The sequence below is a fragment of the Culex quinquefasciatus genome, chromosome 2 (genome assembly GCF_015732765.1).
Source record: "Culex quinquefasciatus strain JHB chromosome 2, VPISU_Cqui_1.0_pri_paternal, whole genome shotgun sequence".
Taxonomy (NCBI): Eukaryota; Metazoa; Arthropoda; class Insecta; order Diptera; family Culicidae; genus Culex; species Culex quinquefasciatus.
The window spans coordinates 211580440-211718728 of NC_051862.1; the positions used below are offsets into that span (position 1 = coordinate 211580440).

General features: G+C 43.3%; 17 protein-coding genes across 22 annotated transcripts in view; 10 read left to right on the forward strand and 7 right to left on the reverse strand.

Annotated features, from left to right (window-relative positions):
• The first annotated feature begins 5812 nt into the window (after positions 1–5812).
• On the forward strand, positions 5813–13162 carry LOC6048076 (glutathione S-transferase 1-1). Its single transcript, XM_001865011.2, has 3 exons — positions 5813–6033; positions 12335–12757; positions 12826–13162. Exons 1-3 carry the CDS (start codon positions 5944–5946, stop codon positions 12967–12969), a joined length of 657 nt encoding a protein of 218 aa, XP_001865046.2. The 5' UTR covers positions 5813–5943; the 3' UTR covers positions 12970–13162.
• LOC6053855 lies at positions 12990–23101 on the reverse strand. The gene is made up of 7 exons (XM_038251069.1): positions 22437–23101; positions 20546–22371; positions 19097–20444; positions 15530–16370; positions 15016–15469; positions 14756–14956; positions 12990–14690 (listed from the first exon to the last, which is right to left on the reverse strand). Exons 1-7 carry the CDS (start codon positions 22986–22988, stop codon positions 13256–13258), a joined length of 6657 nt encoding a protein of 2218 aa, XP_038106997.1. The 5' UTR covers positions 22989–23101; the 3' UTR covers positions 12990–13255.
• On the forward strand, positions 16518–19075 carry LOC6048078 (conserved oligomeric Golgi complex subunit 5). Its single transcript, XM_001865013.2, has 3 exons — positions 16518–16675; positions 16734–17387; positions 17455–19075. The coding sequence occupies exons 1-3, from the start codon at positions 16624–16626 to the stop codon at positions 19047–19049; spliced, it is 2301 nt and encodes a 766-aa protein (XP_001865048.2). The 5' UTR covers positions 16518–16623; the 3' UTR covers positions 19050–19075.
• Positions 23102–27988: 4887 nt separating the features above from the next.
• Positions 27989–40626, forward strand: LOC6048080 (serine/threonine-protein phosphatase 2A 56 kDa regulatory subunit gamma isoform). The gene is made up of 2 exons (XM_038251512.1): positions 27989–29103; positions 38333–40626. The coding sequence occupies exons 1-2, from the start codon at positions 28388–28390 to the stop codon at positions 39294–39296; spliced, it is 1680 nt and encodes a 559-aa protein (XP_038107440.1). The 5' UTR covers positions 27989–28387; the 3' UTR covers positions 39297–40626.
• A 4408-nt stretch (positions 40627–45034) lies between these two features.
• LOC6048084 (cell division cycle protein 20 homolog) lies at positions 45035–47072 on the reverse strand. The gene is made up of 2 exons (XM_038251513.1): positions 46932–47072; positions 45035–46872 (listed from the first exon to the last, which is right to left on the reverse strand). The coding sequence occupies exon 2, from the start codon at positions 46866–46868 to the stop codon at positions 45204–45206; it is 1665 nt and encodes a 554-aa protein (XP_038107441.1). The 5' UTR covers positions 46869–46872; positions 46932–47072; the 3' UTR covers positions 45035–45203.
• A 42-nt stretch (positions 47073–47114) lies between these two features.
• On the forward strand, positions 47115–56622 carry LOC6048086 (RNA-binding protein 39). 6 transcript variants are annotated; one of them, XM_038251511.1, is made up of 7 exons: positions 49422–49725; positions 50056–50127; positions 51402–53654; positions 53821–53984; positions 54394–54482; positions 54549–54863; positions 54943–56622. In XM_038251511.1, exons 4-7 carry the CDS (start codon positions 53916–53918, stop codon positions 56123–56125), a joined length of 1656 nt encoding a protein of 551 aa, XP_038107439.1. In that variant the 5' UTR covers positions 49422–49725; positions 50056–50127; positions 51402–53654; positions 53821–53915; the 3' UTR covers positions 56126–56622. The 6 variants fall into 6 exon arrangements, 3 of the variants coding, with proteins under 3 accessions (XP_038107439.1, XP_038107438.1, XP_001865056.1); XR_005277006.1 differs by lacking the exons at positions 53821–53984; positions 54394–54482; positions 54549–54863; positions 54943–56622 and adding an exon at positions 47115–47345 and having other exon boundaries at positions 47615–49725; positions 51402–51957; positions 52084–52203; positions 53554–53589; XM_038251510.1 differs by having other exon boundaries at positions 51402–53984.
• Positions 56421–77471, reverse strand: LOC6048090. The gene is made up of 8 exons (XM_038251070.1): positions 77197–77471; positions 75307–77136; positions 74734–75246; positions 74367–74575; positions 68897–69169; positions 66856–67045; positions 58625–58813; positions 56421–58568 (listed from the first exon to the last, which is right to left on the reverse strand). The coding sequence occupies exons 1-8, from the start codon at positions 77329–77331 to the stop codon at positions 56757–56759; spliced, it is 5151 nt and encodes a 1716-aa protein (XP_038106998.1). The 5' UTR covers positions 77332–77471; the 3' UTR covers positions 56421–56756.
• LOC6048088 (putative RNA polymerase II subunit B1 CTD phosphatase RPAP2 homolog) lies at positions 59000–60084 on the forward strand. Its single transcript, XM_038251524.1, has 4 exons — positions 59000–59173; positions 59232–59346; positions 59415–59512; positions 59570–60084. The coding sequence occupies exons 1-4, from the start codon at positions 59070–59072 to the stop codon at positions 60021–60023; spliced, it is 771 nt and encodes a 256-aa protein (XP_038107452.1). The 5' UTR covers positions 59000–59069; the 3' UTR covers positions 60024–60084.
• LOC6053853 lies at positions 63743–74717 on the forward strand. The gene is made up of 3 exons (XM_038251523.1): positions 63743–64243; positions 68832–69582; positions 74386–74717. The coding sequence occupies exons 1-3, from the start codon at positions 64135–64137 to the stop codon at positions 74603–74605; spliced, it is 1080 nt and encodes a 359-aa protein (XP_038107451.1). The 5' UTR covers positions 63743–64134; the 3' UTR covers positions 74606–74717.
• A 209-nt stretch (positions 77472–77680) lies between the features above and the next one.
• On the forward strand, positions 77681–79598 carry LOC6048091 (zinc finger protein 420). Its single transcript, XM_038251514.1, has 2 exons — positions 77681–77963; positions 78029–79598. Exons 1-2 carry the CDS (start codon positions 77838–77840, stop codon positions 79553–79555), a joined length of 1653 nt encoding a protein of 550 aa, XP_038107442.1. The 5' UTR covers positions 77681–77837; the 3' UTR covers positions 79556–79598.
• Positions 79599–81239: 1641 nt separating this feature from the next.
• On the forward strand, positions 81240–82868 carry LOC119766607. The gene has a single exon (XM_038251516.1). The coding sequence runs from the start codon at positions 81375–81377 to the stop codon at positions 82779–82781; it is 1407 nt and encodes a 468-aa protein (XP_038107444.1). The 5' UTR covers positions 81240–81374; the 3' UTR covers positions 82782–82868.
• A 308-nt stretch (positions 82869–83176) lies between these two features.
• On the reverse strand, positions 83177–85382 carry LOC6048094 (oocyte zinc finger protein XlCOF6). Its single transcript, XM_038251509.1, has 2 exons — positions 83484–85382; positions 83177–83423 (listed from the first exon to the last, which is right to left on the reverse strand). The coding sequence occupies exons 1-2, from the start codon at positions 85093–85095 to the stop codon at positions 83254–83256; spliced, it is 1782 nt and encodes a 593-aa protein (XP_038107437.1). The 5' UTR covers positions 85096–85382; the 3' UTR covers positions 83177–83253.
• Positions 85383–85416: 34 nt separating this feature from the next.
• LOC6048095 lies at positions 85417–87014 on the forward strand. Its single transcript, XM_001865030.2, has 2 exons — positions 85417–86553; positions 86605–87014. The coding sequence occupies exons 1-2, from the start codon at positions 85568–85570 to the stop codon at positions 86915–86917; spliced, it is 1299 nt and encodes a 432-aa protein (XP_001865065.2). The 5' UTR covers positions 85417–85567; the 3' UTR covers positions 86918–87014.
• A 22-nt stretch (positions 87015–87036) lies between these two features.
• On the reverse strand, positions 87037–95326 carry LOC6048097. The gene is made up of 6 exons (XM_001865032.2): positions 93695–95326; positions 93584–93639; positions 93464–93525; positions 93062–93406; positions 90059–90285; positions 87037–89990 (listed from the first exon to the last, which is right to left on the reverse strand). Exons 1-6 carry the CDS (start codon positions 95198–95200, stop codon positions 87111–87113), a joined length of 5076 nt encoding a protein of 1691 aa, XP_001865067.2. The 5' UTR covers positions 95201–95326; the 3' UTR covers positions 87037–87110.
• A 2755-nt stretch (positions 95327–98081) lies between these two features.
• On the forward strand, positions 98082–106083 carry LOC6048098 (zinc finger protein 658B). The gene is made up of 5 exons (XM_001865033.2): positions 98082–98167; positions 98233–98460; positions 98526–99481; positions 104427–105833; positions 105895–106083. Exons 2-5 carry the CDS (start codon positions 98257–98259, stop codon positions 106013–106015), a joined length of 2688 nt encoding a protein of 895 aa, XP_001865068.2. The 5' UTR covers positions 98082–98167; positions 98233–98256; the 3' UTR covers positions 106016–106083.
• A 730-nt stretch (positions 106084–106813) lies between these two features.
• Positions 106814–119251, reverse strand: LOC6048101. The gene is made up of 9 exons (XM_038251071.1): positions 118866–119251; positions 117927–118721; positions 117726–117867; positions 117338–117475; positions 115717–115827; positions 109447–109613; positions 108597–109391; positions 108394–108535; positions 106814–107015 (listed from the first exon to the last, which is right to left on the reverse strand). The coding sequence occupies exons 1-9, from the start codon at positions 118929–118931 to the stop codon at positions 106879–106881; spliced, it is 2493 nt and encodes an 830-aa protein (XP_038106999.1). The 5' UTR covers positions 118932–119251; the 3' UTR covers positions 106814–106878.
• A 946-nt stretch (positions 119252–120197) lies between these two features.
• The window catches only part of LOC6048102 (ets DNA-binding protein pokkuri), a 26607-nt gene continuing 8515 nt past the window's right edge, over positions 120198–138289 (reverse strand). The window contains exons 2-5 of the mRNA XM_038252533.1: positions 123485–124617; positions 123165–123414; positions 122637–123092; positions 120198–122567 (exon numbers count right to left, since the gene is read on the reverse strand). Of these exons, the coding sequence (XP_038108461.1) occupies positions 122111–122567; positions 122637–123092; positions 123165–123414; positions 123485–124583 (2262 nt within the window). The 5' untranslated portion in view covers positions 124584–124617 and the 3' untranslated portion in view covers positions 120198–122110. The remainder of the gene's footprint in view (positions 122568–122636; positions 123093–123164; positions 123415–123484; positions 124618–138289) is intronic.

Genomic DNA, 138289 nt, shown 5'->3' on the forward strand with positions numbered 1-138289 from the left:
AGCTGTAATTCATGATCAAAGTGCTGATAGGCCGATAATAGAAATAGGCTGAGAAAGGGTATAATTCCCCTACGATCGTAATTTGTAATACCATTTTTTTTGAATATTTTTTAATATAAACGGAATATTTAAAAAAAATCCAATTTTTTTTTTAAGTAAAAAATTTTAAAAATAAAAAAATATTTTTTTTATCAATCCAATTAGGGGAAAGTGGGGCAAGTGTACCAATCTAAGGAAATGCTCGTTATAACCCATTAAAAACGTTAAAAAATCTGTCGGATTTTTTATAATCATCTTATCATCTTATTAAATTTTTGATTTTCCGTGCGTTCAACTCAACAAGTGGGGCAAGACGAACAACCCGTTGGGGCAAGAGGAACAATGCATGAAACAACATGTAAATTTGCAAAAATTTAACTGTTATTTACTAAAAATTTGATCGTTTTTACGAAAAAAAAAAAAATTACTTGGATGATAAATAGTAAAATTTCATAATATCACTATATTTTGTATGGACAATTTTTTTTAACAATTCTTCTTCAGTTTGTAAGTACTTTTATGTATTTATTTCCCAATAAAATATTTTGTTGCAGGAATTCGTATTTTTTCAATACTAAAAATCCATATGGTACATTTACCCCATCAGAACAAGATTTTTTTAAAGCTCTCTACAAAAATAACCAAAAGTTAAGGGCAAAATTTTCAGATGTTGGTTTGAGCACACACTTAAACTTTTTTTTGAATCTGTTTTAAGGGCATTAAAATATATATTTTCAACTATTATCAAAATAAATTTGAAGACATTTGGTTGTATAATGGAGCATTTCCAGTCGAGCAGTTTTTGCTTTTTTCTACAATGTATTCCTTATGGGAGAACTGTCATTTCTACCACTCGAATCGGGTGCTCCATTGCCGAGATTTAGCTATGTATTTGAAGTTAGCAGTTTCAAAAAACGGGTGCTACGATATCTTTACACTGCTTTGACCAAATCGGCTCACATTTTTGGTGAAGCCTCGTTAAACCAGTCCTATGTGTAGGACGAAGCCCGATTTTCAATAAGTTTATTTGAAAAAAAAGATAAAAATATTTCTGTGTTTTTCATATAAAAAATCGTCAGTTTTTGATTTTAGTATTTTTTAAAAAGGCAACATTTCAAAATCGGGCTTCGTCATGCACACGGAATATGTCTTGTAAGTCTTCACCTCAAATTTCAGCCAATTTGGTCCATCCCATCTCGAGATATCGTGGCACCCGTAAATCAACTCGGCGTTTAGAGAAAAACGCTCACAAAGTTTGTCAGTTCGCTTTGCGCATGGCAAAATTTTGAGCGTAAATCGTCTCTTACTCAGTTTAATCATGGAATATCTTCATGAAACTTTCAGGAGTGAATGAAAATCACATTTTAAGTGGATTGAATAAATTTTCTGAAACATGACATTTTGTGATTTTCTACATGTATGTAACCCCTTAAATCATACTTTATAATAGGTGCAATTCATTGGTGATAATAAGAGCCTTAAAAGGAACCTTAAGCCTTATTTTGTAATTTCCAAATATTATAAGAAAACAAAGGTTTTGAAAAAAAACTTCATTCAATCTTATGCCCAGTGGCGTTTACGTCGTTCCCCTACTTTTTAAAAATTAAAAAAAAACAGTATCAATGACAAACGAAGATCTGCTATACTTAGGGCGTGATTATCAGGCTTGATAAGGGCGTTTAAGAAACATTAGCAGAAGAAACATAACACTTAAAATAAAGATAGGTACAGTCCACACTCGATTATCCGAAGGCCTCGCAAAAATTTCACTTCGGATAATCGAATTACGAAAAAAAATTACGTTGTTCAATTTTTGATTTTCGAGCTTAAGTATGACCTAATTTAGTTTAAAACTACGCTAAAGTGATTTATTTTTTTTTAAATCCAAGAAGGCGGCCAATATGGCGGTGAAAAATAACAAAAAGCATTGCTTTGGCGTTCTCGATTGCAAGATTCCTACTCGAAACTAGGTGTCCGAAGGCTTGATTGTTGAGGCAATTGCAAACCTCTTTTTACACATTAGCTTCCATCCACCCCGGGATTCGAACTGATGACCTTTGGATTGTTATTCCAACTGCCTACCAGCGACTCCACCGAGACAGGACCCAGGGAGACGACTCCTTCACCTGGACTGAGCTAACGACCTAACCTGTTTTTTTTAGGTTAGTCCGGGGCCAACATTTACTTCCTGTCCGACGGAAGGCGTGATCAGACAAATCTCGTCTCGAAAAATGCCACCGGGACCTTCTGGGATCGAACCCAGGCCGATTGGGTGAGAGGTAATCACGCTTACCCCTAAACCACGGGTCCCGGCCAAAATATTTATAAATATAAAAAAATATATTTTATTATTTAATAGGCAATCAACTATTCAAATTTGATTAAAATGGGGTCGCAGAATACAAAACTCAAATTTGATGTTTAAAACAAGAAAAAGAAAAAAAAAACAAAAAAAAAATGTTTTTGTTCGTGATTCGATTATCCGAAGTCCCATACAAACTTTTGGATAATCGAACTTCGGATAATCGAAACATCGGATAAGCGAGCTGCAATATAACCATAAGAGGGGTTGAGGGTGGAATTATTGGTCCTATACCATCTTTATTTTATTTTTTTTAATTTAAATTTTTAATCTTTTGAAATCTTAAAAAATTTTAGGATTTAAAAAAAATTATGGAATTTTTAAAAAATTTGAAATCGACAAATTACGATCGTAATGTTACGCTCGAGAAATCTCGATCGTGAGTCGAGAAATTACGATCGAATGCAATAATCACCACGATAAACTCCATAAAGGAGGTATTAGACTATGGCAAATAAACTCGCACTTGTTTTGTGTTTGACAGTTTGCCAAACTCGCAAAATTGTTTGCGAAAAACTTCCAACAAAGCCAATTGTATGCAGGCTGACCTTTCTGTAAATCAAATGCAGGCAAACAAACCGAGCAGGCAATCTGCTAAACTATCAAAAAAGTTTGTTCGTTTGTTTGTCGTAGCGTAATACTTCCTTTAGTGCAGCGATTCTCAACGGGGGTACCGGGCCTACTTGATTTACACGGTAGGGGGTAGGGGAGTGTGGGGTAATTTGGACACCCTAAGGAAATTGCTCTGTCACGGGCTGTATGGATATTTTAAAGGAATGTGGATGACACCAGAGGATAATAGAGACCATATTTGATGGAAAAATGTCATTTATTTCGATAAATTTTGATGAAAAACCCATTTTTATCGCAAAAATTAAAAGGTGATCAAATTACCCCCACATTTTTGTGTGGGGGTAATATGAACACCCCTATGGGGTAATTTGGACATGCCTTGTGGGGTAATTTGGACATGCCTTGTGGGGTAATATGGACATACCTTGTGGGGTAATATGAACACCTTTTGAGGAGTAATTTGGACACATGTTGAAGAATAAGTTTAACATTAGATTTTTTGAGCATGTTTTTTATCCTTCAACCTGGTTTTGTAATTGCTTTATATTTTGAAGTGTTGTTTTGCTCACAATATTTCATCAAAGGTTTAAATAATGATTTTGTGATAGAACTATAATTCAATAGGAAGATAACAAATAGTTCAGTGTAGTATACATAATTTAATCATTAATACTGAAATGATTTAAACATTGATTCTGGATTAGGCACAAGTATAGTTTTTAGTGATTAAGGTATCGTTTATGTTTATATAAATCAATCTTTATATAGAATTTATTAGCCTGAAAAAACATTTTTTTAAATTTTACATTCTGTAGCCCTTCAAATTTAAATATTATTGTAAACCAGCATAGAAATTAGAAATGTCAACGAAATTTATTAATAGCAATTAACATTAGAGTCTTGTTGAACGCCAAATGTGCAGTAATCAGATTTTCATCAATTCGAATATTGGAATAAATTTATCTAAATTAAAGAATAGGGGTTCTGTGAAAGTTCTCACTGCTCACATTCCGTTTTGATTGTTTTGACATATTAAATCCCTCTAAATTTATCTAAATCGCTTTAAAAACTCATCCAACCATGAAAGTTACTTTTTTGTTGCCTGACAGGTAGACTTTCAGGTATGTCCAAATTACCCCACAAGCCATGTCCAAATTACCCCCATAGCATGTTCTATCATAAATTGCAATTTTTGATGATAAAACTGGATAAAATGCACAATTTTTATACGTACATATCTCAGGCATCGTCCAAGCAACCCCCTTAAACATAAAATGTCCACTTTTTTGCCATATAACCCCTGCTAAACCTTATTTCCTAACCTTCAAATATTAGAATTTAAGGCACTGCCAACCGGCCTTTGAAAACTTTTACATATTACACCAAAACTACTTAACCTATTCCAACTTTTTTGGTTTGTCCATACTCCTAGGCCATTACTAGTACTAGCCTTATCACTTAAATTGCCGTTTTCACTTTATATCCGAAGAAAATGTGATTTTTAAAGGGGTGTCCAAATTACCCCCCCTGTCCATATTACCCCAAACTCCTACCATCCTAGAAAAAGGTTGAGAATCGCTGCTTTAGTGCATCTCCTGCGCTGGGGGCAAACATCGAAGCAAATCAAATGTGCACCCGACGGCAAGCCAAACCCCGCGGTAGCAAATTTGCTCTCAGTTCTTCTGGATTTTACTTTGCTACCCGGTATTCAGCACGGTGAACAAGCACGGAACAAATTTAAAAAGCTTGAACAAATATAAAAATATCTAAAAAAAATACAAAAAAAAAATGAAAGAAAAAGAAATTTATAGAAGAATAAAATTCGCAATTCGCAATTTTCAGTGTAAGAACGGGCCTTGACCGATCTTATGCACTAGGTTCCCGACGAACACGCACTGCCCTTACACCTACATCTCACCCTTGCTCTGAGTCAGTACGAGCAGCACGCTAGAACACGCTTTATAGAAGAATAAAATAGTAAAAATATTTAAAAAGAATTAAAAATGTTTTTTAAACAATTCAAAAAAATATAAGTTCTTGAAAAATTGAAAAAAAAATAAAAAAAGGCTCCAAAAATTTTAAAATTTGAAGAATTTAAAAATCAAAACAAAAGTTAAAGATATATAAAATGAAAAAAAAAAGAAATCTTAATAACAAATTAAAGTAAATAATATTAAAATTCCTAAATTGAAAATATTTTAAAAATTTAAAAGAAATAAAAAATTTAAAAAATCTTTGAGCATTTCTAAGCATGAATCAACGCTGGGTTTTTGTGACAGCCCATGTTGAAGTTAAAAGAAATATGCTTGACAGAGGAGAGGGGCGAGGATCTGAAATCCCAGAAATCTCTGGCAGTAATATAAGAACTAACCCCATCATTTCCATTTCACGAATAATAATAATGTTTCAATTTGTCTAATCTGTCTCTTCTGAACCACATAGTTATCTTTAATTCTTGCTTCAGAGCTCTCACTGCTCACCAAAAGCAGTATAAGGATCATTCGTTTCGATATTTACCATTTCCCACTGATATGACAAAAGCAAAAACACCGCAAACAACAAAGCCGGGTTCGTAGTCTATTCGGTCAGTGTCAGCATGAGTCTTCAAATCTCTTCCCTTCGAGGAGAGAGACATCGCCACCTTCCACCTCTATCGCCACGTGTTGCTCTTCTCATCATTAGACGCACCAAACCCAAAGCCAAGTGTGTGTTCATTTCAGTAAAGTGACGTCATCGTGAAACTACCGTGGCGGCGTGGTCGCCTAGCAGTGGCGTTTCCAAAACTAAATGATCTCTTCTCACCTTGCTTTTCGACGAAGGCCAACTATAAAACTGTTGGCCCAGCACCGGTCGGGCTCTAGTGCGAGTTAGTCGATTGACCGGTGAACAACAAGTGTGGTTTGTGTGTGATCGCTTCCCGAATCGAATAGTTTTGTGATAACCAAGTGAAGCTTAACGAAAAGTTCAGAATGGCCCCAATTGTGTTGTACCACTTCCCAATGTCCCCGCCGTCCCGGTCGGCCCTGCTGGTGGCCCGCAATCTCGGACTGGATGTTGAGGTATGCGAAAAGTATGCGACCGCCAAGTGTTAATGAAATGTGCAAAAAAAAACCCCACTCCAAAGAGGAAGTCTCGAAATTGTGCCAAGTCACGATGAATCGGCAAGTTTGCTGGATCATTTTTCGAGGGATCATCATTATAAACGGTGAAGAATAACAAGAAGGGTGATTTGGTGGAGATTTGATTGGTTTCGCGGTTTTTGGGATGGGCGCACGCAGGGCTTGTAAATTGATCTTTGTTTGCTCAGGCGAATCGATGGAAACCTTGTAATTATATGACTATTTTGAAAAAGTTATTTTATAATGCCCACGTTTACTTGGGACACAAGAAATTTAGATTTTTTAAATTTTTTGAATGGTTTTAGAAAGTAGCAAGCCAGTGAAAGCTGATTAGTTTAACAATAAATGTAAATATATCTTCGCAATTTTTTTGCGTTGCTTTTAGAGTTTGAAGTTTGGAGGGCAAAAAAAACCAGGAGCAATTTTGATTTTTTACAAAAATATGATCAGTTTTTCTTTCCCAAATAATGCTTTTTGTTTATACGGCAAGCATCGGCTCAAATTCTGCTGAAGATTCATTCAAAATTGAATGATTTTTTAAATCTTTTTTCTTGATACCATCTACTCGCAAAAAATGGGGTTAAAACAACTGACGTATTTTTATGTTTTCTTTTAATGTTCTGGAAGTCTTTTGTGTTTTAGTGTTTTTGTAACACTTTTTAAATAATTTAATGTATATTTATTGTGTGATTATTAGATACAGTCCAGACTCGATCCGAAGGTCTCGGAAAAATTTCAATTCGGATAATCGGAACTTCGGATTATCGAATCATGATTTTTTTTGGTTGTCTAATTTTTGATTGTCGAGCTTAAGTATGACCCCTAAACTACGCTAAAGTGATTCAGATTTTTTTGATTCAAGATGGCGGCCAATATGGCCGCAACGAAATAATGAAAAAAGGCATTCAATTATCTAAGAGGCAATCAACTATTAAAATTTGTCTAAAATGGGGTCGCAGAACTCGAATTTGATGTTTAAAGCAAGAAAAAGAAATAAAAACCATTTTGAAATTCCCGACTATTTCCCGACTTTTCCAGAATCTTAAATAATAGGCATTTCTTATCGAAAGAATGATTTTAAACTAAAAAGTTTAAAAACCCATTTAAAAAAATCAATATAAACCATCAAAAAAATCTAAATGAATTCAAAGAAAATAAAACTATTGACAATTTTCATAAAAACAGATATTTAATGAAAAATCCCTAAAAAAATTCCATTAAAAATTGAAGCATTCATTATTTTGAATCCAATTAGAAACTTAAGCAAATAGTCTTTGAAAAATAACCGACAGCTTAATAATATTTGTAATTTGAATGTTTAATTTTAATATTAGTAAAAGTATAGTTTTTGATACTTCGTTTCAACTGGAAATGACAAAAAATAAAAGATTACCAAATTTTAAATTTTATTCTTAATTTTAAAATGTTACTGCTGTTAATATTCTTTCAAATAAATTTCGAAAATTTCGAAATGTTTTTACTAAGTATTTTGTATTTTGAAATTTTGTTTTTGATTTTTTTTAATAAATGTTGCTTTATCTAGTTGTCAGTATTTAACTGCTTCATTTGTTTTTCAATGAAAAAAAAAAAAACAGTTTGATAAGATTTTATGTTTTACCACATTTTTATGTCACATGTTTGAGAGAAAAAAATCTTTTAACATATTTGCAATAACTTAAACCATTTTTTTTCGGTTATGAGCTGTTATTAATGGTTTTTTTTTGTTAAATATTTTTCTTTATTTTTTTTGGCTGTTTGGCTTATTTTTTTTAGACATTTGCATTCCATTTAACATGAGCAGGTTATGAAAAAATATTAAAACAAATAGCTAAGAATTTGTTTTATTATTGCAAGAGAGAAAAAATATTTTGTAATGGAAATTTTTATCTTTCTACATAAATTAAAGCCAAAATTATGATTTTTTTTATAATTGAAAGGGGGAGGAGGGGGGATAAAGGTCTTGAAAATTATCAAGGGAGGTATTGGTCGAAAAAACTTGATAACCGCTGTGATAAAATGCAACAGAATCATACGTTTGCGCTAGCCAAAATCGTTAAAATTAGGCTCAATTTTTATATTATTTTTTCATTAACTTCGTTGTTGTTTTAAGTTAGAGTAAGAACAAGAGTTACTTTTTGATCAACAAAAATAAATAAATAAATAAAAAACTTTTGATTCATAAAAAAAAATAAAAAAATTCTGTGTCAAATACATCCAGTGTTTATTAGTATTTTTAATTTCTTAAAAAATCTTTTAATTTTCAAATAGATTGAAATAGTGAAAGAAACTTTTAATTTAACGTAAGTTACTAAAGAAGATCAGTGAATTTAATTTGAAAATTGTTCAAAATGTTACAAAATTCGCAATTCACGCTCAACTTTTATATTATTTTTTCATTAACTTCGTTGTTGTTTTAAGCTAGAGTAAGAACAAGAGTTACTGTTTGATCAACAAAAATAAATAAATAAATAAAAAACTTTTGAATCATAAAAAAATATAAAATTCTGCGTCAAATACATCCAGTATTTATTAGTATTTTTAATTTCTTAAAAAATCTTTTAATTTTCAAATAGATTGAAATAGTGAAAGAAACTTTTAATTTAACGTAAGTTACTAAAGAAGAATTCAGTGAATTTAATTTGAAAATTTTTCAAAATGTTACAAAATTATTCAAGAATTAGAAATAAAAAATCAAGCAGGTATGTTAAAGACTTTTCCCGACTTTCTGACAAAAAATCAAAAATTTCCGATTTTTCCCCGATTTTTAGCGGATTTTGGCGAATTCCCGACTTTTTCCCGACTTTCCCGATTTCCCGACTTGAGTGGCCACCCTGTTTTTAGCTTATTCTTTTAGCTTTACCATTAGATTTTTGTTTTTAATTTTTTCGAGAAATTTTTCAATTCTTTGCTGTAAATTTTTCGTTATCTCACACATAACACCCATTCAAATTAGTGCTGTTCGCTACTCCTACATATTGCATGCAATTTTTGCTTGCATGCAACAGCGACGAACCGCCCCAATTCTCCATACAAACTTTGGAGAAAACCATTCCGCTCTGTCTAAATATTTTTTGAAAAAATCAAAGTGTACTTGTTTCTGGGGACTTAAAACTTCATGCTTTCCCTTCCTCCCCAGTAATCAATTTTGTTGGTTAGAGTTAATTTTCGTGAAACATTTTTGATATCTTGGTACGAGTAAGACGGTAAGGCAACTTAAATTTCACAGTTTTTCACTAAAAGATGTTTATCGAGGATACCTAGCCCAAAACCATGAAAGGATATAAAGCGAAAAAAAACTTTCTGATAAAAATTACTATTTTTTCAGAATTTTGAGTATCAAAAAATTCTGAAAAAAAGTACTTTTTATCAAAAAGTTTTTTTTTGCTTAGAACACTTTTTTTAATTTTACACGTGTTTTTTTACACATTGTAAAATTGTTGATGTTTTTACCCTCTTTGTTGTTTCCATCACTCTTAATCTTTACATCTTTATCACGTATGCAGTCCATACTCGGTTATCCGCAGCCTCGATTAAGGCTAGTAAAACCAACCGGACCCTAAGATGACAGTTTTCGTGAGTTGCGCGTATTCACTGACAGATGGCAAGTGGGCCTCGTCGGAGTCCGTCCATCAAAAGCGCAACTCAAAATTTGCATAGGAAACTTTTTTTTCGTAACGGCTTTTGCGGCACGCTCACTTCAACTGTTCTAGACTAATATTTGAACGTGGCGTATCTCTAAACAAGTTTTTCAAGAAAATTATTCCAGAATGTTTATTTTGTCATTTTAAACCAAAACAAAGCAAAAACTATTTTTATTTAAACTATTCGCCGTTTTCAAAAGTTTGGCTAGATAATATCGAAGGCCGCCATCTTAGGCCCACTGGGCCCACAAAACGGGGTACGCTCAGTTTGTATGGGAGCTGTCAACATGCTCCCGGGCTGAGTAAAACTCAATCGTGTGCTTTCGAAAGTTTTTTGACGAAAAACTTCGTCTTTGGGCTACACACCCTTTTCCATCTCCATCTTCAAGTATCTAAAGCCGAGCTACTGTGGCCGTGAGGTTACATGTTTCGCTTTGTAAACGGATGGTGACGGGTTCGTAGGAGCGGCCGTGGCTGACTGGTTACGGCGTTCGCTTTGTAAGCGCGAATGGTTCTGGGTTCGATTCCCATCTGCTCCCAACGAGAAAGTTAAGAACACATAAATTTGAAATGGTGAATATGAACGAAAAATCAAAGTCGCTCGAGGCGGGGTTCGATCCTCCGTCATTTGGATTGGTAAGCAAAAAATGCTAACCACTAGGCCATGACGACTTGGTGAGCGAAGACTGGAATTAGGAATACTGTTACAGAGAGCGAGTTGTGGCGCTATAACCACGGCAAATAGTGTCCAGGGCATTCGTGCAAATACAATATCCCATCCCAGAGGGTCCCGGAGTACCAAACCTTCTTAGCATGGTGCTCCCAACGAATACAACCAAAAATCTCGGAGTGTATGGTGGTGTGTCCCCACGCTTCTTCCTCCCCTGTCGATTCAGAATTGTGTTGTTGTTCGAACACTCAGTGCTCAAACTCAACCCAATTACGAGTCATCTCTGCGATACGGCTTTACGCAGTAGGCTTGGCCGCTTTAACGCTTGTGATGTTTCAATGCATTCCAATGCAATGGCGCACTACAAATGTTAATAAATGACAAGAAGAGTGCTAGGCGTCATCTAACCTAAGGCACTCTCCAGGATCCCTTCGAAAGATTGGCTGCGCTAGGGTCTGATTAGATTAGAGATTAGATTAGTAAGCGGATGGTGACGGGTTCGATTCCTGTCTGGCTCGGCAAAGTCAGAACCCTTAAAAGAGTAATTCTACTCACTGGGAATAGGGACGTGGCGTTACATCGTGCTGCCATCTGGTTTTTTGAAGTGCAAGAGTGGAAAAGAGCTGAGTCATCGTCTAAAAATAGACGGCGTCCTATCTCGCCCAGCAAAATGAAGTCGATAAAGTAGTCGGTTTCGATGAGAAAAAGTGGAAAACATGGTCTAAAAATAGCGACGCCATCCCCCTATACTGAGCGGTAGGGGATGGGTTTCGACTAGCGGCGTGCTGGATTGCCAATCCAGAGGTCGTGAGTACGATTCTCGTACCGGGATGATTAACAAAAAAAAGTTCTTCGCCATGATGGTTATTCTTGAAGTATTAACACGGCTACTTTTTATGCTAAAACACAGATGAAAAGTAGCAACCAATCGCTTCCACTTCACAACACTAAAAGGTCCATATCACGCTGATCAATACCGACGCCGGCCACAACCAGTGGTAAGACACTGGGAAGTGGATGGGAATGTTAGTCCGATACTTGCATGGTGGAGACCGACCGCTAAATCGACTGCGTTTCCAGCAAAGAATCACGTGAAATTGATCAAACATTTTAATCGCGTTTTCTTCAGTAGCACTTTTTTTAACAAATATTTTTCATGCATTGGTCTGCCAAATTTTCCTGACTTTTTGAAGAAAACAAATTTGCAACGCCCTGCCATTGCAATATTTCAAACCACACAATAGATAAAATCTGAAAATTTGACCAAAAAAATCTGCTTTACCCTGCGTTCTCCACAACCTAAAACAAAGGCGATCAGTTAATTCAAATCGGTAACAAAAGACTAAAACAATCTGACAAAAAAAAACATTAAGGTGCGATTCAAGGACTTCAATTGTTTGACCCCAGTACCGCAGTTAAAAAAGGTTTAACAGCCAACCAAAATGCGCACACCCGTCCCACCATTCATCACCATTAAACCAAATCTAACCGAATAAAAAAAAGTAAACATTAAGTATGGTTGCGTGCCGGGAGCGCGCACCACCAAGATGTATCAAATTGATATCTAAGTGGCGGCTTGTCGCCTTCAACTCTTACACCTCGCAACGTACCTAACACATTCTAATGAGAACCAGAAACAGCTGTCCCGTACATTGCGACAAAAAGGGTGGTCTAAACTGGACTCAACTCCCCCACTCCTTCCGACGTGTCCTTCCAAAGTTATGCCGCGTGGAAAAATTGACCCATCACGCAATCAATTATTCAGCCCCGTGAGAGTCCGATTCCTTCGGGCGGTGGCCACCAGTTATTGATTTTCCGTAATTATTTCACCCTCTCGAGGGAAGGGAGGCGCGAGTCGATAAAAACGATTGACCTGCACATGCCGAAGGTAACCGTAATGTTTCGTTTTGCTTTGTTCTTTTTTCCTTAGGTTAAGATCCTGAACCTGATGGCCGGCGAGCACATGACCGAGGACTTTCTCAAGATCAACCCGCAGCACACCGTGCCGACGCTCGTCGACGACGATTACGTCCTGTGGGAGTCGAAGGCGATCGCGACCTACCTCGTCGAGCAGCACCGGCCGGACAGCGCGCTGTACCCGAGCGATCCCCGCAAGCGTGGCCTCATCAACCGGATGCTGTACTTTGACTCGACGGTGCTGTTTGCGCGGGCATTCGCCGCCATCGGCCCAGTTATGCGCGCCGGTGCCAAGAGCATTCCGCAGGAGCGCAAGGACGCCATTGGGGAGGCGCTGTCCACGCTGAACGGATTCCTGGAGGGACAGGACTGGGTCACCGGGGAGGACTGCACCGTGGCCGATTTGTGCCTGCTGGCGAGCGTGTCGTCACTGGAGGTGAGAGAGAGAATTTCAGTTGGAGGTTTGCATGAGTGGAAATTTAAATTACCTTTTTCTTCTTGCAGAAATTGGGCGCCGACGTGAGCGGTTTGGCCAACGTGAGTGCCTGGCTGGAACGCTGCAAGGCCCTGCCCGGATTCGATGAGAACGAACAGGGCGCCACCATGTTTGGCCAGGGAATCGGCTCCAAGCTGGAGGAACCGTACTAAGAACTCTCTATTTGTGTCGCTCGAGAAAAAAACGGCTTTTATTTAACAAACACACGCTACATTTTCTTCAACTACTTGTCGAACAGTATAAAACAAAGAATAGCATTTAGTGATGAGATAAATCAAGATGGTAGATGTTAGTATTACTGTTACCACGTTACATCAAGAGGTTAATAATAAAAACGAAAAAAAATATTAATGCACTAAGCACTAAACAAAAACAAAACAAGTTTTTCTTTCTCAAGTCTCGGAAACGAAATCCAGTTTCGCATTCGATGTGCGAAAATTACGGCGCACTGTTGACCGCGCGTGACCGTTTCATGCTGCTGCCGCCTCCACTCTGCCAGTCGACCTTTCGCTTCGTTCCTCGGTTGATCGTCTCACGCATCGTCGAATGCTGCGTCGCGTAACGGCAAAAGGACAGATAGCCCACAAGAAGCGGGTGCAGCAGGTAGCGAACCGTAACTTCTTGCGGCAATTGAGGGCAGCTTCCAGTGTAGAGCACCACCGAGCGGCAGGTGTTTTCTTCCTCGACGGTGACGACCTGCTCGACTTTGCGCCACTTGCGATCGCGCTTGTCGTAGGGGGTGAATCGGAACAGCTTGTTGTGTTGAGCCTTCAAGATTTGACCCTTGCGTTCGTTCACGAGCGGGAGCAGCGGGCTCGAGAGCAGTTTTGGATCCCAAAACGATCGGATTGGACCGTACATGACGACCAGGCGTGGCTGCTGCACCTTCTTCGATGGCGCAGGTTGGTACGGAAGGAGCGCGGAAGGTTCTGCTGGCTCCGCCAGTCGACGCTCTTTTTCACGTTCTTCGATTTCTCCGCAGGAGATGTTCCAATCCACAAAGTCCACCTCCTCGTCTCCCCAGGAAAGCGTTGTGTTGGCAGTTACAGGTTCAGGTTCTGCGACAGGAAATTCGATTGCGGTCGGAATCGGGATGACCGCTGCGGCGATGGATCGCCGTTTGGCGCGATAGACCTTGCTCGTTCGAGGCTTCTTCCAAACAACATTATCTACAGAAACTGGAAGCTCCTTCTCGCGCTTTCGCTTCAAGCCGCGAGCGCAGCTGTTGCTGTTGGTCAGCGCTTCGGTCAAGCTGGCGTGAAACACGACGGCTTTCGGTTCGTGTTCCTCCTGTCCCTCTTCGGCTGTCCACAGCGAAACCGGTGGATTGTACGGAACAACGGCACGGCAGCGCTCTTGCAGAATGTCCACGGTCACGACCTGTCGCGTCTCGTGCAAACTCTCCATCAGTTCGGCGTGCTCTTTTTCGTCGCGAGCCTGCTGGTCGGCCGCGCGCTGGGAATCGGTCAGCGTGTGCTGGGTAAAGTCCATTTCGTCTTCCAGATCCGACAGCGCCGAGTAGTACTCGCTAATGTGCTCATCCAGCGAGGCCAGGTCGGCCGCCGTCCAGGACAGCGTCGACGTCTGAGTTAGCAGTCCCATCGGGTACGAGTCCGAGGTGCTCGCAGTTTCGCTGCTGCTGCTACTATCGTCTTCGGAATCGCTTTCCGTGGAGGAAAGTTGCTCCGAGACGGCAGCGGCGAGGATGACCTCCAACAGGGACACCCTCGGTACGTACGGAACCAGCGCTCGGCACGGATTGTCTAGGTCAGCACGGGTAAGGGCACACGCCAGCAAGGCCTTCAACGCGGGATTCATCGCGAAGCGAGGACCGGTGAAGGGAACCAGCGCTCGACATCGATTTTCTTCACAGCTGAAAAGTAATCGCCAGGTTGTTAGTTTGATGTTTTTCGGATATCGTTAGACGAGCAGTTTTACCTGACACTCGACACGCTTCCACCATCGTCGATGCCACGAATCTGCAGAGAGAGTAAGCAGACGCCGTTAATCTGCACAACTTCCGAGAAAACAAAAGAAAAACTAATTCTAAGCGAACAACTATTTACAAAAAAGAGCAATAAATAAACAACTATTCGACAAGAGCAGAAAGAGAGAGAGAGAGCTTTTTCATTATTTGATCTGCAAAAGGGAAGAGAAATGGAAGCGGAGTCAGTTCTGCGCGCGCGGCCCTGAACAACCTTGCGACACCCACCTTCTTCGCAGCCTTGATCGCGGGAACATCTCCCGCTTTCAACGGCACGGCCGCTCGTTTCATACTGCGCGTCATAATCACGCGGGGAGCGGGCACGGCCGCGGGAGAACTGCAAGTGGCCACCACGACGACCGCGGATGGTGACGCCGTCGTTGTGCTCGTCGTCACGGACGGATCCTCGACCAGGCTGGCCTTGAACTTTTCGTAGCTGACCGGCGGCGGTGGAACGATCTGGTCGGCCGTGCCCGAGGTGGAGTTCATTGTGGTCGTGGTGGTTTCAGCGTAGCTCGCCAACTCCTGCGTGCTTCCCACCGGATCATACTCGATCATGGACAAACCGCTGTCACTCTTCAAAACTGGAACCGACGGTGGAATCGACACCTCCAGCTCTGTCGACTGCTCTTCGCGACTCTCCTCAAGCGGTTCCTCCGAGTCGCCCTCTGAAAGCAGAACAAAGAAGTTGATATCACAAACGCAATACAATTCCCCACATTTCTCACCGTAGGACAAGTTCAACAGGTCGATCGTGTCCATCACTGGTACATCCCGCGCGGCAACCTTCTTTTTGGCTGGTGGCTCGTAATGATCATCCTCTCCCTTAACTTTTTGCGGGACAGCGCATTCTTCAAGCTCGCGCAACAGTTCCACCTCGGCGGCACTGACCGTAACTTGAGAGGCCGTGCGCTTCACCCCCAGTTCGGGCTTCAAACTCAACCGTTGCCTCTGCTCCTCGATGATGCTCAACCCACCGCCGTAGCTCGTGTTGTAAGGATCATCGCCAAAAATGGTCGCTTTGTTGTTTGGCGTCGGCGGAGCCATTTGTCTCACCGGCAGAGCCAACGGCGGTAGCGGTGCCTGCTGTTCCGGCTTGACGTCGTTGTCGTCGTAGTTTGGAGCGCATGCCAGGTCCAGCTCGGTCAACACCTGCGAGTCCAAGTCCGGGTCGGACAGCTGCGAGTCGGTTGGACCCAGTCCACCACCCAGAATGCCCAGCCCAAGTCCCGCGACGCCATCCGTCGTGTGATGCTTCGACTTGAACTGGGCCCAGGCGACCTTCTTTTCCGCCTCGGTCAGATCCTGTTCCGTTTTGTTGTCCAGCATCGTCTCGTGCGTGTGGTATCTGAAGATGAGCTTGTGCTTGCTCCACAGCAAATTGGACAGCAGCTCGTCCTCGGCGGGGGCGGCGTTCGGCCGGGCCGCCATGTCGACGCGCTCAAAATGGTACAACTCCTCAAGGTCGGCCATGCTGTAGTTGCGGTCGACCTGCTTCTTGTCCGCCACCCGGTGACTCATCGCTTGTTTCGTAACGGCCCGCGAGTACACCTTCTCCTCCATGGTGTGCTGCAGAAGAAGAAAATTAGGGAAATAAAAAAATAGGGAGCACCTTCTAATTTATTTGTGTTGAATACCATCCTGCCCCCCAAAGTAAACTGCTTTGAACAGTAACAAAAGTTTGTCAATTCCAAACAGCCGTGTAGCTGTCAGTCTTTGTTGTCATTTTCGATAATGTTTGTTTTGAAATTGGTCAACTGGAATTAAATTTGCGACGTGTGCGCTAATCAGCGAAAAAATTAAATCATCGATTAGACCCGCAATGACCATGGATAGCGAAACCCTCAAAACCTGTGAAACTATAGAAAAAGATGGTGAGCATATAATCAACCAAAAAAAAGAACCCCTTTTTCAATGTTTTTCCCGCCGCAGAATTCTTCAGCGTATTCCTGCAGGACAAGCAAGAGGAAAAGGCCAAACTGGCCACCAAAATGACCATCACGGACCAGATCGGCAAACTGTCCGAGGGCCTGGAGAAGGTGTCCGCCCAGCTGCAGACGCAGGTTCGCGACCAGTACGGCACGTTGCTGTTCCAGGCGAATCAAGCCGGCCGGCTGAATGCCGCCGTCGGTTCCGTGTCGGGCCACATTGAACGGTTGAAGGCCAGCGCGGACCGGCTCAAGAAGATGGTCAACGTGCCGTACGAGCAGACGGAAACGCAAACGAAGATTCTGGCGAGGCTGCACGAGTTGTCGCACCTGCTGCGGCAGAGTGGCCGCTTTTTGCACGTCTATCAACGGCTGGAGGGTGCGCCGGGACTTGCGGATCAGGCGAGTGTGATTTACGAGCTGGACTGTCTGATGGACGATGTGGATTTGACGGGGATCGACTTTTTGCGGGAGGAAATTGGGGCGGTGAAGGCTGTAAAAGCGCGGCTGGTGCAGACGGCCCACCGGGATCTGTTCCAGAGCATTCAGGGCGAAAAGGAGGACGAGACGAAGAATTGCTTGCGAATATTTCTGAACATGAAAACGCTGGGCAAGTGCTTGGAGAACATCCTGGAGACGTACCAGCGTTACATCAAGGGTGAGGGTTTTGCAATTCGGTTGCAATCAACGGACATTCATTTCGATTATTATTATTTTTCTCGTAGATTCCATCAAGGAGTGCTTCACGACCTCCGACATTAGTAAGTTGCGCAAATCGGACCCCTCCGGCACGAAGGATCGCTCGGAACAGACCAGGGGACCCGGCAAAGCGCCCGTCCTGACCAGTTCGACCAACTTTCGCTCCAAGCTGTGGCAAGCGCTGGAATGGCTCTTTCTGGACGAATTTCACAGCTACTGTCAGCAGATCATCTTCCTGCAGCGTTGTCTCCTGTACAGCGATCTGGCCCTAACCGACGATTGCAAACGGATGGCCGAGACTATCGGGTCGAATTTTTGGACCAACTTGACCCGTCAGCTGACGACGTCTTTTGCGAACGCACAATCCAACACTCCACACGTCTATCAGGCACTCCAGCAGGGACTGCCCAAGTTGCTTTCGGTGGCCCGTGGGCTGGAGAAAAAGCTGGACCACGGCCCGTTTGTGTTTGACGAGCAGGTGTTTGCTTCGCTGGAGGCGGGTTACTTGGAGAAGTGCGCCAACAATTTGAAGATGGTTTTGGTGGACATTGAATTTCCCAACCAGGAGGTCATCGATGCCGTCGTCCGGGTTGCTTCAACTGAGCTGAATGCGGCCATTGTGGACGATCGGCTGACGCGGCAGGTGACGGACGTTATCTGCGTTTCAAACAAAGATCTTTGGAATCGTATCGAGCGGAACGTGAAGCTAGGTGGTGATACGCAACAGGTGTTGGACAATCCGAACGCGGCTCAGTCGCAGAACATCACCCTTGCGAACATCATCTTCTACCACCAGGAAGCCATCGGCCGGTTGATTCGTAATCTTGGAACCAAGTTCTCCGCTTCACCGTCCGCTAGCAAGTTGAAACAGAGCCTCAACGAAGGTCGAACCATCACGCTGACCATCATGCAACAGTTGATCGGTTCGATCCATTCGGCCGTCAACATAATCCTGCTGTCGATGCATCGCGAACCGGGACTCAACACGGCCACCATAACCGCAGCCGGACCGTCGTTCTACGTCCAAGAACTGCAGGATTTCCTCCTCCGCTCGTGGAACTCACACATCGCTCCGTTCTCCGACAAGACCACCATAGAAGAGTGTGGCCTCAACCTGGCCCGCCGTTGCATCGAACTCTTCGTCCAAAACGCCGCCCTGTGCAGACCCATCTCGATGGCCGGACGGCTACGACTCAAGTCCGACTGCCATCACCTGGAGCAAGCCCTGAAACCCATCGTTCCCGACCTGACCGTGCTGGGCAAGAACTTCCGCATGCTGCGGGCAATGTCTACGCTGCTCAACGCCTCACCGGAAGACCTCGTCAAACAGGAGAAAGACGGCGCCGTTCCGCCCTACATCGTGCTCTTTCTACTGTTTGGTTTTGCCGGGTCGGACTTGGCAAGCCCGCACATCACTGCCGGATGGTCCAACGAGAAGCTGCTGCAGTGGCTCGAATCGCACACCGCCGAACGGGACCGGCTCGAGTTGATAACCGGGGCGCTGCAAAAGTACCGCGCGGTCGTCCGACAGAAGAACATTTCCCAGTACGATGTAATTTACCCACTTATAACGCAATATCTGGACGAGTCGATTGCCGACTCGACCAAGGGCAGTGATTGAGCTAATAAAGGTTAAACATTTTGAAAACGGTTCCCTCTTTTACTTACCATCGCCAACAGTCGGTAGATGTAGCACGGTTTCTTCTGTCCCAGTCGGTAGATTCGGAAGATGCCCTGCTGATCTACGGCCGGGTTCCACGAAGTATCCAGGATGATGACCCGATTCGCTCCCACCAGGTTAATGCCCTGGCCGCCGGCCTTGGTCGAAATGAGAAAGACGCGCGTCACGAGGTTCTTCGGATCGTTGAACTTGGTGATCATTTCGTGCCGCGTTGACTTGGACGTTCCGCCGTCGATGCGGTAAAAGTCCATGCCCGGACGCCACGGGCCGCGGAACTTGTTGAACCCGTACAGGGCCGCCTTCGGATTCGTGCCCTGCTCGTCGATCATCTTCATAAAGTGCTCGACCATGTTCAGCACCATTACGTAGCCGGAGAAGATCAGACACTTTTCGCCGCGTTCCTGGCACAGCCGCAGGATTTCAAACAGCAGAATCATCTTGTTGCTCGGGAAGAGCGATTCCAGATCGTCGGCGCTGATGATCTGCTTCCACCAGATGTTTGTGATGGCGCGAGTTCGGTCTTTGTCGTCGTCATCGTCATCATCCGAGCTGCTGTCGAAGCCGTGCGCTCGACGAGTTGCCCGGCGACGCTCTTGAACTCCGTACTTTTTCTTCATTGCCGTTTCCCAAGCCCGCTCGAGCACGATCGGGTGCGTCCAAATCTTGCGCATGAAGGTGTAATCCTCCAGCAAATGTGCGCCTCCCGTTTCCTGCCGCAGCGGATTCCGCTTCAGGTACTGCTCGTACAGATCTTCTTGAACTGGGGTGAGCGGTACGTACAACACGTACTCGTACTTCTCGGGTAGAAAGCCGCGCAGCACATCAAACTCTTTGCGCTGGACAAAGTTGACCAGGTTTTTGTGCAGAACGTACGATCGATACTTCATGTATTTGACGTCCGCCACGGCAGAGTCCGCGTGTTGTCCCTGCTTGATCGGAGTCGCGTAGTGTTCGTTGAACTCCTTCTCGCTTCCGAGGTAGGCCGGCTTCACGAAGTTCACCATGCAGTAGTACTCGTTCAGGTTGTTCTGGATGGGAGTTCCCGTCAGGATGATGCGACGCTTGGTGGCAATCTCCGCCACCGACAGGTTCGTCTGCGACTTGCGGTTCTTGATGATGTGACCCTCGTCCAGAATCACGAGATCGGCTCCCGGATTGATGAGGACGCGCCGGACCTCAGCGCGTACACCCTCGGAATGTTTCTCGCCCTTACGGTTGCTGGCGTCGTAGAACACCAACGAACGGAACGCTTCATAGCCGATCAGCAGCACGCTGGCCATGCGACCAGATATGGAGTGGAAGCCGCGGAGAACCTCCAACTTCTTTATGATGTTGCTGGAAGGAGAAATTGGATATCATTAATTTAATATAGTTGCGACTTGAAGGCTGTATTGCTGGTTATCAAGCCATAGACTAAAAAGATTCGCAATACTCACGAGCTATCCGGCAGGTAGAACACCTTCAGCTTCACCCCACTCTGGATGTCGCCCAGCCAGTGCTGAATCTCCTGGGCCCAATTCATGACGGTGCTCTTCGGACAGATCACGATGATTCGCTTGGTTTTCATCTTCGGGTAGCACACGACCGTGTTCATAAGGGCAATCACCTGCAGCGTCTTGCCGAGGCCCATGCAGTGCGCCAGAATGCAGCCGGATCCGTTGGAGTTTTTGACGTCCGAAACCCCGCCGTAACAGCAGTCGTACATGAACTTGACGCCCTCGCGCTGGTGGGGTTTCATTGTCTTCACCAGTTCCGGGTGCACCCGGATGAAGGTCTTGCTGTCGTTGTCGTAATCCAGAATCAGCTGATTCTCCGGCATTGTGGTCTGGTAATGCTGCAGCTGCTGTTGCAGCTTTTCGTTGTTCCGCTCGACCCGCTTGGCGCGTTGACTCTCCTCACGGATGGCTTTCTGGGCGATCCAGGAGAGATCTGGGATGCGCGTACGACAATCGATTTCGTTCTTCATTAGCTCCAGGTCGGGATTTTCTCCTGTAGGCGCCGGCGGCACGCTGAACTTGGGCTGATGTGGCACGATGTACTGGAGCTCTTCAACCGTAGGTTCGCGGTTTGGGTTGGGATCGGAGTTGGTGATAAACTTGGGTCCCTTGGCCTCCAGTTTTTGCACCATCCACTGCTTCGCTGGAGCTTTTGACGGTCCAGGTTCGGGTTCATATTCGGGAGTTGGAATGGCGACCGACTTGGGACGATACTGTGCACGTGACGTTACAACAACGACCGGCTCGGGCACATATTCTGGGACGACCGGCTCGGGTTCATATTGGCCGGTTGGTGTGGCGACATACTTGGGTTGATATTGTGTACTTACAACCGTAACCGGCTTGGGTACATATTCAGGAGTTACAAAGATGTCCGGCTTTGGCTCTGGTTCCGATTTGATCTGAACGTCACCAGCTTTCTGACGACGTCCTGCCGTGGCACTGACAAACAGGACTTCATCATCCGCGTCTACGTTGCCTGCCAAGGAAGGTTGCTCAACTGGCTCAACAGGTTTCTTGGTAAAGTACCGCTCGAGCGATTGCTGAACCACCGGAGTCTCGGTCGCCGGGAGAACCCGTCTACGATGAGAATCGACCGAAGATCGCGAACCGATGCTGGTGGTTGGCGTGTCCGTGGTGTTGCACTCCTGGGTAACCCGCTTTTTGGGTGACGCCGGTCGAGCCGGTTCCGCAGGCGGTACAATCTCCCGGTGAATCGGTGTCGTGTACGCGTCGTGATCATTTTGCAGTCCGCGGAAAATGTCATCATTTATTGAAGGTGTCTCGTTGATCATACTGTCGGTTGGCGGTGGACAAACTTCGGCCATCAGCTCCGTGTCGAAGAACAGATTGCAATCCGGATCGCCGTCCGTAATGTCCATGATGCCAGTTTCGTAGCTGTTTTCCGGTGGGCAGTCACGAATCGGCTCCATGTCTTCGGGCTCGTCAACAGACGGGGCTTCGGGTTCAACGTCCGTGTCATTCTTCGTCGGCGATTCATCCTGACCAGAGGACGGATTGCCACTGTCTTTGGCAGATTCATCCGGATGGTGTGAGTCGTCCGGCTGTTGCTGCGTCGAATCGCCAGTTCTGTCCGGCGACGTGTAATCAACACTGTCGGATCGAGCCATACGCCGGAGACGCATCGGGGAGTCATCGTCCGACTCGATGACCGGTTTTGGCTTGTGTTTGTCTCGACGGGACAGTCTCGGCTTGGGTTCCTTAAAATTTTCGCAGTCAAACTCAGCTCGCACCTTTTGGTAGCACTGTAAGAATAAAAACAAATCTATATCTAAAAACAATCCAAAATCCCAGTCCTAATCCGGCTTACCTTCTCGCTCAACTTGTTGAGTCTCTGCTTAAGCCGACTCATCTCGTCGTTATTTCCCTCATCAAGCAACAAGTTTTCCATCTGGTCGCAAATGTCCACGATATCCATACCGTACTTGCGCACCTGGATCAGCACCGTCGGAAGTCGCAACATGGCCCGCATCTGGGCAACCGAATCTTCACCCTCCTCCTCCTCCTCTTCCTCCCCACTGACCTCACTAGATCGCTCAATCGCAGCAACCTGTGGCTTCTTGCGAGTGTTGCGCTTTCGCTCCACGGCTGGCAGAATGACCTTCGGAACTGGCGCTACGCCCTTCTTCTTCTTTTTCTTCCCAACCTTCAGCGAATCATCCGAGCGCAGCTCGGAAGGTGCACGAAAGCTGCCGGCCTCCTTTGCTGCCCTCCGGCGGGGGTTACGCCTACGCTCCCCAACGACAGCCGGAACCTTGGGCGCTACGCCCCCCTCGTAATCCGACGAGCCGGAATCGATCTGCCAGCTGCCCGACCGGGAGCTAATTCCGACGGACGATTCGTCCGTGTCGGAATAGGCCATGGCAGGTTCCCGTTTCCTCAATATTCTCACAAAACTTTTCACGAAAAAAAAACTGGGACAACTCTTGCACGAAACGACTGAACGCCAGCACGAACGGACAGGTTTTGGGAAAAGTTTGGGCGGCCTTTGCGAAACTCAAGTTTGGATCAAATAGGTGGGATTTGGTGGATATCGCTCACATTGAGCACCGCTGGGCAGTCACATAATAGAGTTATCTAAGGCCGATCTCACCCTGTTAGACTGCAGTCCCGCGGTCGTGCGATTCGAAGCGTTATCTACTCGAAATCGATCTTGTCCTGCCATTTTCGAGCGTTTGTCGTGCGTTTTGATCGAATGTCAAAAAGGCGACATCTAGTGCGTGTGAAAATCTTGGCAGGCGTTGATAAAAATCAATGACAGTTGTATTTTCGTGGGTTTCCAAAGGAATAAGTTTAATTTGTAGTTTATAAAATTGTGTTATATTTAGTGAAAAAGCAGATTTAGGAGCATGACGGAACCCAGACAAAACAAAGAATTGAGATAAGGAATATTTATTATGGTTTGTTCTCACTTTTTGCTAAATCAATAATTTGTTTCAGACGGGTTGAAAAATGCTGCGCCCACCAAGTGTGAACCAGTTCCGAGCTTGTGATTAATTACAATTTACTTTATTTGACAACAATAATAAAAAAGGATTGTTTGCAAATGGAAATTCTTTTTTTATCAAATTAGCCCAGAAAATCCGAAACGAGAACGTACGACAATGGCAGGACAACCTGAACAACAAAGGCGCCCGAAAACGGCCCGACAACGGCCCGTCAACGTCGATTTTCTCGAAAGCCGATTTCGTCGATCGTCGGACAAAGTGTTGCATATAGGCACGAAAAGGGCCCGAATTCCGTCGGACAAACCGACGGAATTCGGGCCGTTTTGTCGAGCCGTCCGGCCGTTTTCGGGCCGTTGTCGGCCCCGTCCGTCAGTCATGGCACGCACACTAGCTCACCATTTGTTTTGCTGGCCGGTACAAAATTTAACCTCAATCACTTTCGTGTACGTACACGCAATACATGCGCACGTAGATAACTCTATAGAGTTATCTAAGCCCGATCTCACGCACACTAGCACGCCATTTGATTTGCTGGAGGGTACAAAATTTAACCTCAATCTTTATCGTGTACGAACACACAATACATGCGCACGTAGATAACTCTATAGGGTTGTCTGTAATTTCGTCTTGAAGGCCAATACGCACTTCAAACTAGGGGTTAATCACTTCGAGTATACTGCATACGCGTATCATACGCACATAATATTCTTATTGTCTGCATACCGTATTGACGATATAGACCCGATATTTGTCGTATTTGAGGTCATATCTACCCTGATATCAGCGTGAATATCATACGCGCATAATACTCGCGCAGTATTCCTTGGCTGCATACCATATCGACTCCAATATTGGCTTCATATTGGCGCAATATCAGAAGTGAATTGCCCTTTGACTTCAAAAGAAAAGCAGTCGTGCTAGAGTACTTTTTGCACCGTGTGTAACGACGTTTACAAACAGAAAAAAAATCTTAAAATTTCATATTGCAGATATTTATCAAATCCACTTCTGGAGTTCTTTTTGTAAAGGTCCAATAAAACAAATTTCCAGTTTTTGCTTTTTGGAGGTGTTTTTGAAACCGCCTTGAGTCAAGGGTATTAAAAAACACCCAAAAAGCAAAAACTGAAAATTTGGTTTATTGGACCTTTTTTTTTTTAAAAAAAACTCCAGACTTAAATTTTGATTTTCAAGTACTCCTGAATGTTTCATAATGATATTTCATGAATTCCAAATTTTGCCATGCGCAAAGCGAACTGTCTAACTTTATGACCGTTTTTCTCCAAACACCAAGTTGATTTACGGGTGCCACCTCGGGTGCCACGGTATCTCGAGATGAGATGGACCAAATTGGCTGAAATTTTGGGTGAAGACTCCCAAGGCATATCCCGCGTGTGCATGACGGAGCCCGATATTGAAATTTTACATTTCCAAAAAATACAAAAATCAAAAACTGGCGAAATTTTTATGAAAAACTAAAAAATATTTTCTATTTTTTTTTTTAAATAAACTTTTCGAAAAATTGCACAAGGAACCGGGTTAATGAGGCTTCACCAAAATTTTGAGCCGATTTGGTCAAAGCAGTGTTGAGACACTGACGAACTGACGTGCCACCCCGAATCCTAACATGACCGCACTTTCCTATCTTCTTTCTCACTCACCCTCAGCGATCAGCGATTGTCAAACAGACGATTTGACAGATGCGCAGCTGCACTTGCTGAGAAACTTTCAGGAACAACAAATAAATATGGGGGAAAACATATTGAAGCCTGAAAACTTTTGCAAATTCTGAACTAAACGATGAATATTTTGCAAATCTTGCATTATTTAATGTGTAACGAGGCAAGAAATTTCGTTAAACTTAAAAATTAGGCTATCTTTTAAACTTTTCGTAACATTTCCATTCCAACTCTTATCCGCCATTTACACATGTTGTTCCAGAATTCTTCAAAGCAAGGAATCAGCTGATGTGACAAAACGTCAAACTCGAATTCTGACAATCGCCGAAGAAGAGAACAGTAGAAAGAAAAAGAAGCAGTGTGCGGTCAAAAATGATCGACCAATTTGTTCCTGGTGGCACGTCAGTTCGTCAGTGGTTGAGATATCGTGGCACCTGTTTTTTGAAACTGCTAACATCAAATAGCTATATCTCGGCAACTGTACAACCAAATGTCTTTAAATTTCTGGAGTTTTTTTTAAAAGGTCCAATAAACCAAATTTCCAGTTTTTGCTTTTTGGGTGTTTTCAGAACCGCCTTGAGTCAGGGGTATTTAAAACAACCAAAAAGCAAAAACTGAAAATTTGGTTTATTGGTCCTTTTCCAAAAAAAAACTCCAGATTTGTTTTGTTAATAGGTGAAAATGTATATATCATTTATAAAAAAGTTTATAAACAAGTTAAAGTGTGTGCTCATAACAACTTTGACATTATTGGCGATTAACATGTATGTAGCCCCCTAAGAAGTGGCTTTACAAACAGCAGAACAAAGGAGAGGGAATTATAGAGCTTTATGACGTTTCGCGTACACACACTAGCGCACCAATTGATTTTGCTGGCCGGACAAAATTTAACCTCAATCTTTTTCGTCTACGTACGCGCAATACATGTGCAAGTAGATACCTCTATATGTTGGGGTTTTTCTTCATCCTCTCTGGTTTTCTTTCGCTGCTGCTGCTGCCCATTTGAATTTTTCCTTGACCGAGCATAAGGCAAGGTATGGTAAGGCGGGTTTTCCAGCAGTCAAAAAATATTTTGCACGAAAACCGAATTTTATATGGAGTTTTTTTTTTTGAAAGGCGAAAATTGTACCATTTTCAGTGCAAATAGGGCTTAAGCTTGTATAATATTATTGTTTTGTTAAAATCTTTATCGATGCAAACATTAAAATCAGCAATTTAAGGTTAATTTTAGGACCCAAGTTTGAAAAAAAGTTGATTATTTTAGTTATTTTTTTTTTTTTTTCGAAGGGGTGATTCAAACATCCCACTTTGGATTATCCGGTCAAAGCATTTGGCCATAGAATAGAGATAGGTAGAATTGCCACTTGCCGATTCCCCCTTGTAAACGTCAAGCGACACTGCCGACAGCGCCACCACTGCTCGAAACGGGGAACTTCAGTCGAAATGCGCACTGTGCACTTTGATGGAACTGCCCTGTGCATTCTGGAGGGTGCGTTTTGTTTGACAGTGACAGATGGAAAAAGGCTTGTTGACGTTCAGTTGGCAATCAAAAATGTGAAATGGTGCTTGGAAGCCGGATGAAATGACGAGACTGGTGAAGGCGGTAGAACGTTAGGATTAGGCGCAAATTGCGGTTTAAGTTGGAGTGCGGAGTCTTTGCTGGAACACCACGACAACTTTTCTTCACTCCGAACGGCAAAATAGTCATTTCCTCTTCCGATTCTTCACTTGGTTTGACAGCGACAGCGAAATGTCAACATGACAAAACAGATGTCTTGGAGAAGTGAAAACGGGTGTCAACTTATTTGGCATAATCTTGAAATTTAGAAAAAAAGATGCTGATGCGAAATAAAAATCATTTAATCTTATTTAAAACAAAATATCCTAGTTAAGGGATGCACTTATCTTGAATTTTCATAATTGTTTTGATTTGTTTTCCATGTTTTTTTTAAATCATTTTACATTTTTAATGAATAATATATATGTGCCAACCAGTTCTCCACATTCTTGACAGTATTATGCGCAGGGTGTTGTAGTTCCCCGTTTCGCCGCTGGCATCAGTTAGGCAGCACAGTTTTGTCCCCCGGTCGGTAAATGAGTGGCAATTCTATCTTTCTCTATTCTATGATTTGGCGCTACACTCACTGGGCTTCCCGCAAAAAAGATCCGTTAGAACCAGCCCGGGAGCATGTTGACAGCTCCCATACAAACTGAGCGTACCCCGTTTTGTGGGCCCAGTGGGCCTAAGATGGCGGCCTTCGATACTATCTAGCCAAATTTTTTAAAATGGCGAATAGTTTAATTAAATATAGTTTTTGCCTTGTTTTGGTTTAAAACGACAAAATAAGCATTATGGAATCATTTTCTTTAAAAACTTGTTTATAGATAAGCCACGTTCAAATATTAGTCTAGAACTGTTGAAGTGAGCGTGCCACAAAAGCCGTCACGAAAAAAAAAGTTTGCTATGCAAATTTTGAGTTGCGTATTTGATGGGCGTACTCCGACGAGGCCCACTTGCCATCTGTCGGTGTATACGCGCAACTCACGAAAACTGTCATGTTAGGGGACGGTTGGTTAGAACTGTCAACACTGGTTGGCTACCCCAGTCAGATAAGTCGCCCCAATCTGAACGGACATCGGGTGCACAACTCACCCGCCGCGTACATTGTCGGGCCGATGTCCCTTCGACCAAACTTCGCCAGCAGCGAGCGGTGAGGGGAAAATCGCAACGCGACCGAAAAAAGAAAAGAAAAAAAAACGCCAGCTGTCAAGTGTCAAACGGGGAGTGTTTTTGCTTTCCCCAAAAATTTGTGCTTTCCGCGTCGAAAAACGGTCCGTTCCGATCGTCCTTTGCCGTCCCCGTGGCACGGATGTCCTTCCGGTTGGAGTGCGCCGCGTGACGAACATATTGGCGGATGCGTTTCCGTGCGTGAGTGAGTGGCAAGTCTTTTTTTACGAGCTGATTGAACGACGACACGAACGACGGAGCCAGAGAAGAAGCAGCAAGAAGAGGAGGGGGGACGAAGACGAAGACGACGACGAACACCTACGGCAGCAGCAGCTAATCATCGCGGGTCGCGGGTTCCGGAGGAGCAGGTTTTTGCGCTGTTTGCGGAGAGGATAACGGAACGTAGCGAATGCCTCAACCGGAGCGGGACAGCGAGGGCAACAACAAAACGATGACGATGAATGACGATGGCAGCGATTCGTCCGGGAGTGGTGGCGGAGGCGGCGGCGGGGCCGGAACTGGAATGACGATGGCCAATAATAATTCACTGCTGGGTATGACGACGGCAGCGGGGGGAGGAGGAGGAGCGACCAACACGACGACAACATCCGCAGCGAACGGGTTGAACGGAGGAGGGAACGGCGGTGGCCCTGCGGGACTCGGACCAAACAATAACAACAACAACAACGGGCGGCCAGTCAGTAACATCAGCAACACGAGCAGCGGCGGTTCCCAGTCGCGGTTTATCGTGCCCAAGTCGAGTGAAATTGAAACGCTGGAACAGCTGAAGGATGCCGCGCCGGGACCGGAACGGGAGGAACTTTTCGTCCAGAAGCTGCGCCAGTGCTGCGTACTGTTTGACTTTTCCGAGCCGCTCAACGACCTCAAGTACAAGGAAATCAAACGGTGCGCCCTGCAGGAGATGGTCGAGTACGTGAGCAGCCAGCAGCAGATCATCACCGAGCAGATCTACCCGGAGGCGGTGCAGATGTTTGCCGTCAATCTGTTCCGGACGCTGCCACCGTCGTCCAACCCGAACGGGGCCGAGTTCGACCCGGAGGAGGACGAACCGACGCTGGAGGCTAGCTGGCCACATTTGCAGTTCGTGTACGAGCTGTTTTTAAGGTGAGTTGAGTTGTTTGAAACGAAAGTGTTGATTAGTTTGCAATTTAGATATTTTTTCTTTGCCGTGATTTTTTCAACCTTTAAGCCAATGGTTGATTCTGGAATCCAATATTTGAACATACATTTGCTGGGAAATAGGAAAACTTGTTCGCATGCTATAAATATATATTTTTTAAACTAATTTCTGTCCAAATTTCAAGTACTTTGATAAAGTATCTTCAAATTCGTAGTGCAAAAAGCAGGTTTGAAAAGGAAGATCATCAACCATTCACGACGTTCTAGCAAAGTTCTTACAGAGCTGGATAATCTTACAGCATTCTAGCAGGATTCTGGCAGAACCGATTCTGCTAGAATATTTTGTGACCTGGAAGCATAGAATAGAGAAAGATAGAATTGCCACTCATTTACCGACCGGGGGACAAAACTGTGCTGCCTAACTGATGCCAGCGGCGAAACGGGGAACTACAACACCCTGCGCATAATACTGTCAAGAATGTGGAGAACTGGTTGGCACATATATATTATTCATTAAAAATGTAAAATGATTTAAAAAAACATCGAAAACAAATCAAAACAATTATGAAAATTCAAGATAAGTGCATCCCTTAACTAGGATATTTTGTTTTAAATAAGATTAAATGATTTTTATTTCGCATCAGCATCTTTTTTTCTAAATTTCAAGATTATGCCAAATAAGTTGACACCCGTTTTCACTTCTCCAAGACATCTGTTTTGTCATGTTGACATTTCGCTGTCGCTGTCAAACCAAGTGAAGAATCGGAAGAGGAAATGACTATTTTGCCGTTCGGAGTGAAGAAAAGTTGTCGTGGTGTTCCAGCAAAGACTCCGCACTCCAACTTAAACCGCAATTTGCGCCTAATCCTAACGTTCTACCGCCTTCACCAGTCTCGTCATTTCATCCGGCTTCCAAGCACCATTTCACATTTTGATTGCCAACTGAACGTCAACAAGCCTTTTTCCATCTGTCACTGTCAAACAAAACGCACCCTCCAGAATGCACAGGGCAGTTCCATCAAAGTGCACAGTGCGCATTTCGACTGAAGTTCCCCGTTTCGAGCAGTGGTGGCGCTGTCGGCAGTGTCGCTTGACGTTTACAAGGGGGAATCGGCAAGTGGCAATTCTACCTATCTCTATTCTATGCTGGAAGGCTCTATAGAGTTATCTACGTGCGCATGTATTGCGTGTACGTACACGAAAAAAAGTGAGGTTAAATTTTGTACCAGCCAGCAAAACAAATGGTGTGCTAGTGTGTGTGAGATCGGGCTTAGATAGCTCTATACGGGGAAGCAATCCAGAATTTCACAAAGCGAAATAAAACGCCAGAAGTTCAGAAATAGATTAAATTTCAATTGTATATTTCATGATGGCTGATTTTCATTTTGTGGGGCTGCCCTTTAACTAAAGAAGGCATTTTGCATAATAGGTTTGTCCATAAAAGTCTCCATACTGATTTGGCAGCTGTTCATACAAAAATTAACTAATTTCTTTTGAAAAAAAAATTCTAAACCGGTTGTTGGTATTTAGCAAACTTGTTGGTTATGAACTAAGGCTATCAACTGTACGGATTTTTACTATTTTCGTGGATTTTTGACCGCCCGGATTTTGTGTATTTGTGCGGAATTTGATGATGTCAATTATATATTATTTTAAATATTTAAATAATTTAAATAAATAAAAAAATAATGATTAAAGAGTTCAAAAAAAAAAATATCATAAACAGTGCTGAAACCTATGTGCTGAAAATATATTTTTTCCGCAATTATTTAAAAAAGAAAAAGGGGAACAGCATCTAATACCAGCGTTCCTCTAATGTTGCCATATCAGAACTATGACGTTCAATACAGGTCATAGAACGCGTTTTCAATTTAAATCGGGTGATAAATAGTTCAATAGGAAGTGAGCGAACAAGTAAAAATTTAAATAGTGAAAATCAGCAAATTGGATGTAGTACGGAGCGAGTGCTTAACCTGCCAAACATACGAGAATTTTCCCTACTTCTCGAAACTGCTTTGGGTTTGGAGTTGTCCAAACACACGTACGCCAACCTCAAGTGAGTAAATCGAGCCAAACATTTCATTAGCGCACAAAACCAAAACGTAAACATTCGGGATTATTCCACTATTCCATTCAATAGTACACTCCCTACATGCCCTCCAAGAATCAGATTGATAACAAACAATTTCCTATTGAAAAAATCAAAAACACAAAAGGGCACATAACCATTTTCACTGCAAACCAAAAAAAAAAAGTTCAAATGTGCCCTTTTATTTTTCGTTAGTTTCTCGTACTTAAGGAACTTTTTGTGTTATAAACTTTTCATGCATTCTTAACACTAATTCACCTCAAAAAAAAGTTTGGTTTACTTTTCACCATGGATTTCTGCAGAGAAAAACTTCGTTAAAAAACAATATTTAATACGGTCCCGCGGCTGCTGTTCAGTACACTTTAGAAGAATTTTTATGTTTCACGTACCTTATTTACATTATTCAATCACAAAACTTCACCAATTATCAAAATTTCTACTGAATTCCTCATTATTTCTAACTAAACAAAAGGGCCCGTAAACATCATTCCAAACAACATTGCGGTGACAGCGCTTTAGTGCCCTTTCAGCTCTCTTCGAAATTGCATTTAGAAAGGGCCTATTATGAACAACAGTTGGAAAGTTAAAAGGGCCTAATAACGAAATTTTCTTAAGTTATGAGTTTTATTGCGAAAATCAACAAAAATTAAGAAGCATTTAAGCAGAGTTGAGGATAATGATGTGTTTTATAGTATCATCAGTAAAAATACCAACAGTCCGGCTTCTTTTTTTAATATGAATTGAAACAAGTTGTCCACTTTTTGCAAGCGATTTTCTCGAATCGCGGTGTTTGGTTTTGTGCCCTAATGAAATGTTTGGCTCGAAATACACTTTTCACTTGAAATTCATCTTCAAAATTGTTTTTTTTTTCAGATTTGGAACTACATAAATACATTTGCATTTTTAAAATTTCTAAAAAACAATTTCGCCCTTAAAAAGTTTGCATGGATGACATAGGATGAAACAATGCAAGGCCTTTTGAAGTCAGTAGGCTGAGATATATATATATATATATATATATATATATATATATATATATATATATATATATATATATATATATATATATTAGGGTGGTCCAAATCCGGACTTTTTTGGGGCTACCCCCTGAAATCAATGATTGTCCCATCACTAGGCTAAATTCCAAATTTGAGCTCATTCTGACCACGGGAACCCCTCCCTCCAATCGCTTAAAGTTTGTATGGGAAAAATCGTCAAAATGTATGGAGAAAAGCAACTGTTTTACTTTTTTACCTGTGGAAGGCGCCATAATTATCCGATTCTTTCCATTTCTCAAATGTAGAACCTTCATTAAATTTAGAACAACTTTCCCGAAGACACCATATTTTTAGGATTTTTTCCCGCGAAGTTATTAGCGCCCAAAACTGACCCTTTTTGCGCGGCCCGCTGTAAGGGGCTACCTAACAACGATGTTCATTTCCAATTCGTACACGCACGTGCTCTCTCTCAGGTTCAAACTCTCTCACTAGCTTGCTCGCCTGCCTGCCTGCCTGTTTACCTACAAGCGCGCGCTGTTTCTCTGCTTGGACTTTTGTCGTCGTCGTCGTTTTCGTTTGCTATCCGCTGCGCTGCGTTTCTGGCATTTTATTATAATTTTCAACTAAAATAGCAGGATTGTTTTGAGATATATTTAGCATATAATTTCTTAAATTATGTCAAAAATAAAAAAAACTGCGCTGAAAAAAATAGTTTAAAGAAAAGACAGCTTAGGCTCAATTAAAAAAATACAGCAAATGTCATGAGAACAGGGTTTGTTTGTTTTTCCAAGCACTACACGCAGTTTTTCGTATATGCTAAAGAAACACGATAATGATTCAATTATTTGAAAAAAAAAAAAAAATCTTCAGGTAATACAATTGTTGTTCCTTTAGGTAGTTTGCTTTAAAAAAAATAAACTTTAGTACAAATCAGAACAAATCAAGGCAATTTTACAATTATTGCTGCAAATTTTCATTCATACTCTCTAAAATTATTTTTTTATTCTTTCTGGAAATTTCTTTCTGTGTTCCTAGACCACCTGCAACAAATATTGCAACTGTTTATCATTTTTTGTCAGTTTACCTGTAAGTTTTTCGTTTCAGGAAACATCTCTTTCTGCACAATCGTTAACAACCTTCAGATCTTGCAGTTGCGGCCTTCCTTTAAGATACTCTTTTGGATTCAGTTTTTAAAAAAATCTAAAGAAAATTCCTTCCTTTTTTATCTAAAAAATACTTCATGGTATTTCTTGTAACAAAAGCAGATAAATTAAAATCCAAAACGTTTGCAATTAGGTTTGGATCAGAACAGATGACGATTAATGGATGAACTAATTCATCAAATTTGTATTCTCTCTCACACGCTCTTATAATATGATATCTATTGTTGTGTTTTTTTTTGTTTTGTTGTTCACATATGGGTCATTCCATCTCAACTGTGCACGAAAAAGTGCAAATTTGAAAATTACCCTCTCCGATCCTGCTCAAATTTGGCAGGGCTGTTGATAGTATCAAAACATGCAAGAATCCCGAATTTCATCCAAATTGGACCACCCCCTCCATTTTTGTACCTCCCCAAAAAATCGACTTTTTTGCAATTTTTGAGCAAAACCCCAATTTTCAAATGGTGATAGCTCAGGAACCACAAATCATAGAAGGTCAGTCTTAGACTCAATTTTAAAGGAAATTGGACGTAGAATCCATTTCCGTGATAAAAATTTTGACTTATTTTTTTTTTCTACCTGTATTGCACAATTGAAAACTTTAAGCGGCCGTATCTCAAAACACCCCATGTTATTTTTTTAATTTGACCTTACCATCGTATTCCCCGGCCAATTTTACATAAGAATCACTTATCGACAGAAATGAATATGTTTCGTTCCAGAGATATCGAATTTTAAAGTTTTGAGTTTTTGAGATTACCTAAATCAGCTTCATTCGCCGCATCTGCTGGAAGCACACAGGCGGGCTGATCAATAACTGCTACCTGGCCATTTATTGAAATAATAATTCGTCATAAATAATCTTGATCACATTGAGCAAAAATTAACTGCATAACTGTAGGAACCTCGAGTTTAATCGCGAATGTTTATCTGCTCAAAAAAAATTAGGTGAATTTATGTGCTAACCCACAGGACAGAACAATAACGACACACAGTAAAGGGCAGAATTGGATTACGAGGGAGCGAGCAGTAACATGCAATTGATCTTGAAAGTAACACTGAACAATAAGTGCACGATACATGATTAGTAAAAATATTAATTAAAATGAATAAAATTTGTTGATACGTTGAACTCTAGTGAAGGACGACCACAAGCAGTAGGAAAAGGATTTCTGGAAAGTATAAAACTGAAAAATGTTAGAAAAATTTGAGAAAAATACAAAGTTTGATCTGCTGCCAAGCGGCTGATTCCCCAAATTTAGTTGCGATGATTTCGACACCATCCGAACAACAATGTTTTTTTTTCTTCTATCATTCTTGGATTCTTGGAACACACGGCTGCTGTCCACACGTATAAGGATTTTTTGAATTAAATGTACCTTGACCAAAATCATCTTTCAATCAAATGGAGCTGGCTCACAATATAAAAATCGATTTAATATGATCAAACTTTTAATCCATAAATCAGATTTTGGGGGTTTTGCTTAATGGCACTATTTTGCTACCGCCCATGACAGAGGCCCTAGGCCCATGGCCTCGGGGGTACTCTAAAACGGTTAGCAACACGTAAAAAACGGTGCATTCAAAATAACCCAATAAATATTCCTTACACAAAAAAAGATTGATCAAGGTATTAGCTATTTGAAAAAATATTTGCGTAAAATTATAAAAATAAAAATTAAATTAATCATCTCCCAGAACACCAGGTAGCAGTTATTAAACATCCCGCCTGTATGCTTCCAGCAGATGCGGCGAATGAAGCTGATGTAGGCAATCTCAAAAACTCAAAACTTTAAAATTCGATATCTCTGGAACGAAACATATTCATTTCTGTCGATAAGTGATTCTTATGTAAATTTGGCCGGGGAATACGATGGTAAGGTCAAATTAAAAAAATAACATGGGGTGTTTTGAGATACGGCCGCTTAAAGTTTTCAATTGCGCAATACAGGTAGACAAAATAAATTAATCAAAATTTTGATCGCGGAAATGGATTCTACGTCCAATTTCCTTCAAAATTGAGTCTAAGACCGACATTCTATGATTTGTGGTTCCTGAGCCATCGCCGTTTGAAAATAGGGGTTTTGCTCAAAAATCGCCAAAAAGTCGAATTTTTGGGGAGGTACAAAAATGGAGGAGGTGGTCCAATTTGGATGAAATTCGGGATTCTTGCATGTTTTGATAGTATCAACAGCCCTGCCAAATTTGAGCAGGATCGGAGAGGGTAATTTTCAAATGCTGTTCCGCTTCAGATGGAATGACCCATATTACATTTGATTTTATATCTCAATACGCACCGACTATTTTTGTTGAAAATTATAATTAACATGCCAGGAACGCAGCGTAGCGGATATCAAGCGAAAACGACGACGACGACAAAAGTACAAGCAGAGAAACAGCGCGCTTGTAGGTAAACAGGCGGCAGGCAGGCGAGCAAGCTCGTGAGAGAGTTTGAACCTAAGAGAGAGCACGTGCGTGTACGAATTGGAAATAAACATCGTTGTTAGGTAGCCCCTTACAGCTGGCCGCGCAAAAATGGTCAGTTTTGGGCGCTAATAACTTCGCGGGAAAAATCCTAAAAATATGGTGTCTTCGGGAAAGTTGTTCTAAATTTAATGAAGGTTCTACATTTGAGAAATGGTAAGAATCGGATAATTATGGCGCCTTCCACAGGTAAAAAAGTAAAACAGTTGCTTTTCTCCATACATTTTGATGATTTTTCCCATACAAACTTTAAGCGATTGGAGGGAGGGGTTCCCGTGGTCAGAATGAGCTCAAATTTGGAATTTAGCCTAGTGATGGGTCAATCTTTGATTTCAGGGGGTAGCCCCAAAAAAGTCCGGATTTGGACCACCCTAATATATATATATATATATATATATATATATTTTGCTGATCAAATGCTCATGACGCTTGGTATCATTTGTGAAAGACAACTTGGCATTTCTGAACTGCGTACATATATTTAACAAAAGTTTGAAGGATCATAAAGATTTTATTCCTCAAATCAAAACCATAGGATACCATTTCAGCTCGATAAACATCGTCGTTCGCTTCGTTAATCAGTACCTCACTAAACATCAAGCATTTAAAACTCCTAAAAACATCTCAATTTTCAAGTTACACTGTTTAATTCTTCATTATTTAATTACAAATGATCTTGGTTCTATCTTTCCACAGCCGGCTGTCTTAGATTAAATCATTTCATTTGAAGTTTTACAATTTATAAACGGGAAATGTCTCATCCGCAGCATCCGATTACTTGCCTTTCAACAAACACTATGATTTTAGGTCGCATCATCATCTTCTATGATGAATCCTGACCAAACATCCTATCCTACCATCAAATTTTCAGGTTCCTGGCGCTTGTGGGATGTACGCTCAGTAGTAGCAACCTGCGCTGACTAACATTCCCGTCCCTTAAAATCGAGATCATCTACAAACTGACATGGCGGGCGCCGTTGGTGGCCAATGACTGTTACCTATTCGCAACTGATCTAGTTGAAGCAATCATGGTATAAAACGGTTCAGTTCAGCATGCTCATGATCATAAAAATTTTTTGCCTCAAATCGCAGTTTACTTAAGAATGTTACTATAGCGTACAAGTCATAATCAGATAACAAGGGAAAATTTGTTAAGCTGTAAATACAATCTTTCGAACATTATGCTAAATAGTTTTTTAAGCATAATTTTTGAAGTACTTTTTAAAACTTCATAAATATTAACTAGGGTCTTGTGGGACCCAAACGGTCCAAATCGGACTCACTTCCAGACACACGCACAGACATTTGCTTAGAATATGATTTGATAGGTATACTTAAAGGATGGTCTACGAAGTCGAATTAAGAAGTTTATTTTTCGAGTTTTTTTTACAGCCTTTCCTCAGTCTGGTGAGGAAGACAAAAGTGGTAACAATCTAAAAAAAAGTAAAAAGTAGTTGGTCACTTTTTCGTTTGACACTTTTTTAGTTTGTACCCCGTTGGTTGGTCAAAGCCAAACTAAAAAATGACGAACTGTCACTGTTTACACGGCGCTCACGCACACTATCAAAACAAACGTTTGATAGTTAGTGTAAGCTCTGTGTAAAGAGGTTGTCAAACTAAAAAGTGAACCGTTCGTTTGACAACAGTTGGTATCAAACCACCGGGCTTTGAGTGTACCCATTTTTTATTATGGTTGGGACGACGACGACAAAAACTTTGAAAAATATTCGCCGAGCTGATTCGTTGTTGTTGTTTTGTATGTTTCTTGATCTTGATGTAATAGAGATCTCCACGGTTTCTCTAACACACACCACGATTCTGTGTTAGTATTTGTATTTAATTTTTTTTTGGTTTTGATCGATTGTGATTGGCTGAATTCCAAGCAGCTGATTTTGTTTACGCTATTTTAACGCAGATATAGGCAAATCGAGTAGACCAATCGTCTGTAAAAACCAGCTGTTTACCACGTGCTCGTGGTATAACAAAGGACACAGCTGATTTTGACAGACGAATTAATCTACTCGATTTGCCTATGTCTGTGTAATTTTGTTACAAACTAACACACTCTCGCGAGTGGATATCTCTATAAACAATCTAACACACGGCTCGCAATCCTTTGACAAGTGAAGGTCAGAGTTGAGACGGCTAAAAAGAGAGGGCGCACCAATGTGGGAATGGGAAGTAATTTGTGATTGTAGACGGTATTGTTTTGATTTGCCGAATGTTGAACCAACTGTTGTGCAAAAAGCTTTTACTTTTTATTCTTTAAAGAACAATTACTGCCTTTTCTTTAATACTTATTGATTCTTTATATAGCATATTTACCATTACTTTCATTTGTTATCATCTGTTTTCTCAAAAAAAAAACAAGTGAGGTTTCGAGCCCTTGCTCAAAGTATGCTTAGGGCAAAAAAAATAATTCAAAATTTCTAGGAATCTAGTGAGAATGTGAAATAAATCTTGTTTCTCGTTGTTTGCAGGTTTCTTGAATCGCCCGACTTCCAGCCGAGTGTGGCCAAGCGGTACATCGACCAGGGCTTCATCCTGAACCTGCTGGAGCTGTTCGACTCGGAGGACCCCCGCGAGCGGGACTTTTTGAAGACGGTGCTGCACCGGGTGTACGGTAAGTTCCTCGGGCTGCGTGCCTTCATCCGGAAGCAGATCAACAACATTTTCTACAAGTTTATCTACGAGACGGAGCACCACAACGGAATTGCCGAGCTGCTGGAGATTCTGGGCAGTATTATCAACGGTTTCGCTCTCCCTTTGAAGGAGGAGCACAAGCAGTTTTTGCTGAAGGTGCTGCTGCCGCTGCACAAGGTCAAGAGTCTGTCCGTGTACCATCCGCAGCTGGCGTACTGCGTGGTGCAGTTCCTCGAGAAGGACCCGGCGTTGACGCAACCGGTCATCAAGTGTCTGCTCAAGTTCTGGCCCAAAACGCACAGCCCCAAGGAGGTGATGTTCCTGAACGAACTCGAGGAGATCCTGGACGTGATCGAGCCGGCCGAATTCCAGAAGGTGATGGAACCGCTGTTCCGACAGATTGCCAAGTGCGTCTCGAGTCCGCACTTCCAGGTGGCCGAGCGGGCGCTGTACTACTGGAACAACGAGTACATCATGTCGTTGATATCGGAAAACTCCAAGGTCATTCTGCCGATCATGTTCCCGGCGCTCAACACCAACTCCAAACAGCACTGGAACAAAACGATCCACGGGCTGATCTACAACGCGATCAAGCTGTTCATGGAGATGAACCAGAAGCTGTTTGACGAGTGTCACAAAAAGTACAAGGCCGAGCAGCAGAACGAGCGGGAAAAGCTGAACCGACGGGAGGAACTGTGGCAGCAGGTCGAGAGCCTGGCCCGGCAACATCCGACCTACGAGAAGCTCGTTGACGGAACGACCGGTGAGCTGGTTCTCGCCGGAACCGGACGGAAGACATAATCTGTGTCGTCGTTTTGTTTTTCTTTTTTTTTCTGGTAAAACTTTACACTTTTCAGTTCTATTTAGCAAGTACCTTTTTTAAGCCGAAGCAGGAAAGCACCGTAAGCAAGAGATGTTTTAACGCACTTGAGAGAGACAGACAGACAGACAGAGAGATATCATGCAGAATCAAATAAAACAAAAAAGAAAAAGGACAAAAACAAAACAAATCTACTAACGTAGCCGGGGAAAAAGCATTATAATATAAAGAGGAGACAAAAAAAACCCATTGTTAAACACTTTACTCTCTCATTTTAGGAGAAACGAACTATTTGCAAAAAAAAACAAAGGTTAAAAGTGACAAATGCTTTACAAACAATTGCTGAACGAGGAGAATCCTACAAGTAGAAGCACAACAGAACCGGGGGTCGTGTGTGTGGGTGGGAAGGAATACTTTATAGTTTTTACACCTGCTGCATGAAATGCCTTCCCTTACTTTTTTTTTCCACTTCCCGCAAGCACCCACACGAGCACTAAACATTACTTTCGTGTTTATTTTCCCTTTTTTTATATATTACACGTAAGAAAGAGAGGAAGTTTTTTTTTCTATTTTACTCAACGAGACTCTGTTGTAGGATGTGTGTAGACTCATTATGTTTAGTGATGATTATCGATAAAGAAGATACGTGACACAAGTGAAAAAAAAACAAAAAAAGATTATATTATTATATACTATCTCTGCCTGAGAGGTGGGTAACACACACACACAAACACTCCAAATTCCTATCTATACACTTTTTAGGACAAACAACAAACTCTACCTGTACTAACCCTCTTTACTTAAAATTACACACTAACACACACACACACTCAAAACAAAACACTTTCGCTGAAGAATCAGCGCAAAAATTTGAATTTCACACAGCGCAAAATGTGGAACAATAATGCACTAAAAGTGAGAGCAATGGTAAATCATCTAGAATGGTCTAACGAGCGAGGGCAAAAAATAAACAGCTACACAATACAAAACAAAAACAAACAAAAAAAATCAAGTCACTGTTACTTTCGTCTTGAAGCAAAAAGAGAATAAATACTACAAAACAAAAAAAAAAGATTATATTAATTGCTATTATCATTATTGTTTAGTGAACAAGTGTGAAAGTGGACGAGAGACTAAACAGCAACACAAAAAAAGAGATGGAAATATCAAGTCTAGAAGAGTCTCTGGCGTGCGGCACATTCGCCGCCGCGGAGCCGAACAGAAAAAAAAAATCAAAGTCGAAAAGAGTACGCGACAGGGACGGGGAAATCCGATTGTTAGAACTAATAAAAGTACGAGAAAATTATGCAAGAAAAAGGGTTTCGCTATTGGCTTCGAAATTGTCCCAAGTTGGGTAAACATAAACAATACGAGATTTCAAGATTGATTGGATCACATAGGGGCAGGGGGGCAGAATGGCCTGCCTAAGTAAAATGCGCCAAAAACCATAGAAAAACATGAAAACTTATGAATTCAGTGTAGTAGGCTTATGCTTTGGGATGTACCCTTCAATGTTGTATACTTGATTGATGAAATTTTTCAGCTTAAAACTGTTTTTGATCCACTTTAAAAAAAAAAGTTTTTCGACTACTTTTCCACCTTAAAAACAAGCCATTTCGTCTAAAACAACGTTGAAGGGAGATAAGAAATGACTTAAGGTACCTTTCTAACATAGTTTCCATGATGTTAGACCACATAATATATTGAAAATGGACACTATTTTTACATTAAATCATTAACACAACTAAAAAATCAACTAATGTTGCATTAAACGTTATTTGTGAAGCTACCAGGAGTGAAATAAACTATTTTATCCAAATTTCATAACTTTTGATTGTTTTTATAAGGCAGGATAAGGGTGGTCCATTCTGCTCCCAAGTGGATTTTAATTTAACACTTCCACCACCAAGCCTCTAAATGATTTTAAGGTTCCGTTGTTGTTTGTATACCTTGGTAGTAACATCTAGTAACGTTATAAGCATTGAGCAAACTTTTTCATACAATCCAACTTTTCAGAAAGCTTATTTAAAAACCTCGAAATAAACAACATTTGCGTAGTTTTGTCAATAAATTTACATTTTTGCTCATAATTCGAAAAATACAATGAATTCAAACGTCGTTTTCGGTATGGTGAATTTATTTCACGTCCTTTATAAGACCCTTGCCTTACAATTGGTCTAACTCCATTCTAAAGCCCAATACCAAGGGTGGCCCATTCTGCCCCCACCGCCCCTATTCCTAAATCACTTGAAGCATTTTAAGGTCACGCAAGATACGACAGATAAAAATCATCACCAAAATTTGATTATCCGCATAATATCACGGAATTAAACAATTTCAAAGATAAACTAAATATTTTTAAAGGCATATATTAAGAGTAAAAAAAAAAACAATATTTATAAAAAATATAAAACAACTTTTTTTAATGATTTTTTTTAAAGAAATGAAAACGTAACTTTTTAGATAACAATTTAAAAGAAATATTTTCTTTTAGAGAATTATTAATGAATTTAAAAAATACATGTTTTCTTTAATATTTTGGAAATAAAAAAAATAATAATATTTTTTTCAGCTCGGAAATTTTTGAAGTAGAAAGTTTCAAATTTAAGGCTAGTATGCTGATCGGAAGGAAAGGGGTCAAGAAACAGCTTTACGAACAGCAGAACAAAGAAGAGGGAACGATTTCTTGGGCCTTTTCTTCACCCTCTCTGGCTTGCTTACTCTGCCGCTGTTGCCCATTTGAAATTTTTCTTGACCGATTCCTTCCGAAGTGCGTATACCGCTTTAGATAGCAATTTAGGATAAAAATGAGAAAAACAAAATCATTATTATTATCGGGCGCAAATATTACATATATTAGGTATTTTCAATTTAAAAAATCATGAAAGAGAAAAAAAAAGATTTTTAAACAGGTCCAAACATGCTAAATATTACATTCAAAGCGGTAAAATACATTTTAGACTGTTTTATTTAAAAAAAATTGTTTGCCGCCTGATTTTTTGTACAAATTTTGACATAAACTTTGAAAAATATTTGCAACGGCCAAAATCACCAAATGCATTTTTAGTTAAGTTAGACGTTTCGTGTGATTAAAGGTACAACTTTAAATGAGTTCATCGGCCCGATGTGTGCTTAATATCCCAACATTAGTAGTTTATTTTGCAAATACATTGATAAAAATCACCTCAATAGCATAACCTAACTTTTAAACGTACATTGCGGTAAAATTTTACATAAAAACAATAATTACTTTATTTTCGTTTTATGCCTGTACACTGAGGAAAAAGAATGTAAGATTTTCATAAGACTACATCTTATGTGCTGCCTGATTTGAGTATCCACTAGGCTCTCGCGATTTTCATAGACAATCTTATGACCGTCAATATAAATTCATATGGTTATAACTAAACTTTACTCATGTATTTGGTCCACTGTTGATAGACTATGGACTTCATAAGAAATTCTTATGGAATTCATCTGTAATTTTTCAATGGTTTTCGCGTATGATGCTAGTGTGAAATTTTTTGACATTTCAAGATGGCGAAAGGACGGATCGAGCAGACAATTTTAAACGCTCGCTACTCCAAATCGCCCCGTAGTTCGTTCCGGTAACTTCTTCACAAAGCTGCCACCGCCGCTATGAGTTTTACCGCGACCTCCAAGACACAGGTAAGTTCTGTGGCGGGTGTTTCGTGGGTTTCGGTTCGAAGTTGAATATTTTGTTTTGGTATTTTAGGTAATATCAATGGCCGTTGGTTCCGCCGGCGGCCCTCCCCAGCATCCTCCAGAAGGATCCGGAGAATAGCATCGGTGAGGACAGTTCCGAGCAGCGGTCGAAGGTTTAAGTTTGATTGACGCGGTCATGCCGAAGGTGGTGGCCATCCGGCAGAATATGCCGAATCACCAGCAAAAGACGATTAAACCGGAGGCTGCGTAAACCAACGGGACGACGAGCAGCGTAAAGAAATGAAGTTTTGGTTATATTACGATAATTTAAAAATATATACGTTTGAAATTTAGATAAATTTTTGTTTTCATTCAATTCAAAATAAGAAAAAATGGGTATAAAAAACAATGTTTATTAATATAATCTCCATGAGCATTGCCATATATTCTGTACACAATTCCATCTATGAATGTCATAAGATAACTCAATGGAAATCTTAATTGACGGCTTTGTCAAATTTCCCCTCCCAGCCATAAGAAAATCTTATGACATCCGAATAAAATCCTGATGTCGAAAGGTCATAAGTAGAGACCCTAAATAGGGAGACTGGTCTAAGCTGGCTAAATCGATCTGGCAACGTATGTTTTGAGCTTGGCAACACTGATAAGTTTTGCTGGGCGTAAAGGCAAATGCTCGTTTGGATACGTCAAACTCGTGTCTGTTTGGGTACGTCAAATTCACTTCGACCAGTCTCCCTATTAAGGATCTCTAGTCATAAGACGTTCTTATGGATTTTGCCAGTACTTTTTTCTGAGTGTAGTTTTTGTACTTTTTTTACAGTGCGCAGTAGCTTTGTTTTGGTCTGTTCTTTTGTGCTGGCGCCGTAATTGACAGCACCCTTTTGTTCTAGTGCCGAAGTTGACAGCTTGTGTTGGCTGCGGGTAAGCTGTCTGTAGTGAGATATAGATGTCGCCCCCCTGATTTTTACAATATTTCCTCACCACAAATTCATTCATCCTCACCACATTATTCATTTTAAAGTACATAGTTTAGGGGTCATGTTTAGGCTTAAAAATGAAAATAAGCATACGAAAAAAATCATGGTTCGATTATCCAAAAGTAGCCATTACACTACCGCAAACAAACTCGCACTTTTTCGTGTTTGCAGGTTGACGATTGTACAAACAAATTCAAGCAAACAAACATAGCAGGCAAACTGTCAAAAAGTGCGAGTTTGTTTGCCGTAGTGTAATAGCTCCTTGAGTGAAATTTTGCCATTGCCTTCGGATAATCTAGTTTGGATGGACTGTAATACTCAACTTCACAAATTGAAAAAATGTTAACCCTCTACAGCCCAAATTATTTTTTTTTCGAAAATACTTATTTTTTCCGTATTCAGGAGGTAATTTTGAGCAACTTTTGTTCCACGAAAAACTTTCTTCACTTGTTTTATGTTTTTCTTGTTTTATTTTTAAGTATTTTAATTTTTATAGTAATTGTATTTGGTAGTATTTGGCCTATTCTACCACCTAATATAATTACTTTTTGATTATCTATTTTTACGTTTTAACAGTCACTTTTTCATTTTTTTGCATGTTTTTTTTCACATTTTCTGCTATAAGGCTAGTACGCTGATCGGAAGGAAAGGGGTCAAGAAATGGCTTTACGAACAGCAGAACAAAGGAGAGGGAGTGATTCCTTGGGGCTTTTCTTCACTCTCTCTGGCTTGCTTTAGCTGCCGCTGCTGCCCATTTGATTTTTTTCTTGACCGGTTTCTTCCGAAGTGCGTATACCGCTATAGAATGGCACCATCATCATTTAGTTTGCTTTAAAAAAATGCGTAGAGGCATAGTCTGGGACACTACAAAAATTACTGCATACTTCCTTTTACCACGAGATTTACAAATGAGGAAAAAACTTGACAACATGCCAGTTTGGTGTGTGAAATGCGCCAACTGCAACGGAAACTTCACCGTACAACGACGCAGCTAGATAAGTATTCAATTGTTTCTTTAGAAAAAAAAAAAATCAAACCACAAGGAATTTCTTTCGGCCAGCGAGTGGTCACCGGTCACCACTGCAGTCTCAAATATTGTCTTTATTTTCGAAAGTAAACGAACAAGTCATGGCTACATTACAATACAAAAACAGGCAAATGGCAGCAGTAAAAATGAGTCTAGTAAAAAAGAAAAAAACACGTGATTACCTATTCTAACACAGCTCATCGGATGCTCTGCTTCAGCAGACTGGGCTTCTCCCGGGTGGCCGATTTCTCTTTCTTGGTGAGCAACGGATCGGGTGTGAAGCAGTTCCACAGGCGCAGTGTTTCGTCGGCGCCGGCACTCATCACGGTGCTACCGTCGGGGGACATGGCAATCTGGAGCACGCGTCCCGTGTGTCCCAGCAGGTCGACCTGCCGCGTCATCGACGGGTACTTCCAGATGGTGAGCTGGTTGTTGATGTAACCGTGGGCGGAGATGAGTTCCTTGTAGTTTTTGGAGAAGAGGAGACCGCACACTTGAGACTTGGTGTCGACGGAGTTGATTAGCTGACCGTTGTTGACGTTCCAGAACTTGATGCACCGGTCGGCGGTTCCTCCGCCGGTGGCCAGCGTGTGTGGCTGCCAAGGACACCAGGCCAGGGCTCGGACGGCGGCTTGATGCTGGTTGAAGGCGTGAAGGGGAGTTGTGGTCGTGTGAGGAGCTCCGTTGGCAGCACTCCAAACGTTGACCATGTTGTCGTTGCCACCGCTGGCCAGGTGCTTACCATCGGTGGACCACTTGAGACCGCAGACCTCCTGCGTGTGGCCACGCAGCGTCGCGACGTTGTGATCCCTCGAGCGGACGTCGTGGTTGATGATGCTTCCGTCGCGACTTCCCGAGCAAACGATGAACGAGTTCCAGGCCAGAACGCCAACTCGGCCCGATTGACCATCCATCACACGGAGGCGCTTCATCGCTTCGCAGTCCCACAGTTCGACCGTTCCTGTGCTGGTGCCCACGGCCAGAATGTGACCCTCTTGGATCCAACCCAACGCACACGCGTGATCGCTGCCTTCGTTCTCGTACAGGACTTCAATATTGCCACTGGCCGCATTCCACAGGTAAACCGAAGATCCGAGGGCCACCGCTACGACATTGTCCGCGCTCCAGTCCATCAGGTTGAGATAGTAATCGTTGATGATGTCCGGCGCGTCCAAGATTCGCTCCGGTGCATTCGGGATAAACCGCGAACCACTTTTGGTGGACATTGGCGTCTTGACCGAGTACACCACCTTCAGAGGGTTCATGTGGCCATCCGGTGCGGCCGGAGCTTTAGTCTGGTAGGAAAGAATCCGCCGATTGCTTATATCACATCCCTTAACGGCCTCCGCCAACATCTTCATGCGTTCGGCATTCTTCGGACTTTCGCTGCCACTGGCCCCACCACTCGTTCCACCACCCTCCTCTCCACTGCCATCGCTTCCTTCGTTCTCCTTCGACTTGCCCTCATTCTGCTTCACCATAAAGTGACCCAGGTCAAAGTCCGTTGTATTCCGGTTCGGAATGAATCGATCTCCACCCGAAGGCTGCTGTTGCTTCTGTGCCGACGACGACGACTGACCTTTGCCTCCCTTGCCCGGGGTTGTCTTCGATCCGGAACCACCGGCCTTCTTGCTAGGCGTCTTCCCGCTTAGTGTCCCCGGCGGAACGGCCTGCGCCTGGCTGTTGGTGAACGACATCGAAAGCTTTTGCCGGGACGTGTTCATCGCGCTGGCATTGAAGCTTGTCGACGCCGCCGACGATATGTCCAGCTTCTTCTGCCATCGCGGGGCCGGTCCCTTTGTCAGTTCGCCATCCAGCGTGATGATGTTCTGCAGATCTTGGATGTAGTTGAACTGAGACATGGTTCTGAAAAAGAACCACAATGACCGTTATTAATCGAGACACTTCCAAACCGGGACTCTCACCTTCAGGATCGAGAATCGGCAGCAGCAGGTCTTTCACTCTCCGTGGCCCGCTTTCTTCCCTTTTGTTCTGGTCGTTCTGCCGCCGGATTTCAACGCTTTTTTGGGCTTCTTCTTCGTCGGCAATTTTGAATGCGCCACAGGGTGTTTCAAATGCTGTCACATGACCATCTGTCAAAATCGCCACTGACAGCACGCGACAGCCGATGTGCAGTTACAAAACGTAAACAAAACACGGGGTGAAAGATTGGCGCGTGCGAGCTTAGGATGGATTTGCCGGAAACTTTGGATATGGCCAGGACGGCGAGCTTGTGTCGGGTTTGTCTAAAGGACGCCGGGGAGGACAGGGTTCCCGTGAGTTACGAAGTGGACGGAATTTCTATCGTGGAGTTGATTGGTGCATGCAGCGGTGTTGAGGTGAGTTGCAATGATGCTGTCAGTTTGAAGAGCAAATGGAAGTGAGTAAAAATTACTCAATGCGAAACAGGAACCACTGACGTCAGTGCAGGAACCTCAATAGGGTCCTAAAGCTGCATGTTAATTTTTACGCTTAAAACCCATTTTTGGTCCTTTTTGCGAAGATTGCTTAAGTTCTTTATTGAATAAGCTCTAAAGCTTTCTAAAAATATCCACCAAAAATCTACAAAATTCATATTTTAAAACATTGCTCTCGATACTTTCAACAGATTACGGAAGACGATGAGGATGCCTCACTTCCCACGAACTGTTGTGAACGCTGTGTGGAGGCCTTGTACGTTGCCCACAGCATAGGCGAGCAGTGCCGTGAAACGGACCGGAAGTTACGTTCGTTGCTAGATTCAGCCAAAGATCGCAGGACGGAAGAGGATTCCAAGGATCTTTCTGATTGTAGCCAAGTTGAATCCGAAGAATCTGAACATGATTCGGGTGAGGACAGTTCGCAAGATGTAGAACTTGAAGAAAATCGGCGAGTTCAAGAAGGACCGGGTAATTTAGAGGAACCGAATACCACGTGTTGCGCCTGTCGAACCGATTTTGAAAGTGAAGAAGCTTTGAGTGACCACATTAAACAAGTGCACGAGCCTGAACGTACAAACGACGGGAGTAAAAAGCCGTTTCAGTGCGATACATGCTTCCGGAGGTACTTTAAGAAAACCTCTCTGAATCGGCACAAAAGATTGGGCAGTGTGGGAACGGCGATACGAGTGGTGAAGCAGGAGGAACCCGTGGATCATCGGTGTTGTGGGTGTAGGAAGGATTTTGGCACCGAAGAAGAGCTGCGTCAGCATTCGCTGTCGGTTCATGGACCCAGCAGGACTAACGACGAAACAAGACCGTTTGAGTGCGAACTCTGTTTCAAGCGGTACTCGTGTAAGAACTCGTTGGGGAGGCATTTTAAGGCAAGGTTGCTCGAAAGCGTGCCACGAACGGTGCGGAAACTTGGTGCGAATCAATGTTGCGGATGTAGGGTCAAATTTGCTAATAGGGAACTACTTGTGCAACATTCGAAGCAGGTTCATGAGCCAGATCGAAGTGATAACCTAGGAGAGCTGAAGCCTTTCGAGTGTGAAATTTGTTTTAGCAGATATTCGACTAGAGAGGCTTTCAAGCGTCATAAATCCGGATTTCGGGCGGAACAACTGTACCGCTGTGAACAGTGTGATAAATCGTTCGTGAAACGAGTAATGTTACGGATTCATGAACAAAAGTTTCATAACGGTGTCCAAAACGAGGTCATCGGAGCATACCAATGCACTAGATGTGGCAAAACGTTCATGCATCCTAGTTCGTTAACCAATCACGAAAAGTGGCACGAGCAGAGTCGAGATTTCGAATGTTCGATATGCCAGAAGATGTTCCTTAGCAAGGGAAATCTGCAAACGCACATGAAACTGCACTCGGAACCGGCTCACCAGCGGAAAGCTCGTTACGAATGTCCAATTTGCCGTTGTAGCTTCAAAACCCCGAATTATCTACAGATTCACGCGCGAGTTCATACCGGTGAAAAGCCACACCGTTGCACGTATTGCTCGAAGCAGTTTGCCCACATGCCCGGTTTGAAGCGCCATCTGCTGACGCATACGGAAGAGAAACAATTTTCCTGTCGGTACTGTGCACGAGAGTTCTCGGCGCGGCCAAACTTACTAATCCACGAGAAAAGCCATGGAACGGAGCGCGAAAAGTGTGACATTTGCGGGAAGGAATTTGTCCATGTGCGGTACTTGCGCAAGCACCGGAAGCGACACTTTAAACATTAAATGCCGAGAAACATGCCAAGTTTGTTTTTTTTCTTTAAATTCGAAATCATGACCATTCTCTGAACATAAACTGAAAAAAACCTAAAAAAATCCGATTCTGGTTGGAAATTACCCATTTTGAACCACACTCAAAACACGCTACCCAAAGTATGGGTAGCAGTTTGAAATTCTTGCACCTAAAAAATCTACACTTTTAACGCTAGCGGGTAGTCCCCCGCAATCCAACAACAACAAAGCGCAAAACGTCACCACAGCTGGACGTCAAGGAAACATTCCAGAAACAACCGTCAAACAGCTCGCAGTGTGGCAAGCCTGGTGAAGCACGAAAAAATCCCGAAAACCTCAGAAAACCCGTTAGATTCCGGGTCGAAACCGTTGCCCAAGCGTAGCCTAGCTTCCGTGGCACTTCCGGCGCGTGCAGTTGACCGACGAGGTGCCCGTGAAACGGCAGGAGAAGTGATTTAACATCGAGCAGAAAAAAAAGAGGTGCTGCTGTGAAAAACAAGATGGCGGCCGAAGATTTTGACGTCGAGGAGATGCTCGAGGCTCCGTACCGAAAGGTGGGTGTTGTTTTGTGAGGGGGATGGGGAAGGGTTCGGTCGAGGTGGTTGCTCCTGCGGGGATCGAGTGGGCTGGGTGGGGGGTTTGGAGGGGGGGCGGGGTTTTGGGGTGGATTCGCGGGGAAGGAGTTTTGTTTGCTGTGTGTATTTTTAGCCTTGGGCTACTTCGATTGCATTCCGGTGGTGCTATTCTCCTTTGTTTTGGTTCTGGGACTTAACGTTTTGGAGGGAAATGTCGCGTGTTTGCTGGATCTTGTTTTTCTTCTTCCTTTTTAAGAACTGCTAGAGATTTTGTTTATTAAATATTTTCCTCGTTTTTGCATTTTGTAGACTGTAAAACCAATCCTGTTTGAATTAGCGGAGCGCGTTGTTTCTGCCAGCTTAGGATGATAAACGTTGAAGGTACTTGAAAACAACAATAAGTAATAGAACGACATTCAATGTCGAGTTAACAATAGTTAATCGTATAAACGTTTAAAAAACGATGCTCAAGGTTGCTCAATCAATTTGCCGTGTCTCGTGACCGACCTTGAGCAAACGAGAATGATACGGGAGTTTAGTTTATAACACGCAGTGTGTAAATAACGGATATTAGCAAATATGTGTTGGTAGCAGACAGAGAGGAGTGGAAAGAGGGAGTTATATGCCCGATCAACAAGAAGGGGGACAAGTTGGAATGTGCAGCCTACAAAGTGTTGCAAAAGGATTTTGTTGGGTATCAAGCCGGTTTCCAGATAGTGGTGGTTGAGTGCAAAAAGGACGGGAAGATGACCAACCAATCGCACCAAAACGCGCGAAGGAAGGAAGTAAGACTTTTCCAAGAAGACTCACTAGAGATCATCATCATATATCATGCACAAGTACAACAGATCTTGAGATCTTTACATAGACACACGGCTCCGTGATGGCAAGGCCGATTAAGCCAGTTAGGGTATAGAAGACAGATAGAATGGATCGATCGCGAAGAGCTATGGAAGATCATGCATGAGCACGGCTTTTCCGAGAAGCTAAGCAGAAGACTTAGTGTGAAATCAACGATGGATGGGGTGCAACGTGCAATGTGATTGAACCATGTAGATGAAGATCTGGAAATGTGGGCGCTACACAGCGGCATTGGAGAGTAGCAGCTCATAACCGGTGGGTTGCTCGAGTAGAAAAGTAAAGTAAGCTACCAATTGTAGCACATTGAGATATCAGTTTAGGTTTCTATTGATAGCAAATCAAGATAATCGTAGATAGATTTCTGATTCGTAGTAAATCTTAAAAATCTCGAAAGGATGTGGAATGTGTAGTAATGATAGAAGTCCATCTATATTGGTAGCAATTTGAAGTAGCATACCGAGATTGGAAGCGTTTAGTGTAAATTTGCTGTTGGTAGCATACCGAGATTAACTTGAAAGGAATAGAAAAAAAGAGTAACAAAATATAGATTGGTAGCCAATTGGGATAGCAAATAGAGTTTTATAGCGAATTGAGTTGCCAATGAAGGGTATATCTTCGAATAGAATCAGTTACAAACATATATCAGTGTTGATAGAAAAACAAATCGAGATAAATAATACCAACTTCCGTACCATTCTCGCATAAACCAATCCAACCCTATAAACTAACTCAAAAGAAACCAACGTCTGCAGTCAAGTACACATTAAAACGTGCAATTCTTTCTGTTTTTCTAGGCCAAACGCAAGTGCCGCTCTATCGAACCCCGATAGTAGGGTCAAATCAATGCCATGATGCAAAGCGTCAGAACAAAAGTAGGAACCACTTGGTGTCTTTACTGCACCATAAATTCAAAAGTCATTCGCTTTCTTTAGCAACATCCACAGAATATGAACACTGTATTCCTGTTTTTAGATACCGCGCTCGTGTGTATGTGTGTTGATCCCAAGAGATGCCCGACAACAGGCGAAAATTTCTTTGTGCGTGTGTTGTTAAGGCAAGTTTCTTTCCTCTTCAATTTCGTATATTACTATCAACACTAGTTTTGCTAACGATTGCCTCGCTTCTTGGGCAGTCGAATGTCCAGGGACCAATTTCTATTGCTTGTAAAAATCAGTTTGTTGTTATCTATCTAAACAAAAAAAGCGCGTTCCTATAGCTGTAATAATGTTGCAAACCGTTTCCTTATTTGTCCAGGTGTATCTCTGCTAACAGAAAGCACTATACAGAGTCAGTCAGCAAAAAAAGAGCAAAATGGCAAAACACGGACCAACCTCTCGCGTGCGTCCTTAGGTAATTAAGCCACAAACACAGAACAAAAAAAAAACACAACCTTATCAATGTTTGCGGTTGGCACACCGAAGTGAAGCACACATCCTCAGTAATGATTTATCTATGGCGTCTTATATTTGCATATAGATGGAAGGAAAAGGTGGCCTTTGGCTTTGGGCAGGCCCATCCGGAACTAAACGGCGCGCACAGAATCACGCACACATACAGAGAGAGAGAGCGGGCGGTGCCCAGACGGTGCACTCCAAAGTAATACGCTCGTGGCAACTCCAGGCAGGTCGAGAGTGTCCGCTGCGAGATTCCGAGATCGTTCGTTCCGTCCAAGCGCACAGTTGCGGTCACCCCTTTTCGTTCTAGATCCGACTTCAAGTTACGGGGGTTCCCATTCATCACACCACGACCATCCGTTACGCGCCGTCGTCGTCGTCGTCGCTTCATCGTCACACAACTGAAAACATCACCAAACAACCTCTCTTTACAGATTACCTTCCCTGGCGGTTCTGTGTCCGTCCTTCTCCTTCCGCTCGAGCGCGCCCACATGGGGGGTGGCGGTGTCGTAAGGACCTGTTAACACTAGCTTTTTGGGTTCTCTTCTAGGTTGGCCGTCGTCGTCGTTGTCTTCCACCCTTCATGATTTTATGATGTGTGTTTCGCTTACAGTGTGATGTAACTGTGGCTTGGACGGGATTTGGGGAACGGAACTCGTGTGCACTCGCGACTCTCAAGAGCGGGGGTTGCGCTTGCTGGAGATTGGTTGGCTGCGGGTGGGATTGGCATGATTGTAACCGGTTGCTTTCTATGCCTCTATAGATACCGGGGACGAAGAGAGGAGAAGCATACTGGACGTGGATCGAGCTGGATGGAATCACTTGGTGTCCAACCCTACACCACTGGACAAAAAGTATCATGACTTGGTCTAGTAGGCCATGATAACTGCCAGCACTTACAGTACCGTTCACGACAACAAAAACGACCAAACGTCAACAAACCCCCTTCAATCTGTTACTAAGGCAACGAGTACAACAGTCCTTGGCAAATTCTCGAAACGCTGCAACGGGAGAAGAGTGGATAGAAGCTAATTGATAGCAATGGCCAACAAGTCGAGAACAGAACACTGATGAAGTCTGCAAGTAGTAGACGAAACACGTATCTGTCAAGATATTAAAATATGTAGCGGAATTAAAAGGAACAACTCGTCTCGTTGTATTTACAGTAATGCATTCTGCTAAAACGCTCAACCAAATCACAATAGAAGTACCTGACGTGTGACACCGTCAGATTATAGACCGCAGTTGAATCTGTGTGGCATCTCAAAAGTTCATAACTGAAGTAATAGAACTTAAGATCGAGAACAAGAACCGTAAATCAGTTCATACCTCCAGATTACACTCATTAGAGAGAGACCTCATTCTATTGCGGACCGCCAGCAAGGAAGGTTCTTCAAACGAGTCGACAATAAGAAGCAACCGGTTCCGTCGACCACGTTCCGTCCGCTCGCCATCTCCAGCAGCGGCAATCCCCGCACCAATCATCCTAGCGTTTCTCCTCTTATTTCGCAATGCAACACGTTTTTTCAAAGGTCATATTTTCCCCTTACAGATCGGTTTGCTTTTGAAAAGCACACACGTTCTGCCAGAAAAAGAAACGCGTGCAAACCCGTGAGATGAATAGAGCCCCCAATAGAGAGCACCGCCCACCAGGTAGAGACAAGCCATACGCAATAGAGCGCACACATATTGAAAGCAAACAAGTGCTGGAATTTGGTAAAAACACAATTCCTAGGTGTGTTTGTGTGTGCGCGCGCGTAAGCTAGCCCCGCATTTTTTCTCAAAGATCTCCATCATCTCAAGAGTATTATTTTTGCAGAAAACTCAATCTCACAGTGAATACGACGCGCACAACACGCACACACACAAAATAGTAGCTCTCTCTATCTACGGTTATGGTTGCGTGTGAGTGTGATGTGTGTGCGTGACTTGGTGAACGTCACGCGCCGTTCACTGAGTTGTTGTGGGTCGTCCAGAGAACCGGTAAGTGTGCACGAACGCGAGACGGGAGGGGGTATTTCTCTACTACCGTAGGTAATCTGGACCGACGTGGAACCGTGGACATCCAGCGTGCGCACCCAAACGTCGTGAAAACAATTCTCTATCATTTTAGCAGCAGCCCAGCCAGCCAGCCCTCAACACGTCTATTAATGCCTGTCGAATGTTTCTTTTTTTCTTTTTTCCCCATTCTTCTTTTATTATTTTCTATCGCACACCAACTCTATCATCTCTCGTAAAACCCAACAACGACAACAACGCGGGCTCGTGCTGATCATCCGGAACACGCCGTCGTCGCCGCTGCTGCTGCTGCTGCTGAACAACACCTTCTACTATTCCAAAAACAATCCCCCCAAAACCATATTTGATATGTCTGTTTGTGTGTGCTCGTTAGGAGGACGGATCACCGGCGGCTGAAAACGGCACGTCCAACGGAGATCGCCACAAGGATCGAGACCATCATCGGGACGGCAAGTCGTCGAGGTGAGTTCTAAACATCCCATGTTGACAATACTTGTATAACCATAAACAACCATTTCTTTCCCTCAGACATCGCAGCCGTGACCGCGAGGGTGGCGAAAAGCGCCACAAGGAACGGTCGAGATCGCGCGAGCGGCGCCACAAGGAGCGTCGTCGCAGCAAGGATCGCTCGCGGTCGCGCTCCAAGGGACACGAGCGCAAGGAGAAGGACCGCAGTGGACGCGGTGGCGACCGGAAGGAGCTTTCGGGGCGGGGCGACCGGCGTCGATCGCGCGATCGGTCCCACGAGAGGGAACGGCACGAGCGCGATCGTCACCGCGGTGAGCGCAATGAGAAGCCGCGTCGACGTAGCCGCAGTCGGCCACCGGCGGCGGGACCACCACGGTGAGTTCTCGATTTAATCTTGTTTTCCTTAGACGACATTCGCGTAACCCGTGTTTGTTTGTTTTTTTTGTCTTTGCAGACGCCGATCACGCTCCCCGCGGCCATTCCGACGGGGTCGTACGCCCCCGAATGGAGTCCGCTACAGGGATGGATCTCCGCTGGAGGAGCTCAGCCCGGAGGAGCGCGATATGCGCACCGTGTTTTGCATGCAACTGTCGCAGCGAATCCGGGCCCGCGATCTGGAGGAGTTCTTCTCTAGCGTGGGCAAGGTTCGGGACGTGCGGTTGATCACGTGCAACAAGACGAAACGCTTCAAGGGAATCGCGTACATTGAGTTCCGTGATCCGGAGTCGGTTGCGTTGGCGTTGGGGCTGTCCGGCCAGCGATTGCTGGGCATTCCGATCTCGGTGCAGCACACGCAGGCCGAAAAGAACCGGCTGGCGAACATTCCTCCGCCACCGCCGCCGAAGGTCATCGTTGGACCGATGCGGCTGTACGTGGGATCGTTGCACTTTAACATCACCGAGGACATGCTGCGCGGAATCTTCGAGCCGTTCGGTAAGATCGACAACATCCAGCTGATTATGGACTCGGACACGGGTCGGTCCAAGGGCTACGGCTTTATCACATTCCACAACGCGGACGACGCCAAGAAGGCGCTAGAACAGTTGAACGGCTTCGAGTTGGCCGGACGTCCCATGAAGGTGGGCAACGTGACCGAGCGATTGGACGTTACGACCCACGCATCGCTCGACACCGACGAAATGGACCGCAGTGGAATCGATCTCGGTGCAACCGGACGGCTACAGCTGATGTTTAAACTGGCAGAAGGTGCCGGATTGGCCGTGCCACGTGCAGCAGCCGACGCCCTCCTCGCCACGGCTCCGCAACCTGCGCCAAACCAGCCGGTCCAAGATTCACCGGCGATCGCCACACAATGTTTCTTGCTGTCGAACATGTTCGATCCGGCCACCGAAACCAACCCCAGCTGGGACGTTGAAATCGAAGACGACGTCATCGAAGAGTGCAACAAACACGGCGGCGTCCTGCACGTCTACGTGGACAAACAATCTCCGGCCGGAAACGTGTACGTCAAATGCCCAAGTATCGCGACGGCCGTCCTCGCCGTAAACGCCCTGCACGGTCGTTGGTTCGCCGGACGGGTCATTGCCGCCGCGTACGTCCCGCTCGTCAACTATCATACACTGTTCCAGGAATCGGCCACGGCATCCGCCCTCCTGAAGCCCAACAGAACAAATTAGGGCCGCGGTCAAAGTAACGCTGAGATAGGTTTAAGTGGGTGCGCGTTTGTCCTGCTCCCTTATCCGGAAATGTGATATCAAGTCAGCGCGCGTTGCTACGTTCTGAGGAATGTAGAACACTCACACGATTTCTCCGGAATGAGGGCGCGGACGCGGATGGACGACCATGAGTGTATGAGCGAGGACGGAAAGGGTGCGCGAGTCAATTAATTTGTGGACAGAATTAAGTTTTTTCTCTTTCGTTTGTTTCATAGATTTACACGGCTTTCGTTCAATAAAGTAAAAATAATTGATCTTTTTTTTTTTGGTTCGGTAGTGTTCAGCTTGAAGCGTTTCCTAGTAGTGAGTGACGCCTGTTACGTTCACATTCGCGTAACGTTGCACTAACTAACAAAGTTGATTAAGAAATAATCTAATTTTAAGCAACAGTTTCAATATACATGTAACACACACACACTTGGTAAGAGCGAACAAATAAAGTGTAGACATTTTAACGGTACCAGGAGGGTTGCGGAAGTCGTTGGATAGGACGGAAAAGAACAAAAATCCTTGCTCTAGTTCCCAGTTCGCCAGGATCCCATTGCATTGTCGTGATTGTGAACAAGGGCGTCTATGTGAAGTTTATTTTTATTCACTCATCGTCGTCATCCACTTCCTCCTCAGGGTCAACACTCAAGAACTCAAACTGCTCTTCGTCATCCTGTCCCTGCACGGCTGCCATCGCCGCCGGCCCGAGATCCCGCATCGTGTCCAGGCCGTGTTGCTTCCACCGATGGTCCTTGAAGGCGGAAAACTTGTTGTAACCCTCGCCACACTCATCGCACGTGTACAGCTTGGCCTTGGTGTGAACGCGTTCGTGCAGTCGCCGCTCGCGATCCCGGGTAAACGTGGCCGGACAGTACTGGCAGCGGAAGGGTCGATTTCCCAGGTGGACCTGGTTCTCGTGCATCTTCCGGTCGCTGCTCTTGAGGTACCGCTTGTCGCAGTGCCGGCACTGGAAGGGCTTTTCCTTGGTGTGGGTCAGCTGATGCGAACGGTAAATGTTCCGACTGGTGAAGGACTTTGGGCAGAGGGAACACTGGAACGCGCGGACGGTCGAGTGCACCGTGTTCATGTGATCTTTGAGGATGCCCTTGCGGAGGAAGGCACGACCGCAGAGTTCACAAACGAACGATCGTTGGTCTTTGTGGGTCTTTCGGTGGTTTTTGAGGCCACCCGGTGTCTTGTACGCTTTGTCACACTGGCTACACTTGTACCGGGCCACTTGACCACAGTTGCTGCGTTCGTGCTCAATCAGGTTCGCTCGGAACGCGTACTGAACGCCGCAGGTTTTACAGATGTGCTTGCGGGTTTTGTCGTTCCGATGGCGCGAGTAGGTTCGCTCGTCCGGGAAGCCTCGGTGGCAGATGTCGCACGTTACGTTGTGTTCCGCATTGCGATCCTGTTCGTGCTGGAGCCGTACCAAAGCGTGAGCCTCGTCGGCGTGAAATTCCAGATCTTCGTACGTTTGGAAGGTCTCGAAGCAGCGAAGAACGCAGCACGCATAGCCGCTGTCCGGCTTTTTCGAACTAGATTCATGATCTCTTAACATGTGAGCGATCATGCTCTTTCGGGAGACCGTTCTAAACTGGCAGCTTTCGGCGCTGCAAACAAACCATTGCTTGGCCTTTGCCTCCGCTCTATGCTTTGCCAGTTGGAACGATATCTTGAATCTCCGGTAGCATCCATCGCACTCGAACCCACTTCCCTCAACCCTACTGGATCGGTGTGCGTCCTCGCGATGTCTCTCCAACTCAACCTGATCGTCGTAGATTTCGTCGCATCCGCAGCAGCGCATCCCCACAATCAAGATCTCTTCAAACTTGCCCGCGACGTCGAGCGTCTCAACGGCGTCCTCGTGGTCTCGCTCCGAAGTAACGACGTGCTTCATAAATTCACGCTCACTCCGAAGATCAACCTGGCAGCGTTTGCAGTGGTACAGGACCATCCCCGCGGCGACCTCCTTGTGCTTGGTCAACGTGGCGTGACTATCGAATGGATCGCGACAAACGTCACACTGGAAGTGACTCTTTCCGGGGGTGCCCCGGCCGTGCTCCTGATCGCAATGGGCCATCAACGCATCGACGTCCTGGAATAGCTCGAAACAGTTGCAGCATTGTTCTCCCAGCAGGCGGTAGACCCTGTGCGAAGGGAAGTCCTCAACAGACTCCACGAATTTGAGATTTGGACTCGTCTCTTCAGGTTCATCTTCTTCGTCTAGATATTCAACCTCCAGCTCCATTACGGACGCATCGTCTGGAGCGTCTTCAACAGGTTCATCGACTGCCAAACCTCGTAACGCCTGGTCCGACCGCTTGCACTGCTTTCGCAGCTCGTAGGCCTGATTCAACCGGTCCAAGCAGTCGGCACAGATGTTTTGCGGCATGTTATCGTCGTCCGAAACCTGAAAAAAGTCATCTACGTTAGAACCCGTAGAAGACCCAAGGGATCATGCTTTACCATAACTTCGCAGCAGTCGATGATCATGTTGGCAATGACCTCGTCTCCGGTGCCGTTGATCTGGAACAACGAAATCAGCTCGGATATGGGGTCTTCGCTCATGCAGACTCGGCAAATGGCGTCCTTATCGCGCTTTACGGGCCGATCGGAATGGGTACCGTCCTCCTCGCTACGGGTGGACATCGCAAGTCAAAACAAATTCAAACAACGCTCACTTTTGCTGAATTTTGTGTTTCGATTAAAAGATTTTATAAAATGTTTAAAAACAACAGAGCACTTTTTTTATTGTACGTTGATAAATTTTTACTCAAAAGTTTGTTTCGCACTATGAAAATGAGTAGGCCCTTCCAAATGTGCACAACTGACGTTTCGTCACCTGTCAAGCTGTATTTACCTTGGCTACACGCATATCGCATCAACTCGCAAGAAGCTTGGCCGTACAACAATGTTCGACAACGAAAATTTTCACGTTTTTCGCGATGAAAATGCCGTCAAAGAAAAGGAAAAGGTCAGCCGCACCAATCTGCCGCGCAAGGCGAAGAATTTCAGGTAATTACCTAGTTCGAGAGTGGCTTTGATCCCGACGTAATGGTTTCCCCTTTTGCAGTAAGGCCCAACTTCAGCTAGCCCTGCGGAAGAAGAAGGAGTGCAACGTCAAGGCCCAACAGGTTGTTGAGGCCCTGCTGGAACCGGTTACGGACGTGGACAGATTTCTACTAATGGTAACTAAATTTGTTTAATCATCCAACCCCAACCCAATTAAAATTTTAATCAGCGATATTTGTTTTAGTTGCGGGACATCAACCAGTGCCACTTTGAGGATATCATCCAGGAACGGGCTATTTCACTGAACTGCGGATATCCGCTGTGCCCGAAGCAGCTCGATAAGTAAGGGACAAAACTCTCAATACTTAATCCTAATTTAATCGCTCTTACCCTCGCTAGAATCCCCTCCCAAAAGTACGTGATATCGCTGGCCAGCAAGAAGGTGTTCGACATCACGGAGCGAAAGAACTTTTGCAGCGGCCAATGCTACAAAGCGTCCAACTACATCAAGAACCAGATGCTCACCAGTCCGCTGTGGTTGCGCGACCAGGAGGACATTCCCGAGTTCCGGCTGCTCAGCTCTCAGTCAGAAGCGAAAAAGCCTTCGACCTCCAAACCGCCTCCAACTACTGGCGGAATGGTGGTGGACCTGGCCGGCATCAACACGGATGATTTGAAGATTGTGGAGCGGACGTACCCGAAGGAGGAAGGATGCGCCATTCGGGAGGGTAGCGAGGTAGTGTTTAAGCAGGATACGGCGTCGTTGACGACGTCGGATGGTAACAAGAAGGAAGAGGAGGCGCAGAGCGAGTTGGAGGTTGGGCTGAGCAAGTTGAGTGTGCGGAATGATTGATATTTAATTTCTTGAAAAATATGTTTGTGATTTATTTAATAAAGTTTTTTTTCGAAATTTATTTTATTCAACTTTCTTGATTTTGTTAGCGAAATACCTTAAAATTTTAAACCGGTATATTCAGTTTTAGAGTGTAACCAATTCGATGTCTAACCGAGATGTTATGACGTCACTTGTCATAACAATCGGTTTGTAGTTCTTCGATCACATCGGTCGTGTTTTGTCACAAAATTTATTGTAAAATCAAGTGATTTGTTAGTCAACTATTATAAATTTGATGTTTATTTCAAAGTTTTGAAAGTTTGTCTAAAATTTACTGATTAAAAAGTGAATTATCTTTGGTTTGCTTTGCTTAAAAAATTGCCAGCTCATCGTCTCACATTTTTTATCATTTTTGTTTCAGGTAAGTTTATGCTCAATTTCAAAACAGAATAATCTTTTTAGCTCTATTCGATTGCATAATAAAGCGCCAACTAATTTTTTTGCAATTCCGTCGTGAAACTACTCACTTTTCCTGTCATTCTTGAACGATGAAATAGCCTAGTTTTCTGTACCAAAAATAACAGAATCGAATAGCAACACTTTTCAAAATAAATGCTGAAAAGTTCTACTTTTCAGCACTCAAATGGGTGCTGAAAAGTTGAAATTTTCAGCACTTGTTTCGAAAAGTAACACTTTTCAACATTTTTTTGATTTAAACGATTTATTGACAAAATACATGAAAATTTGACTTAAAATTTCACTCAGTGTGTGTTTTTTGGAATTGCAAAAAATGTTGTATGGAGCTCGTTGCAAAAACTGAAAAAATCCTCTTTTTGAAACTTGTTGCATAAACTACTATTTGTCTTTTCTTTGAAAAAGGTTTACTCGATTTGTTGCAAAAATTTAACGAAGCAAAACCTGATTAACATTCTGAAATTGCCTAGTTGTGCATAAATGTCCCAACTACATTCCAATATCTATTGTAGTTAATGATTCAGTTCGGTACTGAACATGCGAGCTTTCAGAAAAACTAACACAAACTTTGTACTCATGTAGTTTATTTGAATTTAGTTCACCAAGAGATTCTTCAAATTGAAATTTTAAAAACTACAAAAAGTTAAAAATTTCAATCCTTTCTATAAATAAAACTTATTTAACTCATTTAATTTTGTAAACCCATAATTTTGTAAATGAAGAATTCTGGAACTTAAAACGCCAGTCTGTCCGCCGCCCCGTAGATTGGATGAAAGTCACATGAAACCGGTTTCGTATGATGCAAAATGTGCACTCTGCGAGAGAAGAGCCCAGTGCAATATATGCAGTTACATATGCACATATCAAACCGGCCGGTTTTTGCTCAATTGAAGTAAATATTCAGCATTTTAGTATAGCGTGATCCCGGCGAGTCTCACGAGTCTCGCCACTCTGCACACTTTTAAAACGGGTTTGAATCACTCCCGGTTTTGAAATGCAACAATGTCTGGAAGTGCACTTCCACAACGGGGGTAATATGTAATTTACATGCAATTGCGACGCGACCTTCCTCAACAACATGTGTTTGTTTTTTGGTTGAACAGCCCAGCTGGTGATCACGACCGTCCCAGCTGACCGTGTTGAACCCGTGGACTCGGGTGCCAATCAGCGTCCATCAGAGTTCGTTAAGCATACGCACCAGTTTGGACCTGACGATGGTTAAATTTAGCGACTTCGAAGCTATTAAACTCAATTGAGTCGTGCGTCGTCTTCGCTGGCTGGTCTGGCAACTTCTCGTTTTCTGGACTCTTTTGAGCACTTGTGCTTCTTGTGCGGTGCTGATCTAGAAATGTCGCTCGACTGTCCACTAGTTTTTTTTGTTTCGTTGTTGACGGGTTTTGGCACGTATATTATGCACATTGTAGCTGTTTTCAAGGTTGATTTGGCGAATATTCTGGGCTTGAACTGAACATTGGACAGGATTCGAAGAAGTCAGCTGTTGTTGAAAATTTAAATAACTAAAATATATGTTTAATCAATACTGCTAAACATGACAAGAATTCGCAATTCGCAATTTTCAGTGTAAGAACGGGCCTTGACCGATCTTATGCACTAGGTTCCCGACGAACACGCACTGCCCTTACACCTACATCTCACCCTTGCTCTGAGTCAGTACGAGCAACACGCTAGAACACGCTTTGAGTGTTCGTGCCAGGCATGCACACCTTCTTTTCCGGTTACGCATTTTAACTCGGCCGGGGGTGGTACATTACGTAGGGTTTGATGTAAGTATAAGCGCCTAACCATTTATAGTGTGCCTATCAACTTTCATTAAAGCAAAAACTGTTTTATTTTTAGTTTGAATTCAAAAACTTGTTTTTATTTACTGTGTATTGTTTTCTCCTGAAATCTTCCCTATTGTTGAGTCTGTTTATGTGTTGCTATTTCTTTTGTCGCGGTGTTTTGTTACAATTTTTGGTCCTAAGCATGTTATAAAAGTTTACCAAAAATACAATAGTAATATTTGTGTTAATACTTTAACCATTCCATAAATTGAGTAAGGGCTCAAACCTCACTTGTTTGAAAAAAAGGGTAAGAGATGATGAGCGTATTTTGAAGAATAAAAATGAGAAGCTAGTATTAGATGTATTTACATCTAAGTATTAGATGTAAAATTAGACAATAGTTAATAAATAGAGATACAAAACAAGCTTAGATTATAGTAATGATAATTTATAGGAAAGATAAAGAATTATTCAAATAAATAAATTCGCAATAAAATCAAAAAAAAAGATTAGGCGAATGATAAATAGACTCGATATTACTAGTACATTAAGGAAAAGTATATTTTTAAGGAAAAAAAACAAAACAAAGTTTGTAACAGCAGTATCAATTGAGAGAAAAGAGTGGAAAAGCTTTGAGAGATAAGAGAATCAAAAGTTAGTAAAATTAAAATCAAATGTTGGATATTAAATAGAAGAATCAGTGAAGAATTGGGAATCAGAAGAGCAAAATAAAAACAGGAGATAGATGGTAGCTGGAAATGGAAAGGAGAGAAACCCCGTTCTGCGACGTTCAGGTACATCCACAGCAGTTGACTCAACATACTGCGAATCAAAACAATACCGTCTACAATCACAAATTACTTCCCTTTCCCACATTGTTGCGCCCCTTTCTTTTAGCCGTCTCGACTCTGACCCGCGGTGGTCAAAGGTTTACGATCCGTTTCCACAGGCCACCAGCTAGGTCATCATGAAAACCAAGCCAACGTGGAGGTAAGAAAATAGGACACTCGCAAGGAACCAGAGCTATACTGTTCTGATCAAGATAATTCGGATGATCTAACAGAACTACGGATGTAGTTAGTTACGCTCCTTCCAGGATGTTCCTTACGTGGACGTCAACCGAAGAGCACGCACAAGGTCAGTGCCATTGCATGCTCTTAGGTATCAATCCTTGGCCTGCAATACTGCTAAACATGACAAGAACTAAACAAATTCGAATTTTTATGTTTCAAATTTTGGAAAACTCTTAATTTTAGTGAAAAGCCTGAATTCGTTAATTGAATTCAAATCGATCATCGAAAATTAATAGAAAAAGAACATTTAGAATTGAACATTTAACAAATGGTTCAATAAAACCCTAATAAATCGTCAATCGGACTTATCAAAAATATTTTTTAATTAGGTTCCAAGATAAAACATTTCAATTAATTTGGCATTTTAAAAAATTCCATCTTTCTTTAACAGCTCCATTAACCGTCAATCACCAGCACAAGTCAACGAGTCCACACCACACAAAGAAACCGTACTTCCGTTCCTCCCTCCATCTCCGCCAGGCCACGTCCCCTCTCCATCCGAAAACAGCTTGGGCAAGTTCCCTGAACCGTTGCGTTTCCCTCAGTCATTGTTTAGCACTCGGCCGCACTGGATGCAGCTCATCGCGGAAATAGCGCGATAAACACAGTTCGCAGTTTGCACACTTTTAGCAGTGAAGTTTGCATTGCATCAGCAAGAAATAGTTTATCGGGTTTCAAAGCGTAATAATAAGTGCAAATCTGCAAATAAAAGTGGGTCAATTACTACACACCAGGGAAAAGTTAAAAAGTGTCACAAGTAATTGAATACTGATTGCAATAGCGAAAAAAGTGCTAGAAATGGCGCAGCAAGTGCAGTTGGTGTTTAAAACGGCGCTCAAGGCCACGCAGGGAGGTGCTCCTACGATTGGAAGGTCTATGTCAACCGGTCCCCTCGGGACGATCGATGGTGAGTACTGAGTAGATAGTGGAAAGGAAGATATAGGTTTATCGTTGCATGGCATGCAACTTAATTGATTCATTGATTGGTCTAGTTAGTTAATAATTACCTTACCCAAATTTCCTAAATTGAATCGTAAATTGAAATTTATCTGACATCACTATTCACTATTTCTAGATCTGTTTTGAATCCATTTTCATTAATTTAGGAGAGTGACTTTCATTGTTTCTATTTTTCTTTCTGTTGTGTTCTAGATTTTTTTTTTAATTTTAATTTTTTTTTCTTTTCGAAAAAAAATACAGAAATTTGTGAGTATAGTTTCCTTAAACTGCGTTTTAAAAACACGAGTTGTAGTTTTAATATGGCGCTACCTTCCCGTTTCACCTTAAGGGTGCAAAGCAACCAAGAAAGTTGTTGTTTTATTATTAAAAACGTTACTTAATCCACCTTAAGGGGTTGGTGCCTTCCTCGCATTCATTAAATGAATACACTACACAGCCTCAAGAAAGTGCATAAATTACACTTATTTTATCAAAATATCTGAGATCCAGCCTCAAAAAATGTGTATTAAAAACACTCACGTACTTATAACTTTTGATTCAATATTTTGGGCTCGTTGGAAAGGTCTTTTGATTAAAGTGTATAAATAACCCTTAAATGCGCATAACTTTTGATGGAATCGTCAGATCTTCAATCTTTTCAACGCGTTGAAATGGTCTTTCAAATACCTTTCTAAAAATGTATAGCATGACGGGTTTTTTTTTACAATCTTCCGAAGTTTAGTTAAAATCGTTTTTTAGCATAACTTTTGAAGTACTTTTCTAAACTTCATAATATTAACTAGGGTCTCTGGGACCCCAAGACGGATCAAATGAGACCAAAACGGGCCAAAATGGTACAGCCAGTCCGGAGATAATCGAGTGCATATTTTTTTGGTGCACGGACTCACACCAGACACACGTACAGACATTTGTTCAGAATTTGATTCTGAGTCGATAGGTATACGTGAAGGTGGGTCTACGAGGTCGAATAAAGTAGTTAATTTTTCGAGTGATTTTGTAGCCTTTCCTCATTGAGGTGAGGAAGGCAAAACTTTACTTAATCCACGCTTAAGTGGTTGGAGCCTTCCCTCACATTTAGAAGAAGGGCGAATTTTCAGTGTTCTATCAATTTGACTCATTATTTATGCCATCAGATTGCCTATCTAACAGCAGGTCGCATGATAGATCCGTACAACGTTTTCATCAAAATATATAAGATCCGGCTTCCAAAAGGTGTATAAATAGCACTTAACTGCCGCTCAAATCAAGTCCGTCCCTTATGTAATTTCGTCAATTTTGAGTTAATGATGCAGTTTGGCTCGAAATCATGTGAACCATCAGAAAAACCAATAAAATTTAAAAAAAAATAAAATTTAAATTACGAGCCATGGTTTCAACTTTTTGATGAAAAAAGTGTTTTAAAATACATTATACACCTGCCCAGTTGTTTTCCTTTGTTCTGCTGTTCGTAAAGCCATTTATTGACCCCTGTTCTTGGGAGGTACGTATTAACCCTTAACCCGTAAAAAGAGATTTTTTTCAAAAATGGCAATTTTTGAGGCAGTTTGGTCACTGAAGCGTTTATTTTCAGTATCACTGGCGTGTAGGCCAGATTCTTGCGCATCTTTTGGGATTAGATATTTGGGCCCAGTATGCCTACCGGAACTAACCCCGCTAAAAAGTCATTTTTGTTACATCCTAATAACTATAATAATGTACAGTTCAGACTCGATTATCCTATGGTTCTATGGGACTTCGGATAATCGAATCATGAACAAAGAAAAAATGTGTTTGTATTTTTTTTCATGCTTTGAATATCAAATGCGAGTTCTGCGACCCCACTTTTTCAAATTTGAATAGTTCATTGCCTATTAAATTACAAAATGCATTTTTTTGCCATTCCGTCGTGAAACTACTTAGTTTTCTTGTCATTTTTGAACGACGAAATAGCCTACTTTTCTGTACCAAAATCAACAGAATCGAATAGCAACACTTTACTAAACAAATGCTCTACGTTCTACTTTTCAGCACTGAAATGGGTGCTGAAAAGTTGAACTTTTGAGCACTTGTTTCGAAAAGTAACACTTTTCATTTTTTTTAATTAAACGATTTATTGACAAAATACATGAACCTTTGACTTATTCAATTCGGTTTTATTGGTGAATAATCAAGATACAATAAGTTCTTTTGAGGTACACTGAAAGAAAAGCACATAGTAATATCACATGTTTTACACATGAATCTGCCCCATACGACATAGCATGTGAATTCCATATGTAAAGCACTTGAAAAAATGTAATCGCGCGACACTGTGAATCCATGTACAAAACACGTTAATTTTACATGGAAGCTCACATGACCTTGTAATGCTTGGCTCATGAATATGATATGAATTTGTAGTAAAAATTAAATGTTTTTTTCAGTGACTTTCATATGTTTAAATAAAGAGTTTAGTTTTCCGTATTTTTTCAACCATATTTATTAAAAAAAAAAAACAGTTAAATTTATCACGCACAAATCTATTTTTTATAAATGCACACATATACCACTTTCATGCTGCGCCGTATGTTTGAGCAATACCGTGTCCACGCGATCCGTATATCTTGATGGTTTTCCCATGGCGGACTCCGGGAAGCACCGCTTGCAATCATTGGCCGGAGTAAAGCTGTTGTCGCCGACCGCCGAATCATAGCGAATGTTCCGGTGAACTTTCGGATCATTAGGTCGGATGAGCGGATTCTGAAGCAGACCTTGAGCTGGCATTTGATTCCTGTAAAAAAATGGACGAAATATGATCTTTTTTAAAATTTTATGAAACTTTACTGGTCCGTTTTTGTTTATACTTACTGCTCCGTTTATTTTGCACTTCTCAGAGCTTTTTTTAAACAAATATTCAAAAAACGCAGACTTTTTTAGGCCGACAAGTAAAAACAACCATCTTCGTCCGTGGCCATCATACTTCTGGAAAAAATTTCGCCACATAAGTAAACATTTGGAACTAACGTGATTTTCACGTTGAAACCAATGGATAAGTCTAATGGGGCAAATCTAAGTGCTTTTATTATGAAACTCACGTGAAATCCACTCGAAACAAACGTGAAGGGTTTTTCGCAATCAATCAGCTGGCTTCAAATGATTTTCACATCCAATTGACATTTAAAACACGCGCAGGTCAAAGGAAAAGCATGTGAATTTATTGTGTTGGATTTTGGAGCAACTCACGTGAAAAAGCATTTGATTTTGCTATGTTGGTTTCTTTCAGTGTACATAACAGAGTTTTAGAGTTCCTTACAGCTGTGTGTTACTTCATAATCCATTTTGGAACAGTTATTGTTTGTAAATAAAGGTGTCACCAAGGGTAGGAAAAAAAATAAAAAAAACTTACTAAAATTGCAAGGGAAAGGGGATAGAAATAGAGAGAGCTTAAAACTAGATCACAGTTTTTTATCCTTTCTAGATGTGCTCGATCATCAGCTCCCCAAGGGCCAGGAATTGCTCCGCCTTGTAACGGCAGGTCCGAAACCGCGTCATCATCTCCCCTGCGAGAGCCATTTGACTTATAACTTCACTCAAAGGGTGTTTTTTGGGATGGCCAAAAATTTGTATGGAACTCGCTGCAAAGCTTGATTTTTTCAGCACTCGTCGTATTTATCTATCCTCGTTGGATAAATGTACGACTCGTGTTGAAAAAATCATTTTTTTGCAACTTGTAGCATAAACTACTATTATAACATTTCATCACCGTCATTTTGGCGCCAACTTGGATTCTAAAAACTGAATCACATTAGCGTATTTTAGGAGCCATCCTTAAGCTTGGCAATCAAAACTATAACAACAAATATTTTTTTTTTTTCGTGATTCGACTATCCGAAAAAAAAAATCCCAAGGCCTTCGGATAACAGAGTCTGGACTGCATCTGCAGTTTTTTTTAAAGTTCCAATTAACTTTTTTTTAGTTTTTTGCTTTTTGAGTCATTATTAGGCTGGTACAAATATTTTTAAAAGTTTTTGTCCCCCCCCCCCTTCAAAATTGGCCCGAAAAATCAGGGGGCAAACAAAATATTTTTACAATAAACTTCAAAATTTCAATGAAAATTCAAGTGCAACCAGCTGAATTCAAATTAAAATACATTCTCCTGCGTTTAAAATCATTTTTAACATGTTTGGGTTTATTAAAAAATCTTAAGATTTTTTGAAAATTTTCGATGCAAAATATTTTTTCTCGATAAAATGTGAAGACTATGGCTTGCTATTTAAATTTTTATATTTTTTATATTTTTATATTTTTTTGCCCCCCGCTTGACCTCGGCCAGGGCCGAGGGACAAAAACTTTTTTAAATATTTGCATCGGCCTTAAGTGTTTTGGGTTATTAGGTCAACCCTTTCAGGCAAAAATCTAAATTTCCAAAACTAGCCTATAATTTTCCCATGGTCGAATGAACAAAACAATATAGAATTTAAAATAATCTGGCCATGGTATTTCTGTTTTTAAAATCGATTTTTTAAATAAATCAAAACGTGAATAACAACTATTTCTATGTTTCTCTCATCTTCCAGCTTCGTCCCTCTCGCCCAAGCGCACCCCTGGCCAAGGCCTCCACGTGACCGTCCAACGGGACTACCCGGCCGCCGCAGCCCTCCCACTGCCGGCCAACATTGACCCCACGGAAACGACGCGCTTTTCACCGCAACGCGCCCGCGACATAAACTCGTCGGCAATGCTGACCCATCCGCACCACCAGATCGACGTCACGGTGGACAGTTCGCCGTACTCCGCCGCCGCGACGGTTGATCCGCACGTACAGTCGTACGATTGCCGTGGGGCCGTGAGCCTAAACTCGGCCATGCAGAGCAACGTGCCGAGTCCGTTCGGTGGAATGCACAAGTTTTCGCACCTGAACATGCCCGGCGGCGGATGGGCCCAGGAGGGAAAGTATCTGGCCCACGACCTCAACTCGTCGCACTACATCAACCTGCGCAAGGAGGTCCGCTCGGAGTGGTCCAGCTACGAGGACAAACCCAGAGCAGGTACATCGGTGCTGCTGGCACGAATTGACCAAGCTGGCTTGCTCGGGCCTAAAACTAACAGCTCTTCTGATTCTAATGGTACCGTGAGAAAATTCTCCACCGAAGCTAAACAATCGACTGAGGGGGAACAGGGTAAGGGAACGGGACAGGAACAGGTTGGTACGGTTTCGCGCAAGGATCGCCTCAAGAAGGCGGTCAAGGAGTACGGTTCGACCGTGATTGTGTTCCACGTTGGGATCAGCTTGGCGTCGTTGGGCGCGTGCTATCTGCTGGTTTCCAGGTCGGTTCCTGGAAGGGTCATTTTTTCGTTTCTTTCTTTTCAGGATTTTTAAAGTGTTTTTTTTTGTGTTTTAATAATTTAAAATAAGTTTTAAAAAGTTGTTCCGATTTCTTGCTTTGGTGTTTGTGGAACTTTGTCTTCAAACGGATTCAGTTACTATTCCTATATTTTACACTATATATTCTTTAATATTTTTATCAATTCTTCTTAAATTAGCAACCGCATTTTAATCTTATTTTTTTAGATTTTTCTATATCCTCGTAAGCTTATAGTTCCTAATTCATACTTTTCCGAAGACTTCAACCACTCTGAAGAATTTTACAGAATGTTTCTCTAACTTGTTTCATATGTTTATAGGCAGTCATGCAATTTGAGCGGAACCCGTTCTGCGTTCGTTCTCTTTCTTCAAAACGAACTGAACCCACCGCGCAGGAGCCATTGCTTTTCGTTCCTAAAACAGAACGTCACTTTTTCGTGTCGTTCTCTTCAAAGTTTGGAACGCGTTCTGTGAACCGCCTGTAGCCAAAGGCTCTCTATGGCAACTGTTAAACTTAAATAAACATTCAGTAAAATGATTTGTACAGAGCTTAGTTAGCTCGGTGGTAACATGCATGAACAGTATTCGAAGGAAGTGAGTTCGAATCTCAGTTTTTTAAATATTTTTTTTTTTGTGTGGTTGGGTACCAACTTTATGACGACAACTGAAATTACATTTTATACCAATCAAGGGACACTTCAGCTGGGAGGCTAGGGAGACTAAATGAAACGGTTAATGGCTCGTACGCAGATCGGAAGGAAAGGGTCAAGAAACAGCTTTACGAACAGCAGAACAAAGGAGAGGGAGCGATTTCTTGGGGCTTTTCTTCACCCTCTCTGGCTTGCTTTAGCTGCCGCTGCTGCCCATTTGATTTTTTTCTTGACCGGTTCCTTCCCAGGGTTGTTACGGACGGCGCGGATCGCGCGGATGGCGCGTTTCGCGCGGATCTGGCGCGGATTTGCTGGCTAATTTTGCTCAGGCGCGTATTTCGCGCGGATGGCAATTTTGATAAATAAATTAATTGAGGGAGATAGAATTACTTTCAAGTTATAAGAAAAATATTATCAGGAATTACGATAATTTGTTTTTTCCTTTGAGTGCAAGAATTTCATATTTTTTATTAATTGAATTTTCTTCTGAAAATGTTTGTTTCTATTTTCTTAGTACGAAACGTCGAAAAATGAAGATGAAGATTATGTAGAAATTATTTTTTATATGTTTCTTGTCATTTCTTAACATCTCCGGCTCTGAATATTTAATTTCTTTTGAGTTTTGAGTAATGATTTTTAATCTTATTTATTCTTAATTTTATACTGGATTTATTCAATTTTTAATTTTGTAAATCAAAATATTACAAACTATTCTTGGCGAAAATAAAATGATCAGAACATTCAATATTCAAAGCTCAGAAATTCAAAAATTAAAAAAATAATTGTTTTAATAGTTTTTATTATAACAAAAAAAAAAAAACAAAATACATATTAATTTTCTTTCGAAATTTCTAAAATCGTAATTTAAAAAATCTGAAATTTCGAAATTCAATATTTTAGCAATCTGAAATTTGAAATACCAAAAATTTGGGTAATCGAAAATTTGAAGATTAAAAAAAATCAAAATTAAAAAGTCAAAATTTAAAAAATAAAAAATATCAATTTCAAAACAATAAAAAAAATTAAAATATGAAATAATTTTAGTATTCTTAAGCTTATAAATTCTTAAATTCTTAAATTCTTAAATTCTTAAATTCTTAAATTCTTAAATTCTTAAATTCTTAAATTCTTAAATTCTTAAATTCTTAAATTCGTAAATTTTTTTAGAAATGTTTTTATTTTTAAATTCTTAGTTCTTAAATTCTTAAATTCTTGAATTCCACAATTTTTGAAGTTCTATTTTGTGTAAGAGATTTTGAAATTATGAGAAGACATTATTTTAGATATCGGAAATCAAATTTCTTTTGGAGTGAATTTTTAGCGAGAATTTTGGATTACAAACTGTATAAAAATTCTTAAATTTTGAATAGTTAGACTTTCAAAATTTCAAGTTTTATCATATTTTAATTTAATTTTGAGGTTATATTTTTGAAGTGAAATTTTCAGGTTTTAAAATTATGTATTTTCTATTTTGAAGATTTTTTTTTCATGACCCTTGCCTTGACCGTCTCTTGAGGAATTTTTTTGAAATGGATTTATTGCTTTCATTCTTTTGGAGCCTTTAAACATAAAACGAGTTTTTGTAATCAAATACTTTCTGTTTTAGTTTTTCTTCATTAAAAAAAAAAAATCTTAAATGTTGGTCGCGATATATTTTTACATGGCGTGGATTTCGCGCGGTTTTGGATTTTAGGTCGGCGCGGATTTGGCGCGGATTTTTTTTCGACTCTCCCGTAACAACCCTGCGCTTAAAAAGCAAAAAGCACCCCAACTAAAATGGAGACGAAACATTATTGCCACCGTGATTCGCAATTCGCAATTTCGCAATTTTCAGTGTAAGAACGGGCCTTGACCGATCTTATGCACTAGGTTCCCGACGAACACGCACTGCCCTTACACCTACATCTCACCCTTGCTCTGAGTCAGTACGAGCAGCACGCTAGAACACGCTTTGGGTGTTCGTGCCAGGCATGCACACACGCAGAAAAATAAGGCATATTTTAATCAACAAAAAGTTTTGTTGATTTGAAAATCATGATTTTTGTTGAATCAACCCTAAACGTCAAAGCAGCTTTTTCAAAACAACAAAAGACTTTTGTGGAATTGAGAAAATCAAGGTTTGTTTCAACGCAAAATCGGCGTTGATTATATTCAACAAAAATTTTGTTGATTCAAACCTCGTACAGGCTGATTCTACAAAACATTTTTCTGCGTGCACCTTCTTTTCCGGTTACGCATTTTAACTCGGCCGGGGGTGGTACATTACGTAGGGTTTGATGTAAGTATAAGCGCCTAACCATTTATAGTGTGCCTATCAACTTTTATTAAAGCAAAAACTGTTATATTTTTAGCTTGAATTCAAAACTAATTGTTATTTACTGTGTATTGTTTTCTCCTGAAATCTTTCCTAGTGTTGATTAAATAGAGGTAAACAAACAAGCTAAATAGAGGTAACAAACAAGCTTAGTTTGTATTGAGGGCAATTTACATGGAAGATGAGAAATCATTCAAATAGATAAATAAAGAAAAGGCACATGATAAACAAAATTTACATCGCTGCCAAATTAAGAGAAAGCAGACAGTTTGTTACAGCAGCATCAATTTTTAAAATAGAGTGGAAAAGCGTTGAGAAATAAGAGAATCAAATAAGTAAAATCGAAATCAAATGGAGGATAGTAAACAGAAGCCGTTTTAGAAAATCAGTGAAACAAAATAAACAAAAAATAGCTGTTAGCTGAAATGGAAAGAAGAGAAACCCCGTTCTGCGATGCCCAGGTACATCCACAGCAGTTGACTCAACATACTGCGAATCAAAACAATACCGTCTACAATCACAAATTCCTTCCCTTCCCCACATTGACGCGCCCCTTTCTTCTAGCCGTCTCTACTCTGACCCTCGCTGGTCAAAGGTTTACGAGTCGTTTCCACAGGCCACCAGCTAGGTTACACCTTGTCATCATGATGACTAAACCAAGCCAACGTGGAGGTAAGAAAATAGGACACTTGCAAGGAACTAGAGCCATGCTGTTTTGTCCAAACAGCACTACGGATGTAGTTGGGTAGATGTTCCTCGCCTAGGTGTGTCAACCGACGAGTATCATCAGTATCATGCACCCTTGGCCTGCAAAAAAAAAATTATTGCCACCGTGATCTAAAAAAAAAAAAAATCATTGCTTTTCTAGTTCAGGAAAAAAGAGATTCGAACTCACTACTAATGATTTCTAAACCGAATCGAACGGAGAACCCGTTCAAAAGCATGACTGTTTATAGGATCTATTAAAAAAAAAACTCTAGAATTGCGATCACGGGCAATAAAGCAGGTATTAGACTATGTAAAACAAACAAACTCGCACTTTTTGGCAGTTTGTTTACCTGCATTTGTTTGCAGAAAGAAAGATTGCAAGTTTGGCAAACTGTCAAGCACGAAAAAGTAGTTTGTTCGTTTGTTTGTCATAGTCTAATACCTGCTTGAAAGTGCTGAAAATCTCGGACAACAACAGTCGACTACCAACGCGAAAAGAAGCTCAGCTCTGCTCGCAAGCGCCACCAAGTAGTGGCTTTGGGAACTACTCTTACCTTTTTTTAGTTGGCTACATGGCGACATTACCACTGCACCATATGAAATGATTGTTTTATCTCTGTTAGCATGTTAGCCTTTAGGTTTTTTTTTCTTTCTAATTTATGGAATAATTCTCCGAAACAGCCATGAAGTATCGACTCCAGAAAATTAAAGGATTTTTTAATGCGATGGCAACTCTGGTGAAAATAATGAGCACTTAAGCAAACTTTTCTTCAAAAAATAGGTTAAATAGCCTGTGAACTTTAACGAGAATAACTTTTGGAACAGTTTTTTCTGTGTTCCACAATCAGTCATAAAGTTTGACAATCTGGCAACCAAGTCATGAGATATCGGTACTTAGTTTGAGCTTCTCAATGCTTAATGATGTAGATTTGGTTAGAACTGATGTTCGAAAACAGTATGAGTTTTAAATTGACTACTTTCCGCTTAAAACAAAATTTCACATCAGCTCGAGAATATCGGAACAACAGCTATGCGTGTCATAATGAATCTGAGCTTTATTTTAAATTCCCCCTGCCTCTTTTCTCTAATTTCAGCGGAATAGACGTGGTCGCGCTGCTGGAGCGCTTCGGGTGGGGCGACTCGGCCCTGGCCAGCAAGGCCGGCGCCGGTGCCGGAACGTTCGTGATCGCGTACGCCATCCACAAAGTATTCGCCCCGGTTAGGATAAGCATTACGTTGGGCGCGACGCCGCTGATTGTACGCGCGCTGCGCAAACGTGGCATTCTGAAGCCACCAACGCCAACCAACAAGTAGAGCAGAATGAGAGTTTTTTTTTTTCTTAGGATTAAGCATTTATGAATGATGGCGCACATCCATATTCAGGTTAATAAAGGAGGTGATATCTTGAAATTGAAGTTGAATTGTACTTTACCTGTCTTTTATTCGTCATCGTCGTCCTCTTCTGCCTCATCGACCATCTGTTCAATCTCCAACTCGTAATAGGCCTTCTGCTCAGTCTCCGAAAGTTCCTCTTCCTCATCTTCCTGCAGCATCTCGATCATGTACTCCGTCTCCACCAATCTCTTCCCCGCCTTCTCATGGGTCGTCAAGTGCTTCTTCAGATAATTCACCTGAATGAACCCTCGGCCACAAACCTGGCACACGAACGGCCTCTCGCCGGTGTGAATCCGCACGTGGATCGTCAGCTGCCGTTTGCGCACGAACGCAGCCGGACACTGCTCGCACCGGTGCGGCCGTTCCTTCGTGTGGGTGGCCATCTCGTGGCGCTGCCGGTCCGTCGTGTGCGAGTACCGATTCTCGCAGAACCGACACTGGAAGGGCTTTTCGCCGGTGTGGCTACGAATGTGCAGCGTGAGACTCTGCTTGGTTTTGAAGCTGGTCTCGCAGTGCGGACAGTCCCAGATGCTGACCTCCCGGTGACAGCGCTTGTGGACCTGGTAGAAAATTAGGTGTCAGTGAGATTACGTTTGAAAGCATCCTTATCCCGAACCCACCTTCAAGTTCCCCTTCCGCCGAAACTTCTTCCCGCACTCGTCGCACTCCCACGCGCGCTCCTCCTCGTGGCAAACGCGGTGCACGCGCAGCGCCCCCTCGTCCGGACACCTCCGATCGCACACATCACACTGCCATTCCCACCGCTCGGCGGCGTGACTCTTCGCGTGCTGGATCAGCCCGGACGCCGTCTGGAACGCCGCCCCACACTCGCCGCACACGTTCGGTCGTGAGTCGGCGCGGCGATTCTTCGGAAACTGGTGGACGTGCAGGGCGCGCTCCGTCCGGAAGCTCTTGTGGCACACGTAGCAGATGGGGCCGTCCAGTTCGCGCTCTTCGGCGTTTTCGCGCCGTTTTGCGGCGTGGTCGGACTCCACGTGCGAGAGCAGCTCGGTTGGGGAGGTGAAGGAGGCCGGACAGCGCACGAAGCAGCACAGATGTTGCTGGGGTTTGACTTTTTGAGTTTGGTGCTTGGAGGTCGATTCTTTTTTGGGGATTTGCTCGTGGACGCCACTGGCGAGATGCTGGAGAAGACGCTGTTTGATCTCGGACTGGACGTCGCACTGGGTGCACTTGAAGACGCTGCTTTGGAGGGCGGCATTGGTGTGGAATTTGAGCGTTTGTGGGGTTGGGAAGTGTTGAAAGCAGATGTCGCACTCGTAAGGGGTCTGCATGGAGTTGGCGATGACCCGCTGGAAGCCGTGCGTTTCTTCCGAGTGATCTTCAAGTTCGTTCCGGTTGGCGCAGGTAAAGTCGCAGCCGCAGCAGCGAACGCCATCGATTTGAAGCACTTCGATGCCGGCTTCAAGGGCGCGGGAGAAATCTTCCATCGGAGGACTAGGCCCAACTCCGGCTTGTTCGCGAGCGGCTTGATGAGCCAGGCTTGATTTGAGATGCTGGTCGAAACGAAATTTAACGTCAATTACAATCTTGCAAAACTTGCAGTAGTAGAGCTCCTTCAAATTTCTTGCCGTGGTGTGTCGGTTGTAAGTTTGAATCTGGTCAAACTTTTCAAAGCACAAACCACACTCGCAGAGAGAATTTTCCGGTGACCGGATATGCACTTCGTTGCAATGTTCCTGCAATTCCTGATAGGTTTGGAAGATCCGCTCACAGCCACAGCACCGTTCTCCTCCAATGTGAATCAACTGATACTCTTGAGTTTCTTCAATTGCTAGGATAAAGTCCTGCTCAGGATATTTCAACTCTCTGGTCGCTTTCTTCTTCCCAGAAGATCGCCTCCGATCGAGACTGATCTTGAGCGGTTCCTCCTGAGGATTCCTGTGAGCTTTACTCAGCTTCAGATGCTGCTCCAAACGGTACCGAATGTCGAACAGGACGTCGCAAACCGTACAATAATACACTTCATTCGATTGGAAGTTCTTCGCGTGATTCAACAGTTTCAGTTTGTTCTCAAACTCCTTATGACACGTTGGACATTCGAAAATCAACCGGTCTGCTTCCTGCTTGACCTCCGCACTTCCGTGCTGCTCCCGACTGTGTCGTTCCACCTCCAGCTGCGAACCAAACATCGAATTGCATCCACAGCATCGGATTCCCTTCAACCGAATAATCTTGTAACAATCGACTTCCTGAACACTCTCAATCTGATCCTCGCTCGGATAGTTGACAACTTTGGTCGGCACCTTCTGCACCACTTCTTGCTCTCCCCCAGCATCCTCCTCCATAACCAAATTCTGAGTCTTATTCGCGGCCATCTCCCGCAGCGCACCGTCCGACGCCCGGATCAACTTTCGCAGCGCGAACGCGTCCTCCAACCGGACCAAACACCCGCCACAAACAAACTCCGGCAGTTGGTCGTCGTGACAGACCTGAAACAAAACTCTAACTAAATTTCTCGCAGATTCTTCTTAAGGTCCGGAACACCTTACCACAATGTCCCCGCAGTCGATGATCATGTTGGCGACGACCTCATTGCCGCTGGCAAGCTCGCTGTACAGGGAGGTCATCGCTTCCGGATCGTCTCCCTCGAAGCTGCCCATGCAGATGCGGCACAGCTGGTCCATCGTCGTCGTCGGCGGCGGCGGAACGGGATTTTACGAGAGCGAATTAAAAAAAGAAACTTGTTTTCAAACAAACGAATCGCGATTGTAAATAAAGAGTGCACTGTGGGATGCCTTGTGGGAAAATGACACTTTCGGAAAAGACGCATCAGGGAAACGTCAGTGGTACACGATTATGAAGAGTAACTTATGTTTTGTACTGTAATTTATTTTGAGTTGAGTAAACTCAAATTTAGCTAATTGCAAGAATTGAGTGTGGCAAAAAAAAAAGAAAAATTCTAAAAATAATTCATAAATTAGTAAGAAAACAGAACAAAAAAACGAGCAAATTTTGGTTGAATTATTCAGAAACGTCTATAAGTGTTCTTTAACGTGCAAAACCCAATCGAAGCAAACTGTGGCCTCGACTGTTAGACAGTTTGACATTTCCCGCAGTTATTTTTCTCCCGATCCGTTTGCGTCTCCAAAAAAGCTTTTCCCGTGAGAATCCATCACGAACCCACACTCCAATGACCACCAGGTCTTCCCTGCAACACTGCCGCTTCTGCAGCGGCCCACCGGAAGTGTTCCTGTTCGAACCGGCACCGGAGGCGAGCGGGTTGGACCAGCTGCTCGCGAAATTCGCCAATGTTGAGGTAGTTGTTTACTACAGGGGAAGCCCGATTTTGTAACTGGTTGATTAAAAATATTATTTTTTAAGATTTCTGAAAATGACGGAAAACCGTCCCACTTGTGCTTGGATTGCACGGGCAAGCTAAAGTCCGGTGTGGCTTTTCAGCGTCACGTACAGGAGGTGGAAAAGCTGTTGGAATCGATTTCAGACTCCATCAATGAGAGTGTATCGATTAAGAATGAGATTGAGGAGGAGGACACATACGAGGTTGAGTTCCTGGAAGATTTCACAAACGACGAGGGCAATAACAAAGATTTTAGCACGGAAACGGACAGTCAGGGGGAAGCGGAAGATGAGGAAAATATTCTGCAAGCGCTTGGTATGGAGATGGACGACGACGAGTCGGAAGAGGACAAGGACATTGTCAAGTTTCCGTTTGAGATGCCTGAGCAGAACATGATTGCGCAGCGGATCGAGTTTGAAGACTTTGAGTACCTGGAGATTGACGGAGATCGGTGCTGCGGGTGCAGTTTCATCGCGGCCGACCGTGACCAGCTGGTGGAACACTCGAAAGAGAGGCATTCGCACAATTATTACGCCGATAGCAGTTACACTTGTCCGACTTGTTATCAGAAGTTTACTACTCAGGAGAAGCTCTCGCAGCACATTGAGTACTTTTCGTTTAGCGACATTTTCCTGTGCCGGATTTGCAACGAATCCTTTGTGCAGAAGAGTCACTGCAGCAGGCACATTCGGACGCATACAACGAAGTCCGTGGACGAGGTAAAGACTCCGCGTCGGACGACCAGGCCAGCTCGGGTGACAAAGGTTTCAACGGACAAAACGAACTCGTTCTGCTGTTGCTTCGTGCGTTGCTGGCAAAGCTTCCCCTCCGAAGCTCAACTTATGGACCACGTCCACCAAAGCCACGACGGCAAACGGCGCGAAAACGAACTCGCAAGAGCTCAAGAACCGCAATCCGACGACCCGCCTCTCATCTGCCAAACCTGTCAACGATCCTTCGAAAGCGAACCAAAACTCCAACAGCACCAAACGTACAAACAGCAACGCTCCGAGTATCCCTGCCCGCTCTGTGACGCCAAGTTCTACAAGCTCCACCGACTCCGCGACCACCAGGAACGCGCCCACAGCCTGGCACCGCCCGTCCACGTGTGCGAAACGTGCGGCAAAGCCTTCCACAAACTGTCCGTCCTGAAGCACCACCGCAAAATCCACACCCCCTTCGAGGCCATTCCCTGCTCGGAACCCGACTGTCAGTTCGTGTTCCGCGACGCCGCCCTCATGAAGCGCCACCATCGGAACGTCCACGGCGCCAACTTCCCCTGGGAGTGTCAGCACTGCCCGAAGAAGCTCCGCACCAAAGAGGCCCTGGATCTGCACGTCCGGATGCACACCGGAGAGAAACCGTTCGGCTGTCGGCATCCGCCGTGTGAACGCCGGTTTGCCCACGCCACGGATCGGGCCCGCCACGAGCGGTCCATTCACACCGGCGTCAAGCCGCACCAGTGTGAGCACTGTGCGGCGGCGTTTGCGCGACGGCGCGAACTGTTGATTCACGTCGCGAAGATTCATCCGACGGAGAATGAGAAGTGATTGATTGGTAATGGTTTCAAGAAATGTTGGTAAGTTTTTTGTATTTGTTTTGTTGTTTTGTGTCTGTTAATTTTCTTTGGCTGGATGACCCATCCTTGGTTTCATGGTTCTAGCTGGATGATCTAATAATAATTTGTTCAAGAATTTTTCAAGATGTGGTGTTCGTCAAGATTCGGTCGTTGTTTTTTTCTCTTTCTAACTTTTTATTGTGTTTGAATAAAGCCGAATTTAACACTTTGAAACTGTAAAAAAAAACTACCTTTGCAAATGTAGAATTCTATACCATATTAGAAGTGTCGCCCCCCTTGGCTGGGACTCTGTGTTTTTACGGAACGGAATCGACGTGTATCGTTCTTTTTGTGACAAGAGTTCGCCTCCCGGGTCTCTTAAGTGTGAAGATATATGGCACGGAGAGAGGGCACCGAATACCTATTGAAGAATTGAAATTGAAGAAGGTTAAGAGAGCGAAAAGAAGAACTAGATTAGAGGCGTGGTTGTGCGATCAAATCTACAGCTGAACACTACTTTGGTGTCTTGGGACAACTAGAATCCCAAGGATCACGGTGGCTTAAGAGTAGAGTACCCCGCTAGAGACGTGGGTGGTACGGGTTCGAATCCCGTCTGTGATCTGGTGATTTTTTTTTTTCGCTTCTTAACCACTTGATACTACCAGTTGTCGTTTTTCTTCGAATATCGTCTTCCAAGTAGGAATTCGACGACGTTTTTTCCGCTAGGTTCGCTGTTGTTCCAGCGGTGTTCGGAATGACAGCCCCCATACAGTTTGAGCAGTTTTTTGGGAAAAATCGCGTTTATAATGAAAAATCAAGCATTTTCAGAAAAGTGGGGTATTGCAAATTGTGGCAATTTCGCTAACGATCATAATCCGTGGTGATTTGTAGTGATTAATTGTGACTGGTATTTTATTTAAACGATTTTTCTAAAAAGATGATCGATATTTTGGATAACTTGAGTTAAATGTTGCAAAAGTTAAAAGTAATGATGAAATATTATGTAAAAGTGTTTAAACTTTAATTTTCTTCTCGTTTGACCAAAATATTGACCTCAAAAATGCATTTCGATGATTTTTTGGAATTTTTTGGAAAAATTCGAATAACTAGCAATTTTTTAAGAAAATTATTGTAATTATGCTGTAATATGACTCTTATAGTTTGTTCTATCAATAATACACACATAAGGAGCATTATCAATCAAATAAATCTTATTTTCAATTTTTCAAAAGATCTTTTTGTTAAATTTGAGGAAAAAACATGAAAAATTAACTCAGCCCCTATGATTTATACATCATTCGATTCGTTTATGCGATTGCCACACTTTACAATAACTTTCATCGACGTTAAAAAATATTTTAAGGAAATAAAAATCAAAAACTGCAAAAAAACTATATTTCCAAGCACGCTGTCATTCCGAACATCGTTGCGTAGTGTTTCTACTCGCCACCAGGATGCGTGCACGTTTCTGTCGAATCTCTCAATATTTACACTAAGATTTTTTTTGCGTCCGCCTCTGGTTTCGAACCGGCGACCTCTGGATTGGACTAGCTCCAGTGCGCGTACCGGCGGCGCGTACTGTGTTTTTACACTCTCGTTGAAATCCACTCGAAATTCCTCTAAACTCGTATTCACGCTGGCTCATTCCTCACAACCGTGCAATCCAAACAAAAGCAAGAGCCGCGGCGCATCATCCATCTGTCAAAACTGTCGCATCAAGTCGTTTGGATTGTTTTTTCCAAAAGTTTCGCGTTTTTCCATTCTCCTTGGGACCCCCGTGCCCGTGTCTGGCCAGCCGAAAAAAAGGAACCATGTCGGGTCGTGGCATCCGGACGTGTCGCGTTTGCCGGAAGCGCAGCGCCGAGCACCCCCGGCTGGCGTTCATCTCGCTCAACTTTCGCGGCGCCGACGTCGCGTCCGAGTCGCTCGCCGGAATGTTTACGTTCGTGACGGGGATCCCGGTGAGCGCCCACAGTGACCACATGCCGCGGGACATTTGCACGTACTGCATGCAGCAGCTGCGCGCCTGCTACAAGTTCCGGAAGCTGTGCATGGAGTCGGACCAGATCTTGCGGAATGCGCCGCCGGAGGAAGAGAAGCCGTCTAGTAGTAGAGGAAGTGGAGGAGGTGATGAGTTGGCCGTGTCCTCGCTGGACAAGTACGACGAGTCGTTTTACCAGATCGTTCAGGATAAGCTGTGCTACATGGAGTTGAACTTTGTGGCGTTGAGATGTTGCGGATGTCGCGAAGCGTTTGCTTCGGAGGAACAGCTACAGCAACACTCTCGGGATGTTCACCGGAAGGGTCAGTTGAAGTTGGAGCCGCACCAGTGTTCGATCTGTTTTGCCACGTTTTCGTACGAAGCTGCGTTGGAGTTGCACCAGTCGACGGCGCTGGAGAATCTGTTTTGCTGTCGGTTCTGCCGGAGGATCTTCGAGACGAAGCTGGTGCTGTTTGGCCATTTGCGAGTTCAGCATCAGCGTCAGGAGTGCGATCTGGAGCGGAGCATGGACAACACCAGTCCGGTGCAGCAGGAATTTGCCATGGGTCACAGTATCTTCGACGCGGAACCGACGCCATCAAGAGGTCCCTTTTTGCAGGTCGCTCAAGTGCAGTCGCTGGCCGGACTGGGTTGGTCCGATACCTTTAACTTGGGCTATTGCGAGCTAACGCCGGAGTTGACGATGAACCAGCTGCATCCATCCCAGTACAAAGTGGTCGAGCAAACGGAGACGTTCAGCATCATCGAGTTTACGTGGCACCGGTGCTGTGCCTGCACCCACATGTTTGCCACCAAGACCGATCTGGACATTCACTGCACCGAGGAGCACCGCAAGCAGTACGTTCCGCACGACTCTTCCTACGGCGTGCTGAAGCCGTTCATGTGCGAGCAGTGCTGGCGTCGGTTCAAGAAGAAGAGCCTCCTCGGACTTCACCAGAAGTTCAACCGGAAGAAGATTTACTCGTGCAACCAGTGCCTGCACGTCTTCCTTGGTGGTCCGGCGTTCGAGAAGCATCTGCCAGGGTGTAGAACTGGTGGAGAGGACACGAACCAACTGCAGCAGCCCCATCCGCTTTGGGCGGAACAGTTTGTAACGGGCGATCAACAGGGCGGTGACGACGGTGGCGAGACTTCGTACAACGACGGCCAGATCATGCTCGTGGATGTAAAGGAGGAACAGGACGACGACGACGACGTGTACATCCTGAACGATTAGAAGTTTTCGCGTAACTTCGCCATTCATTTGAATTTTAACCTTCTTTTAACTATGAATTTTTAATTGTGCTTAAAGGTTACTAACTACTAACTGCGTTTAGTTACTTCCATATGACAGCTCCTCTGTTGCAAGGTCATCCTGTGCAGGTTCGAATCGAAGATCGGCGAAAGTGTTGAGCTTAGCAGATCGACACTTTTCAAAAAAATTGTAGCCAAATTACGTTGGTAACAGACCAGAAGAAGTGCTTCAGCAGACCTCCGCGTCCTGTGCCGCTCAAACCAAATTAGCTTGCGTTCCTAACTATGGATCTTCAACTTGAAAGAAAGTCTGATTGCCTGGAAGCCTCAAAGCACCATAATGTAGCATTTCCCAATTGCTAATTTGCACAGTTCATGGAAAGAATCAAATGGCTTTCTTTACCGTTCTACCGTAGACAAACAAACTCTTCAGTTAAAGTACCGGTTTTTGATCATCAAACCGACGACGAAGACGGCAGTATGCTTACATTCGGAGTCTGTTGATTCAATGGGAAGAATTCCGCACTACCTTCCGTCCGGTGTGTTACCATGTGCCTCCTGAGCGGTGCCTGCTGACTGAACGTTCGATTACAGGACGGAAGTTCGCAGCGGTACGGTTTCTCGCCTGAAAATTAAAATTCTCGTTAACATTGAAGTCGCGACCCTGCTTCACTTCTTCAAAAACCTGTATGGGTAGCTTCGTGGTCCAGCTGGAACCGCTTCCGGATGAACGACTTCTCGCAGAAGCTACATTTGAACGGCTTGACGCCGGTGTGTTTGCACTCGTGCTCCAGCTTCAGCCGGTTGATCGTAAACTTCCGATCGCAGAAGGAGCACGCAAATGGCTTGTTCCCGGTGTGATTCATCTCGTGCCGCTGGCGGTTCGTGTGGTTCGAAAAGGAGATTGAACAGTGCCGGCAAGGGTACGGCTTTTCGCCCGTGTGCTGGCGCATGTGATTGCGGAGGGCGTTCTTCGTTTTGCAGTACTTGGAGCAGGTTTCACACCGGAACGGGAGCGGTCCATCCTGGTGGGTGTACTCGTGGGTGACGAGTTGGGCCTTTTGGTAAAAGCGGGCTCCGCAGGTCGAACAAATGAAGGGCTTATCGTTCGAGTGGCTACGCTGGTGGACTTTGAGCGAATTTTTGCTGGAAAAGTGCTTTTGGCAGATTTCGCACGGGAATGGCTTCTTTTCGGAGTGGTTCAGCTCGTGAAAGGACAGGACGTCCTTGGTGCGGAACTTGAGACCACACGTGGCACATTGATGGTTCAAGGGTTGCGAGTTTCGTCGACGATGCCGCCTAAGCAACTGTTCAGAGGCGAACTTTTTGAAGCAAACCGGACATTCGATCGGTTTCAGCGTTGAGTCTTCCAGCTCGTACGCTTGCTTGTTGATCCGATGAGCCTCGTGGCCATGCTCGATTAGCAACTGCTCGGAAGTGAACGACTTGGAGCAATTCTGAACGCAACAAAAAATCTCGCCAAATTCTTGCTTCATTTTCTCCTCAATCTTCTGCGGATGCCGTTGGGCATGCATTCGCCGTCCAGCGGCGTTCATGAAACGAACGTTGCATTGCACACACTCGTACAGCTTGGTGAGCGCGCTAACCTTGGCCACGTGACGGTTCAGCGCTGACTCTTTCTTAAATTTCCGCTTGCAGATCTCGCAATAAATGCAATCAGTCCGTTTAACGACGTGTCGTTTGTGAATTTCCACATGCAGCTCAAGCGCGGCCACGCTGTCAAAGTGCTTGTAGCAGCTACAACACACATAGCTACTTTCCGGCAGGGTAACCTCCTCGAACATTGACAGCGTTTTGACGTCCAGCTCGTCCTCGGAATCGCTCTCGACTTGCTTACTTTTCCGTTTGACCTTAATCACAGTAAACTCCTCCTCGTCGGAACTCGACGTCTTCGCTCGTCGCCGTCGCTTCAGTGGCCTATCATCTTCCGAATCCGACTCGGATTGCGCCAAGTTGAAGCCTTCCCGATCATCGTCATCCTCCCCAATTGATTCCGTCTTGACGACCACCACCTCAAAGTCGCCTCCACCAGACGCACCGACCTGCCTCAGCTTGCGGTCGGATTCGCGCGCCCGCTCTCGGAACGTCGCAACCTGCTGGACGTCGCGCACGCACGGCGCGCAAATCTGCCCGGGCAGGCCGTCGTCCTCGGCGGCGAGCACGAGCGAACAGCTGGCGGCGACCGTTTCCGCAAGGTGGACGCGGTCGACTTCGGAGAAGATTGACTGGAGGGGGCGGTCCTCGTCGCCCTGCATGCAGATCCGGCAGATCTTCATGGTTGTGACGGGTGTTCGCTTCACCGTCCTTTCATTTGCGTTTGTTCAGTTCGAAGTACAGAATTGGAATGACGCTTTATTTTGTTTTTACCTCCAGTTTCCACAGTCAGATTCACGTTAAAGTTTATAATTATAAAATCATTTAGATTTTTTTGTGGAAATTTTATTGCTGCTCGTTTTGTTTGACAACATCGCAATTTTGACAATTTGTCAAACACGTTGGTTGAAAACTGCACAGATTTCCTTCAAAGAGGCGTACACTGTTGGAAAAAGTGACCCATTTCGTCCATTTCATGACAAAAGCTCTGTTTGATCGTGCATGTAAATATTTTGGTTTCGCATCGGCAAGTTTCATTAGTCATCAAAGCAAACAAGTTGAAGTCGGTGCAATTTTTGCCACATCAAAGTTTTTCCCAAAATGAAATTTTAAGAACTGTAAAATTTTACAAAAAAAAAAGAAATAATTACAAACATGACTACGACAGTAACCAGCCAGCAGGTCCTAAACCAGCTGATTACGAGTCTGCCCTGCGCGCTCTGCCGGAACCATCCGCCGGTCAACGTGCACATCTGCCCGCACTGCTCGGAACTGTTCTGCTTCCGGTGCATCCAGGACTGGATCCGTCAAAGCCGGAACCGGTGCGCCAAGTGCAACGGGACGCTGCCCGCGAGCATGCTGATCAAGCTGCGCTGTCTCGACATCGGAACGGACAGGGTGGACGAGCTGGGCGCGGATTTGGCCAACTTGAACATTGGTGCGGGGAGTTCCGGGTTGATTGTGGGACCGCCGGTTGCGGCGCCGGTCGATTGTCATCAGACTGAAACGCGACACGTTGAGGTGGGTAGAGCGGAACCGGTTTTGGGGGTGCCGAGAGCGGTTGAGGGAACCTTTACGCTGCGGAACGTTCACGGGTGTCGGTTGGCGTGGGTCTGCTCGGAACACGTCGTGGACGAGTTGGGCTTCAAGTGGCGGCTGAGGATCAAGGTCGGGAAGGGTCGGGAGCAACAGTTGGGCGCGTTTGTGGAGTTGCTGTACGGCGAGGAAGGGTTCTACGAGGTTCTGCTGGAGTTGCAGAACGTCGTTCCGTTGGCGTTACTGGTGCGGGACCGGATTGGCCACGATGCATACGTGGGCGTGCCGAACTTTTTGGACAAGCGAACGCTGCCGCCGGGAAGATTCGATCTGCGCTTCCGGTACACAATCCGTCCAGCGGATTTCAAAGCTAAAGTTCAGATTCAACAGCGATTGCTTAACAAACGAACAAGTCGAACGCAACGGCTTAAGGGCAACGGCGACTGCTTCAATTATCACATTGATAACTATTCTGTCACGGATTTGGAGAACCCCGACTATCAGCAGTACACGGACCAGTTTGGTTCCGTTTGGAAGATTGGCATCCACGGCAATCACGAATTTGCAGACTTTGAACTGGTGCTCGTTAGCGGCATTCCCGGAATGTAAGTCCACATCCTCAAGGTCGTCAACCCTGAATTAATCCTTTTTGATAGCTTTCAGCTTGAAGCCGACCTCGGCCACCCGGACGGTGGCTGCGAGAAGCACACCGCCTTCGAGCGGAACGTCCAGCTCAATCAGCGCAACTTTTTCAACTTTCACATCCGCTGGAACCAGCTGGCGGAGTACGGGTACGCCCACGGGCACGAGGACGTGGTCAAGGTGCGGTTTGTCGTGAGTCCGCTGCAGGTCGACCTGAAGCAGGTGGTGAAAGCTACCAGGGCCAATAACGACGGCGAAAGTGACGACTTCAGTGATGAGGACACACCAAACGAGTACTATTACTATTCGTCGTCTTCGTTCGATTGAAGAGGGGGACATTTTTCGGTTTGTTCTGTGCCAAAAATGAAATGTGATGATTTTTTTTTTCGAATGTTTTTATACGTAACTGACTAATTTAAGCATACAATTTGAGTTTAAACAATGGCGTCTGTGTGAAATGTCCCTGCATATGCAAAAGATACTTCAATCTAAACAAGACCGTCTGTGTGAAGTGTCCCCCCTAGCAGGTGTGTTTCTTCAGCAGTGCCGAATCGATGAAGCCTTTGCCACACTTTAAGCACACAAAGGGCCGCTCTCCGGTGTGCTTTCGAACGTGAATCGTAAGTTGCCGTTTGCGGACAAAGGAAGCCGTGCAGTGGTCACACTGGTGGGGTCTCTCGCCAGTGTGGCTGGCCATTTCGTGCCGTCTCCGGTCACAGATGCTGGCGTACCGCTTTTGACAGCCCTCGGAGCGGCACTCGAAGGGTTTCTCTTTGGTGTGCGAACGCTCGTGCTGGTTCAGCGCTTCGCGGGTCTTGGACTTGTGCGGACAGTAGCTGCAGCAGAAGGTGGCTTCGGCGTGCCGGTGCCGGATGTGGCGCTTGAGGTTCTCGCTGCGGGCAAACTTTTCTCCGCATTCGATACACTGGTACTGCTTCGGGGCGTGGCACTTCATGTGCGAGTTCAGGATGGTCGTCGAGGAGAAGCGTTTGTCGCAGACGGTGCACGGGTAGGGACGCGCGCCGGTGTGACGGAGTTCGTGGGTGGCGAGGGCGGCTTTGCTTGGTTTGGCGAGGCCACAAACGGAACAGACGTAACTTTTGAGCGGTCGCTGGTGGCCACTTTGGTGCTGCTTGAGCAGGGTTAGCGTTCGAAAGTGCAGGTGGCAACAGTCGCACTGTAGTCGGTTCCCGGTTTGCTGATCAACCGCGTCCAAGTTGCGAACCTTTTGCGCTAGATGAAGCTCGTCAACGTGGTCAAACAACTTCTGGTGGTCGTGGAACGGGAGATGACACCCTTCGAAGCAGCAGTACCGAATAACTCCGGCCTTTTTGTAGCCAATCTCGATCTTCTTCACCTCAATCGCTGGGAACGCTTCGTTGTGGATCGAACTGTATAGGTGCTTCAACATCCGAGGTTCGTTGGCCGTTTCAAAGTCGCACAGCTTACAGTAGTACCGCATCGTTGATCCGTTCTTTTTCTGGTGAATCAGCACGTCTGAGCGGTTATAACAACGCTTGCCGCAAATCCTACAACTATGCGTTCGCTTCGTACTCTCCTTGGCCGGATCTTTCGGGTGCATCGCCCGGGAATGTTCCTCCAGCGCGTCCTCGCCGTCAAAGTACTGACCACAGCCGCAACATCGCGTGCCTGGCAGACTGGCCGCGTAGTACCGATCGCTGACGTCCTCCCGGATCAGGTTGAAGAACTTGGCGTGCTGATCGTTGTGCAGCATGTGGTTCTTCAGCCGGGACTCGGAATCAATCACGAAATCACACAACCGACACTGGAAGAACTGGCGCTGTTCGCGAATCCGCTTGTGAACCACGTAGACCAGGGCCAGGTCGAAGCTCTTCAAGCAGAACTCGCACTGGTACTTGATCGGTTTGCTGGAACAAGCTGCTTCCGCTAGGGCTTCCTGCCGGTGGACTTGCGTGTGCTCGTGAAGTTCCTCAACCGAATCGAAAAACTGCAAACAGTTGCAGCAACGCTCCTTCAAGATCTCCACCACGTTGTACCCGTCCAGCTCCTCAACCGTCCGTAGCAGATTCCACGGCACCCGTCCCATCTCCTTGCGCTGCTTGCTCGAGTTGTACTTGCTGTACTTGCCCGTCACTTCCCGATCTTCGTCGTCCTCATCATCATCATCCTCCTCGCCATCGCTAATCTCCTGAACCTGACCCTCCTCTTCCAGCGGTTCCTCGATAAACTCCACGTCCTGCATGCTGACATCTCCGACGTCTTCACCATCGTTCACCATCCCGTGCTCCTTCATCGCATGCTTCCGGTAGGTCGTCTCCCCCCGGAAGATCCCCTCGCAAATCCGACAAACCACGCGCCGCTTCTTCGGCCCATTTTTGTGAATCATCAACGACGCCCGTTTCTCGAACCTCCTAAAGCAAATGTTGCACTCGTACGGCCGATCTCCGTCATCCTCCCTTCGCTCCGGCAGATGCTGCTCGCGCGAGTGCTGCTCGAAATCCTCCCGCAGCTCAAAACTTGCCAAACATCCGCAGCACCGCCAACAGGTAAACTCCACAAGATCGAACCCGAACTCGGTGCGCGTCAGCTCGTACTGACTCGGGTCGAACGCTGCCAGCGTCAACGCCGCACCGTCCTTCTCGTCTCCATCTTCTTCACTCTCACCCTCCAGCTCCGTAATGCCATGAACCCGCTCCAAATGACCCACGATTTGTCGCTGGCTGTGCACCAGCAGGTCACACTCCCGACAGTGGAACCAGTCCGTGTCGATCTGGTCGCGATGATCCCCAACCGCACGCTTGCTCGTAAACTGCCGGAAGCAAACCGGACACTCGTGGGGAAAGTTTCGCTTCGCTGGCTTCTGATTGTGCGCCTTGTGCACCGCCTGACCATGCTCAAGCAGTTCCGTTTTGTTTGGAAACCGCCTCGAACAACCGCAGCATCGCGCCACGATGAACTTGATCCGGTCGTAGTGTTCCCCCTGGTAGACAATCTCGTAATCCGACTCGTCGTAGCTGTTCAAATACATCACATCCGATTGCTTGACCTGCCCGTCCGGTTGCTCCTCCGCCGTTAAAATGTCAATCGTTTGGTCGTCCTCCTCTTCCACTTCGTCCACACTCTCGACGATGAACTTCAACTCGTTTTCCTCCTCCTCCACAACCTCTTCCGGTTCCGACTCAATCTCGAGCGTTTCGATTTCCAGCTTGAACATCCCCGTGGGTGCGTCTAACTGAGGTGGTGGTGTCGACACCTTCGGCACAGTTTCAACCTCAACCTCCTTCGTAGCGGGAACCGGAAGTTCAGCCCGCAGCAACTGGTCCGATTCGAGACATTGGCGGCGTAGCAGGTGTGCGCTGCGAAGTCGCTCCAAACACGCGAGACACACGTTCTGGGGTAGGTTACGGTCCGCTGTGACCTGAAGTCGACGGAAAAGTTCGTTGACAAAATTTAGTAACTTACGGTGGGACAGAGAGAAGCCCTTACCTGAATTCCCGTCAGCTCGAGAAACATGGTGGCGACGGAGACGCCTTCCTGCACCAGCTGCACCGTGATGAGATCGTCGTTGTCCGGAGCACGGCAAACGCGGCACATCTTGGGACGTCGCGGACCGCCGGGTTGATCCATTTTTTTCAGATCTGCAGAATTTTGAACACTTGTGTTTTGTTTTGGAAACCGTTGACAGTTCCAAGTTACACGCTTGGTGTAAGCAACTCATTTTATGTAGTATTTGGCAAATTTGGGTAATACATATGCACTCTCCGTTAAAATAACTCAGTTTTCGTCTAAACTGAAATTACTCAGAAATGAGTTCATATCTGGAGTTTTTTTTAAAAGGTCCAATAAACCAAATTTCCAGTTTTTGCTTTTTGGGTGTTTTTGAAACCGCCTTGAGTCAGGGATATAAAGGCTTTCTAGTCAGAAATTTACCAACACATTTAAAGTATGTTTACATGACAGCTGGACGTTTGTTTGCATCAGGTTTCCTATCTCTTTCTAGCTAAAGTTTTTTGTCATGCGACTTCTAGCTGGTTTTTTTTGACTGATCGCCCGATATGCCATCCAACATATTTCGCAGGGCTGTGACAGCTACAGCTCCATCATTGTTTGCATCAGGGCACTGTGACGAGGAGTTCGTCATTTTTGAGTTAAATTATATTTTTTTCACTGGGTCTAGAAAGCCTTATTAAAAAACACCCAAAAAGCAAAAACTGAAAATCTGGTTAATTAGACCTTAAAAAAAAAAAAATCCAATAACTGAAAACGACCAAGAAAATTTGTGCATTCTTTCCGTGCACCCCATAAGGCTTTCTAGTCAGAAATTTACCAAGACGTTCAAAGTATGTTTACATGACAGCTGGACGTTTGTTTGCATCAGGTTTCCTATCTCTTTCTAGCAAAAAATTTTTGTCAGGCGACTTCTAGCTGGTTTTTTTGACTGACTGCCCGATATGTCAGCCAACATACTTCGCAGGGCTGTGACAGCTACAGCTCGATCATTGTTTGCATCAGGACACTGTGACGAGGAGTTCGTCATTTTTGAGTTAAATTATATTTTTTTCACTGGGCCTAGAAAGCCTTATACTGCTCATATATGACATTTCTTCCCATTTAAACGTGAGAAATGAAAGGCTTTAAGGGCAATGTGATACCGCTCTTCTTTTAAATGTTGTTCCAGAAATTTTGCCACAGGCTACAAAAAATCAAAATGCGAAATAGAAAAAAAAACAAAATTCAAATATAAAAAAAATGTAATGTTTAAGAATTAAAAAATCTATGAGTATAAAATTACAGGAAATAAAAAAATTGGAATTTAAAATTTAAAATTTCAGAAAATAAAAAAAATAATGAAGTTCAAAAATTCTTAAAATTGTAAAATGCTGGATTAAAAACTAAAAAGTATCCTAAATTATTTTGTTATATAATTTAATTCTTATAATATACAGGGTTGTTACGGAAAAGTCGAAAAAATCCGCGCCAGATCCGCGCCGACCCCAAAACCCGATCCGCGCGAAATCCGCGCCATAAAAAAAAATCACGACAAACATAGAAGAGAGTAACGTAATGAATAAAATTTTAAACGAAAAAAAGTATAGTACAGAAAGCATTTGGATCAGCACCGTTAATAATTTAATAAGTTAATAATTTAACAATTTAATAATTTAGTAATTTAATAGTTTAATAATTTCATAATTTAATAATTTAATAATTTAATAGTTTGATAACTTAAAAACTTTTTTAAAAAATTAAAAATTTAAAAAATGTAATATTTTCATAATTTTTCAATTAAATAATTCGTACTTTTTTACGTTTTTTGAGCCTGTAAGTTTTGGAAATTTCGAATTATGAATTCTATTTTTTAATTAATTGAATATGTAAATTTTAAAATTTAAGATTGTTGACTTCCAGATTTCTCATTTTTAAAATTTTAACATTACATTTCGCTTTTAGACGGAGATTTTAGCAGATTGCTAAGTGGATTTCGTCATGTTGTGATAATTGGGAGTAGACTCAATTCTACCTGAGTTAAAGTGGCAACAGAATTTTTAATTTTTTCAATAAACCAAAAATTGGAAAATTTAAATTTTTATATTGAAAAAACTTAGAAAATCTAAAAAGTCTTTAATTTTTGAAATTCTGTAATTTTTCAAAATTTGTTATTTTGATTTTAATAAAATTTTTATTAATATGAATTTTAAGCAGATGTTTTAAAAATAATGAGTTGTAATGTTATGTTAAATTTATATAACAAATATCAACATTTAAAAAAAAAGAATCGCTCCTTGAAGATTATTCCGAAGTTTCGAATTAAGAAAAAGAAACAATCAATAATTTTTAGAAGAGAATTTTCTTCATTAACAACTTTTTAGAAATTGATGTTTTTGCTCTCAACGAAAAAGATTGAATTTATTTAATTCCTAATATTTTCCTTACTAATTTGAAAGAAATTCTATCGTTCTCAAATATTTTGTTTATCAAAATTGCTATCCGAGCGAAATCCGCGCCTGAGCAAAATTAGCCAGCAAATCCGCGCCAGATCCGCGCGATACGCGCCGTCCGTAACAACCCTGATTTATATAAATTTTTAATCTTTTAAATTCTTAAATTCACTGGATTTCGCCAAATAGGTAAGTTGCCTAGAAATAGAAAAGAAGGGAATAAAACCATTTCTAAACCAGATTCTCACCACCATGACAGCCGTCCATTGCCGGCAGCTCCCATCCACACCGCGCAACAGGGCCAAAGAAAGGGATTTGAAAGACGGGAAGTGTTGATGCTCCACTTTTTTTTAAAGAGGATAAGGAAAAATCTCCCCGGTATCCAAATTCCGAACGAAAACTCTAATTGTAAAGTTCAGTGCTGGCTTTCTTTCCGTTCTAGAACCCAACACAATTCAGGATAGTCTCCCCGATAAAAGTTTCATACTTACACATTTTTATTGCAATTTTTCTCGCACAACAATCTCGCAGTCTCGCGTTACAAACCTCTACACGTGGTGCATGTTGATGCTCAAATTGCGCGGATGCTGAAAGTAGTCCATCGCAGCACTGCTGGGTCCCGGCTCGCCCATGATTAGAGGTGGCGGTGGCGAGGACATGGAACCATGGTGGGACAGCGGTGCCATCGGCGAGGGTGCGGCCAACGCGACGGCATTCTCCGGCGCCAACGGGTGCGAATCGAGGTGACGGCGGAGGGCGGACTTTTGGCTGAACGTCCGGTTGCACATCTCGCAGCGGTACGGCTTGACGCCAGTGTGGGAGCTCTCGTGGTCGACCTGGAAGCGCTTCCGGATGAACGTTTTGTCGCAGTAGCTGCATTTGTACGGTTTGATTCCTGGAAGCAATATTTTGAGTAATTAGCCAGAAATTAAGTTTTGAGAAGGGACCTTACCGGTGTGGGACATTTCGTGGCGCTGTCGATTGGTATGATCCGCAAATGCCTTTTCACAGTAGCTAAAATAAAAATGACGTGAGTCTTATTGAAGAAGTTTGGTCAATGTCGAGAACTTACCGACAAGGGTAGGGCTTTTCACCCGTGTGCGTCCGCATATGATACTGGAGATGAACCTGGAAGAATACCGTAATTTTTAAGCAATTCTAGCTCGAAAAAGAAGCAAAGTACCTTCGCCTTGAACGACTTCTGGCAAACTTCGCACTGGAACGGCTGGTTGTCCGAGTGGGACAGCACGTGCACCTGCAGGTTCCGTTTCCGGCGGAAGCCCCACCCGCAGATGGAGCAGACAAATGGTTTTTCCCCGCTGTGGACCATCATGTGCGCCTTCAAGCTGCCCTTGCTGGAAAAGTTCTTGCGGCACTCGACACACTCGAAGGGTTTCTCGTTCCGGTGGGACCGTTCGTGAGTGATGAGGGCCTCCCCGCCCCGGACCTTCAACCCGCAGACGGAACATTGATGGCTGAGCGGTTTGTAGTTGCGCGTTTGATGCCTGGACAGTGCAACTTCGTCGTTGAATCGCTTGAAGCAAACCGGACATTCAACGGGCTTGTCCTTGTTGTCCAGCGATTGCTCGACCTTGTTGACCTTGTGGGCCGTGTGGGCGTGGGCGATAAGCAGTTCGTCCGTCGCAAACGACTGGTAGCACGCCTGGGCGCAGCATATCCGGCCGTACTCTTCGTGAACCCTTTCGGGAATCTGCGCCACGATGACCTTCGACGAGGAAGCTTCCTTATCCCGCGGATGATTGTGGGCGTGCGAACGACGACGCCATCGGTCCTGGTCCACGAACCTGGCCGAACACTTGGTACAGGCGTAAACCTTATTCGCCTCCTTGGTCTTTCGCTGATGAATCCGGAGCGCGTACGCCGTCGAATACCTCCGAAAGCAAATCTTACAGACGAAGGTCTTTCTCGAGTTTACGATCCGTTTCTTGCTGTGGACCTTCTCGCCGTGCTCCTTGACCTCCTCCTCACTGTCAAAGATGAAATAACACGCGCAGCAAACCCAGGAATCTTCCCCCTTCTCAATCACATCGTAAATGGCCAACTCCTTCTCGTCCAAGATGTCCTCCCCTCCAGAATCTTCCTCGAAATCATCCGCCCGTGACTTCTTCCTCCCTCTTCTCCCCCTTCTAACCACCACCTCCTCCTCCGAACTCCCGTCCTCCGACTCCGATTCCAACTTCTTCCTCCGACCCCGTCTCCTCTTCGGCTTCTCCTCCTCCGATTCCTGCTCCTTCCAATCACTATCCCCACCACCCCCACCATCATCCTCATGAATCACCTCCGCCGTCAACCGCTCCCCGTCCGAGTCCAGCTCGGCCTTCACCTCGACCATGTCGTCCGCGAAAACCGCCGCCAGCTGCAGCTCCGGCATCCAATCCTCCCCGCCATCCCCATCCCCCTCACCCACCTTCCCACCCTCCCTCCCCTCCGGCTTGAAAATCTTCCGCAGCTTCCGGTCCGACTCGCGCGCCTTCTTGATGAACCCGATAAAGTACTTGAGCGCGTCCACGCACGCCCCGCAAATCACCGTCGGCAGCCCGTCGTCCTCCAGAATCTGTATCGAGGTGCACTCCACGATGATGTTCGCAATAAACGCGTCCTCCAGCTTCGAGAAGATCGGCATCAGGTCGTCCCCGTCCTGGTCCATGCACACCCGGCAGATGTTCATGGTGCGAGCGGTGAGGGACTCGCGGTGGAACCGAAACAGATCCGGATTTTCACCGGAGAAAATTTTCCTGCGTGCGCGACTTTTGCTTGTTTTCGTTTTAAGGATGCAGCTGTCAAAAAATGGGGAGTGCAAAAATTTGGGGCAAGGTCGGTGCAGGATGAAGGTGTGGTACTAAAGTAGGGGAGAATTGCCAATTTGGCCTGATTTTGACGTTTAAATTTGATTTTTTAATGTTTTATGTCTCGTCAAAATTTTTAGTTGCTATTTTTTTTTCTTAAATTTTTAAAGTTGTATAATTTTTTTTTGATTTTTTAAATTTTTGATTGAAATAACCAAAAATTTTTATGATTATGTTGTTTAAATACTTCTGTTAAAAAAAAAATTAAATATGAAAAAATCTTGACCATCAAATTTCAAAGTTTAGCCGGTTTTTTTTAAATTTCCTAATTATTTATCTTAATTTTATTATCTATATTTTTCAGTGATCCCCGTGCACCGCGTTCAACCGCGTTCTCTGTTTTCTGTACTCGATCAAACACCAGCACCGCGTGTGCACGCGTACAAGCAAACCTAAACTCTGCCGTGTACAGGCTGTACCCGTACACGAACCTCAAGTTTAAACCGAACCTTGCACCTCGGGTACAAACCCCGTGCAGGCCGACGACGCAGAAAAGAGACAAAGTGGTGTTTCATTCTCCGCTGCAGTCACACTGCAGTGTTTGCCACAGAGAGAGTGAGAAGCAGTCATTTTTTTCGTCTCTTTATACGCTCTTCGCTCGCACGGCGTTGTACCCGAGGTGTGCACCCCGTGTTTACACCGCGTATAAACTTGAGTGCGCCGTGCGGGGAGAACTCGAACATGGTAGCCTGGTGTGTTTGAGGTTCATCTGCACTGAAAACTTGAACGGCGTGTACGGCGTGCGTGCGTTTCGGGAAGACTGATATTTTTCATTTGCTTGTTTTTAAATTAAATTTTATTTTTGTTTTCTGTATGTTTTCTTTCTTGATTTTGTAAAGCATCTTGTGTTATTGGTTTTTAAAATTTTATTTATTTTCAATAATATTTCAAATGATTCAATAATATTGTCAATAACATTCAAAATTATTCCAAACTTTCTGTTCGAAATTTTATTTTATATTAATTTTCATTTTTTTAATTACTTAATTGCCTAATTTTCTTAAAACTTTCAAAGTTTACAAAATTTTTAAAATTATTAAATTTTTTAAAAAATTTTACGCATTACGTACGCGTACATTTTTTAATATTTAATATTCTGTGATTTTTTGCATTTTCTTAAAAAAATCAGTATAATAAAATGCTTTGTTCTGAATTTCTCAGTCCTATAGATTCAAATTATTCTGAATATTAAATAAATACTGAATATTTAATGCATTTATCTAGATGTTTTTGAAGTTTCTTTTTTTATCCACATTTTATTAGTTTCAATCAACGTTTTTTTTTTCAATTTTCTTAATGTTTTAAACTTTCTAGAATTTGTAATGCATCTTGTGCTATTTTTCTATTGATTTTTTTTATTTTATTTATTTTCTAATATTTTTAATTGTTCCAAACTTTACTACATTTAGTAAACTAAAAACTAAATTTACTAACATTTTGTGAATTTTCGGAATTTTCAAAGTTTTTGTAAATTTCTTCAATTGTCTAATTAAATTGACGCGTAGTCATGTAAATTTTGTTCTTTTATTTTAGAAAAGTCTGTGATTTTTTGCAGTTTCTAAAACAAATAAGAACTGCTGCCCTATTCAGACTGTAGTCCTGATTAAGCGGTATGCGCACTTCGAAAGGAACCGGTCAAGAAAAAAATCAAATGGGCAGCAGCGGTAGCAAAAGCAAGCCAGAGAGGGTGAAGAAAAGCCCCAAGAAATCGCTCCCTCTCCTTTGTTCTGCTGTTCGTAAAGCTGTTTCTTGATCCCTTTCCTTCCGATCAGCGTACTAGCCTTTTGCCCCAGATGACGGAATAATAAAATACTATAGTTTTATACTTATAAGTTTTACTAATTATTATAAATTTACTTTCATAATTTTCTCAATTTCTGAATACTGAACTTTTTAAAAGTTGGTGAATCTGTACATTTTTCGAGTTTTTTTTTCGAAAAGGTCCAATAAACAAAATTTTCACTTTTTGCTTTTTGAGTGTTTTTGAATACCCCTGACTCAAGGCGGTTCTAACAACACACAAAAGGCAAAAATTTAAAATTTTGTTTGTAGGACCTTAAAAAAAAAACTCTAGATTTAAAATATTTTTTTGCAATTCAGTAATTTTTTTTTGCAAATTTCTTAAATTTGGTATGTTTGCTGTAAATTTTATTCATTTCTGGAGTTTTTTTTTTAATGTCCAATAAACCAAATTTTTAGTATTTGCTTTTTGAATGTTTTTTAATACCTCTGACTCAAGGCGGGTTCAAAACACCCAAAAAGCAAAAACTGGAAATTTGGTTTATTGGTTTAAATTCTGTGAATTTTCCTTGGAATTTTATTAGTTTTTATTTATAAATAAATATTTCAAATTTTCTAAATTCTGTTTAAGATTTAAATCGACTACTTTAAATGTTTTCTATATTCTGTTAATTGTTTTATGTTTTCTTAATTCTATATTTTTATGTTTTTAAAACTTTGCTCAATTTCGTTTTTTTCATGCAGTATATTTTATTTTTTTGTAAATTTTATACATAAAAGTAAATTTTAGTAAATTATGTAAATTTTGCCTTTTTTAATTTTATAAGTTTTCTTTATGTACTTTGTAAATTGAGCAAATTTTGTATTTTTTAAAATAATTTTTGATTTATGCAATTAAAAAAAAACATCTATATTGAATTCTAGCGTGTATGAAATTCATTAATAATTCAATGAGAGTTGCACCTTGTCCAATACAAAACATTGCTCCTTGTTTTGACCTCCCGGTCAAAGAAATTTTCCAAACGTCACACAAAAACAACAGTTTGTCGGTAAGCCAAACAATTTTTTGCAAAATTTTGTTCAAATTCATAACAATTCTTAACAAAAAACATAGATTCCGGTCGGCTAAGCTTCCACGATGCCACCCCCGATGGAGAACCTGTGTAGAATTTGCGCCCGCAGCGAAGAAGACCGGCACGCGCCGCTGGTGTGCGTCTTCGGAACGACCATCGAGTTGGACCAACGGCCCAAGAGTGGCGGTGGCGGCCAGTTGTGGCCGGAGGAAGGCGGCATCCTAGTTCAGACGGTCGCCCAGGCCATGGCCAGCTGCTTGGAGGTCGAGGTATGAGATTGTGGAAGGTTTGCTTTTTGGTAGATTTTGGGAATTTCACGACGTTTCTGTTCCAGATTAAACACAGTGACCAGCTTCCGCAGCGGATCTGCGCGGAGTGTTTGGCCAAGCTGCGGGAATCGTGGGCGTTGAAGGAGATGTGCAAGGTCAGCGAGAAGCAGCTGCGTCGAATGTTGAACGAGGCCACAAGCGAGGAGGTCAAACGGGAAGATCCGGTGGAAGATGACGACTTTGGTCAGGACGTCTGCTTCGTCGAGGACGATGTGTACGAGGACGAAAAGGTGTTAGAGGAGCTGGTCGAGTTGCTGTCACCTCCCAGGAGGATCAATCCGGAAGATCCGCTCCATTCGGAGCTCGGTTGGCACATGTCGGATCTTGTCAAGGGAAAGTTCCGAACCAGACCTGGAGATGCCGCCAACTGGGACCGAGTTGAGGTCGAAGATTTCCGCTGCTGCGGATGTTACAAGTTTTTCGATTCCAAGGCGGAAATGGTGAAGCACTGCAAGCAGGACCACAAGGAAGAACCGGCCGGGAGGAACAAACGGTACGAGTGCTGCGTCTGCTTGAAATTGTTCGCTTCGACGGATGCTCTCAGCTTTCACCAGAAATTGGCCCGTTCGCGAATGCTGTTCCACTGCAAACAGTGCGACGTGTTGTCGCCGAGCAAGCGCCAGTTGATGGCCCATTTGAAGTTGCACGCCCAAGGCAAGCTGGACATGGCGCCTGAGACGGTGGCCTCACCGGTGAAGAAAGAGGAGAGGCCACTCTCGGTGGCGAAGAAATCGTCGTTGGTGGAACGAAAGACGGTTGCGACGGTTGAGCCGCCACCGGCGGAGAAATGTCGCGAGGTGAAGAATTTTGTCACGTTCGACTATTACGCCTTTGACGGGTTCTGCTGCTGCGATTGTTGGACGTACTGTGAGACGAAACGGGAGATGAAGAGGCACGGTGAGAAGGAGCACTTTGGGAACCGGGGATTCGAGGAGGACCAGACGTGTTTCGCTTGTTGGAGGTAAGTAAGCCCGTTTTAATTGTAACTGTTAAAATTGTCAAAATTTTCGAAATTGCAAAACTTGTCAAAATTGTTAAAATTGACAAAATTAACAAAATGGTCAAAATTGCCAAAATTGTCAAAATTGTCAAAATCGCCAAAATTGCCAAAATTGTCAAAAATGTCAAAATTGTCAAAATTGGCAAAAATGTCAAAATTGTCAAAAATGTCAAAATTGCCAAAATTGCCAAAATTGTCAAAATTGTCAAAATAGTCAAAAATGTCAAAATTGCCAAAATTGACGAAATTGTCAAAATTGTCAAAATTGTCAAAACTGTTAAAATTGTCAAAATTGTCAAAATTGTCAAAATTGTCAAAATTGTCAAAATTGACAAAATTGTCAAAATTGTCAAAATTGTCAAAATTGTCAAAATTGACTAAATTGACAAAATTGACAAAATTGTCAAAATTGTCAAAATTGTCAAAATTGTCAAAATTGCCAAAATTGCCAAAATTGCCAAAATTGTCAAAATAGTCAAAAATGTCAAAATTGCCAAAATTGACGAAATTGTCAAAATTGTCAAAATTGTCAAAACTGTTAAAATTGTCAAAATTGTCAAAATTGTCAAAATTGACAAGATTGACAAAATCGACAAAATTGACAAAATTGACAAAATTGTCAAAATTGTCAAAATTGTCAAAATTGTCAAAATTGTCAAAATTGTCAAAATTGTTAAAATTGTAAAAAATGCCAAATTTGTCAAAATTGTCTAAATTATCAAATGTGTCAAATTTGTCAACATTGTCAAAATCGTCAAAATGGTCAAAATTTACCAAATTGCCAAAATTTTTAAAATTGCCAAAATCGTCAAAATTGACAAAATCGCCAAAATGTCAAAATCATCAAAATGGTTAAAATTTACCGAATTGCCAAAATTGTCAAAATTGTCAAAATTGACAAAATTTTCAAAATTGTCAAAATTGTCAAAATGGTCAAAATTTACCAAATTGCCAAAAATTTCAAAATTGCCAAAATCGTCAAAATTGTCAACATAGCCAAAATGTCAAAATCATCAAAATGGTCAAAATTTACCGAATTGCCAAAATTGTCACAATTGTCAAAATTGTCAAAATTGTCAAAATTGTCAAAATTGTCAAAATTGTCAAAATTGTCAAAATTGCCAAAATTGTCAAAATGGTCAAAATGTCAAACTTGTCAAAATTGTCAAAATTGTCAAAATTGCCAAAATTGCCAAAATTGTCAAAATAGTCAAAAATGTCAAAATTGCCAAAATTGACGAAATTGTCAAAATTGTCAAAATTGTCAAAACTGTTAAAATTGTCAAAATTGTCAAAATTGTCAAAATTGTCAAAATTGTCAACATTGTCAAAATTGTCAAAATTGTCAAAATTGCCAAAATTGTCAAAATTGTCGAAATTGTCAAAATTGTCAAAATTGTCAAAATTGTTAAAATTGTAAAAAATGCCAAATTTGTCAAAATTGTCTAAATTATCAAATGTGTCAAATTTGTCAACATTGTCAAAATCGTCAAAATGGTCAAAATTTACCAAATTGCCAAAATTTTTAAAATTGCCAAAATCGTCAAAATTGACAAAATCGCCAAAATGTCAAAATCATCAAAATGGTTAAAATTTACCGAATTGCCAAAATTGTCAAAATTGTCAAAATTGACAAAATTTTCAAAATTGTCAAAATTGTCAAAATGGTCAAAATTTACCAAATTGCCAAAAATTTCAAAATTGCCAAAATCGTCAAAATTGTCAACATAGCCAAAATGTCAAAATCATCAAAATGGTCAAAATTTACCGAATTGCCAAAATTGACAAAATTGTCAAAATTGTCAAAATTGTCAAAATTGTCAAAATTGCCAAAATTGCCAAAATTGCCAAAATTGTCAAAATAGTCAAAAATGTCAAAATTGCCAAAATTGACGAAATTGTCAAAATTGTCAAAACTGTTAAAATTGTCAAAATTGTCAAAATTGTCAAAATTGACAAGATTGACAAAATCGACAAAATTGACAAAATTGACAAAATTGACAAAATTGTCAAAATTGTCAAAATTGTCAAAATTGTCAAAATTGTCAAAATTGTCAAAATTGTCAAAATTGTCAAAATTGTTAAAATTGTAAAAAATGCCAAATTTGTCAAAATTGTCTAAATTATCAAATGTGTCAAATTTGTCAACATTGTCAAAATCGTCAAAATGGTCAAAATTTACCAAATTGCCAAAATTTTTAAAATTGCCAAAATCGTCAAAATTGACAAAATCGCCAAAATGTCAAAATCATCAAAATGGTTAAAATTTACCGAATTGCCAAAATTGTCAAAATTGTCAAAATTGACAAAATTTTCAAAATTGTCAAAATGGTCAAAATTTACCAAATTGCCAAAAATTTCAAAATTGCCAAAATCGTCAAAATTGTCAACATAGCCAAAATGTCAAAATCATCAAAATGGTCAAAATTTACCGAATTGCCAAAATTGTCACAATTGTCAAAATTGTCAAAATTGTCAAAATTGTCAAAATTGTCAAAATTGTCAAAATTGCCAAAATTGTCAAAATGGTCAAAATGTCAAACTTGTCAAAATTGTCAAAATTGTCAAAATTGCCAAAATTGCCAAAATTGCCAAAATTGTCAAAATAGTCAAAAATGTCAAAATTGCCAAAATTGACGAAATTGTCAAAATTGTCAAAATTGTCAAAACTGTTAAAATTGTCAAAATTGTCAAAATTGTCAAAATTGTCAACATTGTCAAAATTGTCAAAATTGTCAAAATTGCCAAAATTGTCAAAATTGTCGAAATTGTCAAAATTGTCAAAATTGTCAAAATTGTCAAAATTGTTAAAATTGTAAAAAATGCCAAATTTGTCAAAATTGTCTAAATTATCAAATGTGTCAAATTTGTCAACATTGTCAAAATCGTCAAAATGGTCAAAATTTACCAAATTGCCAAAATTTTTAAAATTGCCAAAATCGTCAAAATTGACAAAATCGCCAAAATGTCAAAATCATCAAAATGGTTAAAATTTACCGAATTGCCAAAATTGTCAAAATTGTCAAAATTGACAAAATTTTCAAAATTGTCAAAATTGTCAAAATGGTCAAAATTTACCAAATTGCCAAAAATTTCAAAATTGCCAAAATCGTCAAAATTGTCAACATAGCCAAAATGTCAAAATCATCAAAATGGTCAAAATTTACCGAATTGCCAAAATTGTCACAATTGTCAAAATTGTCAAAATTGTCAAAATTGTCAAAATTGTCAAAATTGTCAAAATTGCCAAAATTGTCAAAATGGTCAAAATGTCAAAATTGTCAAAATGTTAAAAATTGTTAAAATTGTCGAAATTGTCAAAATTGTCAAAATTATCAAATAGTCAAAATTTACGAAATTGCCAAAATTGCCAAAATTGTCAAAATTGCCAAAATCGTCAAAATGGTCAAAATTTACCAAATTTCCAAAATTCTCAAAATTGTCAACATTGTCAAAATTGTTATAATTGTCAAATTTGTCAATATTGTCAAATTGGCAGTTTGACAAATTTACCGAATTGCCAAAATTGTCACAATTGTCAAAATTGTCAAAATTGTCAAAATTGTCAAAATTGTCAAAATTGTCAAAATTGCCAAAATTGTCAAAATGGTCAAAATGTCAAACTTGTCAAAATTGTCAAAATGTTAAAAATTGTTAAAATTGTCGAAATTGTCAAAATTGTCAAAATTATCAAATAGTCAAAATTTACGAAATTGCCAAAATTGCCAAAATCGTCAAAATTGTCAAAATCGCCAAAATTGTGAAAATCGTCAAAATAGTCAAAATTTACGAAATTGACAAAATTGCCAAAATTTCAAAATTGCCAAAATCATCAAAATTGTCAAAATCGCCAAAATAGTCAAAATTATCAAAATGGTCAAAATTTACCAAATTTCCAAAATTTTCAAAATCGTCAAAATTGTCAACATTGTCAAAATTGATAAAATTGACAAAATTGTCAAAATTGTCAAAATTGTCAAAATTGTCAAAATTGTCAAAATTGTCAAAATTGTCAAAATTGACAAAATTGACAAAATTGACAAAATTGACAAAATTGACAAATTTGTCAAATTTGTCAAATTGGTCAAAATTGTCGAATTTGTCAAAATTGTCAACATTGTCAAATTTATCAAAATAGTCAAATTCGTCAAAATTGACAAAATTGTCAAAATTGACAAAATTGTCAAAATTGACAAAATTGTCAAAATTGTCAAAATTTACAAAATTGACAAAATCGTCAAAATTTTCAAATCGTCAAAATTGTCAACATTGTCAAAATTGTTAAAATTGTCAAAATTGTCAAAATTGTCAAAATTTACAAAATTGACAAAATCGTCAAAATTTTCAAATCGTCAAAATTGTCAACATTGTCAAAATTGTTAAAATTGTCAAAATTGTCAAAATTGTCAAAATTGTCAAAATTGTCAAAATTGTCAAAATTGTCAAAATTGTCAATTCCAGATCCTTCGCGGACAAGTTCAAATTGTCAAAATTGTCAAAATTGTCAAAATCGTCAAAATTTTCGAAATTGTCAAAATCGTCAAAATTTTCGAAATTGTCAAAATTTTCGAAATTGTCAAAATTGTCAAAACAGTCAAAATCATCAAAATGGTCAAAATTGCTAAAATTGTCAAAATTGTCAAAATTGACTAAATTGACTTTATTGACAAAATTAACAAAATTATCGAAATTGTCCAAATTTTCATATTTTCAAAATATACATCTTTCATTTCTAGACTTTTTTTTTATCAGGTCCTATAATTAAAATATTTTAATTACTAAATTTATAAAATAAAAAAATAAACTTTTTAATATTTATACATTTGGTAAAGTTTTGAAATACTGAACAAAAAATATTAAAAATAAAAATTATTTCAAATTAACAAATAGTATTGTTCTTTTTCAGATCCTTCGCGGACAAGTCCACCTTCGAAGCGCACGTGGCCCTGCTCGCCACCAAACATCTCTACTACTGCAAACCCTGCCGGTTGCCGTTCCGCACCTCGGACCAGCTGCAGGAGCACCAGCAGACCAGCGGCCTGCACGAGGGTTTCATCGAGCTGGAGATGATCGACATCAAGGAGGAGGTGGAATCGGAACCTCCGGTGGGCGCCGGTTCGTTGGAAGTGGAAGATGTCGATGGTGATGACGACGCGGATTACGATCCGGACGAGGGCGGTTCTAAGAAGAGGGATTTCGTGGAACCGAATGGGCGGAGGTTGTACGCACCGCCGGGGAAAGACAAGCGGAACGATAAAGATGTGGTGGAGGCGTCGGTGGTGGCGATTTCGAACCAGGATGCGGTCCGGTGTTGCGGATGTTACCGGACGTTTATCACGGAGGAGGAGCTGGCGGATCATTGCACGAGGGAGCATTTGCCGGTGCGGGTGTTTGGCGATAAGAATTTGCCATACGAGTGTGAACGGTGCTTTAGGAGGTTCAATTTGGGTACGGCGTTGACGATTCATCAGCAGTTTGCGAGAACGGTTCGCGAGTATTCGTGCAAGTTGTGCGCGGAGAAGTTTAGCTTCCAGACACCGTTTTTGCTGCACATTAGCAGGGTTCATGAGTTCTTCCACGTTCAGAAGAGGGTGAAACCGGGAGCAAAGGCGGAGGTTCCTGCGGAGAACAACAAGTTCCACTGCTGTTTTATGTTGTGCAAGCAAGCTTACGACGAGTACGGGGATTTGCTCTGTCACGTGGACGAAGTTCACGGGCTTAAGAGGAACCAGTTCAAGGACTATCGCGACACGGACGAAAATTGCTGCGAGATTTGCTTCCGAAGCTTCAACAACTACGGAGCTTTGCTGCGCCACGCCACCCAACAGCGCAGGATTCGCCAGACCGTGTGCACCTGCAGCACCTGCGGCTACCAGGCCAAATCGACCGCGGGGCTCCGTGACCACGAGAACAAACATCTCGGCCTGCGCCCGTACGAATGTGAGCTATGCCAGAAGACGTTCAGCTCGAAAACAATCCTCAAGAACCACATGCTGGTCCACGTGTCGGATCGTCCGTTTAGCTGTGAAATCTGCGGTAAAACTTTCGCCCGCAAGCGCAACTGGAAGGACCACGCGATGACGCACCAGGAGAGCAAACCGTGGGAGTGCGAAGTGTGCAAGATGCAGTTCCGCATCGAGACGCAGTTTATGACCCACAAGAAACGCCACACAGGAGTGCGTCCGTATAAATGCACCTACTGCGAGAAGGTGTTTTCCCACGCCACCGACCGGAAGCGGCACGAAATGGCCGCTCACACGGGGGAAAAGCCGCACCAGTGCTCGTTCTGTTCGCTGGCGTTCATTCGGAAGAGGTAGCTTGTCTTCAATCGATCTTTATTTCGTCATGATTCACAAGTTGGTATTATCTTACAGGCAACTCATCATCCACGAACGAACACACACCGGGGAAAAGCCGTTCGAGTGTCAGTACTGCTCGCAGGCGTTCATTCAGCAAAGCTATCTGACACGGCATTTGGCAACGCACAAAATGTAGGCGCTTCAATCAGTGAGACTATTCAAGTTCGAGGAGAGAAATACATTCGCAGTTCTTTTAAATGGTAAGTCCAGCTTTCGATTCGTTTTAACTATCCGAACTGTCCTTTTGGTGCAAATCCTAACGAAACATGTTGAAATTCCAATTTCGGCAAGTTCTTGTCAACGTGTAAGCTTCGGTATGTCCACGCATCGTTCCTCCCCAGTAGATGTTGTGAAATGTGATCCGTTCTCAGAATCCTCTATGCGGTAAACACAACGCAGTAGGGCTGGCCGCTTATTTTTTTCTTCTCAGATGTACGGCAATTATTTATAATGACAAGAAAAGTGCTGCGTTTGAGTTAGATTAGATTAGATAACCTAGAATTTTGATATTTATTTGTTGTTTGACGGCTTCACAGCCTAAAATAACAGTAAAATTAAACTGGAACTTGGAATCATAAAACATAAAAATTTAGCAAAAAAAAATCCTCAATACATGTGATATTAAATGTGATTGAAAACACACAAAAAATCTTTTAAATATGTAATGTTTAGTCTAAATAATACCATTAGAAACTGTGTTCATAAACTCTTATCTCTCATAAAAACTCGTGCTCTTCAAAGTGGATTGCGCACCCGTCCGTTGAACGTCAGCAGGTTCATGTTGGTGTCCAGCAGGGCGAAGTAGAACGGATGTTCCGCGACGAACTGGGCCGTTTCGAAGTAGCACATGCGGGCGATTCGCATTCCTGGAATGGTTAGGGCAGAAGAATGATTTAGAATTTCGGAAATAATAATTTCTAGAATCGTTGGTGCATTTATGGGTACATTAGCAATTTTTATTTTCCAAATTTACAATTTTTGTTTGACAAAAAAAAGTAACTATTTCGGGTTGCACAAACGCCCATTGAATGCAAGTAGATTTTTCGTTGTGTCCAACAGTGCAAAATAAAAAGGATGATCGGCGAGGAATTTCACGCGTCTGACAACCATCGCGCATTTTCGCATCATGATCACGCCTGAAATGTTGGAAAACTTAATTTTAAAAATATGTATTAAAAAATTAAATGAATGGGATGGAGATGAGGAAAACCATTGTATAATTTCCGTTCCAATGGTGTTTCAATTATTAAATGTCGGACATAAAACTAAACATAAGACATAAAACATAAAACTTGAATAAAACATGAATGCAACAAAAACATAAATTTTTAGGATAAATTTTCAAAGTTTTCAAGGCAAAACGTATCACAAAATTTCTAAGACACGATTATGGTTATGCTTCTCACAAAAAATTCGAACCAAATCTAACAAAATGCATGGAAATTTTTCATCCCCAAAAATATTTAAAAAAAAAACCTGAACGTATGACACGAAATAAGATTGCAAAATTAATGTTAAAATTGAGTCATAATAATCAAATTATCGGCATCTAAAAAATTCAAAATATTTGAAAAATAGAATCATGAGTCATCACAAAATAAAATGAAAAATTATACGATAATTCAACTAACTATCATATTATGATTTGATTCGTTCACGAACAAATGAGCGCAACGCAAAGTCACTCACACAGTCATTTGACTCTCACTAAGAAAAAAAGAAAAAAAAAATTGGGCAGAGCACGCTCGTTTGACATTCTACCGAAATTCCGATCACCTTTGCCACGACTGCGTTCAAACGATTGCAGTCACCATGCAGCACTGCACGAGCACGAAAGAGAGAACATTGAGAGAGAGGGGAAGCCTTCGTGTCGGGCGGCTGGCCTGAATGCGGTACTGAGTTCGGTTTTGTTCGTTTCAACTTTGTGTGCGTTCACTCACGGTCGCTTCGGAATGTGGAAAGTGACAGGCGCATTTTAACTTTGTTTTTTTTTGTTGTTAAGTAAATTTAAACTTTTTGTTTTAAGAAGTTTCTAATACATTGAAAATTACCCAAGGCTTAAAATTGATCAGGAATAAAATTTGCCAAGGTTTTTTTTTGTTGAAACAATTTATTAATTCAGTTTATGTTAACAATGCTTTGACTAGAATAAATGCTTTATTGCCGATCGTTTTTATTTAATTTGAAAATAGTTAAAATGTCATGTTTATTTAGGGTCAAGGAAGTGTCCATTAAACATTATAAAATTAGTGTGCTTATCCAAAAGAACAAAACAGAAAGGATGTTTTGCGTGAAACTTCCTAGGTTTGATGTAACAGTAGTTCACCGCCATCAGCTCTGGAATGAGTGAAGGAATTCAGAGGTCAAACTATTTGTGCATTTGGAAATTATCAAATGAGTTTTTTTTAAATAATATCAGAATTTTGTTAAAGCTTTAAAAATGTGTAGCACAGTCAAAATATCTTTGTTATATGATGCATTTAGATGAATTTAGTTAAATGATGTTCAACTTACCTGTAGCAGCAGCTGCTTCAGTGCCCTCCTCATTGACTTCAATAAACGCCTTGTGTACCACTTGCGATACCTTCACCGGCTCTGGTTGCTCCAGCAGTTCACTGAAGTCGGCCTTATCGGTGAACATCGTTCCCATTCCAAGCTAAAATACAGAAATTAATTTGACGTTCGCGTCTTTTAATTGATTCCAAACAGTTACACACCTGCTTGAGCGTTTCCGTAAGATCCAACTCGAATTCAGCCTTGAATCTCGGCAAAAATACCTCCACCTCCTGTCTCCTCATCCTCGAAAGCAGATCGACCACGTCAATGTTCTGCAAATTCCCCTCCAACTTTGCCAAACCATCGCGCTCATTCGGCAGCAGAATCAACATGCTCCAATCGCCATCACTGTACGTGAGCTCGAGCGCCGACAATCCCAGCTCGTCAAACTTCCCGTACCGGAAGTGCTTCTTGTTCATCATCATCGGAACGTCCACCGACTCTGTGGCCGTGATCCAAAACGGCATCGGCTTCGTCACCTCCGGATCGAACTGTTGCTTCCAGGTGCCCTTGAAGTGGATCGCGTTGACCAGCACCAAGCGGGTACTTCCGTCGAGGGAATCCGGCGAAATTAGGTCTTTGATCTTGTCGTTTGTTTTCTGCTCAACCCACCCATTGATCTTCTTCGCCGCGATCACATTCTCGCCAAAGTTGATCGACTCGGCCTCCGAGTGGAAGTTCTTCCGGGCGACCTCGTCGAACCCAGCCTTCACCGAGTACTTGTTCATCACGTACACCTTGTTGGCGATCTTCACCGTAGGGTTGGCGTTAAAGTCCTTCAGGACTTTGCCGTAGATTTGCGCTACCGTGGCTTTCAGTTCGGCATCGGTGTACTTTAGTACGGAAAACATCTCGTTTGCGGTGTGACCGGCGGCGCCGAAGGCCGCCAACGAGAGACAGGTGCTGATCGAGAACGGAGAAATGATGACATTTTTGTTCTCGGAGGAAATTACTTGCTGGAATCGACAAGATTCGTTACTGTTTGTCCCGAAAAGCGTACTGGAATCGTACCTTGTACAGCTCCAAAGCAAACTCGTTGGTCTTGCTGGAGAACTGGATGTCCAGGGCGGAGGTCATCGTGGCGGATGGTTCGTTCTGATAGCTGATGACGATCTGATTCAGTAGCACGGCAAGTAGGCACAGCAAGTGAACACCTCTGTCGAGGAATGAATCACGCACTGAAATAGGTTGATATACAATTCAGTTTCGGCGAATCGAAGTGCTGAGGAATGTTTTGTTGTTGTGGCTGCTACAGAGCTACAACGCAATACACCTTCACAATACAGTGAATGTGATACAGATCTCGCTCAGTTGATGAGGTCATCGTCTCATAAGCAACTCTTGCTTAAAATACTTACTTGAAATTTATGCTGCTTATATTCCCGATAAATTCAATCTAGTTACCCTAACAATATCTTGTAAAAATATTTGACTTACTTAGATTCTACTGACAAAATACGATTTTTGTCAACTTGTTGATGATCAACGAAGCAAAACTGTGATGAAACTTTGAATTGGGAAAACTAACATCGACAAACATCTCTCTTTCTCTCCACTGTTTACAGCCGCTTTGGTTGTAGATTGGGGGATTTTTCGATTCACTAGAGTGTTTTTTGTTTGGCGAAGAAAAAAAAATAAAATTGATTAAGTTTAATTTGAAATATTTTATAAATATTGCAGTTTCGGTATAACTTTTTGGAAAAGTTGGAAATTATCAAAATTTTGTTACATAAAATATAATTTAAAAACAAAAAAAAAAAAAAATCTTGAAGCAGCAATAGCAAAAAAAAAAATTAGTTACAAGCCACCATGGCTTTAAATGAAAAAAGTTTGGGCTCGTTTAAAAATATTTTGAACTTTTTTAAAATTACAATGTACAGCACCACAGAAACTTTGTTTTTCTCGCAAAAATAAAATTTTCGTCAATACTTATAAATTTTGTAAATTAATGATTGCAAATCAACTGGATAGGTGTATAATGCATTTTAAAACACTTTTATCATTGAAATATTGACACCGTGGCCTGTAATTTCATTTTTTTTTATTGTTTTGCCCCTGCCCCTGCGTTTTAATTACGAAAATTTTGATACCCTAACATGTATAGGTCATCGCTGAAATTTAAAAGTTATCGCAGTTTTAGTGAAAAAAGCCGATTTTTTGCCGTTATCGTCATTTTTCCATTTTTGCGCGTGGCGCGTCGAAAAATCCAGTTTTTATTTTCAAAAAATCGTATCTCAGAGTATCGAAAACATAACTTCACCATTTTTTGATATGTTATGTGAAATTTTCCGAGGAATCCGATAAAAATATTTTCAGACATAGGCTCTTTGGTCCCGAGACCTTCAAAACAGCATTTTAAGTTTTCATACGACCTTTTCAAAAGTTAAGCTAGATTTTTGAAACTTTTTACTATTCTTCCCAAATAGCCAAACTAATCACCTTTCTTTTGCGTCTAGGACAGCTAAAATATGATGAAATGGCGCGGAGATATGATTTTTTGAAAAAAGTGGTTTTTGCGAAAATCGACGAAAATTGCCATTTTTCGAACCACCCTAACACGGCGTAGGTCACCCTAATGGCCAAACAAAAAAATACGGGTCTAATTATTTCGGCCAAGGATCCCCCAGAAAAAAATTTGAGCCCGATCGGAGAACTTTTTTTTCGAATCATGCTGTTTTCGTGGGGAATTGCTGTTAAGATAATTCAAAATTTATTTTATACCAGGCATAGTATCTTGTTTACTTATACCTGTTTATGGCAAGAAGATTATAAATGAGAGGGATGAACTACTAACTGGGGCGAGAACTGGGGTGATTAAAGACATATAGGCGAACAGAGACCCCGGGATAATTATGAGCATGAGCATGAGCATGAGCATGAGAGACCACCCATGGTTGTCCTTCTCCGTTGCTGAACAGGACCGTAATATCCCATCAGCACAACCGGTCACACGCTTCAACGATCAAATGATGTTTCCCTTATCAACAGCATGCATGAATGCGCTGAAAAGATAAAACATCACGATCATCAAAACTAGAGTCGGTGCGAACAGGAAACAGTCGTTGGCCACCAACGGCGCCCGCCATGTCAGTTTGTAGATCTCGAGGGGATGGGACGGGAATGTTAGTTAGCACAGGCTGCTACCAAGGGTGGGTTCTATACGATATCCACACCCCCGCGTGTGCCGGAAAACTACTTCTACTTGGGATTTTGTTAGTGAGGAAGGGTAATGACCAGGATTCATCATAGAGGATGATGATGTGGCCCAATAATCAATGAATTTCATTAAATAAGGTGATGTATTATGTATTCTCAAGGCAAACAATGCGGATGAGACCATTCCCGGTTATTTGGTGTTGAGTTTAGCATAAATGATTCAATCTTAGACAGCCGACTGTGGAAAGATATAATCAAAATTATGTGTGTTTAAAAGGTGAAATATTAAACTCAGCGTTACATATTTACGTAGAGTTGACCTGAGACTATTTATACTTTTAAATTATTATAATATGAGCGACCAATAAATGACTGATGTTATCTGAAGGACTTGAACAATCGCGTTGAAACAATATTTGTCGCCGCGATTCGCGGGAAACGAATAGTCGAATTGAATGATAATTTATATTTGGCTAACGCAATTTTAAACGAATCTTTCCGTGAAACAATTACAAATCATAGAACAAAGAAACCCGGCTGTGATGTGTATCAAATACATGACTAACGAGAAAAACACACCGACGACGATCGACGAAAACGGAACGCAAAAAAAATGCGTCCTGACGGACAGGCACCCCGAAACGGACTGGCTCAGCTCTGCTGTCATCGTGACAACCAGAGCTAGCCGCACACACACTCACGCAATTACCCGAAATAAACACCGACGACGATCGACGAAAACGGAACGCGAAAAAATAAAAAATGCGTCCCGACGGACAGGCACCCCGAAACGGACTGGCTCAGCTCTGCTGTCATCGTGACAACCAGAGCTAGCCGCACCTTCACACACACGCACTCACCCGAAATACACACCGACGACGATCGACGAAAACGGAACGCAAAAAAAAAATGCGTCCCGACGGACAGGCACCGCGAAACGGACTGGCTCAGCTCTGCTGTCATCGTGACAACCAGAGCTTGCCGCACACACACTCACGCAATTACCCGAAATAAACACCGACGACGATCGACGAAAACGGAACGCGAAAAAATAAAAAATGCGTCCCGACGGACAGGCACCCCGAAACGGACTGGCTCAGCTCTGCTGTCATCGTGACAACCAGAGCTAGCCGCACCTTCACACACACGCACTCACCCGAAATACACACCGACGACGATCGACGAAAACGGAACGCGAAAAAAAAATGCGTCCCGACGGACAGGCACCGCGAAACGGACTGGCTCAGCTCTGCTGTCATCGTGACAACCAGAGCTAGCCGCACCTTCACACACACGCACTCACCCGAAATACACACCGACGACGATCGACGAAAACGGAACGCAAAAAAAAAAATGCGTCCCGACGGACAGGCACCGCGAAACGGACTGGCTCAGCTCTGCTGTCATCGTGACAACCAGAGCTAGCCGCACACACACTCACGCAATTACCCGAAATAAACACCGACGACGATCGACGAAAACGGAACGCGAAAAAATAAAAAATGCGTCCCGACGGACAGGCACCGCGAAACGGACTGGCTCAGCTCTGCTGTCATCGTGACAACCAGAGCTAGCCGCACCTTCACACATCACGCACTCACCCGAAATACACACCGACGACGATCGACGAAAACGGAACGCAAAAAAAAAATGCGTCCCGACGGACAGGCACCGTGAAACGGACTCCGAACAGAGACCCCGGGATAATTATGCGTAAAAACACGGATTATGGGACTTCGGATAATCGAATCACGAAGAAAAAATATATTTTTGCCGTATTTTTTAATTTTCTTATTTTTAACATCAAATTCAAGTTCAGTAAATCCAAACCGAACTTAACTTGTTGATTGAATGCATTTTTTCAATATTTTATCATGGCTGTTGACAGCCATCTTGAATTTTTAAATACTTAAACCTCTTTAGAGCATTTTTTGGATTAGATTCAAGTTCAACAATCAAAAACCAGACAACGAATTGAAAAAAATATTTTTTTGTGGTTCGATTATCCGAGATTAGTTTATCAAAAGTTACATTTTTCCGAGGCCTCCTGTACTTATTTTTAATTAGAAAAGGGAATGTTAGTTAAAAATACGGCACTTTTCAAAAAAATCTTTTCCAATCCTATTTAATTAATAAGAAAATGTATTTTTTCAATATTTTATCGCCGCCATCTTGGATTTAAAAAAAAATTAAATCACTTTAGAGTAGTTTAGGGGAAAAAGAATCAAAAATAAGACAGCAAACAATTTTTTTTTGTGATTCGATTATTTTGCCAAGGTCTTCGGATAATCGAGTCTGTACTGTATTTATAAACTGATTAAAAAAAGATTTTGCTCTTCCATAGATTGTTAACACAACATCGTTTTTTCATTAATTATTTCAACCAAATTTAATTGAAACTTTGCAGATTTAGTTTTCACTGTCGAGGGTTAACAAGCCGTCCGTTAAACACCACCAAATTTAAATGTTTATCTAGCAAAGCAAAAAAGAATGGATGATCCGCGATGAATTTGGGAGGTGGAATTTTAATGTTCTCAATTCCTACTGATCTGAAACGGTAAACTTTGGAAACATAAAAAAAATTAAAATGATTTTATTAGCGTTTCGATAAAACAAATTTCACCAGTAGCCGCAGCAGCTTCGGTGCCCCTCTCTTTAACCTCGATGTAAACTTTGTGAACAATTCTTGAAACTTTAACGGGCTCAGATTTTTCAACTATCACGTTACTAAAATCAGCACGATCTGTAAACATTGTTCCGCATCCGAGCTTTTCAAGTGTTTCTGTGAGATCAATTTCGATTTTGAAAGCTGGTAAAAGCACCTCCACTTCCCGTTTTCGCATCCTGGACAGTAGGTCGGGAATGTTAGTATTTAGCAACTTTTCTTCCAACTCACTTAAACCATCCCGTTTATTTGGCAGCAGAATCAACATACTTAAATCACTGTCCTTGTAGCTTAACTTGAGAGCTGCTGAGTCGAGCTCTTCAAGCATGCCATACCGGAAGTGTTTCTTGATTTTCATCATTGGAACCCGCACCGATTCGGTTGGACGAATCCAAAATGGTTCGGGAGTTGTTTTGCGTGGTCTAAACTGGTGCTTCCACGTGCCTTTGAAGTGAATTGCACTGATTAGAACGATTTGACTGGTTGGGTGTAGTGAAAGTGGTGAAACAATATTTTTGATTTTGTTGTTTGTTTTCCTCTCGATCCAGTTGTTGATTTTTCGAGCGATTTTTTCACTTTCCTGAAAGTTTATTGATTCCACTTTGGAGAAAAAGCTCTTTTCGGCGACTTCCTGGAAGCTTGATTTTACAGTGAATTTATTCGCAATGTAAACTTTGTTGGCAATTTTAAGCGATCGATCTGTGCTAAATTTTTGAAGAAAGTTGCTGAAAATTTTCAGGATGATTTGTTTAAAGTTGGGATCTTCCAAGTTTAGTGTCGAAAATATTTCATCCGCGGTTGGACCTGCTGCTCCAAAGGCTGCCAACGTGAGGCAGGTCCCGACGGAAATCGGTGAAATGATAACATTTCCGTTTCTGATTGAAATAGCCTCCTGAAAAAATGAATGCTTTTATTTCCCAGTTAAAATATTCAACTTTTTTACCTTGTAAAGCTCTTGGGCAAACTTTGAATTTCTGATAGAAAATTCAGATTCTTTTGTGGAAATCATTTATAAAACAATTTGCGAACTAAGCTCCGACTGTTTCCATCTTTTTATCGACTTGAAAGTGAGGTTATATAGTAAGAGAGCACTTGTTTACTTTTTGATAAACTTGCATTCTGCAGACTTGTTCTCTGCGAATTTGCAAGTTAAATTTATAGCATGAAAATATAAGGTTTAAATTGATTTTTTGGATATCAATTTTTGTTTTATTTTAAATGAAAATTAGACAAATTTTGACAATCTTTCAAAAATTCTTCTGATATTTGTTAAGTTTATGATTGTGAGTTGTCACGTTAAGGTGGGTCTAGAATGCTCAATAAAGAAAAAAAATTCGAGTGGTTTTTTATCTTTTATTAAATGCATATATTTCTAACAACAGCAACAATGGACAGATTGGTTATTATTTGTGCGTCAACTCGGTTGTCATGGTTTTTTTTCTACTTCGGATCCCGCACACGTCCGTTGAACGCCACCAGGTTCAGCTTCCGGTCAAGCAGGGCAAAGTAGAACGGATGCTCGACGGCGAACCGGGCCGGGAAGATCATGCAGCGGGCCATCATTATCATACCTGAAATTAGAAAATTAGGTGATTTCTGGGGTAAATTTACTGTTTTATGAAATAAAATAAAAAAAAGTTTTAATTTTACAATTTATTGAACATGACATTGAAATTCTACATTGCAAACGGCTAACACAAATTTGGTACATTTTACAATTAATGTTCATTTCACAATGTCGGTCTGTAAATGCGTCCATTAAATGCAAAAACATTTTGCTTCTTATCGTACAGTGCAAAATAAAACGGATGATCGGCGATGAACCGGATAGGTTCCATGTAGCACATGGCCATTATCATCATGCCTGGAAAGGTTTGTGAGAAAAGAAAAAGGTGTGTAAATGATTACAAAAATGACTTCTTTTTATGTAAAATTCAAAGAAAATTGGTGCGGTTAAATTTAAAAGTAATTGATTGTTTATTTGTGACGAGAGCCTGTTAGTTTACAACTTTTTATCAGGTTAAGGAGGTAAAGTATCTGCTTCATTTTATTTGGCATGTTGAAAGTATCTTATAAATCACAAAAAAAAAAAAATACAAATTCTAAAAATCACACATTTTTACAATACAGGTTAGTTTCGGGGGTTTTGAACACGTCCGTTAAATGCCACAACTTTAAGTTTCTTGTCGACCAGTGCAAAATAAAACGGACGGTTCACGACGAACCGCCTTGGTTCTCTGTAGCACATAAGCATAATGGTCATGCCTGAAATGTAATAAGTTTTTAAAAAGTGTTTAAAAAATTGTTGGTGTGTGTGTGTGTGTGTTAAGTAGTAAGAGAAAAAATAGGAAGGTGTATACAAAAGAAGAAACATTTAAATTAATTGAAAATTTAATTTATGGTTCATCCGATATTAGGTTAGGTAAAATTTGCTTGTAGTTTTCAGTTTCGTCACAATATGAAGATATCAGAAGCTTACTTTTTTGCGAATTTTTCGTCTTAAAATTTTGGGTTTTTCATACGCCCATTGAATGCAAGTATATTTGATTTCTTATCGTACAGTGCAAAATAGAACGGATGATCGGCGATAAACTCGAGGCGAATCGCGCGCATTGAACATCCAAGTAGTAACATCACGGCTGAAATGAGCAATTTCGAAATGTTGGTTATTTCTTGGTATAATTTTGTTAGAAAGTTTTTTACAGGCAAAATGTTCATCCGAAAAAAACACAAATTGCTGCATAAAATCAAGCACACAAATCATGAAAATTATGAAGAAAAATCAATGTACACAGTAAGTAATATTGAAAAATTCATAAGCGGAATAACTTCGAAAAAATAAGTAAATAAAAAAATGGAAAAGAATGGAACATTTTATAATGCAGTGAAATTAGTTTAATTGACTTCATTTGATTGTTGTAGGTATTATGTCTTAAAAAATAAATTCATAATATTGCAATCGAAAAATGTTAGTGTTAAGGAAAAAAAACAACATTGCTCGGCTATCTTACTTTTTTCGGATCAAAAATACCATGATTTTCAATTTCATTTTTCATACCCTCAATGTCAAGTTCACAATTTATTGTGGGTTTTGTAACCGGCCATTAAATGCAAACATGTTTGATTTTTTATCGTACAGTGCGAAATAAAACGGACGATCTACGATAAACTCAATGTTTTGTGTGCACACTACTAGGCACTCAATTTGAAACATCACGGCTGAAATAGTAAAAATGAAAAGTTTTTACTCAATAATAATTTTAAACAATAGATTAAACAAAAATGACTTTGAGAAGAAAAATGCGGAATGTTAATCTTGCATGCAATCTTTCATAGAAGAAGTATAAATTTTGATACCAGTGACTAAAGGGCACTGTAGTGAAACGTTTGTACAGATATTTTTGCTCGATTCAACAACTAGATGGCAGTATAACAACAAATAAGTAGTATTTTGAACATAGTCACTTACCAGTTGCGGCAGCCGCTTCCGTTCCCTCCTCATTAACTTCGATGAAGGCCTTGTGAACGACCTTCGAGACGTACAGCGGGTCGGGTTGCTCCAACAGTTCGCTGAAGTCGGCCTTGTCCGTGAACATCGTTCCCATTCCGAGCTGTTGGTTCCAAGAAATCTTGTTATTCAGAACTTTTTGACTATTGTAGAGTTTAGTACCTTTTCGAGCGTCTCCTTCAGATCCACATCGAATTCGATTTTGAACTTGGGTAGCGCAACCTCCACCTCCTGGCTGTACATTTTGGACGTAAGGTCCGCAATGTTAATACTTTGTAGTTTCTCCTCCAACTTTGGCAGCCCGTCGCGTTCGTTGGGCAGCAGAATCAGCATGCTCAGGTCTCCGTCACTGTAGGTGAGCTCGAGTGCCGACGCGTTGAGCTCTTCAAAGACGCCGTAGTTGAAGTGCTTCTTGATGTTCATCGTCGGGACCTCGATCGATTCTGTGGCGCTAATCCAGAAGGGCATCGGGATGGTCTGCTGCTTGTCAAACTGGTGCTTCCAGGTTCCCTTGAAGTGGATCGCGTTGACCAGTACCATTCGGGTATCCTGACCGAGGCAATCCGACGAAATCAGATCCTTGATCTTGTCGTTGGTCTTCTGTTCGACCCAACCGTTGATCTTCTTGGCCGCGGCATCGTTCTCTCCAAAGTTGACCGTCTCGGCTTCGGAGTAGAAGCTCTTCTGGGCGACCTCGCCGAAACCGGCCTTGACCGTGTACTTGTCCATCACGTACACCTTGTTGGCGATGTTCAGCGTCGGGTTGGCGTTCAGCCCGGCCAACACTCGGCCGTACTGTTCCGCCACGGATTGCTTCTGGGCGGCGCCGTCATACTTTAGCACCGAGAACATTTCCTCGGCGGTTTCACCAGCCGCGCCACACGCCGCCAACGATAGGCAGGTGCTGATAGAGAGCGGTGAAATGATAACATTCTTCTTATCGCTTGAAGCAATTTGCTGAAACGGTGGAAAATTTGATTAAATCGAGATTACTCAAGGTGTGACTTAGAGTTTTTTTTCGAAATTTAAATCCTCACAGTCGAATTCCAATCACTTACGATCTATAAATACCCCGCACAAAGTAAACATTGAAGTACCTACCTTGTACAACTCCAATGCAAAATCGTTGGTTTTGCTGGCAAACTGGGCGTCAATTTCGGTGGCCATCGCTTTCTGAATACTGATGATTTTACAAGTCTGGAATGAGCACTCGCAAAGAGTTAAGAGTAAATTTTCCAAGCGTGAGTCACCGCAGAACACGACCGAAAAGTAGCACTGAATCGCTCAAGGATCACTGCTCTACTAAACCCGACCGCTGCCGGTGTATTGATTTTTATATTTGGTGCTCTATACACTAAGCTTCAGGATAACACACGGCGTGATACGTTATCGACCGAGAGCTGCGGGATTTACTATATTTCACGTCCGATTCAGTTGATGAGGTCACCCCGTTTGAAAATACTACCGACTGACTGGTGTTCATCGGCCTGTCGCAACTTTGTTATTGTGTGTAATGACGAGAAATTCTCCGAAATGAACTCGCACACAGTGTTGACGCTCTCGGTCACTATGGTTATAGTCTGGCGAGACTGGCACTGCTCGCTAAATTGCTTTGATAGTTTTACGAAAAGTTGCACTTCTCTAGTACCGACGTAAGAATCGAGTAGTCCCATGCTGAAAAGCATTAAACGCAACTTTTAATAATGGTTGCGTTTCCCTATTACCGTCGTAACTTTCAAGTACTTCGTCAGAATTCTGATGCTGGAATGTAAATTCGATTTTGTTTTTATAAGAGTCAAATAACCAAATGTAAACATTCAGTGTATGCTGAATGTTCACTTTTGATTCTTTTTCACAAGTAAACTGCTTGTTTTAATATTTGTTTTTTTTTTGTTTTTTTTTTACAGATCATCAGGCAGGAAGGGGCAACGGCAGTTTGTTGGTAAGTTACTCAGGAGAGGTGCTTGAATCAATCCAATCTGATATTTGGTTAATTCTTACAGGTTCCAGACTGGAAATAGGCGAAAAACAAAATCGACAAAGATTTTCGTGAGTTCTGATGAATGAATGCAACCGACGAAGGATTGCGAGTTGTGATGCTGGATGCTGCCGAGAAAAATGTGCAAATTGACGAAGATTTTTGTGAGTTTTGATGATTGAATACTGCCGGAGACGGTGTGCAAATCGACGAGGATTTTCGTGAGTTCTGATGATTGAAAACGGCCTAGGGCTCTCCCTAAATCAACGAAGATGTTCGTGAGTTCTGATTATTGAATGCTGCCGTAGAAATTCGACCAAGGTGTAAGCTGTCAAAAACAAGGTTAGTACGGGTTGTGATTATTTTTTTAATCAATCTTGTTGAGTTTTGCTCGACAGAGAAAAACAGTGTCAGATTTTGAGGATATTTTTCGGATAAATTAAATGGCAATCAAGTTGTTTGAAACAGTTCTACAATCTTTTTTTATTGGGATTGAGTCTTCTTTTTTTGCAATTTCTTACGGCTTAAAACATATGTATATTGATAAACTCTAAAAAAATATACTTCAATGATGATCGTATTAAAAGTAATGCTTTACAGTACACAAAAAAAACTATTGCAAAATGTGTGTGTGTATGTGAATTTGTGTTTCGCTACAAACGCTACTCTTAATATCGTTCTTTGTGAGGGAGGGGCAGGTTTCATTATGGAAGTGTGCCGGTGAGTTCTTTTTACTATTGTTTTGCGATGTTGCTATTAACTAAATGGCTAACGTGTTAATATCCGGTGAGTTGTCGTCCTTCTTCCAGAGAGAAAAGGACGCTCAGCGCTCTCTTAATATCACATTATATGCCATTGCGGTAGTTGTGGGGGTGAGTTTTGCTTTCGGGTTGGATTATTTGCATGTTTGAACTCGTGTAAATTATCCTACTTGAGACGAAAACTTAGTCTATTTTGCAAAAAGTGTGTTTTATTGTTAAAAAAATCTGACCGTATTTACAGTGCTTACCGAACTAAACATAAGGAAGATTTCGATTTCCATTTAAAGCCAACAAAAAGAAGTAGAGAATATTCCACTAATTGTATAGTAAAACAAAATCGACCCTTTTCAAAACAACAAAAAAAAAATCCGCTAATTACCAATATTTCACACAACATGGTTTGCCTCAATAAACTAATAGTTTTTCTTCTCTCTTCTTTCGCTTATAAATTTGTCCAATATAAATTTCTCTGACATCACATTTGTTTGAATTTTGTAAATTTCATAACACTCTTTTTAGCATTTAAACTTTCTCTTGAAATGGAAGCCAATTGTGAAGGTAGATTTTTTGTTTCCTCTCAAACTTAGCCTAGCTTTGCCCTATAAAAATACAAACAAACCAATAAGGAAGTTGTCGTTGGAAAAACAAAAAATAATGAGTACTTTTCTCGGCTGGATCAACCACTTATCAAACTAGTCTTAGTTGTAGTTCCAAAAAAAAAAAAAAAAAACGATAAATTCTATTCCTAAGCTGTAAAAACTGTACACTCGCACACACGCTCGCTCTCTCTTTTTCTCTCTTACACTGTTTCTCCACACTTCCCCACAATAATCTGTTACTGGTGGAAAACATCATTTTGCTACTGTTTTAGTTGGGATCATCTCGGCGTTTGCCACATTATTACAATTTAAAAGAGCCTGATAAAAGTTCTACTTTTCGACCGTGATTTTCCGCGCTATGATACAATGAATTTTTCATCCCTTTGACCCACAATTTAACTAGTGCCGGCAGTTAGGATCAACTGCTCCCATTGTTCGACGACGACGCAACGGTGGGAAACAGATCGCCCAACTGCCGTTTTTTTTTATCTCTTCTCAATCTCTGTACAATTATCGAAAGGTTTGATACTCTTTTTTTGTCTCGATCTCTATGATTGTGTAGTCGACCTGGCGAATAAACTCTGAATGTTAACAATAATGAGAACGATTGGCACATTTTTTTTCTTCCTTTGATTATTTTTTTTATCTCGCTTTAATTTCTCGTCGTTCATATCACACAGTTGTATTGTTTTGTTAAACAACGATTAACATGAGCGGAAATTAGCAGCGCGCGATTGTCGCTACCGATTTTCGATCGAGTTGGCCGTGGCTGCGTCGCCGCAACCAACTGAACGCAGCCACAACAGCTAGGAGCGCGAAGGCGCGGGGTGGAAGTGGGATTGCGCCTGAACTTCTTTATGTTACCAAGAAATGGGAAGGATGGCACCATCTGAGATCGCCCGTAAGCACAAGTTATCGCACGCACACACACTCACGCGCGCGCTCCCTTTGCAATATTGTGTGGCTGCGTGCCTGATTGTCTTCTTCCAGCTCTGTTAGCTCGGTTTTTTACTTGTAGTACATGGAGTCGGATTTGCTGAGATCCGTGGGCATCATGCTTTCGTCGTCGCTGCCGCGATGTTGCTGCTGCTGCTGCGGTTGTGGCTGGTGCTGGTGGTGGTGGTCGTTGGTTGGGGACGGGCTTCGGTCGTTCCGCTCGTGGTGTTCCCGGTCGTGGTGCTCGGCGGCCAGGTGTTCGTGCCGGCGCTGTTCCTCCTGATCTTCCCGGTGGCGGGCTTCGGCCGCGGCGACGGCGGCTGCGGCAGCCGCAGCTTGGGCCTGCATCTGTTGCTGGTGCAAGTGGTGCAGGTTGTTGCTGATGGTGTGCAGGGATTGGGAGTTGAGGGAGAGTGGGCTGGGGGAGGTTGGTGGCGAACCCGCATCGTGGGCCTGTTGGGATTGCTGTTGTTGTTGCTGCTGACGTAACAGCTGGATCGTGGTCAATCCGTTGGCGTTTCTGATCAGTCTGTGAAAGGAGAGAGGAGGGAAGCGTTAGTCTTGATCGTTGGTGCTAACGCTCGGCGTTGAAACTTACGGGTAGCAATCAACTCCGTTGGAACCGGTTCCGTAGTACTTGCGATCGCTGGTACTCAGGTCGGTCGGCTTCAGCTCGTCGATGTCGGTTTCCATCTTGATGGTCGGATGATGGGTAGCACCATTCGTAGACTGACCGTTGGAGGTGGGTACCGATGCGGATGACGTTACATGGGGATGATGAAGAGCGGACGGAGACAGAGGGCCGTTGGCCTGTTGTTGTTGTTGTTGCTGCTGCTGATGTTGATGCGACGCGGCTGCAGCTACGGCTGCGGCGGCCAAGTGGTGGATGTTAGCACCATTCGGCAGCAGAGACATCAGCGAATGCTGGCTGGCAGCACTGGCTGCGGCGGCGGCGGCAGCAGCCGACTGTCCGTTGGCGTTCTGGCTGGCCATCGTTTGGCGCAGCAGCGAAATGTTTTTGATGCTCTTGAGCTCCGTCGGGTTGCGGAGGAATCTGTAGGGAAGAGGAAGAAAATAAGATGGTTAAGTCCTGTCCGTTCCAAAAACCTTCTCTCGAAATACTTACTGGTAGCAGTGACGCTCGCCCTGCACCTTGCGCAGAATGTTGACGCGGTAGTAGTACCGCAGCGCCCGCGACATCTTGTCGTAGTTCATCGACAGGTGGTTCTTCTGCTTGCCCCAAAGCTTGGCCAACCCAGCAGGGTCGACGATCTTGAAAACGCCCGTGTCGCGGCACTTCCACGCGATGTAGCTGCTATAGCGCTGGGCCGGATCGTTCAGCAGTTGCTGCAAAAAGTCCCACAGGAGACGGCCATCTGGAGAAAAAGGTGAAAGGGAGTTGGTTAGGAACATGCTGCTTCGAGGTCAGTGGAAGAAAGTACTTACTTGTGTTGGGTTCCGGACCGTCGGGGAAGAACTCCCGCTTGACGGGAAGAAAAGCTCCCGGAGTGGTCGGTGCCGACGAGGAGCCGTTGGGTGATGCACTAGACGGTGGCGATAGGGTCGGCGACTTCAGGTTCAGCGAGTGGCTGGACGATCCGTTGGACGAGTTTCCGTTGCTTGATCGGTCACCAGCGCTGGGCGAGCTGCTGATGGCGTTGGCATTGCTGCTGTTGTTCAGCAGGGCCGAAACCGGGTACTGCAGAGTCTTGGTATCGAGCAGCTGCAGCTGGCCAAGGTGTTGAGTCTCCTTGGAGATGGGCGTCAACGGAGGGCTCTGGTTGCTGGGGTTCAGCAACGGAAGCTTGCTGTCCGGATGGGACAGTGGAAGTGGGTGGTGATATCCGGCGGTTGAATTGTCCTCGTCCGAATCAGACTGGTTGCTGCTGCCACCGGAAGTGCTGTTCTGGGTGTGACTACTGCTACTGCTGGATGACTTCTGGAACACGTTCTGTAGCTGTTCTTGGTGGCTTTGCGGTGGACTTCCAGCTTGGGAATCGATAGATGGAGCCGGGCTGAGCGTCACCGAGTTGGACGCAGCCATAAACTGTTGCAGGTGGGAGTTGTGGAAGAAGGGACTGTCCGGAGGTGCCAGAGCACTCCAGTTGGGCGTTGGTGGATGGCTGTGAGGTGACAGTGGATACCGGCTCGTCGGAGTGACCGGACTGCTCGGCAAGTGACGATGTAGCGACTGGGCGTCGCGGACCAACATCTGGAGCACGTTGTGCAGTACATCACCGGCGCCAGGGCTACGCTCGGCCAGGTCATTCTTTGTGAGTACGCACAGCGCCTTACCGTTCATCTGGAACAGGTCCAGATCGAACTTGGGCAGATCAAACTCGCGCTCGCAGAAGCGCAGAAATACCGCAACTTCCTCGCGACCCCAAATCCGAGGATCTGTGTTGAGTTGTGGCGGCAGCTGGGTCTTAAGGTCTGCCAGCGGGCTGGGAGGTGCCGGAGGGTACCGCCACAGGAGATCCGAACCCCAGATACCGAGCGGTGCCGGTGGGTTCAGCGGGGACAACGGAATCGGTAACAGCTTCATTGTGTGTGTATTTTTGGTCGCGTTGATGTTACTTCTGAAAACGACGGAGAAAAGATCTACAATTAGTATAAAGGTTGAATAGCTTGTCCCGACCGGGAGAAGAGAGGACATTGTACCGAAGGGGCCCGTCGCGTAATGAGTGAAACTTGTTCTATAATGGGATCTTGCGCGCTAGTTCGAACCCCGTACGTGTGTGTGTGTGTGTGTTTTCTTCCCTGCTTGCCTGCCTACCCGCCATACCCAGGCTGCGAAAGGTCATAATTTCATTACTACAAGAGCGGAAAGGCAATCCGGGAAATGAGGACTGTCTCGAGGCGATTTTTTGCTTCCCGACCCGTCCCACGTTGCCTCCATCGAGCAGCCCTAGCATGCATGGCCTCCTGCGTTGCGCGCGTGTGACGGACGGACGGGGCAGGGTACAGAAAGAGATTGAGTGAAGATGCTGCGGCGGCCTACCGTGTTGGGCGGGGTGATTTGGACGGTTATCGTACTAGTTTTGGATTGATCAAGCTGACATTTTGACAATTTCAACAACCTAACAATAAATGGTTAAGAGCATTTCCCAAACGCCGACGTAGCAATCGAGCTACCACTCGTCAACAATGCAACATTGATAGATTTTTTATTAATCATATCTTTTTTATCTTGTTTTCAGGTACAATCAATCGAGGAGGATAAGTTTACGTTTAGTTTTATCGACAAAGATTTTCATGAGATCTGATAATTTTATAATTGACGTCCGATAATCCGCTAAATTCCCCCCACTGTCGCATCTTGTCTACCACGTCGTCGACGACGACGACGACGACGTTGATGATGATGAGAGGAGGATGTGGATAGAACGGACCAACCAACCAACCGGCAGCACCGACAGCAGCAGAGTGCTTTGCGCTTGGATCGGTCACGGTAGGAGGTACCTTCGGGTTCGGGCAGTGTGTGAACATACCACAACTGGAGCGTCTGTAGAGGCAAGAACACAGTCAGTCAGATTGGCCGTGTGTATATGCAGCGGAGAAACCGAAGAAGGCGCGCGCTGTGAGATGAAGTGTATTCAAATAACATCCGCTAGTTCAGGTTTTCAGCGGAAATTGATTTTTTTTTATGATATGTATAAAAATATTTCTCATCTTCGTTCGTTCTTTCTTCGTGGCCGCGCGGCTCTTTCGGGACCGGGAAGGGCGGCGGGGTTAACCGCAGAAGGGCGCGCGGGCAGAAAGTAGGACGTGGAGGGCGCTCCAGCAGGAGAAGGTCAGAGCATCCAGCAAGCTGTAGAAGGGGAGGGACAACCCCCGGTGCGTCTCTCCTTCATCATTCGGCTGACCGCGCCGCAGCGCGTGAAAGAGTTGCAGCGCGTCGTTTTCTTTCTCTGTTAATTATTTTTTCATCATTGCTTTTTAAACAAAAAGAAAGAAGACCCGGAGGAATGGACACACAGCTAAGGAAACACACGCCACAAGGAAAATCGGTTGAGAATCTTCACTGCGTTTGCTGGAGGAAACGGGATGTGTAATATGTGTTTACCTTTCCCCTCTCTGGACCGCCAGCCCGCCCTGACCACCGGTCGTCACGGGGCCACGGTCCGGCATTCGAAAGGCAAATATTTACACTCCGGACCAGCGGAGCAGCGGTTGGAGTAACTATGGGAAGAGAAAACTGATTTGCTCGTTTCGTAGAAAATTGATTTGCTCTCTTCGTAGTTCGTTCGATCGTTTGTGTAACTCACAAAAAAATGAGCAAAGAAAAGGAAGATGCGCGCGCGCACCGCTTTGGAGTCACGTTTTGTAATAGTCAAAGGTTAGAAAATGACCCATTACGGAAGCGCGGAGGTGGCGACCGCTGCTTCAAACTTTTCGAATTTTTCCATCTCTAGTAGTCTCGCTTCCTCATTTGAGAGGATAATCCGGCCGGGCAACTTGAGTGCGACGGTTCGCGGATTAAGATATACCGAGAGGAAGCGCAGAAGAGAGAGTACTTGAGATGCGTTAGGCCATCGCAGAGGACAACGATCCTGATGAGTTGTGTGCGGTGGAGACAAGGAATGTCGCTCTCGAAGATCCCGGATTTCTAATTCAAGAGGATAGATTTCCATGCGGGATGAGCTTCCGCGTCAAGTACATGCATTTTGAAGTAGTTGCTGGGGCTATTGAGAGTTGACTAAATGTAGTTGATCATTTTACTAATATATTCGCTTTTCTTTTTTTCAGATTTGATTCCCGCAAACGTACATAAGGAGCGTTTCCCTAACACCGACGTAATATGCGAGTACCTCAAGTAGACAGCACTATGATTTTTACCAAAAGTTTAATTTTCTTTATTTTCAGATTTTGCTTTCCGTAAACCAAAAAAGTCTACGAAAAGCGTTTCCCTAACACGGACGTTACACTTGAGGACCTGCATGAAAAAGTATGCTGTTTTAATCGATTTAAATATTTTTTCAAATGTTTTATTTTTATTTTTTATTTTCAGATTACACCAACAGCACAAAGTGACGAAGATTTTCGTGAGTTCTGATGGTTGGCTGCCAAAATCTATGAAGATTTCCGTGAGTTCTGATTATTGAATGCTGCTGAGGAAAATGTGCAAAACGACGAATATTTTCGTGAGTTCTGAAAATTGAATGCTGCCTAAGTTGACGAAGAGTTTCGTGAGTTCTGATGATTGAATGCTCTTACGAGTCAACGTGGTGCTTTTCTAGCTCCAATTCAAAAAAATGCGGCGATTTAAGACGCAGACTCCAACGGTGCAGGTGAGTAACGAGATCTTTAAACCCGCTCCCCCCAAAAAACTAGAATTAGTGCCGCGAGACCGCGCGCTCCTCCTCAAAAGAAGCGACCGTTGTCGTTCGTAATGCGGATGGACCGTGGAATGAGGTTTATGTACGCTTCATTAGTTCCTACTTCTTCTCTTCTCGGCTCCACCGACCTGACCCCAAGCGATTAAAGGACCGCGACTCTTCGGGGCTTCTTGTGTTGATCCATCTTCCGTTGTCGTGTCTTCGTCGTTTCTTGTTGATGATCTGTTTTCCTGTTTCTTTTGCGTATATGTTCAAGAACCCATTCGCGGCAGCGAGCGCTCGCGATGACTTGTGGTAATTTCCCAGTTTCTTTTGGGTTGGATGTTTCTCTCGCTCTTGTTCAACGTGTTTCACGGGAAGTGAAATTTAATGTATGTGTGTGTGTGTGTGTGCGCGCCCGCAAGAGAAGACGAACAAAAAGGAAACGGCGGAGATTCTCGGGAAGGTGCGCGCGCGGAGGATGCTGAGCGGAGCTCACGGGAATAACCGGTTTAAACGGAAACTAAAATGATATTATAAATAAAGTCCATAAAGACTTTTTTTTATTCATCATCTTTTCCTGTTTCGTCCCGCGCACTCTGATCGTCCGGTCATTGCTGCAACCATTAAGAACTGATAATAGCTGCACACACACAGGATCAGGCTGAGCCGGTGGCAGTAGCGGTCGGTTTAATTAGTCTCGGCAACAGAACGAACGAACGAGCGGAGAACAATCAACTCTCGATGCAAGACCATAAAAAAGCGGCGGCGATGCTGCAGATGGTTGACGGAGTGCCGCTGTGCAACTGTAAATTTAAATCGCCTCGGCTTCCAAGGACTGAAGAAGCGCCGTGTAAGAATCGAAGAAGCGACGGCAGTGCGTGACAGTGCTTCCGCGTTGAGTCGCGTTAGCCAGCAGGAATTGATTTGCGATCGTACAGCAAGCCATGCTGATTAATTAACCAAGTCCGGGGGAAATGCGCAGCGCCGGCAACTAGATGAGCGACAATCCATCAGTTGCTCCTTCTTGTTTTGAGCGCCTGCTTAGCGGCGAGCGAACTGATTTGTTTATGTAAATACTGCTCTTACTTGTTTTATTGAATTCTAAACACTCGCGATCGCGAGAGCTATTCGCTTCCTGGATGGTTCCTGGCTAGCGCGAGCGCGAGCTCTTGCGTCATCGGGCCCGGGGCGTTAATCTCGAGTGTAAACTTGGGTCGGTTTCCTGTTTCTCAGGTGCTAAACGCGCCAAGAAGTGGCCGGGATTGCTGGCACAAAAAAGAAAGAAACAGGAAAGAGATAGCATTCTTCGCGTAACGAGCCAGTTTGTTATGTGCGCATTTGTATGTAAATAAACAGCGACTTTATATTTAAACACCCTCCAAGAGAGTTAGTAACCTTCAAACGAAAAGAAAATTGCAAAATACTTTCCCAAAGCCCATCGCAGTAGTCCACAGGAAGATATCCCACCGCGCGCGTTGGAATCTGTTTCCTATAACGACTCGGACTCTGTTCGATCTAAGTAGCGCTGTGAGCGCTTCCCGTTGACGCCACGCGCAATTAGAATACTGCCAAGTCCGACTCTAATTTGCATATCGCGCTCATTAAGACGAGCTCAGAGTTGCGACGTTCGCCGCCAGGGGGTGCGGAAGCGAGCGGAGAGATTAACATCTCTGCCCATTATTCTCGCGGAGCGCCAAGATTTGCGAGCCGAACTGCTTTTTTTGTTTGTTTACACGAAAGATGTCGCGGGAATGTTTAATTTTTGGGAGAAAACCCAACGCAGCAAAGCTGCGCGAGCAAGATGGCGTCCGGACTGCTTGGATCGAACTGAACTCTAGCCTTTCGAGACTGCTGTTCGAATCAGTTCCTGGAATAGTCGTCAGCTCGCGTAACGCGTCGTCACGGGTAGCTGACACGGTTTGCGCACCCGGTTTAAGATTAGACAGCGCACCGCCACATGAATGTTGTCGTGGTGCAACATTCTGTGGGTTTTGTCTTTACCATTCGAAACCTGTGTGTTGAGATACTACTTGCCGGTGACGGGAGAGGTGGAACGTAACGTTTATTTCCGCATTGCTTCGCTTCGGGAGACTGGCCAGCAGTCGCGGTCGCCAGGCTTAAGTCACTGCGTCACGTTGCTTGTTATTATTTATTTCGCTCGATGAATATTCTAAATTGAAATGTCAAACGGCGGCTGCGGTGCAGAGTCGTCGGGAATTTCCTGGCTCTCGGTCCGAATCTCAGCATCGCATCTCAGAGTGGAGTCGCAAGTTATTTAAGAGATTTTATCGCCCTCTATTATCACACTTGTTGCTGCTGGCGCAGCGGTCGCGCGCTCTGCCTTATTTCAATAATAAATTTTATTATGTTGGTATGTATGTTATTTAACGTCTTTTCCCTTCCCTCCCGATTTGGCCAGTGCGCTCTCGCCGACACGATTCCGGCTCCGAGAGATAGAGCCTAAGCGCGATCTACACGGAGAGTCGCCCGGTTACGTCACGGAGCGTTGCAGCACACCGCCGTCGTCAGCTCCGTATTGTTTCTCATCGTTTACCCTCTTAGGGGCGGCTCGCGCTGGAAGGTACGGCCGGTTACATCATTTTCACTTTTTTTTTCCTTCTCCGCGCAAGATCCCCCCACCTCCGCGAACCGCGCTGGAGGTCGTGTCACACTTTTGGAGGTGCACATAATCGCGTCACCTGGTCTCGAGTTCCGACGGCGATGGAGGAAGCAAGGAAAGCAAACCTCGAAAGTCGGTCAAAATTTTAAATTCATAATATGGTTAAGTAATAGGCGCATTTGCAGCGCGCGCGAACGCCTTGCTTGGAAGGTGGTCAGCTGGAGCGGAGCTCGCGCTTCGGAACCGGCTCCAACTGACTTACATTTGCCGTTTTCCGAGAGAGAGAGAGAGCAAGTGTAAGCTGGTGAGCGCGCTTGCTAAGCATGTTACGCATGTGGCCCAATTTGCTCAGTAGGCGCGCGATTTAGAGGTGTTATCGCATCGCGCAGTGATTCACTCTGACACGCCTACCGCGCTAGTCACAGTCAGTTGCCTAAGTTTGGAGCAACACGTAACGCTGGATCTTAGTAGGCCAGAAGCTTGTTACCCAGCTTGTCCTGGTCACCATAACGGATCGGACAACTAGATCGCGTTAACGACGTCAACCTCATTTGTTGATAAACACGTCGTCGTTGTAACAGATCTTTCTCCGGGTAGCCCGCTGATAAAGGGCCCAACTGTATCGACAGAGGGCTATCATTACCTCCGCTTCTTCCACCGCTCGTTGAACATCTGGCGAATGTGTCACTGCAGCGACTACCGACTCAAAATTAACGGCTTTCACCAGGCAGGCAGCGCGACCACTCTCCACTTTCACCTCTCTCTTCCGGGCACGGGAGGGACCACCACTACCGTCGATTCCAAAGAGAAAGAGACTCCGCCGACAAGACACAATTAACGATTCAATGTCATTGCCAATCGATTCCGTGAGCGCGCGGCCCGGCTTCACAAAGAGTGCTTCCTCTCTTGGGCGGATATTGGCGTCGTGCACAAAAGGGGGCGCAATAAAGTGCGATTATCACGTAGGAAGGCGGAATTTGTGGGAGCTCCTTTTTGTTGCGATCTGGATGTTCTTATCTTGATCGCGGTTTGTTTTGTTCTCCTCGTCTTCTGAGTTCGACATTTGGTAGAATCGAAGTCGGCGACGCCAAATAACGCCACGTAACGTTTCTCGTCAGACGCTTGTTGACGCGTTAGAACTTGACACACAATCTTCCCGTGCTTGGCCCACTCCACCACTCAAGTGATGGATTACTTTTGCATTTCAAGTGTCTCTCGCTCTTTGGTCTCACTTTACCTGGCGTGAAACATTTTAGCAGGAAATCGCTCGCGGTTCACGTTTTTGAGACCGGAATTAATTAGTAGCTATTAATAACAAGCCGGGCCAGGCCACTCCAACGCGCGCTGTCTGCAAGGAGTCGTCCGGCTCGAAGAATTTTCGCTCGTTTACGACATTCCCCGCTTCTTCGGTCCGGTTTTTCGTACACACTCGCACTCGTGAGCTAAATTCGGTATGGTAATTAGTGTGACTAGCTGGATTTTCCGGCCCGCACACTCTTTTCTGAAAGGGAGCAGCAGGGCGGAATTGCCGCCGGCGACGACGCCAGATTCCAGTTCGACAAGAGAGACTGTTTCGTTTCGACGGTGCAAATTGGCCACCGTTGAAGGGTTCTTCACACGCTGCGCTCTTGAGTTGTTGTGTTTCTGTCTTCGTTGACTTCTTCTGACTTGTGGTGTGGAGTGGTAGCTGGGGGCTTAAATTACGTTCCCATCAGTCGCAATCTGAGCGCGCGGTCCACACGCGATTGGAACCGGAAATGGCAAATAAAAGTTAATATTTCAATTTTGAGGATCCGTCCGTGCAGCCTCTTTTCTCTGCGTTTATCTTTGTCGAGCATCTTTCACTCCATGTTCAGGGGTCAGGTGATGGTCGAAAAATGTCGGTTGGCCTTCCCCAATTAAGCGGTCCCAAGTCCATTTAAAATAATAGCCGGGCCATATTCGTTGCGGGGCTCAGGACTTTCGAGCGGGTGCGTTCGCCCAAAAGGGATTAATTCTGCACACGACGACGCAAGCGGGCAAGAGGTGGACATTTTTGGCTCACCTTCACTGTGCCCGGTCCGTCACCGGATGTGCCCGGAGAAAAGAGATCAAAAATCAATTTCCTCAATTTATATCATCGACCGGATATTACTCTTACTAAATCTATAAATACTTGGCCCGTGTCGGTCGGTCGGCCGGCATGGCACGCTCGGATGGGACCGAGGGGGTCGAGAAATGAGCATCGACAGAAACGTTTCCGCCGCCCAGAAACCCCCTTCCGGAAGCGCTTGCTGACAGTGCTCCGGCCGTCAGTGACGGGGGTTTTACCCCGCGCTCTCTCTCTCTCTTTGGGGGTGGTATAAACAAATGTGTTCCATATCAGTAGCGGTCCCCTGACGGCGGGAAGTACTCTCTGCACCCTAGGGTACAGTGCTGATAGATGGCTTCGATTTGATGTCACTAAAGTCTGAGTTTGAACAGTAGCGCCGCCAAGCGGCCACTAGTGATCCTCGATCGTAGTGCCAATTGACAACTATTGACCGCTAACCCTAGCCAAGTTGGAGAAAAAAAAAAGAAACAGTTTGAGTTAATATTTCGTTCGACCCCCGCGCCTATGGCTTCCAGTATTATTATTGTTGTTGTTATGCACATACTCACTCTTTTTTTTCAACTCTACTATTTATAGAGAAAGAGTGGTATCGGTCGCGGACTCTTTTTTTCGTATTATTTGTGCCCTGTGTGCCGCGCTTCGGAATCAATATATTTATGGAGCGATTATTATTGCGGGCATTGGATCGCGACCCCCCTTCCTATCGGGGGAGGGTGTGCGAGCGAGAAAGCAACAGGAAAATGAGCAATTAATTTGCTTTGTGTGGCAGAAATAATTCCTGATATTAACCCCGGAATTGACAATTTATTGCTTGGGCTAACCTGCCTGTGTGTGTGCGTACTTGCGTCTATGAGCATTTGATTACCATAACAATACCGACCCGATAACGCAATCGCTGATGAGACTCTCTCAGCAAGCCATGATTAATCGGCTCGCCGAGTAGGCTTTGGGAATTAGATCAGAGGAGATTAACGCGCTCAGCGCCTACTACGACAGGAAGTGCGTGCCCGGCTTTTAGCGCGAACTTAGGCGTATGACAAGTAAATTAAAATTCCTTTCGCGAGGGTGTGTTTGTGCGAGCGAAAAGTCACCCGAAAATAAGCAAAACAAAAGGCAAGAATAGTCATCGCTTCGTCGTCGTCGCCGTCGAAGACGACGAAAGAGTCAGACACATTCTGTCGAGGTCAAATTGCAAATAAGTTATTTCCGGCTTCACGTACGCGAAAACAGCGCGCTCGAGAGCGTAAAGAGCTCCAACGCAAGAGTGTGAACGCGAAACAAACGGAAAATAGCGACTGTGTTTGTACTTTTAAGTGCGCTCAGCTGTTGTGTGCGACGCACACACACGCCTGGCGGCGGCTTAAAGACAGACAGATAGACAGACGGACAAGTACCGGGTTGTGTGTGCCGGCTTCGCTGAGGAAGCGTATTCTTACGAAATGATACACACAACAAGCTCAACAAACGGTTTCTTCTCTCCCGCCCTCGCGATTTGTAGCGAGCGAGAGAGAGTGCGAGAGGGAATGAGCGCGAGCGAAAAGGAAACGAAATTCGCGAGAACTTGGACGGCAAACGGTACAAACCGAGCGAGAGCGCAAAACTCATCAAAGAAGGCGACGCGCGCGGGGGAAAAGACGAAGGAGCAACAACTTGCTGTCACGCGGAGAGGAGTTTTTTTTGTGTTTGCGAAAGACAAAATGTTCTCAACGCGAAGCAACAGGCACGGCGGTAGGGGTGATCGAATTGATAAGATTTTTTTCGATTTGTTTTCAGGAAATAAAGTCGGCGAGGAGCTCGGGAAGCTGAAGAAGTTGAAACCAACGAAGATTTTCGTGAGTTCTGATGATTGCAAGCTGACAACGAAAGGTAAACAATCGACGAAGATTTTCGTGAGTTCTGATAGACATTGACAAAGAAAAGCTAACAATCGACGAAGATTTTCGTGAGTTCTGATGCCGGACATCCCTACCGTCTTGTTGTGACGACCCGTCTCTCGCTGCGCCCCGAGGTCCGCGCTCCCGCTGGACCCTGCTCGCCAACCTGCCCAACCCGGAACGCGGAACGGTTTACGTAAGAGAATTGAAGTTAAAATAAGGAAAACAGAAACAAACACACAGTCGGGCAGCGCACAGCAAAAAATCGCGCTTGCGATTGTGTCGTACCGTCGTCGCCGTGAGTTGTGAGTAGCAGCTGGATGATTGTGTCTCTCAAGACTTGAGCGCGGAGCGCGAGACGACGTCAAGGAGGAAGCGCGGCGGACCGTCACCACCACCAAACTGCGTGCGGCTGTAAATGTGTATCGAGAGTATAGGTGAAGGCGGAAGCTTGAGAATGAATAATATACTTTTGAATTAGCAAATTCGCTTATTAGCGCGCGACGGTGGACTGTTGGACCGTCGCAGTGGTGGTGGTGGCGGCGATGTCAGGCAGCAGGAAAAGAATTGGAATCCAGGAAGAGAATGGACTCGAAACAAAACCAGAAGACGACCTGAACGAGGAAGCGACGGCGACGTGTGCAGAGTTACCCGTGAACAGGATACAAGAATGTCGGAACGGCACGGACGAACGGACAGCAGTGGTTCTTTTGTGCCGTATCATCCGAGATCTGCGTCATTCGCACGCTGGATTCTGTTTGTCTTTCCCCGGATTTGACACGAAAGCAGCACACACATCTGTGTGCGGTGTTGTCGCGAGAAGTATAATGATATCATCATTAGGCAGTTAGAATTTCTCGCCGAGAAGATGAAGTGGAAAAACTATGAATACTAATTGCGGTGGAGTCGCGCGAACAAGAGGAGAGACAGAAGAAGGCAAACACGGGTAGAGCGGGGGGCGGCGAAGAATGCAGACACGGAAATATGAGTCGCAGTTTGCGCGCGGCTTAAAATAACTGCTGCTCGCAAGAACCGGACTGGAAAATTCAGATGATTCACGTTCTCGCTGTTGCACATCTCGGTTTGCGCGCCATGTTTTTAATACCAACAGGAAGTGCACTCACGAACGCAAGCGAGTTAATGTGCGAGATAAAGGTCTCGGGAGTTGAGGAAGAAGGAAACTGTTATTCCCGGAGAAACGTAAATCTTACGAGAATAGCAGAGCGATTAGCATGTATAAATTCAGTGCTGGCGTGAAATGCACATCCGGAACGTGCCAGCGAAGCCGACGAGTTAGTCATAAGTGCCAGCGCGTGAGACTCACGGCGCGTGGGTGGTTCCCGCTCGAATTGGACAAGCCGTTTGCGGTGCAGATTTTAATCATCTTCGGATTATTATTAATCGACCGTCGATTTGCTGTCATAAGTCAATCGAGAAGTCGCTAGCCAAGCGAACGAAGGAAGCATGGTACGGCACGTAACTTCTGATTACGTTTGCGGAAATCTACACCGTCGTTGCGACGACCAACCAGAAGGAGCTGCCGCGTACGAATATTTACACAACAATCTGCGATAAAAATCTATGGAAAGAGTAAACACTGAGGCACAAGATTAGTAAACATGCCGACAAACGAGAGCTACTCCACACAAGTGCAGAACCCGGCTTAACTGTAATTCTACTGCCGTAGTTGTGCAGTAGTTCCACGCATACACCGCAGCATCGCCGCGGAGCGGACAAGGAACACAAAACAGAACGCGCCAATAAAACCAATCAACTGTGCGACGACTGGCGGTGACGACGGTGACTGGTTATCCTTGGATCGGTCGCGATTTCCGTTATTTTCAAGCCGAAGCAGGAACTAGCGCGCCTTTTGGAGGCACGGCACGATACCGTTTGTAGACGGAAGCGCTTCGTGCGAGACAAGTTTATTGATCTATCAAGTCGCTCGGTTTAGCGGGCGCGCGTGAGAGAAGCTTCTCTGCAAAAAAAAGGGGCGAGAACGGCGCACGTGGAGTAGTGCCAACCTGTTGCATGCCAATGCCGAAAATCTCGTTCCTCTAGCGATGCATAAGCTTGAGAGGAATGCGACAATTGTAGGGTTCGCCTACTGGGATGCGCATCATCGTTCCAAATTGAGGCGTTCGCGGCGTAATGATGACCTTTCTCGAGAACCGTTCTCCGAAATCTGAATAATCGCCGGAGCTCAGCTATTTTTTAATGACCATGGTCAGAGGAGGTGTTCGGGAAAGAAAGGCCCCACCATAATTGTAATTGTCCGTCTCTCGGGGCTCGGGTTGATTGGAGAATTTCGGGCCCCGGAGCGACACATCGGCTTAGAGACTTCTGAAAAGATCTCATTTTGCCACGTCTGGTTTCCACAGAAATTCGTGACTCGAGATTTTTTCACTTCTATATCGTCATCATCTCATCTCCACCGGTTCAGAATAATCAGGAAGAATGGGTAGTGAAGAGAGAAGAGTTAAAAGAGTTCTGCCCTTCCGTTCGTTTTTTTTTTCTCATCCTAGAATGGCCCCCCGAAACACCGCCGCCGCCGCCATCGTAGCAGGCGAAATTTAAATCTTAATCCACGCGCGCGCGCGTTCTCTTTCCCGCTCTTGTCCGCCTTGTTTTTGTTGTTGTTTCCTCCTAGAGGTGTACGAAGACGCCGCGCCGCTTCCATTTTCGCCTACTGCGAGAGGCTTGCTCGGTTGACGAGATCTAACCTTGAAATGTCAGTAACCTCTGGCTCCGGTTGGGGATTTCTTGTGCCTTTTCTCCGCGCGCGCACAGGTTCTTCAGAACAGGAACTACCTCTGCTAGGAGTAGTTTGTTGGGCAGGTGACTTTCAAGATGGCGTCGACTTATCAGCTTCTTCCCATTACTGGTAGGGGCGAGCCGCCTTGATTGATCGTGCGCGCACACGGTAAACAATAGAGAGGACTTTCCTTCTGACGTCCCGCAGGGTGATTAGATATCTGTGTAATTTAGCTTTCGGAACAATACGGAAGCTGATAACGGGGCACCACCGGTGGCACTGACGATAACAAACGCGGAGAATGGTCAATTGACACGGGTTTTTTACGGGATTTGGACAGATAACATTGTTCAGAAGCCATGCGCAGGCTAAAGTCCGGAACTGTGTGTTGGAGAGAGTTTGGCGAGCTACTCCAAGCGAAGAGTCCCGCAAGTCAGGAACTTGTTCTGATTGACTGTTGTTTACTCGCTGTGTTGGCTCAGAACAAGAGTACACAGACAGAGAGTGAACACATCATAGCGGGCAGCGCCAGGCTGATAACAAGTTAGTTCCTGTTGTGCGAGTGTGTTGACACTGCAATCCAAGCAGCAGGCTGCTGCGAGAGTTGGGCAAACGCAAGGAGTTGACAAATTCAGCGCGCGCACACTTTGATTGACTGTTGCCGTTTTTTTTCTTGGCGAAGAGTTATTAAACATTTGACCGCAAGTGGGTCTCGAGTGCACCAGCCGGGCCAACATTCAATTAAGAACAAGAGCTATTTTTTACTGTTAGCGCGAGTGCGGACAAATTAACTGTTATCATCAGCCTGTGCTGTGAGCTGTCCGACGATTATGAGCGCTGTCGTCGTGTGCAGAAAGTGGAGCATAAGACGAGAGTGCCGTATTGCTGATAAACGAGTTTTGCCGGACTGCAGAAGCGCGCTAATCAGCTGATTCGTTAACAAGTTTCACATACATCGCGCTTCGCGATGTCTCAAATTATGCAATCGAACACACATCGAAGCAGGCCGTCAGCGTCTTTCCCGGGCCCTTTGGGAACAACGGGAGGCTTATTAGTCAGCCATATTGGATTGCAGAACACGAGCAGAGTGCGCGTCGGGCCGTAATTCGAACCCGCTCCTTGGGGCGATTTCACATGCTGGCGTTTGGACGGAGTTGAACATAAAAAAATACCCCCGAGTTGACAATAACAACGGGTACTTGGCCGCGGGTAGCGGTTGTTCCCGACGGGTTGTGTGTGCGGATTTACTGGCGTCGGCGTAAATGGTGTAATTTTATTAATTGCACTATGGCCGCACGCAAATTTTGTGCATTTCACACACTTTTTGGGCAACCTGGTTCCGCGACGCACCGTTGCGCTGATGGTGCACTTTATTTGGTCGCCGTTGGCCGCGCGAACATACACACACACAGCGACACGCAAAATTTATGAATATTATTTCCTTTCTGATAGGTGCAGTTTAACGTGCACGCGTTTGACAGCTGACTGTGCGCGTTTTGCGGGTACCGGAATTGTGCTTTTTTTTGGGTTCCGCGACGGACCTTTGGACCTTAAAGCTGCAGCCAAATTTGGTTGCAGTAGGCGCTGAG

Bases quoted from the DNA above. Each gene is read 5' to 3' on its own strand.
- LOC6048076 (XM_001865011.2), top strand. From the start codon at position 5,944: ATGGCCCCAATTGTGTTGTACCACTTCCCAATGTCCCCGCCGTCCCGG. The intron at 6,034-12,334 runs GTATGCGAAAAG...TTTTTTCCTTAG, and splicing joins ATCTCGGACTGGATGTTGAG to GTTAAGATCCTGAACCTGAT. The intron at 12,758-12,825 runs GTGAGAGAGAGA...TTCTTCTTGCAG, and splicing joins CGAGCGTGTCGTCACTGGAG to AAATTGGGCGCCGACGTGAG.
- LOC6048078 (XM_001865013.2), top strand. From the start codon at position 16,624: ATGACCATGGATAGCGAAACCCTCAAAACCTGTGAAACTATAGAAAAA. The intron at 16,676-16,733 runs GTGAGCATATAA...TTCCCGCCGCAG, and splicing joins TGAAACTATAGAAAAAGATG to AATTCTTCAGCGTATTCCTG. The intron at 17,388-17,454 runs GTGAGGGTTTTG...TTTTTCTCGTAG, and splicing joins GTACCAGCGTTACATCAAGG to ATTCCATCAAGGAGTGCTTC.
- LOC6053855 (XM_038251069.1), bottom strand. From the start codon at position 22,988: ATGGCCTATTCCGACACGGACGAATCGTCCGTCGGAATTAGCTCCCGG. The intron at 20,445-20,545 runs GTGAGTATTGCG...TTCTCCTTCCAG, and splicing joins TTCTACCTGCCGGATAGCTC to CAACATCATAAAGAAGTTGG. The intron at 14,691-14,755 runs GTAAAACTGCTC...ATTACTTTTCAG, and splicing joins GGAAGCGTGTCGAGTGTCAG to CTGTGAAGAAAATCGATGTC.
- LOC6048080 (XM_038251512.1), top strand. From the start codon at position 28,388: ATGCCTCAACCGGAGCGGGACAGCGAGGGCAACAACAAAACGATGACG. The intron at 29,104-38,332 runs GTGAGTTGAGTT...CGTTGTTTGCAG, and splicing joins GTGTACGAGCTGTTTTTAAG to GTTTCTTGAATCGCCCGACT.
- LOC6048084 (XM_038251513.1), bottom strand. From the start codon at position 46,868: ATGTCTCAGTTCAACTACATCCAAGATCTGCAGAACATCATCACGCTG.
- LOC6048086 (XM_038251510.1), top strand. From the start codon at position 53,916: ATGTGTGTGCGTGACTTGGTGAACGTCACGCGCCGTTCACTGAGTTGT. The intron at 53,985-54,393 runs GTAAGTGTGCAC...TGTGCTCGTTAG, and splicing joins GTGGGTCGTCCAGAGAACCG to GAGGACGGATCACCGGCGGC. The intron at 54,483-54,548 runs GTGAGTTCTAAA...TCTTTCCCTCAG, and splicing joins CGGGACGGCAAGTCGTCGAG to ACATCGCAGCCGTGACCGCG.
- LOC6048088 (XM_038251524.1), top strand. From the start codon at position 59,070: ATGTTCGACAACGAAAATTTTCACGTTTTTCGCGATGAAAATGCCGTC. The intron at 59,347-59,414 runs GTAACTAAATTT...TATTTGTTTTAG, and splicing joins TGGACAGATTTCTACTAATG to TTGCGGGACATCAACCAGTG. The intron at 59,513-59,569 runs GTAAGGGACAAA...TACCCTCGCTAG, and splicing joins TGCCCGAAGCAGCTCGATAA to AATCCCCTCCCAAAAGTACG.
- LOC6053853 (XM_038251523.1), top strand. From the start codon at position 64,135: ATGGCGCAGCAAGTGCAGTTGGTGTTTAAAACGGCGCTCAAGGCCACG. The intron at 64,244-68,831 runs GTGAGTACTGAG...CTCATCTTCCAG, and splicing joins TCCCCTCGGGACGATCGATG to CTTCGTCCCTCTCGCCCAAG. The intron at 69,583-74,385 runs GTCGGTTCCTGG...CTCTAATTTCAG, and splicing joins TGCTATCTGCTGGTTTCCAG to CGGAATAGACGTGGTCGCGC.
- LOC6048090 (XM_038251070.1), bottom strand. From the start codon at position 77,331: ATGGACCAGCTGTGCCGCATCTGCATGGGCAGCTTCGAGGGAGACGAT. The intron at 69,170-74,366 runs GCAGGGGGAATT...GGGCATGTTCAG, and splicing joins GCTGAAATTAGAGAAAAGAG to GTGCGAAAACTTGTGCATTC. The intron at 58,814-66,855 runs GTATTGCTCAAA...AATTTGTTTTGA, and splicing joins ATACGGATCGCGTGGACACG to CTTGCGATGTCCACCCGTAG.
- LOC6048091 (XM_038251514.1), top strand. From the start codon at position 77,838: ATGACCACCAGGTCTTCCCTGCAACACTGCCGCTTCTGCAGCGGCCCA. The intron at 77,964-78,028 runs GTAGTTGTTTAC...TTATTTTTTAAG, and splicing joins CGAAATTCGCCAATGTTGAG to ATTTCTGAAAATGACGGAAA.
- LOC119766607 (XM_038251516.1), top strand. From the start codon at position 81,375: ATGTCGGGTCGTGGCATCCGGACGTGTCGCGTTTGCCGGAAGCGCAGC.
- LOC6048094 (XM_038251509.1), bottom strand. From the start codon at position 85,095: ATGAAGATCTGCCGGATCTGCATGCAGGGCGACGAGGACCGCCCCCTC. The intron at 83,424-83,483 runs GTTTTTGAAGAA...TTTAATTTTCAG, and splicing joins CCACGAAGCTACCCATACAG to GCGAGAAACCGTACCGCTGC.
- LOC6048095 (XM_001865030.2), top strand. From the start codon at position 85,568: ATGACTACGACAGTAACCAGCCAGCAGGTCCTAAACCAGCTGATTACG. The intron at 86,554-86,604 runs GTAAGTCCACAT...CCTTTTTGATAG, and splicing joins GTTAGCGGCATTCCCGGAAT to CTTTCAGCTTGAAGCCGACC.
- LOC6048097 (XM_001865032.2), bottom strand. From the start codon at position 95,200: ATGAACATCTGCCGGGTGTGCATGGACCAGGACGGGGACGACCTGATG. The intron at 93,526-93,583 runs GTAAGTTCTCGA...TTTTTATTTTAG, and splicing joins GAAAAGCCCTACCCTTGTCG to CTACTGTGAAAAGGCATTTG. The intron at 89,991-90,058 runs GTAAGGGCTTCT...CGTCGACTTCAG, and splicing joins TCGAGCTGACGGGAATTCAG to GTCACAGCGGACCGTAACCT.
- LOC6048098 (XM_001865033.2), top strand. From the start codon at position 98,257: ATGCCACCCCCGATGGAGAACCTGTGTAGAATTTGCGCCCGCAGCGAA. The intron at 98,461-98,525 runs GTATGAGATTGT...TTTCTGTTCCAG, and splicing joins CCAGCTGCTTGGAGGTCGAG to ATTAAACACAGTGACCAGCT. The intron at 99,482-104,426 runs GTAAGTAAGCCC...GTTCTTTTTCAG, and splicing joins ACGTGTTTCGCTTGTTGGAG to ATCCTTCGCGGACAAGTCCA.
- LOC6048101 (XM_038251071.1), bottom strand. From the start codon at position 118,931: ATGGCCACCGAAATTGACGCCCAGTTTGCCAGCAAAACCAACGATTTT. The intron at 118,722-118,865 runs GTAGGTACTTCA...CCACCGTTTCAG, and splicing joins TTGCATTGGAGTTGTACAAG to CAAATTGCTTCAAGCGATAA. The intron at 109,614-115,716 runs GTGTGCGGGATC...AACCTATTTCAG, and splicing joins CCTGGTGGCGTTCAACGGAC to TGCGTGATTCATTCCTCGAC.